The sequence below is a fragment of the Lagenorhynchus albirostris genome, chromosome 20, assembly GCF_949774975.1.
Source record: "Lagenorhynchus albirostris chromosome 20, mLagAlb1.1, whole genome shotgun sequence".
Lineage (NCBI taxonomy): Eukaryota > Metazoa > Chordata > Mammalia > Artiodactyla > Delphinidae > Lagenorhynchus > Lagenorhynchus albirostris.
Genome location: NC_083114.1, coordinates 39,759,558 through 39,900,491, shown reverse-complemented (window position 1 = coordinate 39,900,491; position 140,934 = coordinate 39,759,558). Strand labels below are relative to the sequence as shown.

Sequence of the window (140,934 nt, the reverse complement as noted above, 5' to 3'; positions counted from 1 at the left end):
GACAGGAACCCAGCCCTCAGAGAGAGAGGGAGAGGCTGAGGCATCTGTGCCGGGAGCTTCCTGGGGTACAAAGCTAGGTGTTTACCTGCGGTAGGAGGCCTGAGTTTCCGGAGCCCTCCTGCCAGGGGACAGCGCCTCTAAAGCGATCTCAGTCTCTGTGAGACATCTGCTTTCCCACAAGGGTGATAAGCTCCCACAGGGTAGGGCCGTGGGCCAGGCCCCTGCAGACCCCCCAGCTCTGGCACTGAGCTGGGCACCCACAGAGGGATTCCTAAGAACTTCAACCCCCTCCCCAAAGGACCAGAGAGGTCCTGGGTGGAAATGTTTGCTAAATCAACAAATGTCTCTCATTCCTGCACTTTCTCTAAACCCCGGGGTCCCACGGGCCTCAAAAATACCTTGGGGCCAGATTCTGCCATTTGTAAGGGCTGAGATCTCCTCACAGTAAGTTCTCGCGGGTGGGTAACTGTCTTATTATCAATCACCCACAAAGGCAGCCACCTTCCTCTGGGCCTGGGACAGCACCCAGGGGAGCAGCTGAGGGGATGAGCTCAGCACTGGCCACCCACCAACACGTGGTGTTAGGGATGCACAGCAGCAGAGCAGAAGGGACACCGGAGGGCACAGGCCAGCTCCCTGGGGACATGCCTAAGGCCTGGAGAGTCCTTAGCCCCCGCGCCCAGGTACCCACCCTCACCACTCAAGCTGCCGGTCCTGATCCAGCAGCACCAGCAGCGCCAGCAGCGGCCGGGAGCTGATAAGACATGCAGAGGCTCAGGCCCCAGACCTTCAGACTCAGGACCTGCCTTTTGACAAGACCCCTAGCTGACTCCTCAGCTCAGGCCTCGGCCTCCCAGGAGCTACGTTCTGCTGCAGGGCCGTGGCCGAGAGAGGCTGCAGCCAGCCCACCTGAGGCACCGCTGCTTTCCTCTCCCAGCCAAGACAGTCAGAGGAGGTTGGCGCGGTTGTAACCTCAGAGGGTCCTAGCTGCCCATGTGGAAGGTGGGCAGGATACAACAGCCCCCTCCTGGGCGTGGAGGAGCTGCAGGCCCTCTCCTGCCTCTCACCCCACCTCCTTCCACCTTCTAGACTTTGCCCTTCTTAAACCAAAGGGCAGTGGTGGGCAGGGGGCCACACACAAGGTCTCATCTGGTCTGACCTAAACCCTTAAGGCCTTCTGGCTCACCCACTCTCCAGCAGCTGATGGTCACAAAGGTTCCAGTTCTGCCTGCCCCTGCCCCTTGGCTTGTGTCCCTTGGTTAGCCCTATTCCAGACCCCAGATTAGAGCCCAGACTTGGGCCTCCGCTCCCCGCAGGCAATCAGCACTCCCGCTGAGCCCTAGCCGGCTTCAGGGAGGAGAGCTGTGCTGGTGAGAAGGCAGTTAGGCTGAACCAGAAAGTCATTAACAGCTATCAACACCCCTAGGGTGTGAATATCATTGATTCATTTATTGCTATAACATCCTAGTGCAAATTAACTGCTGGCCCTTTTTCAACTGGCTGGCAGAGAGTGGGATGGGACATCTGGACTGTCAAGTTTTGATAGAGGAAGCTGGCCTCAGGAAGGAGAAAGTACAGGTCCAGCTCGTTTCCACCCCTCCCACCCTACTCCAGCTGGCCCCATGGCTTGTCTCAGCCCCACTCCATCCTAGGGCGATGATGCAGGAAGAGTCTCCACCCCAGAGGTCTGCACCTGTGGGTGAAATTACCAGTTTCCTGTTTTCTCCAGTCTCCTGGCCTGGGATTCTGAGGGTTCTGTGGAAAGGGGGGTTGCCTCCATCTACCTATGGGTCACCCGTCTCAGGGCTCTGCTTTTAAGGCGGCCATCATATTCCCCATGAAGGAGGGAGGAAGGGAGAAGGGAAGGAAGGGAGGAAAGGAGGGAGGGAGGAGGAAAATTATATTTAAGGGACTCAATATGTGTCAGTCATATGCTGACTGTGTAACCATTAGGTCATTCAGTTCATTAGGTCAACTCACAACACTGCGGGTTGGTACTGTTATTATTCCCACTTTACAGTCAATGAAACTGAGACCAGAAGAGGTTAATAATGTGCCCATGGTCACCCAGCTAATAAGCGGCTGAGCCAGAATTAGAACCAAGATCTGTCCATCTCTCCCACCAGCTGCCAGGTCCAGAGAGGCGAGGCCGTGAGTCTGTCTGCTCTTCCTCTGAGACCAGAGGAAGGAGTTGGGGGCTCTAACGCCTCCTCCTCGTGGACTCTGGACGAACACTGGCAAAATGAGGCTTCATCCTGAAGGCTCCCTCCTACCATCTCTCCTCCCGGAGAAAGTTAACAAAGGGAAAGGGAGATGGCAAGCCAGACTGTGTAGCATGGTCTGGTGACCTGGATTCCTGGCCCTTTTCTAGACCAAGTGGTTATGCCAGCATCGGCCTGGGGCCCAAGGATGCCTGAGCCCTTTGTATTCTCATTCTCGGCCTGTCACTCCTTCTAGGATGGTCACTCCCCGGGGCCCACGTGCTTCTGGTGCTCCCTCGGGCCTGATGTGACACTGGCCAGCATGGCACAGACCCCGGGTCAGGTGGAGGAGCCAGCTGGGCCTGGGAAGGGGCCAGGGCTCCCCGCAACCAGGGAGGGCACAGGACGAGAAGGAACAGGGGCGGCCTCTCCAGACTGAGCTGTCAGCACCACCGAATAGCTGATCCTCACCCCCTCCCCTGACCTGTGCCAATCCCAATATTTAAGAAACTAATATTTACTGAATGTGTGGTTATCACAGTTTACCATGAGTGGTAGGTGCTGTTATTCCACATCACTTCGAGGAAACTGAGGCCCAGAGAGGTTTACCCACACACTCAAAGTCCCGCAGTGGGGTTGTGGGGCGTTTACTGAAGCTAAGGGGCAAGCCTAGGCCTCTCTGCTCCCCCCTCCCTCTGGCCTGATACCAGGACCACAGTCCTTGAAAAGTGAGCCTGACTTGATTCCAGAGATCAGAAGCAGAGTCTCCATGCTCCCAAGTCCTCCGGACCCTTGACTGTGGTCAGTGTCACCCTGAAGGCTCTCATCGCAGGGTGAGGGTAGCTGGGAAGTTGTGTCCCACATAAAAAGCTGGCTGCCAGCTACCTTATTATCCTTCCTCTGCTCAAACACCTCTCAAGGCTGCCCATCGCCTGCTCACTGATGCACCCTTCCCATACAAGCCCTCCTCCATCCATTGACCCCCCCCAATCATCTACCCAGTCTCAGCGCCCCCGCGGCTTCCTACCACTCCTCTTGTTTCAACTAAACTGGACAGTTCTGTGTTCCCCGTTGAGACCTGTGTTTCCCTCTCCCTCCACTTTTGCACGTGCCCTTTCTTCCCCCCGAAGCCCCCTCCCAGTCATTGTCACCTGTTAGAATCCCATGTCTCCTTTGTGACCCATTACAGATGCCGCTTCCTCCAAGTACCCTTTTCATTTGAACTTGACCCCTTCACAGGGTTTATAGTTCTCTAAAGAACATCTCATTCCCCCAGTCGACTATGAGCTCCTGAGGGCAGAGTCCTGTCTTGTTCCTCCGTGTATCTCTCACGGCGCCGGCTTGGGGCAGGTGCCTAGCAGACCTGGTGGAACGGAATCACCAGAGCATCTCTCTGAGGCAGGTTTTGCACCTAGAGCGCTGGGGTGGCTCAAAAGAGACTCGGCTTTCCTGGGGTGTGGGGTTTTCTTAAGCAAGGTTCTATGATGTCTTACCAGCTCTGTCACCAGGAATCAGGAGGAATCTGGGAACGGTGAGCAAAGCCAAGGAATGTCCCACCCATGGCATCTGGAGCCAGTTCCTTCCTGGAGGGAGAAGAAAGGAGAAAGGGGAGACCCAACCTCCCCCTGCAGGGAGGGTGTGGAAAGCTGGGCTCCAGGTGGGCAGTCCTGCGGGAAAGGAGGCTGCCTGGTGACAATCAGGGGCCCTGGGGGACCCCTTCTCTGCTCCTTCCAGCCTCTCCTCTGTAAGCCCCAGACTTTTGTCGTCCACCCCTTTTCTCTCTCCTTCCTCTCCTCCTCCCCCATCTCTCACTCCTTTACCACCATGAGCACCACTCCCCCGGACTCCACTGCAGAAAGACCACGCATGGCTCTGAATTTCTGCCCCTTATCTTGCCATTCCACGCCTTCCTAGTGGGTGCCAATGCTTCTCCACCCCTTCCTGCCGCCGACTCTCCCCCTCCCTGAGCTTCCCCGCTTCTTGACTCTGTTCCTGTGATTCCTTCTGCCCACAATGACCTTCCTGCCCTGCTCTCTCCATCTCACCCTGTACAAGTCCTGCCTCTCTTCCAAGGCACTGCCCGACCCCCCGGTCAGAATACATCCCTCCCTTTCCTAGTCTCCCACCATGCTTTCACGTCCCAGCCAGCACTTACTATACTCTGCCCTGGATAGAAATAGTATTATTACAATAAAAGTAATAAAAGTCTTTGTTTACCAAGTCCTCTTCCCCTTCCATAGTATAGAGTTGACCCTGGGAAGTGGCTCCCCACTGGGGGAATTTCTTTCCCAGCCCCCATGGCACAAAGATGGGGCCATGCGATGAGTTCTCACCAGTAGAATGTGAGCAGAAGAGGCACTTAAGAAGCTGGTGTGCCTTCTCCACTCTCTCTTCCCCATCCACTGTTTGGATGCCAATGGCCAAAACGATCCTGGAAGCCACATATTAAAAAGGGCAAAGCTGTCAGCAACCTGGTCTCTGGATGAGCACCACTGCCAATCTGGCATTTCCTAAGACCATTACGAGAACAAGAAACAAATCTCTATCATCTCTAACCCGTTATACATTCTGGGCTATTTGTTACACCAGTTAGCGTATCCTGACCAATACAAGTAGCTGCCAGTTTACTGAGCACTTACAACATGCTTTTACATCCATTATCTCAGTTAATACTCACAGCACTTCTAGGAGGGAGCTCCTGTTAAGTCCCCATTTTATAGATGAGAAAACTGAGGCTTAGAAAGGTTAAGGAACTTGGCCAAAGTTCTCCAGTCAATAAGCTGCATTGTCACTGGAACCAGAGTGCAGAGTCACCGATGCTGAGTTTGGTACACGTCTGATATCGTGCCCTCGATTACTGTCACTGGGAAGGTCCATGTGGTGTTATGGTCACACCTTTCCCCCCTGCAGAGACAAGGGTCTGACCCACACCGGATATTTTTTTAATGTGATTGCTTTTTAGCTCCCATCTTCTGAAACTGTTAGGTCCTACAGAGAGTGGAGGGCATGTCACAGATGTCACTCGGGTCATCCCAGGAGCCCTGCCAGGTGGGTATTTTGCTGATCTGGAAGCAGACTCTGGGAAGCTAAGGGACCTACCCAAGTAGCCCAGTGAAGAAGGAGCGAGGTCTGTTGAGCCCTCACCTCCGTCCTCCATCCCACGCCTCCGCCTGGTTGGGTCCTTTCTGACCGGAGAGGCAGCGGCAGCGTGGGGTTGGGGGCTTCCAGCAGGACGGCCGTGAGGGTGGAGAAGCGCATGCGTGCAGTGCGTGCACGCACATGTCCTGCATGTATCAATGTTCCTCCGCTTTCCATCGCTCAGTCTGGTTTTCACTTCTTCAGGGAAGGAGGTGGAGTATGACAGAAGAGTGGCAGGAAAGAGAGTTCCTCAGGCTGAGGGAATAAAAGATCAGAAAACATAGTCCATAGGAACTATAGGTGTCATGGCCAACCTACTGGCTTCACCCAGGAGGAAAGGGGCCCAAAGAAACAAACTTGCTCAGTGAGTTGGGGTTAAAACCTGCACTTCTAAAGCCCCCACCAGTGCTCTTTGCACCAACCCCTCTGCCCCAAAGCAGGGAAGAGCCAGAGCACGCACTGTTACATGGCTCAGCTCAGGGGTCACCTCCTCCAGGCAGCATTCCTTGGCATCTCTACAACTCCCCTGCACCTCAGTAGTTTACTCACCCACTAGACTGGGAGAGGGCAGAAACGATTCTGCCTTTGTCACTGGTGCCTTCCCCGACCTCAGGAGACCTGGCACATGGTAGGCACTCGATAAATATCTGTGGAACTCAATGTCCAAATGAGTGCACGGCTAAACCACATGATTATACACAATAATGGCCTCACACCCTCACAGTGCTTTCATTTATCAAGCCATATAGTCTCAGCGGAACCCCATAAGACCCCTATGACAAGAAGAGTAGCATCAAGTATACGCACACATGTGCACGTACGCACACACACAAACCAGCACATGTAGCTCCAACCTGTGCATGTGTGTGAGGTTTAGAGACTCACAGACACATCCCCTTCCTAGCCAGCAAGGAGGATGCCATGACATGCCATTTCCTGTTTTATCTACAGAGACAGAGGCCTCCCCGACCCCAACCCCCCCCCCCCCACACACACAGACCTGGTCCTTCCCAAGTGTAGGGCCAGTTTTCCTTTTTAGCTGGGGGTTAGCAAAAGAAAGCCAGCTGTCCACAAGGGGGCATCCAGAGACCATCGACTCCGTGTACTACTTACTTGGCCTCAGAGAAGAGAAGATCTACGGGAAAAACAGAGGAGCCTGGCTGGGGTCTCGTGCAGGAGCCCAGAAGAGATGGTCCACCACTGGAGTAACAGGACGGAGAGATGGAAACAGAGGCTCAGTCACTAAATAATAGAAACGCTGATAATGGTTGCTCTTAATACGTATTCAAGGTTTGCCTGACCAATGTTTGCGCTGTCCCATGTGCTGTAATCACTTAACGTGTAGTAACTCATTTCATCTGCATCTCATCTCACAAGGTGCAATATTACTATAGTTCCTGTTTTATAGACGATAAAAACAAATGAGTCAGAAAGATTAAGTAACAAGGTCAGAATTTGAACTCAGGACCTGTTGGCCATCACGGACTCTGATAACGACTCACTCTGCTCCCTTGGCCCTGGCGGGACTTCAGACTTCCTACTTCTAACCCAGTACTCCTCCCTCACTGGTCCTGTCTCTGAGCTCTTTCTGGTAGTTTTCGAAGGGCCTGGAAGCTGATTTCATAGGCATGAATAACTTGTTGCCCTGAAGCTACCCCCTCATACGCTCTAAACTGTCGATGTTGAGTTGGCATAGCTCCTTTGAAAGCAATAAAGCAATTCCTAGCAACACTCATAAAGCCGTTCCCCCCGCCTTGGACCCAATCATCTCATTCCTGGGAATTTATTCCAAGGAAATAATTCAAACGGAAGCCAAGTGTTATCTGCATAAATACATGCACTGGAGTCTTTCTTTAAAGGTCAAAAACTGGGAACCAGACTGGGGAAGTGGTTTAGTAAACTGGGACGTCCACACAATGGGCAATCAGGCCTGGAAAACCGCAGCTGTATGACTGTGACGGGAACAGGGAAAAGGCTTTTACTATACAATGCGTCACCATCGTGCTACCCCCGAACTAGCTAATTCAACAAATCATGTTTATCGGAGAGGGAGAGAGAGGGAGAAATCTCTGTTCCTGTTCAAAATAGATTCTTAGCCTCCACTGCCCCCAAAGAAATGGAAGAGAAGCTGAAATACAACACCAACATCAAAATTAAACAATCCTTGGCTTTGGAGTTTCCAAGGCCCCTGCTCCTGACAATCTACAGGATTTGCTGAGAGCAATTTTCATGATTGGTTATTGGTGATTTTCACCTTTCACACTGTACTGTGAAGCAATTCTTCACATAAAATTCTGTAAAGATAACTGATGTGGTTTTTGTTTTCTGACTGGACCCTGATGGACACATACACAGTCCATGGACCCTGAAGGATGATATCTCTCCCACACTGATAAGGAAAAAAGAGAACTTCAAAATTAGAGTGCCCACCATGATTTCAAACTACGTGAATATATGTACTAGGATGTTGACAGGTATGGCTGGCCTTTTCCAAATGAAACTAAGTATTTGTTACCTACTGCTGCAACCTATCCTAAAGCTTAAGTGCTGAAGGTCAGGAATCCAGGTGCAGCTTAGCTGAGTCCTCTGTTTCAGGGTCCCTCACAGGTGACAATCAAGGTGTTGTCCGGGGCTGTAGTCATCTCAAGGCTCCACTGGGGAGGGGTCCACTTCCAAACTCATCCACGTGGCTGTTGGCAGGATCCAGTTCCCGGTGGGTTGCTGCACTGAAGGCCTCGATTTCCTCCCAGCCTGTTGGCTGGAAGCCACCCTCAGCTCCTCGGCACACGGGCCTCTCCATTAAGCAGCACCATCGGGGCAGCCAGCTTCGTCAGAGCAAAGGAGAGAGTCGTGGAGAGTGAGCGTGAGCAACATGGAAGGCACCGTCTTCAGTGGCCCCATCTCAAGACTGTCATCCTCTCACTTTTGCAGTATTCTATTCATTAATAACAAATCCCTGGGTCCAGCCCACCCTCAGAAGGAAGGGACCATACAGGACCTGTGGTATGCCTACCACATACTTCAACATGTATAGCATTTTCTCAATAACAAAAAGAGTATTTTCAAACATTACTTGTCTAAATCTGTCTGTGAACCCCCATTTCTCGCCAGCCACAGTCCCCCTGCCCCCTGCCTCCATGGAAGGAATAGCCACAGCATCAGTCTTAGCAGAAAGCCCGCGCCACCCCCGCACAGTAACCTTGGAGGGAAGGGGGCAGCTGTGGGAGCACAGGGGCAACTAGGCACTTCCAGAAGCCAGAGGAGTCAGAGGAGGGCAGCAGCCCAGGGCTCCACCTTCGAAAAAGGCTCAGATGGTCCCTGCCCCGAGCGCATTCTCAGTGCTTTTATTTTTCATTCTCACTACTTTTTTTTTTTTCCATTCTCATTGCTTTTTTTCTTAACCAGCCCAACAAGGCTTGGCCAGAAGTGGCCCTCATCTACTCTCTCCAGGCTCAACTCACCTCTTTCTTCCCAGCTGTCAACACTCCAAGCACACCGGCCTCTTCTCTGGTCTCGGGCCAGACTCTCCCCCTCCTCCCTGCCTTTTCCTGTGCTCTTTCCTCTCCAGGCTCCCCATCCTGTCCCCAAACCTCACCTGCTTAACTCCTACTGAACCTTCAGCCTCAGCTGGACATACCTCCTCTCAGAGCCCTCGCCTGAGTCTCCAGACTAGGCCACTTCCCCTCCCTGGAGATTTCTGATTCAGACCGGGGGTAGTATTTACCAGCCCCGGGGAAATTTTTTAAATAGCGCACTTTGGGAGACCCTGCCCACCCCTGTCACAGGCTCTCGCTGCGCTCTTCCTCTTCCAGTCTCACTCGGCACACCTGGAACGGGTTAGTTAGTTCCTTAGGGCCAGGTACACATCTGTCTTGTTGGAGCTCAGTGGGGGTGAGTACTGAAGGGAGAGGCAGATTGGAAGGAGGTGAACTTGAACTGCTAGTGTAAAGGGGGCGTGGAGTGAATGAGTACGTTGCTTCTGATACGGGCAGGAGAGGGGCTCAGCCTGGTTCTGAGAGAGGCAGGCACTGCAGGACATCTAAGTTTCGCTAGGAACATCAGGGGACTAGGGGAGAGGCAGGATCCAGGAGCAGGAGAGATCTTCCAGAGGTCCTGCAGAAAACCAGGATCTTTGAACTCCTTCGGGTATAGTGTGAGTTGCCCACAGACCCACTCTTTGGGATTAAAACCGGGAGCCCGAGATTTAAAGTTGCCCGATTTAGCAAATAAACATGTAAATGCCTATTAAATTTGAATTTCAGATAAGCAACAAATAATTTGTTAGAATAGGTATGTCCCAAACAGGACACGGGCATCTTGTGTTTCATCTGGCAACACTGCCAAGGTATGAATTGAGTCTAAGACACCACGTCTGGGGTCCGTGATTGTTCCAAGGGATTTCTGGAGAATAGAACAAATCCTAGGGCTCTAAACAGGCCAGGCCCCAACCATACGGCTCAGAAAGTGGCAACAATCACTACTATAACAGTTCCACGTTGGAATCAACCTAGATATCCTTCAAGAGGAGTGTATTCGTTTCGTAGGGCTGCTGTAACAAATACCACCGACTGGGTGGTTTAAAATAACAGAAATTCATTGTCTCACAATTCTGGAAGCTAGAAATCTAAAGTCAGGGTGTCAGCAAGGCCAGGCTTCCTCTGAGACTCTGGGTAGAATCCTTCCTTGCCTCTTCCTTGCTTCCAGTGGTGGCCATCAGTCCCTGGTGTTCCTGGGCTTGTGGCTGCATCACGCCAGTCTCTGCCTCTTTCATCACGTGGCATTCTCCCTGTGTCTCTGTCTCTTATCTTCTTGTAAGAACACCAGTCTTGTTGGATGAGGACCTGCCCTAATGAAGTACGATCTCATCTGAACTCATCAGTTGCAAAGATCCTATTTCCACATCCATGGTTACCAGGAATCAGTGTTTACACATATCTTTTTGGGGGACACAATTCAACCCATAACTGGGGAAATGAATGAATTAGGAATAAATTATGGAAGAATGTCTGTTATGGGTCTTTGATTAAAGAAAAAAAAAGCAAGGTGCAAGAAAAAAAACATACATAGCGTGATCCCCTTTTTGATCTTTTTTTTTTTTTTTTTTTGGCCACATTGCATGGCTTGCGGGATCTTAGTTCCCTGACCAGGGATCAAACCCATGTCCCCTGCAGTGGAAGCACAGAGTCCTAACCACTGGACTGCCAGGCAATTCCCTCCCTTTTTTGATCTTAAAAACAGAATTTATATATGAGCCTTTATGAGTGATTTTTACTTTTCATTTATTCAGTCAACAAATATTTATTAGCTCTCACCAGGGATAGAGCAAGTATCCCTGCTTGGGACTAGGGCAGGTCCCATCCCTGCCCTCCTAGAGCCTACAACTAAGTATGCAGCTCGCTGGAAGGATACCCATTGTTTCTATTTCCAACTGACCTTGTAAGGAGAAAGGGAAATCTTTTAAAATTTATTCTTTCTGTATTACTTGAAGTTTTGTAAAAAGCATGTTATTAATTTGCAACTTTTTAAAAATGTTTAAACTTCTTTTTAATCCTGAAGGCCAGACCTTTGGAAGCTTCTTTGTATGTCTTCCTGAGCACAGTGGCCCTGACACAGCTGTGTAAGTAGTGAGACCACCACGTGCCAAAGGCTGTTGGACCAACCAGCCAGGCTTTCCCTGAGTGTGGGTAAGTGCAAATTAGTAGGAACGTTGTACACAATCCAATCACTCACTTATTAAAATTTTATTGAACTTGTAATTATACATTTACATATGTGTTTATTTGATGTCTGTCTCTCCTGCTAGATTCTGAACTTTGAGATAGTGGGGCCATGTTGGTTTTGTCCAACAGTGTATAACCAGCCTCCAGCACAGCATTCAACACCTATTAGCTACTCAGTAAAAGTGTGTTGAATGAATGAAAGACTGTCAAGCCTTGGGTTGGCTCCTACCATTGTCTAGTCTAATCCACTTATTTTATAACTGATAAAATTGAAACCCAGAAAAGTCAAGCCACAGAGCAAGTTAGTGGTAGCCAACCTCAGAAGACCCTTATCGTTCCCAATCCAGACTCTCACCTTAAAAAAACAATAATAACGTGATACACATTTTATAGTGAGATGAAAAGACATATAGCCAATTAAGCACAGAGACATACTGTCTAATAATAATCAAAATTGTAAACCATTCTTTTCATCCAACTGTGCCTTTTCGCACTGGGGCTAAGTATTCAACAGATGTTGGGGTTTGTGGGTGCTAGTTAATCATACCCCTCACTTTTCCAAGTTCTGGTCCAATTAAGAAATAGTCACAGGAGACAAGTAGGGATTAAAAATGTCAGCTTTATTGCTGGTCCAGACGGGTTGGAGGAGGTGGCTTAGACCCAAGGCCCAAATGGGCTTCCTTTCGTTCTCTCCTGATTTGACCTTACCCACCCACTCACAGCAGAGCAGCTGGACCATTGAAGTCCTCCTGAGAAGGGGCTGGGCCTGCCCTGGTGCTCATTGCCTGGAGGAGGTAGGAGCAGAGAACACACGCTGCTTGTAGTTCGATCAGTTCTAGACAGAGAGCCAGGAATGGGCTGAGCAAGTCACACTTGATACCTTTTCCCAACGCTGCCAACCCAGGAGGTCACTCCTCCCTTCCCAGTGAGGAACAGGAAGTGGATGCCAAGAAAGTCAAACAAGTTTCATCCCAGATCTTCCAAGAGAATGTCAGTTCCTGTGTTACGGGCTGATAGGAGAATGCAGAGAGGAGAAAATTGTCCCTCTTAATGACAGCCTTCAATTCACTCAATACCTTTTCATAGAATCTAATCTCTGTGTTCCAGGAAGCATCCTTAAGGTTAAAGGTTATGTCAATTGAAGGTGAATTGCTGAAAAAAAAACACAAATAATCAAACAAAACAGGAAATTAAACAATTGGTAACTTAAACTAATCAGGGATCTGTTTTTCTTAATAACAGGAAATGCAGAGGCAGGCAGTCTTGGACCCGTGTGAAGCTCCAGGACCAGGGCTCCTTCTGTCTTTCTGTCGCACAATCTTTACCAAGTGGCCTTTGCCCTCACGCTCACAGGATTTCTTCTCCATCTCCAATCATTCTATCTACATCCCAGGTGAGAGGAAACGTTAAGGGCAAAGGGACAGCTAAGTCTGTCCCTTTTATCAGGAAAATAATAACTTTTCTGGAAACTCCATTCAGAACATGTGTGTTTTCATCTCATTGGCTAGAACTGTGTCACTTGCCCCACTTCTCTGCAAGGGCCTTTGATTTAATTTCTAACTTGGCAAAATTGCATTCTTTCAAATAAAGGAAGAATAGGGATGAATATTAGATAGCAGAATGACCTGCCAGAAAGGTCACAAAACAATGCTGAAAGAAAACATAGAAAATATTGTCAAAGAATTGCTTGTTTAAAAAGATCTAAATGGGTTGGGTTTGTGTATATATGTGCGTGTGTGTGTGTGTGTGTGTCTGTGTGTGCGTGTCTATATTTCATTTTTATTTTTTGGCAAACGTTCAAGAAAGAGATTATTCCCTGTGCAGATACTTTCAGAGCATAAAAAGATAGAAAATTTAGTTCATTTTACAGAGCTGGCATAACCCTGATACCTAACAAAGAGAAAACACACACTAAATAAACAAATTAATTAACTAATTAATTAAAACTATATACCAAGCTAACTTGCAAGCTGACAAAAATCCCATGTTTCCCCCCTCTCTTGGTTTCTCCTTTGCTTTATTGAAGCACATCCTCAAATGACTTCCTAAGAAAGAGTATGTGGGAAGTAAACTCTCTTAGTCCTTCTGTGTCTACAAATGTCTTTGATCTGCCCTGGTACCTAATGCACAGTTTAGCTGGGTATTGAATTCTAAACTGAAAGTCATTTTCCCTCAGAATTTTGAAGATATTGTTCCATTGTGTTTTGGCATCCAGCACTGCTGTTGAGAAATCTGGTGCCTTTCTGGTTTTCATTCCTTTGTAGGTGAATTTTTTCTCTCTCTGGGAACTTTTAGTGAACATCTTCTCATGTTCCTAGGTATTCTGAAATTTCAAAATCTTGTTTGTTCTTTATGCTGGGGACTAGAGGAGATCTATTAATCTGAAGACTTGAGTTTTTTTGGTCTGGGAAATTCTGTTCAATTATTTATTTGAATATTCTCTCCTGCTTTCTCCCTTCTACCTAAAATACCTATTAATCAATCCTAGACCTCCAGCACTTTTTTGTGTCTTATCTTTTCTCTAATGAAATTCTGTTTCTTTCCCTTTCTGCTTTATTTTCTGACAGATTACCTTGACCTTAACTTTCCATCTTTCCACTGAATTTTAGTTATATTTTTTATGTCCAGGGACTTTTTTTGTTCTCTTAATTGTTCCTTTTTCATAGCACTACTCATGTTTCATAGATATAGTGTCTTCTTGAATTCTCTTTTTAAGTTCTCTTCTACTTATAAATTGTTTCTGTTTGCTTGGAGGTCTCTTTTTCAGTTTGTTTATCTTAGTTCTTTCTACTTCGTATTTCAGGTTTCCTCAAATAGCTTCTGGCTTATGGTTGCCCTTTCATAGTTAAGAATGAAGCAGTAGAAAAGTTTCCTGAAAGCTTTGTGTACACAGATAAGAGGAACTGAATGGCAGGCTTTGTTTCAGAGTGAGCTGGTCTTTGTGTTTGGGGACTTCTAAATGTCAGCCTGCAATGTGCTTTACTCTAGGATACCACCTTAAAACCAGCTCTCCTCGTCTTCCTCAGACAGTTTCATTTCTTTAAAGAAGACCCTCCCTTTTAGTGGGGAGGAAGAATATGGGGAAGGGAGTGGCAGAGCTGAGCACTCTGCATACCTGGCTGAGTATTCTGTGTACAAGGGGCAGAGAAATTTTTTGTCCCGTTTATAGACTTTCAATTAGATCCCCATTTTCAGCCACATACCCACTTCCCACCCTTCATTGCACCGAGTATATCCACATCTCAAACTTCTTCAGGCGTCCATGGATGGCTCAGCTCCCATCTTGGCTGCAGATCCTGCCATGTGCCTCCAGCCTGAAGCATCTCCATCCTTCTTCCTCAGTCATAACTCTTCCATCAAACCACTCATCCAGAAATTTGCTGAGACTTCTCTTGTCCACAAAAGCCCTCCCCCCAACTCTTTTCTTTGGAAAGACTTATATGTTTATTATTTATTTATGAGACATTTCCGAGGAGGAGGAGATAAACCCATGTGCATTTGGTTGGCCATCACAAACTGGAAGTCCCACCTGCCTTGTAATGGGGGGTGGTGGGTGGTGGGCATGGGACTGGGTTCTCTTTTACAATTTTACATTTTTACAATTTTACTGAGCAGAGTGTGAAGTCTTTCTAAGAGATGACACATTTACAAGAAATTCAAAAATATGCAGAGAGATGCAAGGAAAACTTTTTTTAATTACATAACACATTTGAGTGTGTTGATTAAAATATATTTTAAATATGAAACTAAAATCAGACATGTCCCTAAAGCATCTCCTCAGAATCTTAAACATTTCATAGAATATACTCAAGAAACCACTGGCCTAGTAAAAAGAGCATGGAATTGGGAGTCAAATAAACCTGATTCAGATCCTGGCTCAACCATCTGTTCTCTCCAAATGTTACTTCACTCATCGGTACCTACCTCCTTACATTACTGGGAGAATTGAATGAGACAGTATACATGCAAAGTACCTGGCACAGAACCTGGTGACTAGTAGGTGCTCAGTAAATGCTGATGACTATTCTTCCTCCCCACTTCATACTGAGCTTCTCACCACGCTCCACTTTATTCTACACTATTTGCACCTCCCTCCTTCTCTAACTCTTTGAGAGCCTGCTCAGTCTTTAATGTTCAGATCACACATTCCCACATTTACAAAGTCTTCTCCCACCCTCCAGAAGGTTCACAGTTTTTTTCTTCTGTGCCCCCACCCAACCCTAGCACTTGTTCACACCTCCGTTGTAGTTCTAATCTCTCTGCGACAGAGAGAGCTGTGTGCACATCTGTCCCTCTGCTGGAGAAGGATTCCCCAAAGGCAGCATCCTGATCTTGTTCCTAAGTTTCCCCCCAGCACCCACTGTGGTAGCTGACACATAGTAGGCACTCAATAAATGTTGGAATCTAATTGAATTGCAACAAACTAACCTGAATTAGGGACAGCCTGAAACAACGGCCAGGCTGAGACACAAAAACCAAGCCATGACCCAGAAAGACAGATTCTAACTTGTCCATGACGCAGACACCTTGTTCCTTTCCTGTTGGAGTTTCTGAGCTGTTGTCATCATGACCTCCGCCCCCAGTCCTGCCCATGTGCCAAACACAACACGTTCAACTCCGGGAGACAGAACTTTGGTTTGGCTCGTCCCTTTCCCCACCCCATGAGACAAGAGTCAGGAGGACCAGACAGAGCTCACCTGGATTTATGGGAACCCACTGGGTGGGGATAGGATTTTTCATCCTCCAGAATGACATGTTTTAGCTCTGGGGCTGGGCTGGGGCAGGATGCCTTCTCCGTTATTCTCCTTTGCCTTCTTGGGAAGCACATGACAGAGGAAAACATTTGGGGCTCTGGCCTCTCCCCTCTTCCTCCCTCTGCCTTCACCTCTGACACAGGCAGGGTCAGGCCATGCATCAAGCAAAACCTCTGTTTTGTGTCATATCTCTCATGACACTATCTGTAAGCGGGACCCTGTTCTGGGGCCTCACACACACTACCCATATTGGGGGTCACTGGTGTCGTGAAGAATGCAAAGTCCCTGTCCTTCAGGAACCCCTGGTCTAATGAGGGGTGGGGTAGGGAGATACAGTATAGTCCCAGCCCTCGAGTTGCTCCCCAGCTGATGCAGTCACACCCACACTAGGGAATACCCAGTCCAGAGTGGGGGGCTGCGCAGGTGCACACAAGCATCACCCAAAGTTGAGTAGATACAGCCCCAGTCATGGCACCTACTGTGTACCAAGCATCTGACATATGTACATGGTCATTCCCCAGGGGTGCGGTCTCAAAGCTGTGCTATCATCAAAGGTGGCAACCAAAAAATAACAATTTCAAAGTAACTCGGTTTGTTGACTTGAAATGCCTGAACCCGAACAAAAGGGCTTCATAGATCCCAGCGATGCTTCTTCAGTCTTCTTGCCCATCCGCTCTTCTCCCTCATACACGGCAGCTGCTCCCAAAGCCTCCTGCTCTCTTCGTCTTGCCCCTGCTCTTTCTTCTTCTCTCTATCCTGCCAACTCTATGCCGCATTTGCCCAACGATCTTTCTGACAAATCAGCCCCTTCCTTAGAGGCCAACGGAGGCAAAGAAACCGAGTCAGCCAAACCAGAATTTTCTCCAACGGGCAGGGAGAAGGGAATGCCTGGGAAAGAACACTCATACACTAGTAATTTCCATCCTGTCATATATATATATATTGGTTGACACATTGTCCTTATTCTGTAGATGAAAAACACTGAATTTAGCAAGTAACACGTGACCAGTGGCATGCCACTGATCCATGAGGCAAGAGGGACTTGAACCCACGCCTTCTGGCTTCTGTGCAAGGGGAGATGTGGTCCCTGAAAGGACAAATATCAATTAGCAGAGTGCCCAGAGTGAAGGAGTCAGGTGACTCATGGCTCTGTGGAAAGCATCTCCAGGGTGAGGCAAATTTTTCTTCAGTACCTCAGGATACGTATGTGTTTGTGTCTGTGCATCTGGGGAGTCAGTGAGGTGACCACGGGGAGTTCCCCTCCGCCGTTGTCCACTGCCCACACTTCCCAGTGTGGGAGGACATTCCACAAGGAGCTGCTCATTCCGGGGAGGTTCAGGGAGGACTGTGAGGATGCCTCCAACGCTAAGGAAGATACACAGGGTCAGAGTGGGCCCGGGGGCTCCTGGGGACCAGCCTGAAAGCATAATTCACTCACGGGCGTCGTGTTACAGAACGTGAAGGTTCTGTCTTCAGCAACACCAGGCTGGTGTAGCAGAGAATTTTGCCAATTTTACAATTGAGAAAACTGAGACCCAAAGAAGTTTCACCGCCAGGCTGACACCCAGACCTTCTGACTCCTTCCACAACCTGCAGCCACCCCGGCTGCTGGGGAGGGGTAGACACACCTGTACCCCACACCCCCAACCCACCTGAAAATGGTGCTTCAGACGGCCTTTGACACCTCCCTCTTTTCTTTCTGGAGCTCCCAAGTGACTCTGGACATGGGCTCCTCAGGGTAGACCCAGGGAGCTTGTCCAGCTGGCTCTTTCCTGGGCTCCGCAAATGGAGGGATGCAGGCAATGACCACACTGTGGGGTGGGGATTTGAACGCTGGGCAGGGGACCGCTGGGGACCTCTTCCTGCTCTGCCACAAGCCCACACCCAGGGCGGTCTTCCTCCACTGCCCAGGAGGAGGTGGGAACATATCACAGGGTATAGAACCCCAGTGGGGGGAAGGGGACAGGACAGGAGGACAGAGGGCCCTGAACAGTTGGGGCACTCACCCCTCTCCTCCATGCCCAGCCCCCTTTAACTGGATTACCTTTGTCTTATTGGTCTACACTGACTGGCAAGCTTCCATCTGAAGAAAGGGTCCGGCATCCTCCCTTCTTTCTTAGGAATATCTTTGTACAGGGTTTGTTTGCAAGCATTTTCTGTTGTGTGTGTTTAAATCGGGATTTCCCTCTCCATTCAGGAGGTTCCCAGGTGGTGGATGAAGATGGACCGGGGAGTTGTCTCACCTTCACTGCTCCTGGGTTCCGCAGCTCTTGACCCCAGAAGTATTGAAAATCTGGCTTCTCCTTGAGGCCTCCGCCACTGGACACCTCTCCCTGCTCAGTATCTGAACTTTCTGAATCTCCTCTGTCTTTTACCTGCCGTGGTTCGACGCTGCCCGATTCAGATGCTACTACCAAGAGTTATTTCCCCAGTTCTTCCAGAAGGGAGTTTGTGTGGGATATCTCGGAGGTCCTCAAAGACATGGGCTGCCCCCGTGCCCTCGGACCTTCTCACAAGAGCTTGAGCACCCCTGGGTTCCAGGAGGGATTTTGCTTCACCTGCACGTCGGTTCCATGTCGAACGTAGAAGATGCCACTGAATGATGCTTGTTGGCAGTGAACTGCCTTTTCTCTTCTCTTGTCACCTCTGCACAGCTGTTAAACTCCATCGCCTCTTTTAAAGCCCTCTAGCTCCACTGATTCTGGCAGTGGAATGCCTGGAAGAAGGACCTTGGTCCTGGTCTTCTTTGAAGAAAGAATTCAGCAAAGAGATCAAGATTGTGAAATTGAGACAGTGTTTATTAGTAGCAAAGTACATGAGGAAGAGCATGTGCGGGTGAACCTGGAGTGAGCTGCTCACAACAGGGGTGGTTTAAGTTGCCCATATGGGTTTTCTGGGGTGTCTCTGGCTAATCATCTTGCTTGTGCCCATATTTGTTGTGACTCAGAGTCCTTCCTGTTGTGCACGTGCATCTCTCAGCCACGTGCATATTCCAGCACAAAGGTTTCTGGGAGGTTGACAGGACATATTATGGGCTGGTGACTCCTTCCTCCTTTTGTCCCTCCCCTAGACTGAGGACCCCTTCTGTGCAGGTGTCAGGCTGGGCTTTCACCTAATCAGGACCCGATGCTCCTGCTGGTATCTTGTCAGCAGGAGACCAGTTGCAACTGCTCAGTCTGGGGCCTATCTATCTCCTACCCCACCAGGGCACTTCATCCAAAGACCGAGAATACTAAGGGAAGCAGGTGTTCTAGTCCCTCATGCACCCTGCCCTGTGACCTGAGCACTTTAGGCGGATGCCCGAAGGTAGTGAAACCAGAGCAAGGATTTGAGGCTGTTCAGTTCACAGCTCACATTGGAGAATCCTACCCTGGAAGGAAGGCAGGGGGCTGGATTGGATGACCTTGGGCCCTCAGTGCTGAAGATCAGCGGTGGGGTTGCTCCTAGAGCCCCAGGTGCTGGTCAGCAGAGTCTCTTTTCCCTCCGACCTTCCAGGAAGACGTTCTTCCCCTCCTTGTGCAGGTCTGTTGACTGGTCTGTGAAGCAAACCCATGAGGCCAAGGAGGGAGCCAGAGGCAAGGAAGGCAGTGGGAAAACCAGCCTGAGATCAGAGGCCTGAACTCCATGTGTCCCCAGCATCACCATAAATCCAGACCCCAGCGCCAGCCACAGCAGGGAGTGGGCCCTGGGGCTTTATGAATGAAATGAGTGGAGAAGCGCCTCGAAGCCAGCGAATACGCCCCACAGCCTGAGGCCTGAGCCCTGCCAGAACCACAGACAGTCCTCGGCACCAGGAGGACAGACGGATGGGGAGACAGAGCTGTGGCCCCACAAACCCACCCCCGCCACTCACCACACTGCACATCAGGAGGGTTCCTCAGAGCCTCCTGGGGGCCTGCGGATGGCAGGAAGTTACCTGGCAACCAGGACTCTGGGAGGGAACGTTCCTCAAGGCCCCAGTTTCAAGGCAAAGAAACAGCCCTGCCCTTAGAGAGCTCCGCTCCAAGGGGGAGACCCAGGCCTTCCTTGGGGTGTAGCAGGGGTTGGGTCAGGCTTGCTCACTGAGACACCTCAGGACTCCACCACAACTCCCTCCCCCAGGGCAGGGTGCGGCTGAGGGTGGAGACTCCGTGCATAAGCAGTGTTCCCAAGGGCTGCGCTTCCAAGGCAAGTGACTCAGAGGCAGGGAGAGAGGAGAAGCCCTCACCTGGCCTAGTGGGCTCAGCTGCCCCGGCACCTGGGAGACTCCTGTGCCTTCGCACACCCTCAGGTGCCACTACTCCCAGAAAAGGGCCTTTGGAGACAGGCCCTTGTGTGGCTCAGGGAAGATGCCCGGGGCCAAGAGCCCAGTAAATGCTGGTAGGGTCAGGAGGAGACCTTAATGAACTCCTCTCCCAGAGCCCTGACTTCTTTCTGCCCGGAGCTCAAATGAGCTCAAACAGCGTTTGCAGGAAAGCACCCACTGCAGGTGCCTGGTCTCCCCCGGGCATGCGCCTTGGACACGTGCCAGCTAACCCTCCTGAGCACTTGGCACTACACCCTGGCTGATCTGCCTCCAGCCTGTCCCCCAAGACAGGCAATGAGCTGCCTGAAGGCAGAGCCCAGCCTGCCTCCGGCTCCCCAGGGCACTTTGCTCAGAGCAGGCTCACGATGGGTGTTTACAAGTGTTGAGAAACCTACTAGGAACAGTATTTCTTAAGGCCGGTCACGTACCCGCATCAACACCACCACCCTAAAGCTTGCACTGTCTCGGACCTGCCACCACCTTGGAACTAGTCTTCCAGCTTCCTCTCTTGACCACCAGTCCCATCCTTCAGGCATACCACAGCCAAAGGATCTTTCAAAACAGTGTCATCATGCTTCTTCAAATACTGCTGTTCCCACTGCTCTTGAGATAGATCTAAAATATCTAACCCGGTCTGCAAGGGCTGGGCCCTGGCTACTTCTCCAGCCTTGTCATTGTAAGCCCCATTCTTTGTGTACCAGCTGCACTGATTGTGTCTGGCTCTTCAAGTGGACTACTATCACTTCTACCTCAGGACCTTTGCACTTACAGTTTCTTCCACCTGCCAGCTCTTTCTCTCTGCCTTCACACTCTTTGCCTGCCTAATTCCTATTGTCTTTGGACGTCAGATTAATTGTCTCCTTCTTGGAGAAGCCCTCCCTGACTTCCCAGAAGCAGGTTCCCCATTACATATTCTCAAAGCAACCACAGCTTTTCCTTCATAGCATCTTTCACCATTTGTAATTATACATATGCACGGTTCTTTCATCAATGTCTATTCCCCTCCTGCCCCAAAGTCTATCAGCAGGATATAGACCACTGCCCAGCCCCAGCTGAGGGACACACCTGACCTAGAAATGTTCTGCACCCCAGTGGGCTGAAACTTGGGAAGTACCTGACCCAAGAGGTGAGCCCCACCCTGTGCCAAAGGTGTAGGGAGGAGGAACAGGGGTGGGGAGAGGCGTGCATTCCACCAAAAGGGAAAGGGAAAGCTGAGGAATATTTAGAGAGGGAGATAAGGTGGCCAAAAAGCAGGAAATGAGCTGCTGGGAGCTGTTGGCTTGAGGCAGGGCAGTTTAGAACGAAGGTTGCAGATCAAAGTCACAGGAAGTGGGCTGGTTTTTTCAGTAACGGAAGAATCAGATCAAAGCCACACTTTCCTGTCTGGGTGGGGTAGGCAATTCATTCACTTATTCACCCGGATTCATACATTATCATAGGTCATTCAGCAAATATTGATGGAGCACCTCTCTCTGTGCCAGGCTCCGTGCTATGCCCTGAGGCTACAGTGATGAGTAAAAGTGAACTGGACCCCTGTTCTCCTGAATTCACAAGCATCTTGCTTAGTGTCCAGACCAGTTTTTAAGTGGCAAGGTTGCAGTCCATTTAGTGAGTCATTGCCAGTAGTTTTAGAAATGAAATACAGAATGGAATGGAATGGGATGGGATGGAATGGAAAATATCACTGTATCCCACATAGTAGAAGGAACAGGAAAAGCACTGTTTCAGTTGTATATGTATTATGTGAACTGGATACCAGCATAAAATGTATTTCTTACCGTTGGTCATGATCAAAAAGGTTTGAGAGGGTTTCCCTGGTGGCGCAGTGGTTTGAGAGTCCGCCTGCCGATGCAGGGGACACGGGTTCGTGCCCCGGTCCGGGAAGATCCCACATGCTGCGGAGCGGCTGGGCCCATGAGCCATGGCCGCTGAGCCTGTGCGTCCGGAGCCTGTGCTCCGCAACGGGAGAGGCCACAACAGTGAGAGGCCCGCGTACCACAAAAAAAAAAAAAAAAAAAGTTTGAGAAATACTAGTCTAAAATAAATATTATTTAACTAATTCCATAAGCCCATAACGAAAGTCTGTGATAGGGAGCATGCAGGGACAGAGTGCTACGGAGAATGGAATGGTACAAGCCCCATCTGGTCTGGGCTGGGGAAGGGTGGTCAGGGAAGTCTTCCCTGGGGAGAAGATGCTTGAGGGAGGAGGAGAGGGAAGGGGTGAAAGAGGGGGAGGGGGAGAAGCTGTTAAATAGACCTATCTTGAGAGGCCCAGCGTGGGGCAGAGACAGGCAGAGAGAACTATGTGGGCCACCTGGGAGGAAGGAGCATGGAAACTTTAAGGGAAGGAGAGAAGAGGCCTGCAGTTTGGAGAGCAGACAGGAGGATGGAATGACTTGAGGATGGAGAGGCAGGAAGGAGTCTTGTGGGGCTTGTTGGAGAGTTTGGCCTCTGAAAGGCAACAAGAAGCCACTGATGGGTTTAGTCATTCCTGTATTCAACAGCAGCTTGCCAGGTCATCCCTTGACCTGGCTGTCTTGGTTCTGGTGACACAAAGGTAAGAGCACCTGCAAGCCGCTTCCAGGCCAGCTGGGGGTCAAGACAGGTAGGAAATGTTCATGGTCAAAGCAGACTCTCATCCCAGTTGAGCAAACTGGTATCTTGGGCTGGGTTTCCCCGTGGCAGACTCTACAGCAAGAATGTGCATGCCAGGGACTTCCCCAGCGGTCCAGTGGTTAAGACTTAGCGCTTCCACTGCAGGGGGCGCAGGTTCGATCCCTGGTTGGGGAACTAAGATCCCACAAGCCGCTCAGTGCGGCCAAAAAAAAAAAAAAAAAGAATGTGTATGCCATGCACCCCAATGTTCACTGCAGCACTATTTCCAATAGCGAAGACATGGAAGCAACTTAAATGTCCAATGACAGAGGAATGGATAAAGAAGATGTGGTGATGTGGTACATATATACAGTGAAATATTACTCAGCCATAAGAAAGAACAAAATAATGCCATTTGCAGCAACATGGATGGATTTAGAGATTATCATACGAAGTGAAGTAAGTCAAACAGAGAAAGACAAATATGATATCACTCGTGTGGAATCTAATTTTTTTTTAATGGTACAAATGGACTTATTTGTAAAACAGAAACAGACTCACAGATTTTGAAAACAGACTTATGGTGACCAAAGGGGAAACATGGGGTGGGAAGGGGATAAATTAGGAGCTTGGGATTAACATACACACACTACTGATATAAAATAGATAACCAAAAAGGACCTACTGTATAGCACAGGGAACTCTACTCAATATTCTGTAATAACCTATATGGGAAAAGAATCTGAAAAAGAATGAATACGTATATATGTATAACTGAATCACTTTGCTGCACACCTGAAACTAACACAAAATTGTAAATCATCTGTACTCCAATTAAAAAAAAATAAGGGGGGCTTCCCTGGTGGCGCAGTGGTTGAGAGTCCGCCTGACGATGCAGGGGACACGGGTTCGTGCCCCGGTCCGGGAAGATCCCACATGCCGCGGAGCGGCTGGTCCCGTGAGCCATGGCCGCTGAGCTTGCGCGTCGGAGAGGCCACAACAGTGAGAGGCCCACGTACCGCTAAAAAAAAAAAAAAAAAAGAATGAGCGTGCCAGTCACTTACTTGGGGGGTGATCCCAGGAAACACTGGTAGGAAAATGGAAAAGTGACACAGAGAAGGGTAGGAGCCAGTAGAGGGGGGTTAATGAGCGCCTCCCCCCAGGGACCTCCAGGAGACCGCAAGGAACAGAGCTTCCTAAGGGAGAAGAGCTCTGGTTTCCATCATCTAGGTCTCATCTTTCACTGGCTGAGCCTGCTCCTGGGGACACTCCTGGCCTGTCTCTTGCACAGGCCAGGCCTGCTTCCACTGCAGAGAAAGCCATCTGGAAGAGCTGCAGGGCTGCAATGCCAAGGGGATATGGACAGGGCACTGACCGTTTCTGCCAAAATCAACCTGTACCGTGTCCAGAGCATTCTGTGGTCCCTTAACTCATCTGCATTTGATTTAGGGTGATGACCTCGAAATCTCTAACTCCAGTTTTCACTTTTCCCCTGGCCTCCAAATCCTTAAGTCAACCAACCATCAGCCAGACCTCTCCCTTTGGATGTCCCATGAGCACCTCAAGTCATCAGATCCTAAACTTAATTCACATGAATCTCCACCCCCACCAGCAAACCTCCACCTCCAGTTTCCCTATTAGTATGAATGGAATCCCAATTACCCAGTCACCCGAGCCAGAAACCAACTCCCTCTTCCCACTGCCTACAACCAGTTGATCACAGCCCCTCAATCCCATCACCCCTTGGTCTTCTCCATCACTCCCAGCCTGAGGGTACCCCACTGCTTTAACCCAGATCCACACATTGGCGCCCTGGCTGCCTTTCCCACCCCCCATCAGGCCATCCCTGATACAGCCCAGTCGAACCTTCCAAAACACAGATCTGGCTGGATTTGTCCCCTGATCGAAACCCTTGATGCCTCCCCAGCTGCCCTGAGGATGGAGTCAAACACTTCTGTGTGACAGAAAGGCTTTCCCATCCCCTCCTAGCCAACCTAACATCCCACGCCATCATGACTACCATCCCACCACATACGCTCCAACTATTCTAAATTATTCCTAATTCCCCTGACACAAATCCATTCCTTTGCTAAATCCACTCTCCAAACTCAACATCCTCTGCCTTGTCCATCTGGCAAACCATCCTTTCAGTCTCAGCTCAACTCTGCCTCCTCTGGAAAGCCCACCCCGATTCCCCCCAAGCTCCCACCGTATCTTAAACATCCTCCTTCAGAGCAAGGCCGTCATGAAATTGTTGTTTAACCGCAGATCTGCCTCCCCTGTGAGAGCTCTTTGAGGGCAAGGCATTATTTCATCTTTGTTTTCCTCAGAAACTAGCACACAAACTGCTCCCAGAAAACCCTCCATAAATATTGACCAACCGATGAAGTGACCAGGCTCAGGTGACACTGCTGGACAGTGACCAAGCTGAGATGGGAAGCTGGACTCTTTCCCACCCTCACGTCAACACAGGTGATGCTGACCTGTTAAGATGAGAAAGCACATAGTGGCCCTTCATCTCCCTGCACGGCACTGAACCTTGTCCACAGGACTCGGAGTCGTCAGGACAGTGGGGACAGTTTGCACTGAGCCATCCACGCTCTCTCAGGACCAGAGGCAGGGTCAGACCAATAGACAGGCTTTGAACCTGGGCAGAGCGAGGAGTTTCTATCTCACTGGGCACTACAGACAGTCTTGACTTCAGGGCTACTGGGCTCTACCCACATGGGCCAAATGGGGTCAGCGATCTGCTGTCTGGTGGGTGACTCTGGACAAGTTGCTTCCCCTTCGTGGGCATCAATTTCCCCACCTGAAAATGACAACTTGAACCAGGTCCATTCCGCCTCAAAAATACTATGATTTGGGGAATTCCCTGGCAGTCCAGTGTTAGGACGCTGCGCGTTTACTGCCGAGGGCGTGGGTTCAACCTCTGGTCAGGAAACTAGGATCCCACAAGCCACGTGGTGCGGCCAAAAAAAAAAAAAAGTCAAAAAAAAATACACAATGATTTTGGCTGTAATCCCCCCCAAGAAACAAGATTGAGGGCCAAACCAGGGACTAGTGACATGATGTGGAAGAACACAGTGTTCGGGGATGACTGCCCACTGCCCAGCCTCTGCCCTCGGTACCTGTTGCCCTAGGTGAGTCCCTTTACCTTCCGCAGTTTCCTCATCTGTAAAAGAGAATAACGGCGGCCACTCTGCGAGGCTGCTGTAAAGAGAAATGCCCTGAACGACGCTAACGTGCCCACTGCACTGCTTGACCCCTGGTGGATGCCATAAGCGATGCGGTTTCTGTCCCCTGGTACTAGAAGACGCCTGTGGGTGCACAGCCCGAGACCGGTTCACCTCCTCCCCTCCCTGCCTCGCCCCCAATCCCATCTGTGGCTTCCCTCACCGTTAAGCTCAGCTCCTCGCCGGAGGCTGGCAGAGTCCCCAAGTGGCCAGGTGAGCGTGGTCAACCACAGACGTGACCACCCGAGATCCCAGACCAGAGTGGCAGGGCCTGGATCCACACTGAGGTCTGGGGGCTCCGAGCCCAGAACTCCTGTCACAAAACAGCAGACCCCCGTGTGACACAGGCCCACTGGCTCACTGCCCACCCACTGTCCAGCCACCCTCCCTCTGTCCCCAGGTGACCCCACTGCATTTCTGTGGTTTGGAGTTTGCTGGTGTGAGGGCAACTGAAGTCTTGGCCCCCTCCCACCAGCAAATGGGGAGGGGTCTCCAGGGGCCAAATTCTTTTTCAAATGAGATTTCCGTGGTTTCCTCAGCTGAGGCGTCTGCGGAGCAGAGAACAAACAATGTGGAATTAAATTTCTCTGTGGAATTAAACAGGCCCCGCAAGTGAAGATCTAAGCATCTCTTTGGGCGTGGAGCCGACTTCGCCCGGTGCCAGGCTGCACTCCCACTGCCTTCCAGTCCCAGTGGTTGAGCAATCCCAGCTCCCGAGGCCATGCACCCCTTCCCCCACCAGCAGCCTCTCCACCCCGTGTGACCTCAGAATTGTCACCAGAGAAGGACTCCAGCTTTTAATGGATTCAGCTGGGGCCCCCCCGACCCGGAGACAGCTGGAAACCCCAAAACAGGGGCATCCTCCTGGGACGGGTCCACACCAGCTGTGTCTGATGCCCCCACCACCACTGGGCGGGATTTCGGGATCAGGTTGCAAAGACTAGGGGAGGAGGTGAGACTGGCTGTCTCCCTGCGTCCCCAGGCCCCGGCAGCGTATTCTAAATGGTCAGACCCCAAAAGTCACAGAGGAGAAAAGAATAAAGGTGCAGAACCACCGGCTGACTTTCCCCAATCCCCAGCCCGATACCATCTTAGACCCTGGCCAGAAAGGCCACTGCACATGTGGTCTGTCCATCCAAAAGAATATTATTCTGCCACTACTTCAGGCATGAAGTACTGATTCATGCAACAACACGGATGAAACTTGAAATCATGTGCTAATTGAAAGAAGCCAGTCACAAAAGACCACAGAGTGTATGATTCCATTTATATCAAATACCCAGACCCGGTAAGTCCATAGAGACAGAGCACAGATTAGTGGCTGTCAGGGCCTGGGGGAGGGAGGAGTAGGGAGTGGCTGCTTAATGGGTCTGGAAGTTTCCTTTTGGGGTGATGAAAATGTTCTGAAACTAGATAGAGGAGGTGGTTGCGCAACATTGTGAATGTATCAAATGTCACTTACGGTAAACTTTATATGTATTTTAACACACATAAAGAGAGACAGGCAAGACCCTTGCCCTGTGTCCCCAGCTGTAGAGCAATCCTGCTCTGGCCACCCCAGGGGAAGGAGGAGTCAGAAGGTCCTAGTGGATGTTCCCACCGGAGCTGTGGCCTCCCTTCTAGACCATACATGGCACACCAAGGACGATCATGTTCCAGCCTGAACAGTCCTCAGATTCTCCAGGTTCCTTTTCCTAAAGGCAAACCACACCCCGGGCCCCAGGGCCAGGCAAGGGACAGCTCTTTGCAGGGGGAGTGAATGGTATTTAGGTCATCTGGCCTGGGCTCTCCAGCCCTCCTGGTGCCGGATGGAAGCAGGAATGCCAAGAGAAGAGGGGTCAGACCACAGGCCAGGGACTGGGACCCAAGGGCAAGCCCTCCCTGGGCAGCTACCTGCTGGCACAGAATTCTAAATCATCAGAATTACGAATTTGGACCTGGCCTTCAAGGTCATTATGAAGGTATATATGTCAAGATAGATGGGTAGACCGTATTTGATTAACAGTTTGTAAGCTTGACTTTTGGCTTTGGAATATTTAGACTTGTGGTATTCGTCTGTATTTGTCTTCTGTTGCTGCATAACAAATGACCACAGACTGAGTGGCAAAAACACCCATTTATTAACTCACAGCTCTGCGGTGAGAAGTCTGGGTGAGTTCAACTGGGTTCTCTGCTCCCACAAGGCCAAAAGCAAGGTGGGCTCTTATCGGGTGGTTCTGGGGAAGAATCCGCTCCCAGACTCGTTCAGATGGTTGGCAGAATCCAGTTCCGTGTGGTTGTAGGACTGAGGTTCCCATTTCCCTGCTGGCTGTCAGCTGAGAGTTGCTCTTGACTGAAATCCTTCTCGTGCTTTCAATCTCTCTAACGTCCTATTCTGCTACCAGAGAGGAGAAAATGCTCTTCTTCTTCTAAAGGGCTCATCTGATTAGGTCAGACCCATCTAATTAATCTCCATATTTTAAAGCCAACTGACTTGGGACTTTAACGATATCTGCAAAATTCCTTCATAGAGTACCTAGATTTTTTTTTCTGTTTTTTAAATTTACTTATTTATTTATTTATTGGCTGCTTTGGGTCTTTGTTGCTGTGCGTGGGCTTCCTCTAGCTGCGACAAGCAGGGGCTACTCTTTGTTGCCGTGTGCGGGCTTCTCATTGCGGTGGCTTCTCTTTGTTGCGGAGCATGGGCTCTAGGCACACGGGCTGCAATGGTTGTGGCACGCGGGCTCAGCAGTTGGGGCTCGCGGGCTCTAGAGCACAGGCTCAGTAGTTGTGGCACACGGGCTTAGTTGCTCCAGAGCATGTGGGATCTTCCCGGACCAGGGCTAGAACCCGCGTCCCCTGCATTGACAGGCGGATTCTTAACCACTGTGCCACCAGGGAAGTCCCCCTAGATTTGTTTTTGATTGAGTAGCCAGGGAATGGGGTCTTAGGATGGGGACATCTTCAGAATTCTGCCTACCGCTGCCTCCTTTTGAAATCTTCCCCCCAGGCCTTGAAACTGTTAGTGGGAGCCTGTTCCAGCCCAGCACGTCCAGCTCTTTCTACCTCAGGATTTAACTCATGGGAACTTTGCTTAACCTAGAGCAAGCGTTGTTGACATCTGTGATACAGTCCTTTCTCCTTCAAGGACTTGATGAAATGCCACCTCCTCCATGAAGTCCTCAGCCTGAAACCCAGGCCAAATTAATCTCCCCTGGACAGCACTTTGCTGGTACCTCTCCTCTATGGCACATCCCAGCCTGCTTTAGGGTACAGCTGAGAGCTCTGAGTCCTCTCCAGACAAGGAGCCTCCTGGGCAGGGGCCACTGGACATTGGACACTGTGCCAGGCCCAGCAGGGACCCAGAGAGATGAATCAAAAGCCATCCCTGCCTTGGAGGACCCCTCATAGTCCAGCAGGGCCAACGAACCTAGTGTGCCCATCGCTGTACATAACTTCCAAACACCCTGTGATGCGCATATATTTACAAGTGAGGAAACTGAGGTTCAGAAACATTCATCAATTTTCCCAGAGTCACGTGGTCCATCTATGGGAGAAATTGGGTGTCCAGCTCCAGAGACTAAACCTGTAACTCCCACACTAAAAAATCTTAAAGAATTTGGGAGTTCCCTGGCGGTCCAGTGGTTAGGACTCAGTGCTTTCACTGCCGAGGGCCCGGGTTCAATCCCTGGTGGGGGAACTAAGATCCCACAAGCCACATGGCATGGCCAAAAAAAAAAATCTTAAAGAATTCAACCCCCCTGACTTCTCATCTGGGGTCAGACACTGTTACTCGGGCTGTCACCTGCTGTACCCACTCCAGTGTTTCCATGCCTTCACTTATAAAGATGTCTTTCTCAGACAGGTGCAATGGGCATAGGCTCTGTTACTCATAGCTCTTCAGGAACTCAAGCCCCTTACAGCCCACTGTAGTAAGGGCCTTGCCATCCTCCCCTGGGTCCTCCACATCCGGCCACCAGACAGGGGAAGAGAGTGAGCCACGGTGATGTTTTCAGAGGTCAGACCAGGACATGGCATGGTTTACATTTCTTCAGCCACATTCCACTGGCCAGAACTCAGCCCAGGATTCTGTCTGACTGCAGGGGAGACTGGGAAATGTAGTCTTACTATGTGCCCAGGAGGGAAAGGAATTGAATTTGAAGAACAGACACATGGGTGTTGCCATGAATGCCACACGCTTTGGCCACATGTGGCTCCAGGGGTGCTGTATGCAAAGGGCTGCCTGGTACCGTCAGTGACAACAGAACTAAGCTCAAGAAATGAAGACAGGGGTGCCTAGCGAAGCTCCGGAGGCGGCGGCCGCAGACCCAGTGGTGTGCAGAATTATAAGGCTGTCTGCTGAGATTTGAAAAATGACAACAAATGAAAGTATCAGCATCTTTAGTTCAGCATCCCTGGCTGTGGGATAGGGAGATGCACTTTCACCTGAGAATCCTCTGCAGGAACCATTTTAAAATGCTTGGAACTATATGTTGAATAATTATACAAAGTTCCAGATTGCAACATGGGGATCCCTCATAGTTCATGAGGTCCTTTATTTCTTGTTCTGTTTACCTGGATTTTTGTTTCAATCTATACCTTACATGAAAAAGTACAAAATTCAAAAGGATAAAGCAGAAACGTGGGGAAATCCATGGAAATATTTTAAAGTATTTCTCTTTGATCATTTTTGTGTCCAGCTTCTTTGATTTGTGGAACCTATTATTTTACAGAGTATTTCAATATTCCTTATGATTGGGAAACAATGCCAAGATGGTACATGCTTTCGGCAAGATGCTTTGGCTGTGCAGTGATTGAGGATACATGGCACTACTTCCTGCATAGGCTCTTACACCACAAAAGAATACATAAGTATATTCATAAAATTTGTCGTGAGCTTCAGGCGCCGTTTGGAATGGAAGCTGAATATGCACATCCTCTGGAAACCCTAATTCTTGGAACTGGATATTTCATTGGAATCATGCTTTTTTTTTGTTGTTTTGTTTTGTTTTGCAGTACGTGGGCCTCTCACTGTTGTGACCTCTCCCGCTGCGGAGCACAGGCTCCAGACGCGCAGGCTCAGCGGCCGTGGCTCACGGGCCCAGCCGCTCCGCGGCATGTGGGATCTTCCTGGACCGGGGCACGAACCCGTGTCCCCTGCATCGGCAGGCGGACTCTCAACCACTGCGCCACCAGGGAAACCCTGGAATCATGCTTTTATGTGATCCTGTTATTCTTCTTTGGGTCTGGGTGACCGTTTATTTTACAGAAACTGTTGATGTCCATAGTGCTTATGACATTCCTCTCAACCCTTTAAATCTCATTCTTTTCTATCTCAGCATCACAATTTCCACCACGTGAACTTCATTGGAAACTATGCTTCGACATTTACATGGTGGGATAGACTTTTTGGAACAGACTCTCAATTTATTGCCTACAATGAGAAGATGAAGAAGGTTGAGAAAAAGACTGAATAAACACCTCACATAAACCTTCCTCAAGTTACACTTTTCCTGAATTGAAGCTAGTAGCTAACGTTGCTTCTGGGGAGTGGAAATAAACATGTGTCTTGGTTGCTAAGTGATAAAAAGAACATTAACAACTTTTAATTATCTCCCTAGTGGGAACTTTTATATGTTTAAGTACAGTTTCCCTGAGGAAGCTTTAAAGGCCATGTTGCTAACCTTACAAAAAGGATTTTAGTAATGGAAGGAATATTAATGAATGTCTTTTCCCCAAGTTGTACCATAGGCCTGAAGCTGAAATTGGTCTTCAAACCTTTTAAATATATAGTGACCATTTCAAGAACTCTTAGTGGCATTGAACTTTAAACACTTTTTTGGAATTTGCTTAAAGATCAAATGCCAGGGGCTGAACCACACCAATCTGTAGAGTGTGAGTGAATGCTGACTCTGAAACAGCCAACACCGGGAATTTCTACTCTTATCTGGAGCGGACCAGTTTGCGGTGATTCTCTTTCTTTGAGAAGTCCGTTTTGATTGCAATGTACTACTCTTATCTATAAATTAAGGCATTTCTGAATTGATGAAAGATTATTTTAGTCTAAAGGGTTTCAGGTTACTTGAATTTTTTAAACACTGAGCTTTATTTCTACTATTTACCCTTTCTTTTTTGCCTATCAAGTTTTCATTATACTTAAAGCTGTATCTTGAAACTCTGTGTACTGACTTGCTGTATTTGCACTTGGAGCTATTGAAATAAACGTGATTTTGTTTGAAAAAGAAAAAAAAAAAAGAAGTGAAGACAGGGCGGGCGTACCGGCAGGGGCCGGGGATTTGTGAGAGCACAGAGTGTCCTCTTAGTCACCCACTAGGCTTAGCAGGAGGCCTTGCTCATCCGATGAGCTCACCTTGGGCCTCAGGCTATGCAGGGTTACCAGCAGCACCCCCGTCCTCCCCCGAGCTGGCCAGGGCCCCCTTCTCCAGGCCAGGCCCTGGACAGATGATCCAGCAGCTTTGGCTGCTCTGGCCAGGGGTAAGGCACAGGCGCTGATGTCCCTAGGAGTAGCCACACTCCTCCCCTCCCCGCAGCTGGGCAGGCTCGAGGGTCGCAGTGCTGAGCCCCCAGCCTGTCTGTGACTGGATACAGGTGGCCGATTTTCTTTTCAGGTTTAACCCTGAGGTATAAAAATCACCAAATTATGTCCCAAAGCCAAGGACAAATTATTTGGTCCAGAGGAGTCACATGACTTAGCCCTGGTCAGAGAGATGCAGACTCTGTCTGTCACGAGGGAAGAAGGGGTGGGAAAGGAAAAGGGTGTTCTAATAGGAAGCATGTGCACACCTGCACTGAGGCCCACCCTGTACTCCCCGGAGAGCAGAGGAGAGGAGATGCCAAGGTCCCAGCCCTGGGTCCCAGGAGAACAGGTATTCCTGAGGCCACAGGACCCGGTGCGGTGGGAATGGGGCTGCAGTAACCACCCCGCATTGCCTCCACATGTCTCTGTGCGGGTTGGGGGAGAGCCCCGGAAGGCAAGGACCTGAGTCTCAGTCTGATTCTCTCACCACTTGCAATGGGTCCTTAAGCAACACCCCACCCCTCCCGGCCTGAACCTCAGCTGACCCGTCAGTCCAGGGAGGTCTGACCACATACCCTACACAGAATGATCCATTTTCTTCCAGGGGGAAGAAAATTTTAGAATTCAACATATATGTGTCCACGTGTTTTTCTATCTAAAAGTAAGAAAGGAATTTAGCTCTACTAATATTTAACATAAAAATTGACCCAGGGCTTCCCTGGTGGCGCAGTGGTTGGGAGTCTGCCTGCTGATGCAGGGGACATGGGTTCGTGCCCCGGTCCGGGAAGATCCCACGTGCCACGGAGCAGTGGGGCCCGTGAGCCATGGCCGCTGAGCCTGCGCGTCCAGAGCCTGTGCTCCGCAACGGGAGAGGCCACAACAGTGAGAGGCCCACATATCGCAAAAAAAAAAAAAAAAAAAAAGAGCAGAAAATTGACCCAGGCACCCCAACTCAGTCTGTTTTGGTCAGTCGTGTCCTCCACATTAGTCAATGTCTGGAAGGAGGTACAGCCACTCCATCCAGCAGAGAACTTGAGGAAGGCACCCTCACTCTATCGCTCAACTTCCAACCTATGGGAACATGTTGCCATTTACATATGCCCAGTTCAGCGGAATTCACAGATTGCAATGTCTGATTCAAACTAAATTAACCTGCCTTAGAAAAGGACAAGTGACCTAAAAAGATTTCTGCCAAGAAACGGCAAGAAAATAGACACACTTCCCCTGATCCTAGGCCACGATTTCATCTGACATTTCAGGAAGGAGAAGCAAGGGTTGCGTGTTGAGTGCTCCAGCGGAGATTTCCAAAAGTAAAATCTTTTCATGAGGATAAGGGTGAAGTTTAAACAGTCGTTAAGGAAGTAATTTTTTTTGGAAGGACTATAGTATGAGAGAGAATTTAGAGATAACATTGAAAAGTGTTCCTATTGTTTATATGATTCTATTGCTGAAAACCTTGTGTGTTCCCAAGATCTTTCATATCCACCCTTCAAAGAAAACAAAAAGGAATTTTTAACTTGCTTAAAAACCTTCCAAATGAAGAGTTTGAGTGAGTGTAAAATCCATTTGGTGAAAGTATTAAAATGCAACATATTCCAATTTCTTTGCAGGAAGAACTGATTGACATGAGAGAAGATGGAAATTTGAAAGTCAATTTTGAACAGAACCTTTGCATAATTGGTGGATGGCATTGAAAACTGAAAAATGAATGTCATGGTTTAATGAGCAGAGCCCACAATGCACCTCATCCGTCTGGATCTAGATATTTTCACGAGGCCTCCTTTTCAGCTGTGACAGCCTTTAAAACTGAATATTGAAATAAACCGCACTTAGTACCAGACATTCAAGTCACTGTGTGAAACCAGGATCTTCAAAAGTAACGAAGGATATTCAATGGTGTCGCTCTCGTTATGAGAGCAAAAAGGGATTTTAGGCCATTATAAAATGAAATGCCATAAAAATTTCTTTAAAACAGTTTTTATTACCTCTTTCATTTCTAGTTATATAGTTTTATAATGTGCGCAAAATAATAATATACATAATGTCTAGTTTATTCATATATTATAGTGTACCTAATATTTTATAATACATATACTTTTGTAATGTACATGCTATTGTATATTTACGTATATAGTTCATGTTTATGATTTATTAGGTTCTATGTATATAATTTATAAACAAATAGGTATCAGGGATGCCTGTTCAATATTGTTTACTGATGATGTATGAACAATAAAGTTTGAGTTCGGGGTGATGGCAATGCCCAAGGGGCCCCTCCAGCTCTGGCATTGGAGGCCACGTGGAGAACACTCTGCTCTGAGTGGGGACATTCATAACAGAGATGGCCCTAGACTGGGCCTCACCTGGCATACAGGTGGAGGTTCAGGCATGCACATTTTATAGCTAAGGAGTCACAAGTACAAAAAAGTAAGACATGAGGAAGGCTTCACCTCGCAAGGGCAGCCCCATCATAAAGACCAAAATCCCCTCCCCAGGGATAAGAAGGACCACAATCTTTCCCTTCTCACCCCTCCCACTGCAGCAGAAGGAAAACAAGACTTTCCTTCTGCTCAGGGGCTCTGAGAGGGAAACTGTCTTTCCTGGAGCATCACAGCAAATCGGCAATGGAAACTAAGTGTGAATGCAGCCATCCAGAGTGCTAGGTATGGCCTTCTACCTGCTCTGCTCTCTCTGGGCCTTGATGCAGAGCCTGGTGTTTAGTCACCAAAGTTCTCACTCTTGTCTCTGTTGGGAAGCCCTTCCTGCTATTCATTTCAGCCTTGCATGCTGCAAATAAAGCCTAGAATGTTCAGGAGGTTCACCAGTTCAATCTTCTGCCCCATTGTAGTGAAGAGTATCCCTCTCCAATCTTTGACGTCTGTCTTAACCCCAGAGAAGAGAGTCCCAGAGAAAAGTAAGGTCTACACCTCTGCTACCCTCTCAAGGGGTTCAGCAACTCCCTGAAGCAAGATGATCTTTTCTCTGGCACAAAGATGTTCACATCGCTCCCTCCCTGCTCCTGCTCTGCTTAAAAGCATCCCTGTATCTCCATCGCCCACAGCAGAAAAGCCAGGCTGCTTAGGCTGACCTCCATGCCCTTGACCCCCTAGGTCAGCCCACCTGCATCACTCACCAGAGAGAAACGGAAACCACACGAGCTAATTTAAGCAGAGAGGAATTTCATGCAGGTAATTCTATGCTGACAAAATCACCAGAAAGGCTAAAGGAACAGGCTGCACGGGCAGGAATGGCTGCCAGAAAAACATGGGACGTACCTTGCGAGACACCTCCCCTGACACCGTCAGGAAGGTAAAAATTCAGGAGCCGCCCAGGGTCTGTTGGCTTCAAGAAGCATCACTTAACTGATCCAGGGGTCAGGAGACCATTTCAGCAACAGCTTCTCCATACCCACAAAACTGGATACTGGATGCTAGAAGGCAGCCGCCCCCCAAAATCAGTGACTCCACAACCAGGCTGAGCAACAAGCCATGCTCCCAAGTCCGTTCAACTGACAGAACCTGTTGCCTAATCAGAACTCTAGCAGCAACAGAGTCTGAGGAACGCAGTGGTCAGGGTCCAGCTTCTCCAGCTAAGGAAGGCTCACTAGGAGAAGAGTGGGTGGAGGTCGATGCTGTATACACACTGTCTCTCCAGATTCTTCTCCCAGCATTCTTCCCACCCTCACCCTGAGTTCCAGCTACAGGGAACACTCCAATGGTCCTGGGAGCACCCCAGGCTCCTTCTCACCTCTCTGACTTTGCCCAGGCGGGTCACCATACCCCTCCACTTTGAATGTGCTCTGAGTCTGAGAAGCTTTCTCTGGTGCCAGGAGACAGGGGTTACTATAGCCCAAAGCTGTCCAACAGAAATATAATCAACATGTAATTTTAAACTTTCTAGTAGTCACATGTTGAATAATGGCCACCCACAAAGTATCAAGTCTTAACTCCTGAAACTTTCTAATGTTACCTTATTTGGAAAAAGGATCTTTGCAGATGTAATTAAGTTAAGGATTTCATGGTAAGATTACCCTGGATTATCTAGGGGAGCCCTAAATGTCATCATATGGTCTTCATAAGATGGAGGTAAACGGTAACACAGACAGGAGAGAAAGCAAAGTAAAGACAAGGCAGAGATTGGAGCAACGTGGCCACAAGCCCAGGAATTCCAGGGCAGCCACCAGAAGGTGGGAGAGGCAAGGGACAGATTCTCTCAAACAACCCAATTTCAGGTTTCTAGGCTCCAGCCTGCAAATGAATATATTTTTGATGTTTTAAACCACCAGGTTTGTGGCAATTCGTTAGAGCAGCCTCAGGGAACTAATAAAACACATGTCAAATAGTGAAAAGAAGCAGGTGAAATTAATTTTAATAGTATCTTTTATTTAACCCAATATCTATAAAATATTATCAACATGTTATCAATATAAAAAGCATCAACGAGATATTTACATTCCTTTTTTCATACTAAGTCTTTGAAATCTGAATCGTGTTTCTCGCCTATGACACGTTTCAGTTTGGACCAGCCACATCAAAAGGGCTGAATAGCCACATGTGACTAATGGCTACCAGAGAGGACCAAGCATTTCCCCTCCTTTGTAGGATTTGGGGAGCACCAGCCTGGGATTTGGGGACTTTTTTGCCTATGAGTCATCCTCTCCCATAGACAGCATGCTCCCTGGGAGCAGGAACCTTGTCCCATTCATCTTGGTATCCCAGTGCCTAAACACAAGAACATTCAATGAATGATTTGTTTTGTTTTGTTTTGTTTTTTTGCGGTACGCGGGCCTCTCACTGTTGTGGCCTCTCCCGTTGCGGAGCACAGGCTCCGGACGCACAGGCTCAGCGGCCATGGCTCACGGGCCCAGCCGCTCCGCGGCATGTGGGATCTTCCCGGACCAGGGCACGAACCCGTGTCCCCTGCATCGGCAGGCGGACTCTCAACCACTGCGCCACCAGGGAAGCCCCCAATGAATGTATTTTGAATGAATGTGTAACAGATTCTCTACAAGAAAAGAAAGCCCTGTCAGAAACTACATTTTTTGTTTGTTTGATTTTCCCTCTTCCTTAGTGAGAGGAGTTCAGGATCCCTCAATATATAGGCTTGGAATCCCTTCGCTTGGAAGGGTAGATGTAGACCAAGTTGCCCCCAGCAGCCAGGAAAATGCTATATGTTGAAGTTGGAAAGAAATGCTGTGAATAGGCCTGCGTCTATTAAAGAAGTTGAATCTGTAATTAATAATCTTCCAAAACTGAAAGCATAAGGCCCCAATGAGTCTACTGGTGAATCCTACCAAACATTGAAGGAAGAAATGATCCCAATTCTCTACAATCTCCTTCAGAAGCTAGAAACAGAGAAAATACTCTAACTCATTCTATGAGGCCAACATCACTCGAATACCACAACCAGACAAAGACATTACAAGAAAACCACAGATCAGTATCTCTCATAAGCATCGATGCAAACATCCTCAACAAAATATTAGCAAATTGAGCCCAACGATGTATAAAAAATTATACAACACAACCAAGTGGGATGTATCCCAGGTATGCAAGCTTGGTTCAATATTCAAAAATCAACTAATGTACTCCATCACATCAACAAGCAAAAGAGGGGAAAAAATCACACACTCATACCCATAGATGCAGAAAGAAACTCTGTCCCACCCCTTGGGAGGCTGATCATGTCGAGAGGAGGTGAGAGGAAGGTAGGGGGAGCAGAGGGAGGTGGGGGATGAGGCAGAGGCAGGGGGGGTGAGTGGGCGGGGTCTATGAGGTGACTGAGGCGGGAATCAGTGTTCCTGGGACTGGCTTAAGGTGAAGGAAGCAACCAAATGTGACCCAAAAGAGTCAAACCTGCCAAGAAAGACTGTAACCCTCAGGCACAGGGTGATAAGCCTGGGGCTCCCAGACCTGAAGAACTGCAAAAACTGGCCTCGGTGTCAGCCCCCAGGAAGGCAGCCAGGGCCAGCACCGCTCCAATCCTGGCCTGACACTTTGACCCCCTGTAACCTGCCGCTTCCATCTGAGAATCTCAGCAGCTGGCTGCCCGTGAATAAGGCTGCTGTGGGCAGTGCACCCTGTTTTGCAGCTGCATCCACCCCAAGGGAGGGGCACCATTTTCTTCATTCAAAGACACAACGGCTGGGCTTCCCTGGTGGCGCAGTGGTTGAGAGTCCGCCTGCCGATGCAGGGGACACGGGTTCGTGCCCCGGTCCGGGAGGATCCCACATGCCGCGGAGCGGCTGGGCCCGTGAGCCATGGCCGCTGAGCCTGCGCGTCCGGAGCCTGTGCTCCGCAACGGGAGAGGCCACAACAGTGAGAGGCCCGCGTACCGCAAAAAAAAAAAAAAAAAAGACACAACTGCTCACCAGGCTATGGGCCAGCTGGGCTGCGTGAACACCCAGAGACCCCTTTCAACGCCACCATCAAGAGGGATCACCTTTCACAACTTGGCACAGTTGTGCTCCCTCGCCTCCCATGACGCAAGCTCATCATGCCTCCATGAAGCCACAGAACATCAAACACTTTCAGGTCAGAAGCCCTTCCCCTGAGCATTATGGGGGCACTGGGCAGCCCACCCACCCCTGAGATTAGCCACTTCCGAGGTCACCATGAGTCCCTGGGCTGGAGACTTTGCTAGCTTCCTAGCTTCAGACCAACCTGCCCAGATGGGGCTCAGCTCTACCAGGAGCGGCCCTCCCCCACAATGGCTGGATGCCCCCTCACAATACTCTGGGACCCCTGGCACAGAACACAGAGGGATTGGAGCCAGGGAGAGGGAATGCCTGGACTTTTGGACTTCCTGCCATCACTCCCACATGGAACTTCCACAATACCGTGCAGAGGGATAGCCCATGAGTGAATGAATGAAGTCCAGCAAGGCTTTGAGCCCCTTCTCAAAGCCCTCTAGACACTCAGGGCCTCCTCCCCTTGAGTTAGAAGCCTATTCCCAGGCTAAGAAGAAAAGACAATACCTGTGCCCCGCCTGAGTTCCAACGGGCCCCTACGCGGTGCCTGCCAGTGACCCAGCCCAGAGAGCACAGGAGGGGCCTTTGGGAAGGGTCTCCTGTCCCCTGGCATCCTGCTCCCCCAAGGCCAAGGCTTCACTCTCTGCTAGTCCTGCCAACCCCCGGTTCCTTCCCTGGCTGGCACTGGGTGAAGGAAATGCCTACAGTACACCTCGGTGGTAACAAGCCCTGTCCAAGCAGGGGTTCCCCTGAGCACGTGGTTCCCAGGGAGGGGATGGGCAGCAGGAAGCTTGGGACCCCCCCCCCCCACACACACACACCTTGCCCCAGTGCCCACCAGGGCCAGGCCACCCACCAGTGCTTCCCTTCCCCTGCCCATGCCAGCCCCACCTGAGCGGTCCAGACCTGCGGGTGGGGCCTGCCGCTGTCAGGCCACAAGTAGGACCTGGGAGGGAGGAGAAAGGGCGGGGCTGGCCGGCGGCTCTTAAGGCGGAGCTGGAGGTGAACTGCACCTCCCCCTACTCCTCACCTGGGCTCTGACAGCCTCTCTCCGTCCCAGAAGGCAGGAGTGAACACAGGAGTGTCTTGCCTGCCCGGGACACCAGGTAGGTGCCTTTATTCTTTAAGGAGAAGAGAGAGAGGCTCAGCTTCTCCGCGTCTCCTGGGGCTCGGAGTGAAGGTGGAGAGAAATGGGGAAGAGGCTGGGCATGAGCGGAAGATGGTCTCGGGACCACATACCCGAGTTCTGCACTTTGGGAGAACTTAATCTGTAGCCCTCAGTGTACAGATGAGAGAACCGTGGTCCAGGGAGGGGAAGAGGCTTGCCCGGCGGGGCCCCCGAGGCTTGGGAAGGGAATGGACCCGGAATCCAGCCTCCTGCCTCCCAGCCCGGAGTCCCTGGGGCCTGATCGTGAGCTGAGCCCCCGTGCTGGGCCCTTCAGAGAACACCAGGAATCCAGGGGGTGGCGGCATGGCCTGCACTGGTCCTGCGGGTCCCTGCCTGCTGTCCCAGGGTCTGCTTCACTGGGTCTGGGTGGAGAGCATGGGACAATCAAAGTCACTCTTCGAGCAAGGGGGTGGAGTGGGGAATTGGGCTATTGGGGCAAGGTACTTTGGGGGAGATGCAGCCTTCCCCCTCTGCCACCCTCTCCCTCCATTGACCTGGGCTTCTAGAAGGGAAAGAGTAAGTCAGGAGAAGAAGCTGGCAAAGAAATGGATGAGGGGATTTGCCCAGGAATCAGGATCCCCCTGCCTCCAGAGCCCTTGGGAACAAAGAAAGAGATTCCGGTCCAGTGAGTGAGCGGGTCCTATAAAAAGGGGCCCTCCCTACCCACTACAGCCCGCCTACATACATACACACAGCACTGAGCCCAGGGACCTTCCCTTCACCTTTAGAGCAGGAAGGAAAGAGCTAGAGAAGTGTGCTGGTGGGGACAGGAGAGGGAAGATGTCCAGGAATAAAGGAGTGAGACCAGCCCTGGGAGGTCCAGTGGTGCTTCAGGGAGTGTTAAAAGTGAGAAGAGTTTGAAGAAGATCCCAAGGGGCTGCCTGCCCTTTGCTCGATCCCAGGCCTGTCCCGCTGGGTTCCGGAACCCCAGAACGGGCAGAGAGAGGTGAAAGGGATCTTAAATCTATGAAGCAGTGGCGTAGAGTGTGGGACTCGGAGCCAAGACCACCTGGGTTCAAATCCCAGTTCCACTACTGGGTTCTGTGGGTTGTATGACCCCAGGCAAATCCCTTAACCTCTCCAGCCCCACAGGAAGAGTACCTTTTTCAAAGAACCATTGAGAAAATGAAATGAGTATGTTTTAAGTGTCTGTTATGATCACATTCCCATTATACAGTTGGGACAACTGAGGCCCAGAGAGGAACGGACACTTGCCCAGCGTGGCACAAGATCACTTTCCAAATCAGTAGGCAGACATCCTGGGTCCGGGTCCTGGTTCTGGGGGAGGACCCAGGTCCCCAGTGTGCTCCCCAAGGACCGTAACCCCAGGCTCCTCTTTGAGGCCCAGCCAAAAACCCTGCAGGATGTGCTGAGATCCTGCCCTGACAAACCCAGGCCGCTTGGAGCCAAAGCTCCACGTCCTCAGCTGCCCCCAGAAAGGAGCTCGGAGGCCCGTTCCCTTCCACTGCCATTTTTAGACACGCTTCCTGAGCCTGGGATGCACCTGCCCCCTCCAGGACCCAGCCAAGGAGAAGTCTGGCAGCAGGGCTGGCAGGAGCCATGGGGGAGAAGAGGGTTCTGGCTTTTCTCATTAACTTACTGTGCGAACTTGGGGCAACTCACACCCCCTCTCTGGACCTCAGGTGTTCCTCGGCATTTGAACTGTGTGTGGTATAAGGAGCTAAGAGTCTAAAGTCCACAGCCTGCGTTTGAATCCCAGCTCTACCACTTTTCTGGATGTGTGGCCGATACAGATTTCTTAACCTCTCTGAATCTCAGTATCTTCATCTGTAAAATGGGCTGGTAATAGGGATGCAGTACTTCCTAAGGTTATGAGAGGATTAAAAAGAGTTACCATAGGGAAAATCAGTGCCTGGTACATGGTGAGTGCTCAAAAAAACCGGGAGCTATTATTATTATTATGGTATTATATTCTATTGATATATAAGCCCTTATTTCCAAGTAATATTTAGAATTGTCCAACTGGTTTCACAAGCAACACCTCGCTGGTTCCACACCACCCTCCAGGAGGGCACAAGGCAGGAATTCTTATTCCCACCTCACAAATGAGGAAACTGAGGGTCAGAGTTACACCTTAAGGAACTGTTTGAGCTGGGATTCGAATCTGAATCTTCAGACTCGAGAGTTCACATTCATTTCATTTGCCCCAGGCTGGTCGCAATGCCTTTTCCAACACTAGGGTCTGACTCTAAAGCAGGATGTGGTGGAGGCATCTTAGAAGAAGAGAGAAGAGGCGTTGGAGGGTACCTTGGTCGGGGTGGGGGTGGGGGGCAGTGAGGCTCAGAGCAGGCAGTGGTAACGCAACCAGCCTATCCCAGCTCCTTACAGGTTTCTCGGCAGCCTCTGTTCCAGAACCTCTTACTTCCTGTAAGAAACCACTAACATGTGGCGTTAAGGCTAGACAAGGGGAAGAACTTCCCACATAAGGGAAAGGAGGAAGTTGGGACATCTTTTTCCCAGATGAGCCCCCAGGGAGTGAATATCATCTGATGATGTCACTCTTCAGATCAAAACTGTTCTGTGGGAGCTTCCCTGGTGACGCAGTGGTTGAGAGTCCGCCTGCTGATGCAGGGGACGCGGGTTCGTGCCCCGGTCCGGGAAGATCCCACATGCCGCGGAGCAGCTGGGCCCATGGGCCATGGCCGCTGAGCCTACGCGTCCGGAGCCTGTGCTCCGCAATGGGAGAGGCCACAACAGTGAGAGGCCCGCGTACCGCAAAAAAAAAAAACTGTTCTGTGGCTCACCATTGCCCTCGGGGTTGAGTCAGCACTACTGAGCCCAGCCTGCAAGGCTCTGCAGGGTCTGGCCAGCCTGCCTTCCCCACTCCAACTTCCCCTCCATCCACCCTAGGTTCTCTCTGTTTCCCAGATGCTCAATATCTCCCCTGTCCATCAGGCCTCTGAATACACTTGCCTCCTCACCCCCACCTGGCTCGCCCAGCCAGCTCCTGCTTTTCCTTCTTGTCTCCCTTTATGTACCCCTTCCTCCAGGAAGTCCTCCCTGACCTCCCCAACTAGTGCCTACAGAGTCCCCTCTGCCTCCCCGCCTCCCCTCCTCCCCGATGGCACTGTTTATGATTGCTCACCTGCTTACCTGTCTGTTTCACCAGCTGGCCCACATGGAGTAGCAGCTAAGTGCAGGGGCCCTGACATCACGCAGTCTGGGGTCCAGTCCTGCTCTGACACCTGTTGGCCTGATGACCCTTGGGCAAGTTACTTACCTCTCTGTATCTCAGTTCTCCCATTATAAAATGGAATAATAATAGCATCTACTAACAGGGTTGTTATGAAGATTTTTAAAGGTTTTATGTGTAAATACTAGGGCATAGGTGCATAGTAATTACTCAGTAAATATTAACTAGTATGTATTTAATAAATAAGGCTGGGACATAGTAAGTAGCCAACAAACGTCTATTGAAGTTATTTTATTTAATCATCACTTGTATAATGTTTATTATGTGCTAGGCATATTCTAAACATATTACAAATATCAGCTCATTTTATAGATAAGGAAACCGAGGCACAGAGAAGTTAATTAACTTTCCCAACGTTGCACAGCTAGTAAGTGGTGGAGCCAGGATGCAAACCTGGGGCAGACTGGCTCCAGCAGCCGTGCTTTTAAATGAGTGAATTTAAATGAGTGAATAAATATGCCTTTGTCTGGGGGGAAGGGAGCCCGGGGCTTCATCTACAGAATTTACTCAGTTCCCACCCTCGCTCTCGCTTCTTTCAGGTCCCAAGAGCTCCTGATTGGCAAGTGACATCTGTGGGATGTGAGGCTGGTTGGAAGCCAGAGGTAAACTGCCAGGTCACTACCCCCACTATGTCACAGGTGATGTCCAGCCCCCTGCTGGCAGGAGGCCCCGCAGTCGGCTTGGCTTCCTGTGAGGAACCCAGGAGGGCCCTGCACCCAGCACCCAGCCCCGGCCTGCCGCCCCAGTGTCCTTACTACACCACAGAAGGCTGGGGAGCTCAGGCCCTGATGGCCCCCATGCCCAGCAAGGAGCCCCCCAGCAGGCTCCAGCAGGCCCCACAGGCTGGATCCAAAGCCGGCTGCCTCCTGCAGTCCCCTGGGGAGCAGGCCTCGGGAGCCTTGGAGGACCTTGACTCCTACATTGACTTCTCGCTGGAGAGCCTCAACCAGATGATTCTGGAACTGGACCCCACCTTCCAGCTGCTCCCTCCAGGGCCTGGTGGCCCCTGGGCTGAGCCCACCCAGAGCACTACCTCGAGGAGAAAGAAAGAAGATCCTGAAGCTTTGGGTAAGGAACTGGGGCACAGTGCCAGGAGGAGGGCTTGGGGACCAGACCTCATGAGGAAGGAGTTTTCTATCAAATCAGAGGAGCAGGGGAGGAGTGCTGTGCAGCTCTAAACAAGTTACTTAACCTCCCTGTTTTCTCTGCCCTATAACAGAGATAAATAGAAGTAGCCCTCACTGTCCAATTCTCTTTGGTTCTTGAGTTTGGAAAGTGATGGATACCTGTTTTATGTAATTTTTCAGAGAATTTAAATAAGCTAATATAGATAAGCATATTATACAATGCCATGTATATAAATGAGAGCTTGATAAATGTGGTGTCCCTGAATCTCACTGTTCTATGGTGTCTCTCTTAGGTCCTAGCCTGGGCACCCTGAAATTTTTATAGGAATGGTATTTTCACCTTACCCATAACAATAAATGTAAATAACTTCGCTATAGGTAATAGTAAATATAGTAAATAATTGGGATGTGATGAATTTTTGAGTGTTTATTACTTTTGTTTTTAATATGTTATTTCATTGTAAGTTTGTGTAGTTTAATCTTTAGTAATGGTTTAGCCACTACTAAAGATTAAACTACACAAACTTACAATGTTTCTATAATTTAGCTGGAAAAAATCTTGAAAATTTAACAATCAGCTTTCATGAGCTGGTTCAAGCCAGCTCCAGGATACCACCACGTCCACGTGTATCCAGAAATCTCTGCATCTGGCTTCAGTTTCCCAAAGAGTTTCAAGTACACTTTGAGGATGAGGGTCACGGAGCAGCAGCCCCATTAGACAGGCTGGAAGACTGAGGCCTCCAGGGGTTTAATCAGCGTGGGTTAGAGGGTGTGGTGAGGATTAGAGATGGGATCCAGGAGAATTTCTACTTATTGAGCATTTATCATTCTGTCCAGGCACTGTGCTGAGCACTTAATAATGGAACCTTTGATCTTCCCAATCCACCTCCATGAGACGAATATTTTATCCCCATTTGACAAAGAAAAAGACTGAGGTTGATGGACTTGTGGAAGGAGCCAGTCTAGCCTAACCACTGGAATCAGGCAAACCTTACACAAGCTGTTCACTTCACTTCTTTGCGTCTCAGATTCTTCATCTGTAAAATAGAGATGAGTTTGCACTTCAAAGGGTGTTGCAGGGATTGAAAAAATAACATTTCATGGGTGTTTATCACAAATCCTGGGACACCATAGGTCATGAGAAATGGTGGCTGTTTGCAGTCAACATTGGGGTTGCGACTAAGACCAGCCCCAGGACAGGTTCAGGCTCTGGGGTGGAGGTCAGCCCGGCACACAGGTCCCTCTGGCAGCCTGGCTCCTCGTCTCCAGCCAGCCTTCTGCTCCTCCCATGGAGCACTGCCTGACAAGCCTAGTAGAAGAACCACCTCCAACCCTCAAGAGTCTTCCTGCTTCTTAAGGCCAGTCGTGGGCATGTCTCTGCAGGAAAGGTGACTTGGGCCTAATTATCGCTGGCAGGAGCCAGCCTAGGACTTTAATGCTCATGCCCCAGGGTAGGGCTTCCATACACTCAAGGCCAGCTGGGGCAAGACCAACCTCTGTGGGGCGTGCACTTGTACAGGGTAAGGGTGTTGATAACAGAGTCCTTCCTCCAAGGGACCGATGGGCAGTTGTCTGCGTTCTCAGATGCCCTGGGCACAACCTGCCATCTTGAGGATGTGTCCACCAGACTCTGGGCGGCAGGGGGTGCCAGAGAGCAGCAGTGGTCAGAGGGGCCTGATGAAGCCACCTAGCTCTGCCCTCGCTCCTTCTGATGGAATTTTTAAAAATCCTCTCCTCCAACCTCTGCCTGGACACCTGTGATGCCTGGGAGCTCACTATGTCCTCGGACACCCTGCAGGTCAGCTCCCCGTTAGAAAGTTCTCTTCCATCACTAAGAAGAGCGAGAGCCTGCAGGTCACTGGTGGCTGCACCTTGCTCCCCAAACCCTCCCCTCAACCACTGCTACTGGTGACAAAACTCTCCCAGCCCACGGCACCGCAGTGAGTTTTCATCCAGCCAAACGTATCCAGTGTGTAGAGCTCCTCTGTTTGCACTCTCATCCATCCTACTTTCGGGGTGTTGAGTGGAAGACGTTCTATAAGTGTGATGCTAGCAGACGTTCACTGCTTCTCTTTGTCCTAACTTGGCAAAAGCAAAAATTAAACATCGGCAATCTTGTGTCGATCCCTCCCCTAAAAATGTCCAGATAGAGTTTTGTAACACATAATTCCACCCTGTGAAGGAAATACTGGAAACCTCATTTACAGATGAGAAGACTGAGGCTCAAGGAGAGGAAGCGATGGCCACAGTCACACAGCTAGTGAGTGGTAGGTCAGCTCAAAGCCCAGCCCTCTGAGCTCCAGAGTCCACGTTCTTGCCTTTCTCTCTTCCTTGGAGCTAGTTTCCTGCCCTCCAGGGCTTCAGTGAGGCTCCACCGCCCTAGTGCTCTCAAACCTTCATCGAGCTCCCTGCCTCTGCCTCTTGCTTACCTTCCTTCAGATTTACCCTGGGGGGGAGGGGGAGGGGGTACCAGTCCCACAGGGAACATGGCTTCTGGAAGCAAATACCATATCCCTTCCTTTATCCTCTCCGCCACCCCTCCCCATCTTTGGAACAGGCCCCCGCGTTTTATGTTCCAGAATTTCTGCCAGGCAAGGCGGTTTGCCAATCCCAAGTGAAGGGTGTTTAACAACCGTCTCTCCAACCCTCCACCCACCTGGCCTGGTGCCAGGCGCCTGCATCCACCCAGCACTGCTCAGACTTGCCCCACACGCCTGTAAACAGCCGGCTGCTCCCAGGTGATAGGGTGGCGGCCCTCCACCTGCCCAGCCACATCCACCCCGGGGCAGCAGCGGGAGTGACTCACAGCTCTAGGACACCGCCCTCCCTTCCGGCCCGCCTCCACTTGCCTGGCCCCCAAGCAAGGCCTTTCTTTGGTAGGTGTTCGGATGACCCTGTGAGTAGGACCCAGAGCTTCACCAGGCCAAGAGACGCCCCCCCCTCCAAAGCAGTCAGGCACCTTCTCACGGTCAAGGTCTTGGGGAAGGGTCCTGAGGAGTCCCTCCCCGTGGAAGAGCCCACCCCGCCCCCAAACAGAGAACAGGAGCAGGGCTCAGTTTCTTCAACCCTTCTGAGCCTTGCTTTCTCGTCTGTTACATGGAATTAAGAATGTTTCCTACTTCGATCGAGTCATGAGTATTAAAAGAACTAACACGGGTAACGTGTCTGTAGCAGCGCTGGTGCACGGCACTCAGTAAATACCAGCCTTTATTAAAAACGGTGCAATAGGGCTTCCCTGGTGGCGCGGTGGTTGAGGGTCCGCCTGCCGATGCAGGGGACGCGGGTTCGTGCCCCGGTCCGGGAAGATCCCACATGCCGCGGAGCGGCTGGGCCCGTGAGCCATGGCCGCTGAGCCTGCGCGTCCGGAGCCTGTGCTCCGCAACGGGAGAGGCCACGGCAGTGGGAGGCCCGCGTACCGCAAAAAAAACCCCAAAAAACAACAAAAAAAAACGGTGCAATAAATGTGAGCTCCACCGCCACGTTTCTCCAAGCCTCAGTTTCCTCCTCTGTAAAAGCAATGCCTGCTGGCACTGGGCATAAAGGCGCTTGTGAGGCTTGAGAGGATTATGGGTATAAACACTATAAAATCCTATTAAAAAAAAAAAAGTGCTTGCCAACCTCGCAGAAGAATCCACCCCATTCCAAGACTTCTTCTCTTTCAGAGCCCACAATACATTGTGCCAGATATTCTACTCTTGCCCTCAGCAGTGAGACCCCCACCTTAGCCAGAGAGTATTAGCCATCTGGCCAGTACTGCCCCCCAGAAGCAGGCAGGCGGGAGATGCTCCTTGAAGCCCACCATGGACCATGCTCCAGGCTCCATTCATCGTGTATTTCATCCTCACCGCAACCTTGGAAGGGTGGTTTTAGATCCCCACTTTACAGATGAGGAAACTGAGGCTCAGAGCAGTTAGGAAAATTACCTGATGCTTCTTGGCGGGAAAGTGGCGAAGCCAAGACTCACACCCAGGTTTGTCGACAAAGCCAGGCCTGTTCCTCCACCTGCTGGGACAGCATGCCAGCGCCCCTCATCTGATGCAATCCTCCACCCCCACCTGGCCCACGCAGGCTCAGACAGAAGCAGTAGCCCTGAGCAGGGCCAGAAGGTCCTCTCCAGGAGCGGGCTGGGGCAGGCAGGGACTCCACAGTCACGCTGGGTGGGGGGATGGTGCGTGTGCCAAAGCCCAAGGGGGTGGGAGGCTGGCAGATAGGAGCCGAGGGTGCAATTTCCCACCGACTCTGCCCCAGATTCCATTTGGGGAAGCCAGAGGCAGGACTCACAGCCCTCCAGAGGGAGAAGCTGGGTAACCCCCATCTTCCACCACCTTTCCTAGAACAGCACCGAGGACAGCTCCCCTACCCCAAGTCAGGAGGAGAGGTGCCCATCCTCACCATGGGAGAACCACAGGGTACCCCACTCTAGGAAGAAACAAGGTCTCAGAACAAGAGTCCTAGATGCCCCCACTGGTGAATGGAAAGAGCATCAGAGTGAGTCAGCAGCCTGGGGTGCTAAGAGGCCCACAGCTCAGTAAGGCGGCATGCCCTGCCCCCAGAGAGTTCTCGCTCTAAAGCTAACCCTAAAGTGAACTCCTCAACCTCCAAGGTGCAGCCAGATCGCCAGGAATCTCGCTAAAATGCAGATTCTGATTCAGCAGCCCTGGGGTGAAGCCAGAGATTCTGCACAACTTCTCAGCTCCCGGGTGGAGTGGTGCTGCTGGGCTGGGGACCACAGCGGTGCGGCCCAATGCACACTGGAATCAGCTGAGGAGCTAAGCCACCCTGAGGCCTGGGACCACCCCCAGAGGTTCTGGTCTAATTGGCACCGGACGGAGCCTGGGCTTTAGGACCTTTATAAGCTCATCGGGTGATTCTAGCATGCAACCAAGCTTGAGAACCCCTGCCTGCATTGCAGGCACAGACATAGAAATAGCCTTCACAGGCCTGGGTGATAGAGGCATCCGAAGACGTGACTGGTGCAGTCATTTCAGCCCGGGGAGTGGAACCCACATGAACGAGAGGATCTCCCAGTTTTAAAGGACTTACTATGTGCCAGATGCAGTGCCCTGCTGCCTACATTCATCTCCATTCATCCTTACTGTAACACTAAGAGGCTGCGTACAGCTGCCCCATTCTACGGGCGTGGAAACTGAGGCTCTAGGTGGTGAAGTCATTTGGCCAAGCTCTCTCAGAGAGTAAGTGGCAGGGCCAGATCTGAAACCCAGGTCTGTCTACCTCCAGGACCCGTGTTCATGGCACTGCCTCTCCCCACACAAGGGAAGATGTCACAGAGAGGGTGACTTTGAAACTGGGCCCTGAAGGTGGAGCTGAATGCTGATTCTGATTCCAACAAACTTCTCTCTGGGCTTCAACTTCCTCATCTGTATAAGAAAGGGGAGGGACTTCCCTGGCAGTCCAGTAGTTAAAACTCCATGCTTCCACTACAGGGGGCACGGGTTCTATCCCTGGTCGGGGAACTAAGATCCCGCATGCTGCACAGCTTGGCCAAAAATTAAAAAAAAAAAAAAAATATATATATATATATATATATATATATATACACACACACACACACACGTATATATATGTGTGTATATATATATGTGTGTGTGTGTGTGTGTGTGTATATATATGTGTGTATGTATAAAGAAAGGGGAGACCAGATGGTCTTGAGGACACTTCCAGCATCCTTGTTCTGCGAGTCCAGTCTCCCTGGTTTCACCAATGCTCTGTTTCTCTCCCCAAAGATATAAAGTACATCGAGGTGACCTCGACCAGATCAAGGTGCCACGACGGCCCCCAGAGCTGCTCCAGCCCATCTGTCACCCCACCCTTGGACTCCCCTGGCTGTGGCGGCCTTCTCCTTTCCAGAGACATCCCCCGAGAGACTCGGAGCAACAGTGAGAGCCTCATCTTCTCCGGGAGCCAGGGCAGGGGGCACCAGCGCCCCTCTCCCCCCGCGGGGGCGCCCTCCTCTCATCCCCCACCCTCTCCCAGCATCTCCATCCCTGGAATGGGAAACAAGGCCTCAGGCCGCCATGGCTTGGGCTCCCCACTGGTGGCTTCCCCAGCCTTGGAGAAGGGGCTGGGGAGCAGGGTCTCCATGCTGTCAGCCAGCCCAGCATCTGATGTCAGTTACGTGTTTGGAAGGTAGGTCACTCCCACTGCAGCTTCTGACGTTGCCTCCACAACTCACACACACACACACACACACACACACACAGAGACGCATCCTAAAATCACAGAGGGACACCCTACTCTTTCTGAGCAAAATCTGGGCATGTACCAAAAATAAAAGTGAATGTTCTCTTTTATGCCATCACAGCCATTTGGTTCTCAAGCTTTCCTCAAGCATTTAGAATATGATTCAATATACAAAAATCTTGACTTCTACCTACCTCTCGGGAAAAGAACCACACTGCATTAATGAGGCTCACCTGTATCCTTTCCAGCCTTCCTACAGCCCATCTGTAGGAAGGATTTTTTTTTCTTTTAATTTAAAAAACCCCAAACGCAGGATGTAAACAGAATCAGGGGGTCTGGAATGAACCATCCAGGAAAGAAAAACCTCCTTCGTCTTTGTTCCTGGCAAAATCTAGCAGGAAGGAGACAAAACGGCCTGGGCATTATTTACAATCGCCCCAGCCCAATTCTCCGCAGGCCTCAGAGCAGAGCCACACGCATACCCTTCCTGCCCAGGAAGAGCAAACCCCAGGACCTCTGTCCCCCATACCAACTCCAGAGCCACTGTGCCAAGGCAGCCCCTGGCAAGGAGACTGGGATCCCACAGCCATGCCCGCTGGCACAGGCCTCTGAGCTCAGGGATAAGCCTGGCTGGGTGCAGAGCTGGCCTCCTTCTCTTCCTCCAGCTGGGGAATTCCGTCTGCATGGGCCATGGACATGGTCCAGCTCCGGTCCAGCCTGTGTGCAGGACTCTTGGGAGTGCTGGGGGGCTGGTGTGACAACTCAGTTGGACCTGCCTAGCTGGGAAGGCAGAGGGAATAGAGTCCAGCCTAAGCCCATGTGACCTGCAGGGGGCCAGCCCACTGGCTACTTTAATTGACCACAGACCCTGCAATGCAGGTACACTCCTGTATCCTTCAGCACCCCTTGGGGATCAAGTGGGCATACCCTTTGCTCAGGGCTATGGGGTAGGGGGGTTGGAGTATGCACTACTCTGACCAAAGCCATGGGTACCTAGATCACTAAATTCCAGAGTCTAGCTCTGGCCCCTAAGTGTCCACCCCCACCCGCTAAAACTCTGCCTGTCTGGTGCTCTCCCCATGCCACAGCCAGTCCCTCCTCCGCTCCAGCATCTCCAGCCATCAGTCATCTTCGAAATCCTTGGAAAGCCCCACCAGCTCTTCCTCCAGCCTCCACAGCCTTGGCCCAGTGTCCTTGTACACGAGAGCCAGTGGCCTCCAGGTCCCCAGCCACCCCACCCCGAGCACTGGCCAGCCCAGAGCAACCCATTCCTCACCACTGGCCGAGGAACATGCCAGCAGCTGTCCCCCATCCATCACCAACTCCATGGTGGACATACCCATCGTGCTGATCAACGGCTGCCCAGAACCAGGATCTCCCTCATCCCAGAGGACCCCAGGACACCAGGACTTTGTCTGCCCTGGGGCTACTTCTTCCAGCAACCCCTGTCCAGCCACCAGGAGCCACAGCCAGACCCTGCCAGATGCCCCTCTCACCACATCCCCAGAGGGTAAGTTGTAAACTGATCAGTACCTCACACTTTATGAGGTTTGGCTAATGGGGAATAGACAAAGCACCAATGCATTTGCTTCTGCAACAGCAGGTCAACCAACACACTGATTAAGTATCTACTGTGTGCCTAGCACTGTGCCACATAGTAGGGACACAGTCCAGAAAGAGAGAAAAAAACAAAGGATCACTGTAGAGTGGGATAAACACAGAGGTAAAGAGATGTTCTAAGTCTTATGGGGCTACAGGGGAAGGAGTGAGACTTTTCATCTGGGAACTGAAAAGGCTGGAAAGTGGATCAGAAGTCGATGGCCAGAGCAGGAGAGGAAGGGCAGTCCCAGCAGAGGGAACATCCAGGCCATGGTCACGAAGGTATGGAAGCACGTGGCATGTTTAGGAAATGACTGGAATGTTGGGTGCGGGATGAGGTCATCGGGAGTAACTTGGGCCCAGATTGGGAAAGATCTTGAACGCCAAGCAAAAGAGTGCACTTTTACCCTTTAGGCAATAGGGGACCATCAGAGACTCTCAAACAGGAGAGCGATGGGGTCAGAGACACACGTTCAATCGATCACTCTGGCAGCTGTGTGGCAGATGGATTGCAGGGCCTGGCTTGGCAGGGAGAGCAGTTTTTCTTTGGTTCTGTTTGGGTTTTCATCACGAAGTGGTCCAGGGCAGGGCAGAGGGTGGAGGAGAGAAGACAGAGCCAGGAGACCCTCAGGACATGGAAGCAGCAGGCTCGATGACTAACCCAAGAGAGGGAGAGGGAGAGTCAGTCCTAACTCTGACATTGGTGGATGACGTAGACAGCCAGGGGGTGGACAGGGTAACGGAGACCATGCATTCCAGTTCAGACAGCTAAAAACCACAAAACAGCAAACACCCTCCTTCCCGTAGTCTGTGACTACAGGCGTCCAAAAAGAACAAAAGGCCCAAAGCAGTAAACACAGAGGCTAAGCTCAGCACCCCCAGGGTGTTTCTCTCCCAGGAGCAGAGCCCACGGCTCCCTCACGGCTGAGCCACGAGGCTCCCGGGCCTCCCAGTCCTCACTGGGCCACAGACGTCAAGGTATTCCTGGGGGATGTGAAATGTTCACTGTACCCCGCTGCTCGCTCCCACCCAGGAAGCCGTGTCAGTGCAAGCAAGAGAAAATTAGGTGACGCGTATGCCTTTGCAGCTGCTCTGATCTGTTCCTAGGACAAATCGTTTGCAGATTTCAGTACATTTTTTATAATGAGTTACTCTCAGCTGGCCGCGACACACCTTTTCAAGATGCCGAAACTGAGAACCACTGCTCTCTGCCTTAGGGACCCAGGAAAATGGGCATCTTAGCGTCTCAAAGAGCACATTTACTTAGCCTAAAGGGCTTTTGCCCCTTTAGACATCTGGAGATCCAACGGAGTAGGGGTAGGGGAGGGTGGGTTGAATGGCACTGCTGGGTGGAGGAGGGGGTCGGGTCTCTCAGCTCCCCTCTCTCCAGTCTACAGGGTCCCCCTCCTCTGTCTGTCTCCAGGTCCTGCCAGGGACATGCAGCCCACCATGAAGTTTGTGATGGACACGTCTAAATACTGGTTTAAGCGAAGCATCACCCGAGAGCAAGGTAAAAGGGAAGCCCTGTTTTAGGGGATGAGTGACCCAGGAATCAGGTCCAGGTCCTGGCACCCCACATGGGGCAGATGGGGCCCTGGGTCCATGTAGAGGAGGGAACGGCAAATGGCAGGTCCAGGGAAGGGGGGTGTCCCGTGAACCCCATGACCTGAGGAAATAATGACTGCAGCAGGAATGGTGGAGGTTAGACAATAGAAAGGACTTCCTGGGAACCAAAGGTGATTCTGTACCATCTGCTCTACGGAGACCCAATGGGGCTGAGGCACAGAGGGTGTTCGGGTTCGGTGGTGACTGTCTCTGACCCAAGGATTGTTTCAGCCATCGAGCTGCTGAGGAAGGAAGAGCCGGGGGCTTTCATCGTGAGGGACAGCTCTTCATACCGAGGCTCCTTCGGTCTTGCCCTGAAGGTGCAGGAGGCCCCTGTGCCTGCCCAGAACCGAACAGGTAGGCATCTGTCTCTGTCCTCACTCAAGACCTCTAGGAGGCAACAGGGCGTGGTGGGTTCCAGTCCCGGCTCTGCCCCTGGCTTGTGGGGTGACCTTGGGCCTGTCCCATAATGACTCCTGGGAGGAGGGCCTACCTCAGCCCCCTCCCCGCTGCCCCCCAGCACTGAGGCTCCCCGAGTCCCCAGATTCCCTGCTCTACCCTCGTGGTGGGAAGAGGAGGATGGTCCCAGCACCCCTCCAGGCTGCTCTCTTCTAGGTGCCCACCTCTGTCCAGACCGGATTTCTTGTGAGGGAACCTAATGTAGTAATAACATGTGTGCTAGCTTAACCCCGCATACAACACACATCGATGGGGCATCCACCCTGCCCCAGGCACTGTGCAAGGCACCAGGGAGACCTCACTGGGGAGAGAGATAGAAACAGATCATTACATTACAAGGTACCTGGGTCACAGCCCCTCACCTAAGGCCCAGGACTGTAGCTCTCACACAACAAATGGGTGAGGTAACAGACACTCCCAGAGGGAGTTAATGACCCCCCAGAGCAAGGAAGTGATAGAGCGAGAGGATTAAAAACCCCGTATCCACATTCTCTACACCACGCCTCTCTGTTTAAATAAGAAAGTGACCTCTGGGCAGTGTTAGTTATCAAGGAAGCCTTGCCAATGAGCCCAAAGAAAGCAGGAAGCTGCAGGCTGGTGAGGAGGCAGGGGCGTGGTCCCCCCTCCCAGGGCCAGCCTGGCGCCAGCAGGGACCATCTGGTGCAGAATAATAGCACCTGGGAGGGGGTGGGTAGGGAGAGAGGGTAACCAGGCCAGAGAGCTGTGATTTGATCTAAACAGCGCCGGCAGCCATCCCTGATGGCTGTTGAAACCGAAAGAAAGGTCTCCTGAAAAAAGAATTACTGGACACAGAAGCCTTTGAGCAAAGGTGTGGGCACCGCCTTCGTGGGAGGCCTTGAGGATAGGATTCCTACCCGCTGTCCCACCCAGAGGCAGAGGGATGGACAAGTTAACCTCCGGATGGGCCCCGAGGAGGCGGGTCAGGAAATGAGTTGCACTCCCATCCACATGCTTTCTCTGTCCAGGCGAGGATAGCAGCGACCTCATCCGCCACTTCCTCCTCGAGTCTTCTGCCAAAGGGGTGCATCTCAAAGGAGCCGATGAAGAGCCCTACTTCGGTGAGCTGAGCATCTGTAGCCCCCAGGCCCCTGGGGTGTGGGCGGCTGAACTGGGGAAGGCCTCCTTATGCTGGGCTCCTGTTTCCTTGCAGGGAGCCTCTCTGCCTTCGTGTGCCAACATTCCATCATGGCCCTGGCCCTGCCCTGCAAGCTCGTCATCCCGAAGAAAGGTGGGCTGGGTCCCCAGACCTGTTTGTTCTCAGCAGAAAGGTTCCTGCGGGTCACTTCTCACCTTATTTAGGGATCATTTTAGTGTCAGAGTTAAAAGGGCACACTCTGGGGGAATTCCCTGGCGGTCCAGGGGTTAGGACTCGGCACCTTCACTGCCGAGGGCTTGGGTTCAATCCCTGGTCGGGAAACGAAGGCCCTGCAAGCTGGCCCACGCAACCAAAAAAAGAGAAAAGGAAAAAAGTGCGTGCTCTGGAGTCCGTCCACGTCTCCACTTCCTGGCTGTGAGAATTTGAGAAGGTCAACCTCTCTGAGCCTCCATTTCCGCATCTATGAAAGGAGCACAGTCACCATCACACCTCCTTCTAGGACTGGTGTGGGGGTGCAGCGAGAGAGCTCAGGCAAGGCTCTTGGCACAGTGCCTGGCGCAGAGCAGATCTTAAGAAATAGTAGCTCCTTCCTCAAGAGGATGAAAGGAGCATAAATCTGCCCGTTCGGTGAGGTTTGGTTTTTACTTCTGGGTCCAACGCTTACTGGGCACCCTCTCCTTCATTCACAGCTCACTCCAACCCTGTGAAGTAGGCATTGCTGTTATCCCCATTTCACTGCTAAGAAAAGGAAGGTTCGAATTTGAACCGAAGTCTCTCTTGCTGTCTTGTTCCAAAGTGTTCAGGGAACTAACAGAGAGCAAAGGACACGGCTGTATCATGAAAATCAAGGAAGAGAATTATGAGAACAAATAAGTGATCAATGGGTGAAATTTGGGAAAGAAAGAAAGAAAGAGAGAGAGAGAGAGAGAGAGAGAGGGAGGGAGGGAGGGAGGGAGGGAGGGAAGGAGGGAAGGGAGGAAAGGAAGGTTCAAGGCATTAAGTAACTTGCCCAAAGGCACAGAGTCAGACCTCCACCCAGATCAGGAAGCCCCATCCGAAGCTTACAGCCCAACGTACCCCCAGACATGCCCACACCTCAGGGTGTGCAGGAGAGCCACTAGGGGGGTTCTGGGAGAGGAGTCAGGGCCAGGGGAGCCCCTGGTGTGGTGATGGCAAGAGCCCCCCTGCTTTCTGCATTTGGCCTGGGTTTCCGGTGGGGTCCCAAAGAATGAGGAAGTCGGGGGCCTCTGAGGCCAGGTCGCTGCCGCAGTCCAGGGGCTGGAGGAGGGAGGGATCAAAAGGCTCGCCAGCGAGGCTTTTGGGGAGCCCGAGGCGGCTCTTTGCCTCATTAGAGGAATCACACCTGGTTTCTCGGCCAAGTCACTTCCCAAAGGTGTGGGCGGAGGTGGAAGAGGTTCAAAGGGCTGAAGGAGGCCTGTTCCTAGGAGGGGGGTCCACTGACTGCACCCCCGCCCCCTGGGGGCCTGTTCCATTGCTTTGGCTCAGAATTGGGAGGTGGAGATGGGGCCTCAGACCTCTCTGCAGACGACCGGGCCTCCTGCCTGAAGAAATCTGCGGGTGAGTGGTACGGGGCAGGGGGACGCTCCAGGCTTGGCTGTGCCCACCCCCCGCAGGGCACCTCCCAGCCCTGTGCACACTCGCACACGCGGGTCCACACGTGTTTCCCATTGCAGCTTTATTTCTTCGTCTTTAACAAGGTGCCACATTCCTCCCCCTCCCTGTGAGCCAGGAGATGAGAGGCTGCAGGCGGTGGGCCAGGAGGAAGAGGGGCAGGAGAGGAGGGGCACAGTGAGGCTTACCCCTCCTCCTGCACACACAGGTTGAGAGGGGCACACAGATGTGCTGGGGTCTCGCTGGGTCTGAAGGACCTGCCCTGGGGGTGGGATCCTCTGTGGAGTGTCAGGTCCGGGTCCTGGGGTCTTCTACAGGGGAAGGGTCGTTCCTCCTCGCGCCCAAGGGCCAGGCACGGGTCAGCACTTGTCTGAGTGACAGCTTCTGCACTGTGCCCTGAGCACGATGGCCCCCTCCCCATTCCTGTCTCCTCTTCCTTCTCTCAGCAAGGAACCAGGGCCCCAGGGGGAGGGTGGGGAGGGATGGAGGCAGCACCAGCCTTGGGACGGAGGAAGGCTTGCCTGGACGCCCCTACGTACAGGGCAACATCCCCTCCCTTGCCCCCTGCTGGAGGGCCAGGGGCCAGAGCAATGCAAACAACAGATGACCCCAAAGTCCCCTGGGGTTGGTCCCAAATTTCAGTGGCCCATACACTCCCTGCCCACCTGTCCGGTGGCTCAAAGAGAAGCCCTGCTAGATTTCCAAAAAAGGAAGGTACTCCTATCCCCTGGCTCTGGGCAGAGGGCCAACCAGGGCCTGGGTGACCTCCACCCGCCAGTGGATTCTGGCATGGCTCCAATGCAGTATCTGCACCCCCCCCAGGTTGCCACGCCCTGTACCTGAGCTCCGTGAGCGTGGAGACCCTGAGCGGAGCCCTGGCTGTGCAAAAGGCCATCTCAACCACATTGGAGAGGGATGTCCTCCCCACACCCACCGTGGTCCACTTCAAAGTCACCGAGCAGGGCATCACCCTGACTGACATCCAGAGGAAGTAAGGGGCTTCCCTTGCCTTGGGGCTGAGGGCTGGGCAGGGTAAGCTGGAGGGAATGGCTGAGACTGCTGTGGAGGAGTAATGGAGATGGAGTTCAGGCTCCTGGACCCAGCAGGGTCAGTGACGTGCTGAGTGACTCCAGGCAAGTTCTCTGCCTTCTCTGAGCCTGAGTCCAATGACCTCCTGCCAAAGTCCCGCTTCATCATGACCGATGGATTTGGAATTAACCAATAGTCATTGGGCACTGATTAAATCTGTAACCACTGATGGAACTTCTCCTGTAGGCCAGACTCTGGCTGACCCACGAGATCACTCCTTCCCAGGCTCAGGGATTCAGTCTAGCATGATCCTGGTCCTGGGCTGGAGGCATAAGAGATGACCAGATGCTGGGAATTCCCTGGTGGTCCAGTGGTTGGGACTCCGCACCTACACTGCCGACGGCCCCGGTTCCATCCCTGGTGGCGGAACTAAGATCCCACAAGCTGCGCGGCACAGCCAAAAAAAAAAAAAAAAGAGAGAGATGACCAGATGTAATTCCTATCTTCATTAAATGACGTGACAGGCAGTGGGGGTGGAGCGGGTGGTAGAAAACCCCAACATATAGGACAGAAGGGAGACGCACTTCATGAAAGGAGAGAAGTGCAAACGCGTGCCCAGCCGTGGGAAAGGTCACGGCAGCCTGTCAGGGGTCGTCAAACTGAGAGCTTCTTGGAAGACAGGGAGCTGGAGACGGTGGAGGTGAGGCAGGACACTGGGATGGGCTCTCACCAGCTCCCCTTCCCTCCCGGTCTCTTCCCAGGGTGTTTTTCCGGCGCCATTACCCCTTCGCCACCCTCCGCTTCTGTGGCATGGACCCCAAGCAACGGAAGTAAGTTCAAATCTAGCCACAGTAAAAAGACCCTGGGATTCGGATCCCAGACAGAGCCTGTGAACATCAAGGGGTCGGGAGCAACAGAATGAGGGGGAGGGGGACATGGTGGGAGTGGGGACAAAACTGGCCATTATCTCCCAAAGCTCAGCGAGACTCCTGTGAAATGGAGCAAAGAATCGGTACTCAGGACTGTCGTGTTCCTTTCCCACAGGTGGCAGAAATACTGCAAACCCTCCCGGTAAGGCCTTCCTGTCCACTCAGTCGCCATGAGAGGTCTCCCTCGGGGAGGCCTGGACCCAACATGGGGAGGGAGTGAGGGAAAGAAGGAGGCCCCGCCCTGATCTTAAAAGCCCATGGGTTTGATGGCTGACGGCACGGCCCCGGCCCTCAGGGAGCCACCAGTTTGATGTCTTATGTGGGAGGCGCAGGCTTTAGTCTGTAAGGATGCCTCAGGCTGATGGCCAAGACACACCTTCGCCCTCAGGAAGCTTCAACTCTGATGGGGAATACACAGGTCGTGTCCTCAGGCGCCCCCATTCCAAAGGAGGGAAACCCAGATCTTAAACTGAGGGATCTCTCGGTCTGACAGGGGAGGTTCCCGTCCTAATGAGGTGCTGGGCTGGGGAAGGGCAGGGAGGAGAGCTGCTCCCAGCCTGGTACCTCCCTGGGTCCCACCCCTCACTCAGGCTCTCCTCTCCCATCAGGATCTTTGGGTTTGTGGCCAAGAGCCAGACCGAGTCACAGGAGAATGTGTGCCACCTCTTTGCGGAGTATGACACTGTCCAGCCAGCCTCGCAGGTCATCAGCCTGGTGGGTGCTCTGCTGCAGGACCCAGAAAGGATGTAGGGGAGGGAGCTTCCTGTGTGTCTTCCTAGGCACCCCAGTGGGCTTGCTCAGGATGCCCCCTCCAGCCTGAGCAAGAGGCCTCTTACCACCCCAATGGACCAATCCCCTGGACTGGAGGAGAACGGTTGAAACCCTTGAACTCAGTATGACCTTCAGCGGTGACCTTCATCCAGACCCCCCCCCAACCCGGGCCTCAGTTTCTTTAACCTTAAAGGAGGCCCACAGCAGGATCAGCTGTTCTTCTCAGACGTCTGTGGGCATCTTAACAAGCTCCCTGTGATTCTGAAGCACACCCACATCTGAGGACCCCCACACGAAAATAACCTCTGAAGACCCCTGACTCCATCCTCCTGGACACTCCGGACACAGTAGCCTGAGCTAGAGACCCGTGACCCCTGCTTCAGGCCAAATGCAGGTACGGGGTCGGGACTCCTGGGCCCTGGTCCAAGGCTGGCCTGAGAGCAGATGGGTTGCCAGCACTGAGGACCAAAGGAGGGATGGACTGACTCTCTTTCCCTCCATATCTGTTCCTTTCCCCATTTCCCTGACAGCGTATTGAGCTGCTATTCCCAGGGCAAAGCTAGATCTGCCTGCCCTGGATTCTTCAGCCAACATGGCCCTTGTTGCTAGGCAGGTTAACAAGTGTAAACTTGCCCCCGTGGTCAGAGATGACCCCGCTGTCCTCACGATCTTGATGTCTAATCCCTTCCATTGTCCTCACGATCTTGATGTCTAATGCCTTCCATTGCAAATGAGCATCAGCTCCATCTTTTCTTTCAGTTTCTCATAAGCGACTGTCCCACAACTGCCCTGGTGTTACTTGTGTCACTCACACCTGGGGGTGGCGGCAGCAAGACCTCTGCTCACTCAAGCAGACACAGGAGCTGGCTCTCTCTGGTTCTGCCTCAGCCCCAGTCTTGCTGAGTCCTCTGTGCTCCAACAACACACACACACACACACACACACACACACACACTCACACTCACACACACGCACACAGAGCCCTCTACAGTACTGTGGCGGCAACTGACCTTGTAACCACATGGGGGCAGCAGAGAGTCAAGAATGCAAACAGGCAGCCACCCCAAGAGGCTTGGAGAAGCTGGGTGGTCTTTCCCGCCCCACCCACACCCCCCTCAACCCTAACCCTAACCCATTAAGACCCCCAAGAATCTGGAATTGTTTGTCTAGCAGACCTGGGGTCCTAAAGAAACCAAACTATGAGAGTAGAAGATAAGACTCAGAAAAGAAGCCCGTTTTTGCTCCATGAGGGACCAGTGCCTGCCCCCGCCCAGCTGGGGGCCCTGCCAGAGAATCATTATCTTTGGCCAAAGTTGGGCCTGAAGGGTTATTATTTCAACCCAGAAAACCAAACCGGACTGAAGCGGCCCTGGGCTGGCGGGACTGGCTGAGACCAGCACCCCCAGCCTGTGGTCAGGCACTGCCCCACCCTGGAGACTACGGAATCCAGACAAGGTTCTCAAGGTCACAGTGCCCACGTTCTCAAGGTCACAGCCTGGGAGCTGGCAGAGAGCACCCCCCCCATATATCTATGGGGGCCTTGTAGCTCCCATCGTGGAAAATAAAGTGTCTGTCTTTGCACAAGAGTTGGTCCTATGGTATTCAGGGCTATCCCCTCAGAGATGGAAACCTGAACAGAAAAGGGGACCTGGCTGGGCAGGTAGCAGCTGTGTCTGAGAGAAGACCGCGTGTGCCACACCCCTCCCGCACCCCTGGCACGGCAGGACAGTCTCCACTGACTTCCACTTCATAGCCGTTGCTTAAGTCATTCTGGGTACCCCACGTGTCCGACACACCCATTTTCCTTCTTCACGACCCCTTTCCTGCCACTGTGCCGGGAAGACAGGAGGCCCGGGCTGTCCCGTGCATGCCAGGGCTGAGGTGAGCACGTGTGACAGCCCTCCCAGCTTCCAGAGTCTCACTCGGGCTCCCTGAGGGAGAGGAGAGGCTGGTGAAACATAGGCAGCTCAAGAAAAGTCCAGAAGAATCCCTGAACCCAGATGAACCCTGAGCTACCAGCCCAGTCCTGGAGACCTGGGCAATGGCCCCATCATTCATCCTGGTTCTGCCTCCAGTCTTGGGGTAATGCCCCCCCAGACCCGTTGCAGTTAGGGACTCAAGGGGGACAGGCCATGGAAAGCCTCGCCGAGTGGTTCAGAAGGGGCTGCACCAATGTCCCTTTCCTACAGAGCCTTGGGAAGGGGAGAGGTGCCGCTTCTGTGCAGACTGAGCTGTGTGACCCAGTGGCAAGGGCTGCTCTGGAGGAAGTGAAGAGACCTTCCCAAGAGACCTTGAACCACCACTGAGAAGCCCCTGCCGCCCCTCCCACTGCCCAACTGCAGTTCCAGAGGGGGCCCCTCTCAGCCCCCCGCCCAGCCCCCTCCCTGGCCCTGGACAGAGTCCACGGGAGGTAATGACCTCTACTGCATTTACATAGCTCATCTTTCTTCTAGGAAGATTTCGTAGAGAACTTGACCTTTGCTGATGGGCAGAGCCGCCAGCCCAGCAAGGGCAGAAGGGAAGGACCTCCACCAAGGCAGGAGCTGGGAAGGGAGGGGTCTTTGCACCCATGCAGGGACACCCAGGGGTTTCCTCTCCAGGCTTTGCAGTCCTGGGTCTTAAGCCTCTCTCCCCCATACCCACAATGTCCTGTCTCCCGACTTTCCACCCTGCCGCATCCCTTTCTCATCCTTCTCTCTACACATAAGTACACCATCCCTCCCTCCTCTCCCCCTCCCAGGGTCTCTCTCCTTCCTCACCCTTCTTCTCATCATACCTTCTCCACCCACCCACCCCCAAACCCATCCTCTCCCCCTTTACAGAAAAACCTTCCTACTCTTGTCCCATTTAATCCCCTCGCCCCTCTGCCCCTGGTGGCTGGACCCACAGCAAAGCCCAGCTGCTGCTGGAGTTGATGGGAATGGAGGACAGCAGCCCGCTGCGCCACCAACCATTTCTCAAAACCCAGATTCCCATGTCCTCTAACCCCTGCCTCCTCCCTGGCTACAGAGTGGACTCCCCAGAGAGCTGAGGCACCCTCACCCCTACCCCATCTGACCAGCCAGCCCCCATACTCACCTCCCACAGGTGGCTCACCTCTGCTTTCATCCTCAGCCCCTAACACCCTACCCCCACCCCCTACCCCTGGTCCTAACTCTCATGCTATCCAATAGGCTGAGAACTTGGAACAAGAGGGCAGGGCTGGGGGGCTAAAGGCCCCCAACCCAGAAGGCAGTACCTTGATTCATGCAGCAGTGCTTTCTGGCCGCATGCTCTATTCATGGGATCCAGGAAAATGGATGAATGTAACAGCGTTATAATGGAGGTTTGTAAGTGTCATACAGAGCTGGCAGGAAGGGTACAGAGAAGATAAGCTTTCCCCAGTTGGGGAGAAGGAGGGCAACGTTACCAAGGCAGTAACATTTGAGTCGGGTCTTCAAGGATAAATAGGAGTCTAACAGTAAAGACGAGGGGGGGGAACCCAACTTTTGCTAGGGGGCTCCTATAGGCTAAGTGCAATGTGAAGCGCATTATATATGTTTAATCCCATTTTACAGATTAGAAAACAGGCTCAGAAGGTTAACTTTCCCACTAGTAAATGGCAGAGAAAAAGAATTCCAAACTTGTGCCCATTCCACTGGCTCAGCACGCAGACAAGCAGATGGATGAATCTGCCTGAAGCCCATAGGTATGAAGAGATTCCCTGTTCAGAGTGGCTGAAGCATGCGGTGCCCAAGGGAGTAGGTAAGAGAGGAAGCAAAGGAAAGAGGGAGGAGCTGGCTCATTAAGAGCCTTGGGTGCTAAGCTGAGAATGGCCAAGGGATGAATACTTGGTGAATGAATGAATGAATGAGGTTGGACTCAGGACCACTGTGTACAGTTGTGCAAGTTCTATGATGCACAGTTGTACACGGCAACATGCTTGGACTTTATCCGGTAGGTAACGGGGAGACAACAGAGGCTTTTCAGACAGGGAGTAAGTAACCAGATGTGGGGACAGGAGAAAGGATCTGAGGCCTGGGCTGGGAAGGAGTGTGATGGGAAGAGGAAGCTGTGAAGACTTGGAGTTCAGGCCGGGAAGGAGATAGGGGCGCTCATCCTGAGGCAGGCTGGGACAGAAGCCTACCTGATCTGGGCCTGGGGCCTGGGTTCTCTCCGAGCTTGAAAGGACTACGTGGGAAAGAACAGGACTAGGGCTCCCCCTTCCCGCGTATTAGTCTGCTCAGACTCTGCCACAACAAAATATCACAGACTGGGTGGTTTAAACAGCAGACACTTATTCTCTCACAGTTCTGGAGCCTGGAGGTGTAAGATCAGGGCGCCAGCATGGTTGGGTTCTGGTGAGGATTCTCTTCTTGGCTTGCAGACGGCCACCTTCTAGCTGTGTGCACATATGGCCTTTCCTCAGGGCATTTTCCTCTTCTTCCAAGGCTACCAGTCCTATCAAATTAGAACCCCACCCTTATGGCCTCAGTTAACCTCCTAAGTTATCTCCTAAGAGTCCTATCTCCAAATACAGTCACATTGGGGTCAACCTGTGAATTTATGGGGACACAGTTCAATCTATAGTGCCCCTCCATACAGAGCCCTGCCCCAGCCATGTTCCCCACCCCCATAATCCCCCCAGCCCCGGCCAGGCTGGGGCTCTCAGCCCCAGCAAAGCAGACCCTCTTCTTCTTGAGTCTGTGCCCTTGGAGCCAGCCAGGGACTCGTTTTGTAACTCTCTGCTTCCTGGAAGGTGTCTCAGCCTTCACCCCTTCCCAGTCAAATCTTGCCGGGGGGCTTCCCTGGTGGCGCAGTGGTTGAGAGTCCGCCTGCTGATGCAGGGGACACGGGTTCGTGCCCTGGTCCGGGAAGATCCCACATGCCGCGGAGCGGCTGGTCCCGTGAGCCATGGCCACTGGGCCTGCGCGTCCGGAGCCTGTGCTCCGCAACGGGAGAGGCCGCGGCAGTGAGAGGCCCGCGTACCGCAAAAAAAAAAAAAAAAAATTCTTGCTGAGGAGCAAGTGGAGCTTGGCTTGGAGGAGGCCTAGGGAGCAGGAGGACAAGCCAGGAAGAGGGAACCAGAAAGAGAGAATAAGGAGGGGGAGGAAAGGGACAATGCGTCTCGCTCACTCATTCACCTGCGTCACCAAATACCACACTGAGCGCCCACGTGAGCAATGCAGAATTAGGTGACCCCCGGTTGGCTAGGAGGTCGGGAGAGGCCTGCACATGACCCAGGAGAGAGCTTCTCTCCTCCACAGCATTCGGGTTGGACACCCCGTGAATACCGAGATGGGATGTATCCTTTCCTTAGTTCACCCCACTCCCCTGCGCACGCACACACGCAACTTCTCTCTTCTGCATCAAGAATTAGAAGCCTGGTGGTCAGACAGATCTGGGTGGCAGGTCCCCTCTGCCATTGATTAGTTGCATGATTTAGGGCAAGCCACTTCCCTGGGCATTAAGCCTCAGTTTCCTCGATTGTAATATCCGCCTCAAAAAATTAGAGACACACTGGGCGTGAACACACTTTGTAGCCTGTGGAGTACCAGTGTTCATTCTGAGAAGGCTAGCACTCCTATCGATCTCTCATTGGGCACCTAATATAATGCCACGTACCAGGCTGCTGGAACAGGAGCTCGACGAAGAAGAAGACTCGCATGTTCGCTGCTGGATCCCCAGCACCTAAAACAGTGCCTGGCGCACATCAGGCCTACAGTATTTGTTAGAAGCTTTGCCGTGTATTATCTCATTTAATCTTGATAGCAACACTATGTAGGTATCATTATTTACCCTCATTTGATGGATACGGAACTGTGGATTGGGAGATTAAGTCCATTTCCCAGGGTCCAACCATAATAATGGTAAAGTGTGATTTGAACCCAAGCGATTTGGACCCAAACCCATAGTGATTATGATAATGATGACATTTGGAACTTATTGAACCAGAGGTCATCAAGTCCAATCCCCTGCCTCCATCTACACCAGGATAGAATTGTCTGCCCCTCCTTCTGGTGTCTCTGACAAGCCCCTCTTCTCCCACCAGTGATTAGGTCCCCATCCCACTCCAGTCGCTACACCAGGCTGCTCAGACTGTTACAAAAGTCCCCTGTCCCTCTGTCTGCCTGAAAGGTGGCATATTTCCCTGTAATCTTCCACCCAGAATCTTCCATCAGGACCTCCTTCCTTCCTCCCAAATATTATAGCCCTTCCTAGCTTCCCCTTTCTGGAGCCGGAAGAGTCTCCCCTGCCCCCACTGGGAGATGGTGCCAAAAGACCACTGCCCTGAGTTCTAATCTGTATGCCACCAGCTCATCTATGCCTTCAGGCAAGCAAATCACAGACCCCATCTAGGCCTTTGTTTCCCATCTGTGTAATGGGTGAACTGGAGAAGAACTTGAAAGCTGCACCCAGCCCCGGTCTTCTTAGGAAGGACGTTTCTCAGCCATTAGGCTGGAGCCATCCCTCTCCCTGACACGCCCCCCTACCCGCGCGCCGCCCTACACCCCACTCTCCAGCCCAGGAGATGCCGCCCAGCTCTATCCCGAGGCTTCCTGTGTGGTCTTCCCCACCGCCCACCTCCCACCCTAGAACTTTGGGATCTGTCTCCTGGCAACCTCTGCTCTCCCCCACTCTGGGCCTGCCCTCTACTTTAGATTGTGCTGACCCTCTCCTCCCCTGCCAGGGCCCAGAGTCCCCTACAAGGCCACCATCTGCAGAGGACCCAACTGGAGGCTGGCCCTTCCCTAGCCTGCAAGGCCAGCTTCCCTCATTCCAGCCCCAAGAAATCAAGGTTTACAAGGTCTCTTTGCATTTTAAAGGCAACCTCCTGTGGTCCACCCCACCCCCCAAAAAGAAAACTTTTCAAAACTTTTCAGGTCCGTTTACATTTTAATATAAACCCCTCTGGGCCTGTTGCCTGGGATTTAGGACTCACCAGCCCCTAAATCCAAAATCTCTTTGGGGGAAGGTTTTTACTTTTACCACTGCCCCTCCCTTGCATGGGGCTGGGCCCACCCAGGGCTTTTGGAAGTCGGGGTGGTCACAGACCCTGGGAGCATGGTCCCTCACAAGGCCTGCGATCAGGCCAGGGTCACTGGGCAGTCACATGTCACTTTGAATGAGAAGCCTTGACCTGAAGCTGAGAAATGAAGTTGGGAAACAGCTCAGCCGAAGGCAACTGGACTTTTGTTTCTTATGATGTTTTTTTTCTTATGTTTTCTGGGGGAAAAAAGCCCTCTATTGTCTGACTAACCTTCCATGATGCTGGAAAATTGAATTTGTTTCCTGAGCAGTCTGGTCCAATTTCCCCTGGGTGGGGACGAGCCTGGCCTCCCCTTCCTGCTGCTTCAATTTGGAAACTTCTGGCTCTACTCAGAGACCAGGACCCAGAAGGGAGGCAGGGACCCTGATCCCTGGACCTGCCAGGCCGTAGCACCCAGGATCCTCCCCGCGGTCCTTGCTCGGGAAGCTGTTTCTGGATCCTCAAGTTTCCTTGTCCTCTCTATCTTGGCAACCGGGTTTGCTGGGCCGCCATCTTAGCCTGTCCCCCACCCACCGTAGCTCTGTGCCCCCCAGCTCCCTACCTCTGTCTCTAGGCTCTCGGGGCAAGCCGATGGAGGTACAGCTGTAAAGCATTTGTGCTGGCCGCCAGGCTGGCGGGAGGGCCATCTGCAGCCGGGCAGCTGCCAGGCGTGCGATGACGGGAACCCTGGGCCCCGGCCCAGCCCCAGCCCTTCCACCCCAACCCCCGGGGCAGGAACTTGGCAGTCCACCAAGGCCAAGGAGTCCAAGGGTGAGAGGAATGGCCTCGGGGCACTCCTGGAGTCGGGGGACAGGCATAGTTAGCCCCTATTTGGCAACCTGCAGCTGAGCTGAGCTTCAGAAATGGGGCTCAGGCTCCCAGAGGAGGCGTCATAAATTCTAAGACTGCCCCCCTAAGCCTCAGTGAGAGACTTGTCCCCAGCTGGCCACCGTCCCACCATAATCCTCTGTGGGTAACAGAAAAGTTCCCAGGCCACTAGCCTGGAGAGGAGAGAGAAGGAAAGTACTCTCTCTCCCAGCCCTGATGAAAAGGACCCTCGTCACCTCCACTTCCCCTTAGCCCACGCCCCCTCTCCCCTCCCAGGGAAGGGCATTGAGTCAGTGGACTGCCGAGAAGGGCCTCCAGCCACAGCGGACCCATCTGGTTCCAATCAGGGGAGCTGGTTCCCAGATTGTGGAGGGCACACGGGGGAGGGAGACCACAACCTCACAACCTCACTACCTCACTGTGCACCCCTCCCCACAGTGTGGCCCCCTTTCACCTCCCAGAGGGGCCTCACACACAGCCACTGGAAGACTAGGTGAGGCAGGGAAACTTTAGGGGGCCTGGGCCTGCCTTTTCCTACCAGGGGTCTAACCATACACCCCAGACCTCTGCCCTTAGTTAGACAACTAGACCACAGAGGAGAGAAGGCAAACTGCAGGAAAGAAGGGACCTGGAGGGAGGAGAAAGGGCTGCAAACACAGAGCAAGGGAGCCCTAGAAACCACCAGGTCCCAGCTGGATTTTATTACAGATGGGGACCACAGGTCCTGAGAAGGAAGTCCAGTAGAACCACTTCCTGGACTTGGCCCCAAGCCCTATTCAGGCATTCTGCCCACTGGCCCTCACAGGAACTCTATAGATAGGAATCACCATCCCCATTTGACAGATAGGAAAACTGAGGCTCGCAGGATTGAAAGGTCATACCTGCCCAACCTCACCCAAGTAGTTAAGTGACCAGGTCTGTCTGAGCCAAAGTCTGGGCACTAGGCTGCCCTCCACAAAGTCAAGGTTGCCTCAGCAGCCCAAGCCCCAGGAACCCATTTTGCTTTCCCTGCTGCCTCCAGACTTGGATGAGGGCCTGCTCTGGTTTCCCTCACCCACCCAGCCCCAACCTCTGTCTCCAGGCTCAGGGTGAAAGGATAAAACAGCCTCCCCGGTCATGCCTTGGCGCCAGGGTCCTCTCCTGGCTCTGGATGACACTGGCCCCTGGGCCTCAACTTACCCATGGATAAAATGGACCGAGTTGTCTGAAACTGGGTTGAACAATGATTCTGTGATTCTCCAACCCTCCATTCCTGTCATCCTGAACAAACCTAGAGGCTTCCCCTTGGCTTGGGTGGTCTTTAGAAGGTTCTGACCCCAATTTCAGAATTTAGAGCCAGCAAGGGGGCCAAGACAAAGAGGGGACCCAGCCAGCTATGGAAGCCGCTAATCTCCATCTCTCCCTGAGGGGACTTCACTGCTGCCTCCACTGAAAGCAATTTGTCATGCCCTGAATTAAGTGATTCCAACAAGGGTTTAATTTCAGTTTAATGGCTCTGTTTTTATGTGTAATTAAATACCACTGCATGGCAAAAATATGTTGTTTGCACTTTAGAGACTGTGTAAGGGTCCAGGAAGCCAATCCCACCGGGTTTCCACTCCCAGGCTCCACCAGCCCCTCCCTTTGCCTGGCTGGAGTTGTCCAGGTCACGGAGAAGGGGGTTGGGGACCTGGGGAAGGGAGGGGTACAGTGAGGGGAGAGGTGGTCCTGGTGGCGCCTGCTCACTCATTAGGGTGTGTTTCTAATTATCTACAGCACCCCCACTTCTACTCCCTGAACCCAAGCCTCCCCAACCTCTGGGGCCTCAGACATAGAGGGGACAGGTTACTCTACAGTTAGGATCTAATTAGGCACCACGCTGGCTGGCACGGTGTCTGCTCCCCCGCGCATGCGCATGTGCGTGCCCCGAGGTCCGTTCCATTGCCCCTCCTCCACTCACTGCTCCCGTTAACTCCCTCCTCCCCCTTGAATATGCTTCCTCCTCGTTGAGACCCTCTCCCCAGACTCACAAAGCGCCCCCTTCCTCCCCTCTTCCCTAGGACAACCCAGCATCCCAGCTGCCATTGCCTCCCAGCTCCCTCCAACCACATCATCTTGACTTTCTCTTTCGAGGTCAGAGGTGACATTGCCATAGGGGTCTGGAATGCAGGGGGAGTTTCTCTGACTGGGAATATTTCAGGGTCATTTACCACACAGCCAGATCTCCCCAGAAAGGGGGACCCCTGAGCAGGAGCCCCAAGTCCTGCATGCCTCATAACATTCCTGGAGTAACTTAGTGGTGGAATCTGGCCCAGAGGGCAGAGGGGTTAGAACAAGCAGCCTTTTCCTGGAAGGGGTTGAAGGAATGGCTGTGTCTGGAACCTCAGGTCCCCGATAGGAGAAGGGGCCAGGAGGCTTGGCCAGCTCTCCAGAGACTCCCCCACCTGAATCCAGTACTGGAATCAATCCAAGTCTCCATTTTTTTCTCTCTACTCCCACCTGGCCTTCTTGACAATGGAAAACCCAGCCTCCACCCCTCAGCCAGACATCGGGTCTTGATCTCCACTGGGGAGCCGGGAGATGGAAACCGAATGAATACCTGATGCCAGTCAGCACCAATGGGCTAGGGGGTCCCCCATCCCCCTGCTCCAAACCACAGTGGGAGGAATAACATTTCTTAGGGAGGCAAGACAGACCACTCAGGACTTTGGTTTAAAGTTATTCTAGGGGGACTTCCCTGGTGGTCCAGTGATTAAGACTTCGCCTTCCAATGCAGGGGGTGCGGGTTTAATCCCTGCTTGGGGAGCTAGAATCCCACATGCCTCAGGGCCAAAAAACCAAAGCATAAAACAGAAGCAATATTGTAACAAACTCAATAAAGACTTTAAAAAATGGTCCACATCATAAAAAACTTTAAAAATCTAATAAATTAAAAATTAAAGTTATTCTAGGTATGGTGGCCCCACCAGGACACAAGAGTTTGGTCCTTGCCTCCTCCTCCCTTCCACCTCTGCCAAGATGCTGATGCCCCTGTGGCAACTAGAGTGACCGTTCAAGGGTATTTGGAGCCCACGGGAGGGCTTAGGTACAAACTAGACCAGCAATTCCTCTCTGGAGCCCGGTTCTCCCCACTGTGACACTACCCAGGGCAGTTCACTTCCTCTGGCCTGGCAGTGGTAGAGGGTGTCCACATTGACACGGAGTTGCTTTTATTTTGGCCCTGTCACATGGCCAAAATAAAAATGTGGCATCTTAGTTCCCCGACCAGGGATCGAACCCGCAACCCCTGCCACGGAAGCGCAGAGCCTTAACCACTGGACCGCCAGGGAAGTCCCCAGAGTTGCTTTTATTTCCTTCTTTTTTGACAACTAGGACCTGGCTCCCAGATGGTGCGGGCAAGCACCAGGGGTGGGGGGCGTTCTGTGGGATATAGGATTCCCACTCCCAGAGTGCACATCCCCTGTTCTCCTGTGCTAGACAGCTCCCTACGAGCCCTGCACTGAGGACACCTAATGAGTGGAGGAGGGAAGTACATACATACACTGTGAAGTTCACTCCCTCTCTCTTCACATCACACCCATTCATACTCAGATTCATACAGCCCACCCAGACACACCACACAAATGTGCATCACATCTACACACACCCAGCCGAGGTACACACGCCCTGTAAAAGCCCACACTCTCACATTTCAGGTGTCACTTCACTATATGCACACACATGCGTGCACACACACATTATAAATACACACCTATCACAAAGGCACATCCCAGGCCACACGTGCAGCTACTTCCCAAGCAGACCCAGGTTTTTTTTGGAGGCACATGAAAAGAAAAGGACCTCTTACCACCCATTCCAAGGATACAAGAATAAAGCATTAGGAAGGGAGGCTGGAGACAAAGGGGAATTGAAAGAGATGCCTTGGGGAAAGAGATACTCTCCCTACATTTGGCTTAGGGACCTAAAACTTCATCGTCAGCCTACACTCAATCTCCTCTCCCAGCATGCCTTGGCCTCGGCCCCAGAAGGAGGGGGCTCTGTGAAGAGCAGGCCCCCCAGCTGAAGAAGCGTCACTTTGTTCTTTATCTCCTGCTGCTGGCAGCAGCCTGTGGTGCCTCAGGAAGACTAGATGGCTGTGGGATGCCGCCAGAGGCAGAGTTAGAGAGATGAGGATTGCGGCCCCAGGCTCAAGATTCAGACGGCACAGGTGCCAGTGCCTCAGGGGCCAGTGCAATCGAGAAGCCTGGGAGTGCAAGAGATCAAACACACACACACGCACGCACGCACGCACACGCACACACAGCACAAAGGTGGGAGGTAAGGAGCATTGGGAGAGGACCAGGAATCCAGTGTTACCTCGTGGGCACACATTCTGGGGCTGGCACTGAGAGCCCATAGCCTGGCGAGTCCAGGACAGCAAGATCAGAGATACCCCCACTCCCAACCCCTCAGAATGAAATCTCAGCCCCAACCCCCAGTCAGGAATCTAGGCAGTCAGAGCTGTGGAATGTGTTGGAGAGCTTACCCCCTTTCCCTAGCTTCAGGGCAGTACCTCCCCTCACTAAATCGATAAATCAAATCCAGACGCGAACCCAGTCTGCCTGATGCCCTAGGAAATGCCCCCGCTTCACACACCAGCTGATCCCAGAAATGGCTCTGGCCCAGCAGGGCTGGCCAGCTTGCTCCCTCCCTTCAGAAGCCATTACTGGCCCACCAGGAGTCTGAACACAGACAACACAGACTCTGGGGACGGAGAGGCTCCCCAGGAAGAAGCTGCAAGGAAGAGGAGGGTGAATTGGCTGACCCTTTGCAGTCCTTTTACCATGTAAGACAGTTCTCCCCACCCCTGGTGCATCCCTGTCTCTTAATTGTAAATAAATCAACCGAACACCATTGTCTACGGTTTTTTTGGTTTTGTTCTGTTTTGTTAAAAAAAAAAAAAAAAAAAAAAAAAAAAAAAAGACAAGACATCATGGCCAACTGGTAGGTTCCTAAGTCTCTTTCCATCCAGTCAAGCCAGAAAATGCCCAGTGGGTAGGGAAATATCGGGGAGGAAGGTCCAGGGAAGGAGGTGTGGGGAGGGAGGCAGAGCCACAGACAGTGAGCCACTGAAGGATGGAGTCATCCTGGTGACTTCCTGGCTGTGACCACAAATGGGGGAGGAAGCAGGACCCCAGGTAAGTCCCTCACCTCCCAGCATGTGGTTTCCTTTCTCCATCAGGCACATGCAGTCCAGCTGTGCATTCTTTCCTCCTCCCCTGACTGCTCAGAGATGGGCCCCACCTCCCCAGCCCTCTGTCCTGCAGGCCTTCCGCTGACCTCTTCCCTCCCCCAAAGCAGGGTCTCAGTTGCCAAGCAACAAAGCTAAGGTGGGCTTGTCCCTGCAGGTCCTTCCCCCTGGAGGGACCTGGGGGGGAGTAAAGGGGAGCCTGGCAGGCTTTAGCTTTGGAATTGGGTCTCAGTCGGTCTCCTAACCACTGAGTCATCTGCTACCCCACACTTTCCCTATGGCCTCCACCCTCTGACTGGTTTAAGGGGAGGGACAACGGTCAAGGTACATGTCTATTTTCCTCCCCTCATTATGGGACTGGGACTTTTCTTCTCCTACAGACTTGTGCTCACCTTATAGGAGGGTGGCCTCACATGTCTAAATCAGAGGGAGTCAAAATAAGAGCCCGCAGGGCTGAACACTACAGCTGACATGTAGTATGTGGTCAAGAAGTGTTTATAGATGGCGGAAGGGCTGAATGAATCCAGGATCAATTTGGAAACATACCAGGGCTCTCTCAGGCTATCTAAGCCCAAAGGACACCCCTAGGCTTCGGCTCACCCCAAGGGCACACCCATGCTCATAAGCACACACGCACACACACAAACACACCCCAAGGGAAACTTCTGGGCCAGAAGCAGGGCCAGGACTCAGACCCAGGCTCCAGGTCAGCTCTGCAGCCTCCAGGGGAGGGGGCAGCAGGGGGCAGGGAGCCCCCCGCCTGCTGACAGGGCTCACTCGCGGAAGCTGTCAGCCAACTGATGGCAGTCCAGCTCCCCCTTCGGCTCCAGGCCCCCCGGAAGCTTCACTCCCGTCTTCCGGTCCACACACCAGCACTTGCCGCGCTGCCCATCCAGGGCCGGGTGGCACTGCCAAGACAAGGGTGTGAGAGGTCAGATCTCAGGCAGCTGGCCCCGGTCCCAGCCCAGCCCCCAAGTCAGACAGTGGCTCCAAGATGGACTCCTGAGGGCACAGGCTCTCTTGAACATGGGTCCTCTGAGCTCACTGGAGTAAAGTTGGCCGAGAAGGAAAGGTCCAGACAGTTTTGGTGCAGAAGGTCCCGAAGCCAGGGTCCTGAGGCAGTTCTATAGCCTCTACCTGGAGGGGAGACTGGATCCGTGGAGCTGAAAGGTGCAGCTGGATTTGAAAGGCTAGGGTTCAGGTTGGAGAAGTCTTTAATTTGGGTTCTGATTGTGTTTTAGTTTGGGCTCTGATTGTGTTGGGACTCTAAGAATAGGATTACGGTTAAGATTGTGATTATCCACATTGAAGTTAGCGTAGGATCAGCATGAGAGTTGCAGTTGAACTGGGAATTATGACTCAAACTTGAGTGGGGTGAGGCTTAGAGCCCAGGTCAGAAACGGAATTGGGATAGAGACAGAGGTCAAGGTCAGAACAATGAAAGCAGTTGGGCTAAAGGTTGGGTAGGGATTAGACGGGGGAGGAGGAAAAGTAGGGGGTAAAGGTGTATTTCAGAGTCGGGGTTAGAGTTGGAGTGAAGGTTGTCTCAAGGGTCAGAACTGGCCTGAAGATAAAGGGTCAAGTGTCAGAATTTTCAGTGGGATAAAAAACGGGGGGAAGGAAACACATAAACATGTATAACACAAAGAGTGAACCCTAACGTAAACTATGGACTTTAGTTAATAACTAATGATCAATTTTAGTTCCTCAGTTGTAACAAATGTACCACACTCATGTTAATAGGAGAGGCTGGGGGTGGGAAAGTAGATGGGAGCGCCGTACTTCCTGCTCGGTTTTTCTGTAAACTTAAAACTGCTCTAAAAAATAAAGTCTATTGATTTTTTTAACGGGTGGGGGGGGTAGTTTTTAAAAATTGGAACAAGGAGGAATTCCCTGGCGGCCCAGTGATTAGGACTCTGCTTTCACTGCCGGAGGGCCCAGGTTGGGGAACTGAGATCCCACAAGCCACACGGCGTGGTCAAAAAAAAAGGAAAAAGAAAAATTGGGACAAGGATAAAATTGGTATTGGGATAAAGGCTGGAGGGAGGTTTGGCGTTGGTTTGGCGGGGAGACCTTTGTGGTCCTCCTCCATTGCACACCTCTTCATAACCTCCTCATGCCATCCTGGGGTGTGCAGACTCGGGAGCAGCCTTTCTCCTCCTAGCTAGGCCCCTTCTGGCTGAGTGGTGGTCCACCTTGTGGATTCGTCTGTAGAGCACGGAGTGGGAGGACGTGTGTGCCTACACCCACAAGGGCTGGAGGAGATCCAGGCCACACCCAGCACGAGGCACCCCACCCAGTGTCCTGCCCAGATATGCCACCCTTCCGAGTGAGCCCGACTGAGACAGGCCAGAGATGGGGCTGGAGCAGGCCAACCTCATTGACCATCCCAGCGTCCTGGGGGCTTGTCAGAAGAGCCCATGTTCTAAGGGCGTAAGGAGGTACAGAGGTTTCTGCATTCCTGTCTTGTCTTCTGCCTTGTCCTTCCTCTGCTGCACCCAAAGTTCCCGTCTCCAGCCGTCAGGTCTGGCTTCACCTCCAGCCTGGCTGAACCCCAAGTGGTTTGGCGGCTCAGCCTGGGGGAAGGGGCAGGCTGAGTTTCCTCCTCAACTCTTCAAGACCTAGCCCCTCCATTCCCAGATGAAACCTCAGCCATGAGGAGTTCCCTGGCAGTCCGGTGGTTAGGACTTCACGCTTTCACTGCGAGGGCCTGGGCTCGATCCCTGGCCAGGGAACTAAGATCCCACAGGCCACACGTGGAAACCTCAGACATCCAGGGACAAAGGAGAACTCACAGGAATGGAGGAAGGAGAGTGAGAGAGGGTTGGAGGCAGAGGTTGGCAGGAATGCCAGGTCTGCATCACAGATGGTGACTACAGAGGTCATAGAAATAAGCCTGGACGGGGAGGCAGGGTAACTGGTCTACCTTTAACTCGCTCCGTGACTCTGGGCCGGCCTCTACCCCTCCCTGGGCCTCAGTCTCCTCATCTGCAAAATGAGCTGAGGTCCTGAGGTTGGGGGAGGGTTTGGGGAGGGTCCAAGGGGTTAGGTTTGGGTTGAGGAGCTCCCCCCTTCCTGAGACCTCCATCCTGGACATCCTGGAGCTGAGGCCGGGCCAAGTCAGCGGAGATGGAGACCCACCTGCTTGGGGTGGAAGTTGCCGTTGCGGTCGCAGTTGGGAATGGGGATGATGTAGAGGTCCTCGTGGGTGCGGCTCTGCGAGGCGGCCAGCCGCTCCAGGGCCCGGTGCAGCTCACTCTGGCAGGAGCCCTGGGGCTGGAGGAGGGGGAGGATGAAACTGCTCAGCAGAAGGGAGAGAGGCAGGAGGACCGGGGCTGGGGGTCAAATCAGGACTGCGGGCTCTGAAAGGAGGGTTAAGGCCTGGAAGCTGAGCAGGGCCCAACGAGGTAAAAGGAGGAGCTCGGGCTCAGGGGACACTGGCGGGCAGAACAGAGGGACATTGAAGAGAGGGCCTTGAGCCAAAGGGCTTCTAAAAAGGAGGGCTATGATGTGAAGGGACCTTGTGGGGAAAGGAAATCTATGGTGAAGGACAGGAAGGGGATGATTTCTAAACAGGAGTGATGGATGAAATCATATAATTAAAAACTTGTAAGACCCAGGCACGGATCCATCAGAAACACCCACCAGCACGGACATTAGCCAGACCCTGGAGCAGGGTCCCAAGGCTCCCTGCTACGGCCAGCATGAACCCTTTAGCTCCTGAGAAGCTCTGGGGTGGGGACTCCCTGGGAAGGGCCAAGAAACATCAGGAGGCTTGGGGCCACTGCTGTTCACCGACCAGTACGGAAGCGTCTCAGTGTTTAACGATAACTTCAGCTATCCCAGTGTCTAGAACTGGTGAGCAGGAAAGGAATTTCAAGAAGAGGAGTGAGGACTTCCTGGGTCCTGATGACGCACGCTAGGTACATCTTGCACACAGCAGACACCTAAAGGATGTTTGCTGAATGGACATTGTCCAGGTCTGGTGATGGTGGTGGTGTGTGTGCCTACGCACGTGCGCATTTGGTCAGAGATCCTCACCACAGGCCGGGCTTCCTCCCGAGGGACCCCGATGACCTTCATCCTGCCCCCACTGGTGCTCCGGTCTCGAATTTTGGCGAAGTGCTTCTGCAGGCACCTGCGGTCATGGGCGCTGCAGGGGCTGAAGCTGTTATTGGGGTGATCACCCTCGTCCTTGTCTGCAATCAGGCCAACATAGGGAAAGGTCAGCGATGGGAAAGGACAAGGCAGCACAGCAACCCAGCCTCCCACCTGCTTTCTCCTTCTTAGGGATTCTCCAGCCTGGCGCTGGGGAAGAGCAGGGGCTCTGGGGGGCGCGAAGAAATGAAAGCAGCACCCCGGTTTCTTCCCCACTCCCCAGGATCTCCTCAGGAGAATATTCTTCTTGAAGTCCTTGATTTGTCCCTCACTCCACCCAGTCCAGCCCTCAGATGAGTCACCAGCTGCAGCTGCCCAGACAGCAGGAGGGTCCCCTGGGCCCTGCAGGGAGGTCTCAGGCAGGCAGGGGGCCCCACACCGAATCTCATCCCCCTTGCATTCAGTTCTTCCTACCATCCCCCTCCCGGTCTGCTCTTTCTTCCTCTCTCCTTTCCTACTCTTTTCAGCATCTCGCTGAGCCAGCCAGGGGATCCCCAGGGCTGTCGGCTCTGCTGACCCTCTTCCAAATGGCCAGAATCAAAGTTTCCATGAGTGATGAGAAATCTGGCCCCAAAACTCTCTCCACTGGCTGCACAGGAGAAGTGGGAGTGGGTGTGTATGCCTGCATGTGAGTGTGTGTGTGTGTGTGTGTGTGCGTGTGTCTGAGACGCTGTGTGGCTCCAGGACCAAGAGAACACCCTCACACATCCCTTCAGCCCCCACCCCCACCCCAAAGTCTCCCGTCCTTACATTTCAGACCCCATCCAAAGTGCACATCTGTTGCCCAGAGCCAGGGCACCGGGGACGCGGAGATGGGGGTGGTGAGGCTGAACCACCGCGCTTTCCCTGGGCTCTCCTAAAGGCTCTATCCGAACTCCAGAAAGACCCCATCCAGAAGTCCCAGAATTGTAACCGCCGCTCCTCCATCCAGGCGGCCAAAACCAGAACACAGGGCTGAGCTGGACAAAGAGATCGCAAGATCCCTCTGCAGATCAGAGCCACCTCTGAAATGCTCGGGTTTGGCAACTTGCTGCCGGCCTGAGTGCAGAGCCCCTGCCAGCATTCCAGATGTTGGCAGCAGGACAGAAGGTTACATCTGGTTTGCATCAGGGTTTTTTTTCCTGAGGAGTTAGCAGGTTCCTCCATGATGGCAGCGGTCCCAGAGCTGCCTCTGGGTTAAATGGTATTTTTCTGCCGAGCCAAAGTTAGTTGGGGGGTTAGTTCTCTTTTTATTCTCCTAGTTCTGGGGGTCCAGGGGGAAGCACGTGGATAAAGGGAAACAAGGCCAGGAGGAATCTAGACCCCCAGAAAGTCTTTGTCAAGATTCCACACCAAAGGTTATGTCTAAAATTCAGTCACCGAGGATGGGAAGAGGTTTTGTCACTGATGCAGGGCTGGCTTAGAGAAAAGCAACGGAGGGAAGGAATAAATGAAGCAGAGAGATATAATCCCTCCTTCTGCCCATTTAACATCCCAAGAAGGACAGTCTGGAGGGGACTTCTGTCCCAAAAGATCAAGTTCCCGGAGGTCAACCAAGGAGAAGCCACGACAGCAAGATTTCCCAGCTGGTGTGGGCAGCAAAAGAAGGGGCAGATCAATTTCAGAAGACCAGGATTGTGCAAAGGGGGCCATAGGAAGATAGACCCCAAGCCCCCAGGCAGGAACCAGAGAGAAGACCTGAGATCCAAGCTCTTCCCTGAAGACCTTCCCAAGGAAGCTTCTGGCTAAGAAGGCCCAGGCTGGCCAGTGACCACCCCCCGCCATCACTGCGTCCGCCTTGCCCAAAGCCACAAGACTAGTGGATGGGGTCACAGCACTGCAGGTGTGTAGGCTGGAGCTGGGGATTGGAGAGAAAGCAAATAGAAGACCTAAAAGAATTAAGAGATTTGTCTTGGAACCACAGAAGCGGAGCGAGCTTAGAACAAAGGGGCCACCATTCTACCTGGAAAGGCTCTAAGGATCCCAGGGGCTCATTTGACACAACCCACGACACTACCTTGAGGGCCCCCTTCAACCGGAAAGGTTTTGTTGTTCTTCCTTCGAGTTTGCATTCCTTTCATGACCATAAAGGAAAGCACGGCTGTGCACAGTGACACTTGTCCCTCTTGGTAAGTGGCCAGATGTTCTTAGGTTCCCTAGGAAGAGTTTTCTAATGCACGGGGCTGCCTCAGGAGATAGAGTTCTGCCCTGGAGGTGTGGCACGTCAGGGTGGCAGAGGTCTCAAGGACCCGGAGAGATATGCCGTAGAAATTCGACTACTTTCCAACATTGTGTTTCTATGAGTCAAGTTCACAAAAACACTCGGGGGAGGGATTTTTTTTTTTTTACATCTTTATTCGAGTATAATTGCTTTACAATGGTGTGTTAGTTTCTGCTCTATAACAAAGTGAATCAGCTATACGTATACATATATCCCCATATCTCCTCCCTCTTGCCTCTCCCTCTCACCCTCCCTATCCCACCCCTCTAGGTGGACACAAAGCACCGAGCTGATCTCCCTGTGCTACATGGGGGATTATTAAAGGATATTTGGAATGATCATCCCTTAATTTAGGACGTGCCATGAAGGAAGACAACTGGGTCCACTCGCTGAACGCCGGGGACGCGCAGGGCATAGGGCGAGCTTGGAAACATAGCTCACGTTCTTGTATCAGCAGGGCTCCCGTCACATGGGGCATATCAGCAGGCAGCCTGCCCGGCCTCCCCCACTTTGGTTTCCCCACCACCCAGCACACTTAGCTGCGGCTTGTGTCTCAGCTTAGAGTAGAACACGGCAGACAGGGAGAGTGGCTCCGTACTGCCTCTCTCAGGGGCAGGGGTACGCGGACCATGTCCCTATCTGCCAACTCAGACACAGTCAGGCTGGGACTCAAGGATCACAAACATACACAAACAATCACGTGTCCAGACACACACTGGTCCACGCGTGCACACCCACATGCACCCAGGCGCCCTGACCCTGCCCTGGCCACAGCACAGTGACTGCACCCCGGCTGTTGACTTTCCACTTAATCTGTAACTTCTTTTTGCCCAGTCTTGTTTAACTGGCAGACTGAGACCCCACCCCAGGATCCGCCCTAGGCACTAGGCTTGGGAGGGTGAGGGTCATCGCCCTGAGTCTCTAAAAAGAACGTTCACCTCCCCATCTCTAAAACTGGCGAAATTCTTGCTACTTCCCTGCTCATGCAGGGGGTCCATCCTTCTCGTGCTGCTCACCCAGGTGGCACCCTCTGGAAAACTCGCAATCCTGGTGGGTTCCCCTCTGCGCGGGAGCCGAGTCAAACCTGCCCGCCCCCCACCAAAGGTCGGACCTCCCGACATCTGAAAGGCTTGTTTGGGAGGCGGGGCTTCCAAGGTGGCCAGGTCACCTCCTCTTGCCCCGCTGGAGCTCGGCCAACGACATCCAGCCACAGGGGAGACCTTGGTCTTTGCTCCAGCCACAGAGGAAGGGCAGGGACCCAGAGGAAGAAGAGGTTTCACAGCTTTGCCACCAATGGCTGCAAAGTTCATGGTCAAAGCTAGAAGATTTCCTCTTCCTCGCTGCCTCATTTCATCCTCATGATTTCCCTTCAACTCCAGCCCCCACTCCCCTCAAGACGCCCAGGGTGAGGCTGTGAGGTAGGTGGGCCCAGCCAACCAGACACGACCTGGAGGGTCACCCACCCGCCCTACAACAAAGGCCTTTTCCTCCTTCCCCTGCACTCTGGCTGGAGAAGCCAAGACCGCCCATGCTGGGCACCAGGCTTTCCTTTGAGGTCTGGCTCAAGGGGTGTCCCCCTCACCCTTGTGCCATGCTGCTGGCCTCAGACTAAAGAGTCAGAGAAGGACAGCTGGCCCTTCCACCCTACCCCCTCCACTCCTCTGCATGTCCCCCCAGCTTTGCTCACTTGCCCTACTGTCCCCCAAAGCCCCAGCATCAGAGAAGTTAAGCTTCAACTTCAATCCATTCGGCTTCCTCTTCATCACCACCCTCATCACTGCTCCAGTACTGAACTCTTCCTCCATGCCAGATGCCCCAGCCCTGCAAGAGAGGTCCCACTGTCCCCCCTTTTTCTAGATGAGGAAAAGAAGCAGTCTGGCTAGAGGAAAGGAGAAGAACTTATCTCTGCAGCTCCTATGTCTTTAAATGGAAAGACTCCTGATACCCAAGGCACCAATAATTCTGGCTTTGCCAAAACTAAAGAAAAAATGTTAAGCAGCCATGCTCCCCCTTCCCCCCTCACCCAAGGCACAGAATTTCTGGGAAGGCCCTGTTCCCATGACATGACTGGATTCCCAGTACTGAAGTAGGGGGGACAATATTTGCTGTGTTGACTAAAAATTAACCCAGCCTGCATGTTCCCTAACCCTGTCCCAGAGGGACCCAGAGCACAGTTTAGGATCTCCCCAGTCCAAACGCTAATCTTCCCACTGTCCACTCCCCCAGATTCCACAAGTCGAGGGTCAGTACACTGAATCAGGATTGTGGACTTCTGACACACGAGTCCCACCCCGCCCCCACCTCTGGCGGCCTGAGCTGTGTTAATCCACAACCTTTTCTGGCTTGGAAAGCTGGGACAGGGGGTCACGGCAGAGGGCACGGGGAAGGGGGTTAGCTGGGAGAGGGATGGGGGATACCTGCCCCAGGAGCAAAGAGTGGGCCTCTGGACCATAGCAGGCCGAGGGAGGGGGCACGCTGAGTGACTGCTCTCCCCAGTCTCCTGCTGAAGCCCAGCCCCAAGAGGAAAAGGCAGGAAGAAGAGCGTGATTGACCTCTCTGCCCAACTATTCCCCAGGCAAGAAGGCCCTTGGGCTTCCCTGGTGGCGCAGTGGTTGAGAGTCCGCCTGCCGATGCAGGGGACACGGGTTCGTGCCCCGGTCCGGGAGGATCCCATGTGCCGCGGAGCGGCTGGGCCCGTGAGCCATGGCCGCTGAGCCTGCGCGTCCGGAGCCTGTGCTCCGCAATGGGAGAGGCTGTGGCGGTGAGAGGCCCGCGTACCGCAAAAAAAAAAAAAAGAAGGCCCAAGCTTTGGGACGCAGGAGGGACAGTAGCCTATCGACAGTGGAAGGCTCAGGAGGACTGCAGGGAGAGGGGCCGAGCCCTGGACACCTGGTCTCACCAGACACCCTGCAGGGCTACTGCACAACTCTAGGAGGCGCCTTTCATGCGGTGCAGTGTGGCCTGGGCCGTGGCAGGGGTACTTCTGAGAAGACTGGGAGGTAAGAGGGCATGGACACAGCTTGCTGAGTAGGTACCTAGTTTCCCCAGGGCCCCCCAGACCTCCCCTTCCCCTCTCCCGATATCTGCCTGCACTGCAAGGGTGGAGGCCAAGGCAAGGAGACCTTGGGCCCTGTAATCCAACAGGGGCCTAAAGCTGCCTTTCGAGGCTGGTGTACACGATGTTCACAGGACACTCACAAACTGTTCACACCATGCCTCCCCAGCTCCTAGGGGAACAGTTTCTTCCACTTCAGGATGGGCTGTTCCTACCCAGCCAGGGAAGACGGGGTTCCCAAGACCCACTGAGGGCTCTTCTGACCCACGTTCAAGTTGGTGAGAGAGGAGGAGCTCACCAGCCATCCTAATCTGGTGCCAGATACCCGCTGGCCGGTGGAGGGTGGAGGTACGAAGCAAACGGAACCCGTTATACCCGGGGAGCCCAAGGGCTCAGCCCTCACTCCCAGTCTGGTCCTGTACCAGTACCCCTCCTCTCCCACTAGCACTGGCATCTCTGCCCCAGGATGAGTGACTTACACCCCCAGAAACCCCCCACCCCCGCTTCCCAGATGTGCTGGGTGTCAGGCTGGCATTTCTCCTAGAATGTTTTCTGCTGACCTATCTCTCGCTGCCCAGGAGCAGGAAGGGCAGAGAGGCCCGAGGCCCAGACCCCTGGGGTCCACCTCCTTCCTGTTTTCCCTGCATCCTGCTCTCCTCTGGCTAACAAGCTGCAGAGGATTGAGGAAGTGGAGCGGTCTGGGACCCAGGGCAGGAAGCTTGGGGCCGGAGTCCCAGCATCCGGACTGCAACAATGGAAGCTTCAAGCACCAGGAAAAGAGACAGAAACAGACAGAGGCACAGGGAGAGCAAAACAGAGTCCGAGAGGGAACAAGAAACAGAGGCAGAGGTAGAGAAAGGCAGACAGAGAGATTCTGAAAGCAACAGAGAAAGACAGGAACAAAGACAGAAAGAGAAACGGTGACAGAGTCAAGAGAATGAGCAACGGAAAGAGACTGAGATGAAAGTGAGCAAAGCAGGGCAACAAAAACAGGAAAAGGAATAGAATAAAGAGAAAGAAACTGATAACGGGCAGGAGATATTGAGGAAAGGAGAATCTGAGAATGTTGTTAGTGAAACTAGAGGTTGAGAGACGCAGCAGGAAAGAACAAAAGAATAAGAGAAAGGAGAGAGACAGAAAGACTATAAGGGAGAAACTGAAAGTCTCACTGAGAAATAGAAACAGAGAAAGTGTAAGAATGAGTTTAGGGCCAAAGACCTTCTAAACCTCTCTCTCCCTTTCTCTCTCTCTCTCTCCCCACCGCCCATCCCTCCGCTCTCTACTGCCTGTCCCGTTAGGTTTCTGCAGCTCTGGGCTGGGAGCCAAGACTTGCTTCTCTTCTGCCACCTCAAATGGCACCTGCCAGGAGAAAGGAGCAGGGTGCCTGTGTACCAGGGCAGGAGGAGGTGCCCAGGCCTGGCAGAGAGACCCCTGTCTTCCCAATACCTCTCAAAAAACTAGGTGAGCCGGCCTGGGGCTTTGAGGAAGGGCCACTCTGATGCCCCTCACCACCAAAGCCACTCTAATTTACATGTCCCACTCCACCCCACCTCAATGTCAAAAGGCCGAGCCCTGGCTTCGCAGACCCCTGGGGCCTCCACTTGTGTCCAGGGTGAGGGGAGGTCCCTGGATCAGGAACAGAAAGCCCCCACTGCCACCAGCCCCATCCTCCAGGTATATGGCCCTAGACTGCTCACTTGCAGGCTGTGGGCTGGGCCAGGTCACTTAATTTTCCACGCTTGCCCCAGCAGCCAGGACTACCATTGAGACCTCTCTTCCCAAATAGACACCCCTGAGATGGAGGGATGGGACAGAGTCCTCTTTGATGGTGGCAACAGGCTGCTAGGGACTTGACAGCAGTTTCCTTGGCTGACCCTGTCCCGTGCCAGTCGGGCCCTGCCACATACCTGCCTTCTGCTCAGCTCACAGGGGATTTTCAAGAGCCTTTCAGGCCAACCCGAATGGGGAAGGGGCTTCTGGGAGGGGAGGACCCCAGGGAGGGCGTGCAAGGGCTGGGGCACCTTACCAGAGGGCTGCAGGCTTTCCTGGATAGCCTCGATCTCTGCCAGTTCCATACACACGCCTTGCCCGTGCACCAGCGTGTGCAGGGGCTTCTCCACGCCCCGGGGCGGGTAGCAGCGCAGGCCGGAGCCGCAGCGGGGGGTGTACACCCCGCAGGGCATCCCCTTGCCCAGGGCGCAAGTGGCGCAACAGCCGCAGCCCGGCTCTCGCACCAGCTCCTCGCAGCCCACGGGGGGGCGGCAGCGCGCCAGCTTCTCCTCGGAGCAGGGCGGGCAGTGGATGGCTTCGTCGCCCAGGCTCGGCCCGGGCCCGGCGGCCAGCAGCAGCGCGGCCACGAGGCACAGGGGCAGCATGACCGGGCGAGGACGGGGCATGGGCGGACAGCGGGGGACACAGAGGCAGCTCCCGGCGCGCCTGGAGGACCCGACCCGGAGGGCGCGGGGACACGGGGCGGCTCCGCTGGCGGACAAGGACGAAGCCGAGGAAGTTAGCAAGCGGGCCGGAGGAGAGCGAGCCTGGCGCTGCGCCGCATCCTCGGCCCGGCCCAGGCGGCTTGCTGTAGGGGGGCAGGGGTCTGAGCTGCTGCCCGGGACCGGCTCCCCCGGACTTTATACCGGCCCCTGGCCACACCCCCAGCGCCTTCCCCGGGGGGGGGGGGAGAAGGGGGGAGGGGCAGGGGGAGGGGAGGGGGGCCCAGGGAGAGGGAGAAGGAGAGGCGGCGGTTAGGGGGAGGGGGCGCTGTCCTAAGTCGTCGCTGCTGCCGCCGCCGCCGCTACTACATCTGAAAGTCCTTTTCTGCCGCAGGAGAAGGCGGCGCAGTTTGGAAGCCACGGCAGGCGCCGAGAGCGCTTCTGAACCGGAGCCCGGGAGGGCAGCGAAGGGCGAGCGAAAGCGAAGGGGCGGCTCCGTGGCCCCCTCCCCCGACCTGGGAGGATTCTCCCCGGACCCCACTGAGATGGCCCCGCAGTCCCCCCGCACTGAGAGCGCGGCGACCTCCTAGCCCGGACTCCCAGCTCCGGGGATTCAGTCTCCCTGGCCAGAGTCCTTCCCACCCCACTCCAGTGCTTCCAGTCTCAGCCGCTGGAGACCAAGTCTGGTGTGGAGGGGAAAGGGGGCCCAGAAGGGCCTAATGGCCCTAAGAGGTTGATAGGCTCTCTCCCCACTTGCCCCTTCCAACCTGCCCCTGCCCCCAATCTCCCCAGGGTTCATTTGGGCCCCTGTCCCCTCTGCCTTACACAGGATGGCATCAACAGAACTCGCACCGGGAGAGGGAGGTGCCAAGACGCTTGCGCCTTCCTGGATGTTTGCTTTACTGCCCAGACCCACTCCCAGAGGGATATCAGCTGAGGAGATTGCCACTCTCAAGTGCACATTGCGCATTGCACAACTCCAGGGGGCACCATTTCTCCGGTAGTCATCGTAGACTTGTATAGCTGTTGTGACTGCTTTCCAGCAGATGGCACTCAAGCGTTTTGAGAAAGGGGTGCCTTTTTCTAATGCACCCAGCAGAGCTATCTGGGCTAGTGTCAGGGGTGGCTAGGCCCTCTGTGAGATCCTGTTGGCCTGTATCCCCTACCCTTTGCCTCAGTCTTGCCGGGATTAGGAGGGGTTCTAGAGTAGCATGTGGAGAAGGGACTCCTCTCCTAGGTGGTCTCTCAGGTCCCCCCGGGGTTTACCCATCCTCCCCCACAAAACTTCCTGCTATCCTGGAGCTGATTTCAGGGTAACGGCGCCTGTCCAGGCATACCTGGTGACCTACTGTGGATTTGTTTGGCTTGGCCTAGAGAGCTGCAGGGCAGCCAAGCTGAAGTGCAGATCAGAGACCCTCTTCCTGCTTCCTCTCCCAGGGCAGGGGTTTTTTTCAATCTCCCAGGGATTGGGCCCTCTCCTACTTTCTGCAAGTACAGACTGTCCAGGTGAGAGGAGGAAGAGGAGCTAGAAGCTGGACCTGCAGGGGCAGAACCAAAAGTTGCAAACTGACGGCACCTACTGGCAACCATAAAGACTGCAGGAGGGCTGGGGAGTTATGGCCGAGGACAAGATTCTGGGATTCTCTCCGTGCCATCTCATGGGCTACTGGGGTCTCTTCTGCCCCATCTGCCTTGGAGAAGAAGGGTAAAGAGAACCAGGATCCTCAAGTCCCTGGGGGAAGCCTGGCCAGTCCCTGATTCAGAAAACTGCCCCCAGGCCCCTCCCCATCCTTCACCATCAATGGACCCAGTTCTGCCACAAAATTATTGTGTGAACTTGGACACCACCCCTTGGAGCTCGAATGTCCCTAACTGCAATGGAGGTAGGTCATCTCCACCTAGCCTAGCTTTTGAAGCTCTTGTGAGAATAAAATGGGACCAGGAAGAATAGTTCTGATCCCAATGCCAGACTTGTCTTCTAGAGACCGCAGACCTGGGAGGCATAAAGGTACTGGGACATGGAGGAAGGAGGGCAGAACTGGCGATGAAGCATGAATGCAGGTGAGTGTAGGAAATCTGGACAGGTTTCCAGGTGAGACAGATGCCCACACTCCTACCCCAGCAGCCCCCCCAATCCATCCTCGGGCTCACCCCCATCACCATCTAGGATAATTCCTGGGAGGCAGGAGAATGAACACGAGGAGGCCCCCCCACCATTCATGCAACCCACCTTTACTGAGCACCTGTTGTGTGCAGGCTTTGTGCTACATCCAGGGGATCCAGACACAGCTGAGACCACTGTCCGCCCTCAGGGAGCTTACTGCCTAGTGAGGGGAGACAGACATATGAATAAAATAAGTGCAGGTGCCCTGGGGGTGTTTATAGGGGGCAGAGGGCCAGAGGCACAAATGGTCAGTTCGACCTCCAGGGCGTGGAAAGACTTCATGGAGGAGGTGACCCTTGAGCCAATGGTCTTCCATGCTAGAGGAACAAACACAGGTAGCATCAGGCTAACCTGGATTCTATCCCAGTTTTGCCGCCAAGGTCACCGGGGAACCTGAAACAAGTTACTCTCTGAGCTTCACTGAGCTTCACTTTTTTTTTCTTTTTTTTTTTTTTTGACATCTTTATTGGAGTATAATTGCTTTACAATGGTGTGTTAGTTTCTGCTTTATAACAAAGTGAATCAGCTATACATATACATATATCCCCATATCTCCTCCCTGTGGCATCTCCCTCCCACCCTCCCTATCCCACCTCTCTAGGTGGTCACAAAGCACAGAGTTGATCTCCCCGTGCTACACGGCTGCTTCCCACTAGCTATCTATCTTACATTTGGTAGTATATGTAAGTCCATGTCACTGTCTCACTTCGTCCCAGCTTACCCTTCCCCCTCCCTGTGTCCTCAAGTCCATTCTCTACGTCTGCGTCTTTATTCCTGTCCTTACCTGGAAAATGGTAAGAAAGAAAAACGGGTGGGGAGGGAAGAGAGAGAAAGAAAGAGTGGCCCGTGCAGTACCCAGCAAACAGTAGACACCAAATGTTTGCTCCCTCCTGTCCCTCCCTGGTGGAAACTAACTTCTCCACGTGGCTGGAGATCCCTCGGTGGCAGGATCTGTGTGTCCCCCACCAGACCAGAAGTTCCCAGTGGACTGGGTTTAGTATCTCCTCCTCCTCTGGCCTGCTGGTGTCTGCGAGAGGCTGTATATAAAGGGCATGGGATTTGGAGTCCCTGGACCTGGGTTCGAGTAGCAGCACAGCCACGTAAGAGCTTTGTTCACCAGAAACTAACATAACCTTGTAAATTAACTATACTTCAATTTTTTTAAAAAGGAGTTTTGGACACACACTTAATGTCTTGAAGGGTCATTTTCATCCTCTGTTAAAAGAGAGAGAGAGAGAGAGAGAATCATTGGGCTTGCCCCACAGGATGATTGCAAGAAAAAGTGAGATAATGGAAGAGAAAGGACTTTGGAACCCGAGGAATGAGAAGCAGATGCTGCGTATTGGTTTTCTCCACCTGACTGCCGTCTATTTGACGACAGGGAACCCCCCAGAGGCAGAAACCTGGTTCTCCTTCTCTGTGGTCTTCCCCAGCCCAGGGCTCTACGGGTAAAAGAAACTCTTCCTTCCCCTCAGCATCCCTGTCTGTCCCTCACCTCCTGGACACCCAGGGGGGCCAGGAAGATGCTCCTAATGGAGGGGTGAAAAGCCTCGCTCCCTTCAGCCTCTTCCACCCCACACCCTCACTAGCTCCCTTGTTAAGTCAGTATCAAATGTCTACTGGGCTCCAGCTGGGCTTCTTAGATAATCAATAAGAAAAAGAGCTCTATTCCCAAGGGAAAGACACAGTCCTGTCCTCAGGGAAACCCCCGATCTGATGGGCTTGCCCCAGGGAGCATCTCATAGGATGGAGTAGGCAAAGTGTACATACTGATGAAGATTAACATTTAATGAGCGTGGACCTCACACTGGACATGTTCTAAGTGCTTCACTATGTCCCCTTCACAACAACCTCATGAAGTAGTTAGTCACTATCATTATCCCCTTTTTAAGATAGGGAAAGTGAGGCACAGAGAGGTATGTAACTTACTCAAGGTCACACAGCAAGTAAGTGGAAGATCAGGGATGTGAACCCAGGCAGCCTGGCTCCAGGGTCTGTATGATTAACCCTTATGGTTTACTGCCTTCAGAAACAGCTGGTCGGAAGCATTGTAAACAAATGCCGAGAGCAAAAGACTACGGTGCAGCGTGCAAGCTGATCAGGGCAGAGGGGACATTGATGTGGGACGGGGCCCCAGGCCTCCCCATAACTTTGGCTTCCCAGCCCCTGTCTGGCTGCCCTGGACTGTCCACTGTGCCCACACCAAATAGGGAGCTCAACTTCCCTCCATGTTGGCTGATGTCCAAGCCCCCGATACAACATCCTTCGTAGTCGCCCCAGGTGTGGGCTGAGCAACGGCACCTCAGTATGGCTGCCTCCTTGCCCACCAGGGCCCCACACTTGGCGAGACCAGATCAGGAGAGCAAGGATCTCCACAAATACTCCACAGCACAGAGGGAGGTCTGGTCCAGAGGACAGAGCCTGAGTCCTTCCCGCAGGTCATGCAGCTCCAGAAGTGAACACCCAGGCAGGGGAGAGAGTGGGGAAAGGAGAGCCCATCTGCCATTGGGCTGGCCGGGATCCAGTTTCATACCTCCAGTCCAACCTGCTCTGCTGCTTGCGAGCTTTGTGGCCATGTGCCCTTCCTCGGCTTCAGTTTTACCATCTGTAAAATGGGGGGAGGGGAGCTCATTGAATTGTGAAGTCCTTTCCAGCTGGAGCAGTCTAGGAATCTAGAACCTCTGGAGTTCTTTTACATGGTCCTAGGCCCAGTGTTGGCATGGCTTCCAACCCTCCAGAGTTTGCACTGTTTCCAGGCTTACTGGCACTGGCAAAATCTCTGTCTCATTGCTCAAAGCCTGCACAGCAGATGAGCCGAGTGAATGATGCTGGGCTCTTTGAGAGCTCTGTCACCACCCAGAGAGGTGATAAGGCTCACCCAAAGGCACACAGCGAGTAAGTAATCCAGCCAAGACTTAAGCGAGGTACAGTTACTGCCTGCTGCAGACTTAGCCCCCTGTGCCATGCTACCCCTGCTGCCAGAGCATCGCCAGCAAGCCACGGGTTCGAGACTCAGGGAAGGTGGCGATGGGGGCAGTGGGCGGTGGAGAAAAAGCAGATGCTACCTGGGCGAATCTATTCAGAAGACACTTGCAAAAGTAGAGACACAGAGGCAACTCCGGGCCAGGAGAGACAGATGTTAGGGTGGGAAAATCATCCTCCCTGCCTCCCCTGACGCCTGTTAAGAGCAAGGTTTCTGCTTGCCAGGTGCCTCTTGGCCTGATAGCTCAGAAGCTCAGAATCAGAGCAGACCCCGAGTCCTTTCCACACACTCCCTGGAAGACTCCAAGCCCTGCCTCTTACTCCCCTGGCCCTGGAGAAAGAGTGCTACCTACCCCTTAGAAAATCCCAAAGAGACTCTACCAAGGGACTGCTGACCCCACAGAATCGCCCCCAAAAGAGCTCTAGGATTAGAGACCCCACGGAGGAGCCCTCAGATTCAGTAAAACCCAAGAGACAGGGCCTGGGTTCCAGAGAGATCCCAACACACACACACAGGGGCCCTATTCCCCAGCCGCATGCGTCGCCCTCTCCCTACCAGCACCAGGAGTTCACAAATAGCCCCGGTCGCACCTTCTGCTTAGTCCCAGACCTCTCTTCTGGCCCCATCACCCCACGTCCAGAGCCAAGAGCTCTGGTCCCTCACATCACGCTTGATGTCTCACCCTTTCTTTCCTCCCCACCCCCACCCACTTCACCCCAGCCTTCCTCTTCTCCCCACCCAGGAGAATATCCTGGTCAGAGGAGCTTCCCAAACTTGGTAACCAACATCCCAACACCACTGGGGAAAAGTGAGGAAGACACACCCCCCCCAGGACAAGTGAGTAGACTGCAAGAAAGGAAGGGGGAAAGGAGTAACTATGGCCTCCATTCCCTCATCTGCAAAATAGGGATGATAACCATACCAGCCTCGCAAGGTTGTTACAAGACGCTGTACAGAGTGCTTCCTTCTGGTTATACCTCATTTAATAAATACACATGGAGGGCTTCCCTGGTAGCGCAGTGGCTGGGAGTCTGCCTGCCGATGCAGGGGACGCGGGTTCGTGCCCCGGTCTGGGAAGATCCCACATGGCGCGAAGCGGCTGGGCCCGTGAGCCATGGCCGCTGAGCCTGCGCGTCCGGAGCCCGTGCTCCGCAACGGGAGAGGCCACAACAGTGAGAGGCCTGCGTACCGCAAAAAATAATAAATAAATACATACATATGGAAAAACATAATGGAATACTACTACATATCCTCCACCAGACTTGGTAACAATTTTAAATTTGACAGTACCAGAATGTGGAGTGAGGGGATTCTTGTACAATGCTGGCAAGAAAACAAACTTGTACAACCACTTGGAAGCAACCAACAATCCCACCCCGAGAATACACCCAGTAGAAATGTCTGTGTGTGTTTATTTGTGTGTATTCCAAAGCACACGTGTAAGAGTATTCATAGCGGCATTATTCAGCCCAACATTGGAATCAATGGTAGAATAGATAAATCTATAATTGAATAAACTATCGCTACATCCAACAACATAGATGAATCGCACGTTAAACAGATTAATACTGTATGATTCTCTTATTCAAAAGCAGGCAAAGCTAATCTATGGTTTTAGAAATCAGGTTACTTTTGGGGAGAAGGGTGGGAATAATCACTGGAAGGGGTCTTATGGGGTACAGGTAATGTTCATTATTTAGTTACATAGTGTATTCACTATGTGAATGTTCACTGAGCTAAACGTTTATTTCTGCACTTTTCTGTATGTTACACTTTAATGTTTTTAAGAAAAAACTTTTTTGTTTATTTTTTTGAAGAGCCCTAGCTCTCAAGTCATCCCGCCTGGACTGGACTTCTGGCAGTAGATTTAGAATAAGTTAGCACATCTCTCTATGCCTGGGTGCCTTCATCTTCCATATTAATCACCCATCATGTTATATAGGGCGGCTATAGTGATTAAATGAATGTATCTGCGTAAAATGCTTACAGTGATGCCTGCTCCTTATTTTTTTATTTTTTTATTTTTTGTGGTACGCGGGCCTCTCACTGCTGTGGCCTCTCCCGCTGCGGAGCACAGGCTCCGGACGCACAGGCTCAGCGGCCATGGCTCACGGGCCCAGCCGCTCCGCGGCATGTGGGATCCTCCCGGACCGGGGCACGAACTCTTGTCCCCTGCATCGGCAGGCGGACTCTCAACCACTGCGCCACCAGGGAAGCCTGCCTGCTCCTTATTAAGTGTCCAGTGAGTGTTAGTTATTAGCCATGACCAGCCAGGTTAGTGAGGTGAAGCGCCTGAAACCAAAGCGCCGGCACTGAATTCTGGATTTGCCATTTCTTAGCCCTGTGACTTCAGCCAAATGACATCCTCCCTCTTATCCTTAAACGCTCTCTGTTGTAAAAGAGGAATAACACCAGCCCAGCCTGATAGAGAGCTGTGCGAGAACCTACAGAGACTATCTATGTAGAGCAGTCGGCGCAGTGCCCGGCACACATACATATTAGCCATGATGATGATTGATCACCATGGTAACCCTATAAACCCATTTTATAGATGGGACTTCAGGTAGTCAAAAGACTGGATTAAGGTCTCATGGAACTAAACGTGAGTTAAATCCTTTTGGGGGATGATAGAGCTCCACCTGGCACCCCCGCCACATCCCCTCTTTCACATAACCCCCATCCTCTTCTCTCCTAAAGCCTGTATTCCTCCCGCTCTCACCCCTCAGCCCTCACTGTTCCCAGAGGCTTGATATTTGGAGCCAGTAATCCTCAATAACTGTGCAGTCTGTTCCTCACCACCACCCAGTCATGACGATCTAAAGAGCAGCAGAAGCTGGTCCCAAAGCCAGGGGAAAACCAGACAGCCCGTAATGGAGACGAGCTTTGCCCTTAGGTTGGGGTGCACAAGCTATAGGTCAGAGAGCTCTTGCAGTCAGAGCTAGGGGTTCAAATCCCAGCTGTGCCCTGATTAACTGTGCACTGTGGGCTTGTCTCTTCACCATGATGGTCCTCAGTTTCCTCATCTGTAAAATGGGGATGCCAGTCCCTACTTCACTCTGTAGGGCTATCAGGAGTATCAAATGAGGCTATCCACATAAGTGAAAGGACGTATATCCCAGAACACAGGTTACAAATTAGTAGCTCAATGTTTTGTCAAATCACACTGACGTTCAGCCTCTACTCAGGCTCCCCGCACCAGCAAACAAACAAGCAAGTATGCATTAGGAGAGGGAGGGAAGGGTCTGGAGCCCAAAGAGATGAGACGGCCAGAGGGACAGATGGATGCGGGTAGAGGTACACAGCACCACACCCCAGCCTACTCCTGCCTTTCAGGGTCCCACCCTAATGCCCCCTGCAATTCTGACACCTAGTCTGATGTGTGGGTTTTCCAACACCATCAAGACATTCTACAACACTAGCTTGGTGTCCTACAATTTAACTCAATTCTCACTGTCTACCTGGAGATGGCATCAGATCCCACAGGTTAAGGGCTCAGTCCAACAATACCACCCCCCCCTCACCTTCAGATGCCAATCACAAGCTCAGGTTGTCACCTGGGCTTCTGACTGACCAGTTATATATAAGAAGTTCCAATGACGCCCCGCCTTGGGTTCAATTAATTTGCTGGGGCACCTCACAGAACTCAGAGAAACATTTTACTTACTAGATTACTGGTTTATTATAGAAGGATATAACTCAGGAACAGCCAGATGGAAGAGAGACATAGGGCAAGGTATGGGGAAAGGTGGGTGGAGCTTCTCCTACCCAGCCACTCTCTTAGCACTCTGAGTGTTCTCTGATGCAGGAGCTCTCCAAATCCCATCCTTTTGGTTTTATGGAGGCTTCATTACATGGGCATGACTGGTTAAATCATTGGTCATTGGTGATTGAACTCAATCTCTGGCACCTCTCTCCTCCAAGGTCAGTGTTGGGACCAAAATTTCTAAACCTCTGATAACTTTCTACTCCCATCAGGGCTCCTGGCTTAGCCCCATTGCCTTCCCCTACAAAAGTCCCTCACCCCAAATACATACACTCCCCTTCTGTGGTTCACCTCCACCCCTCCTGCCTCTCCTTCCACATATAGGATGGAATCAGGCCTCCTGATCCCCCTGGCTGCCAGTGGTTTCCAGAACCCCCAGGACATCAGGGATACCCTGGCCATGAAGACTCCCAGAACCACCCTGGATACCTAGGGACTGGGACTGGTGGGCTCCAGGAGCCTGGCTGTCCAAGGCTGCCAAGCCCACATGGGGTCCCATGGAGGTCAGGGACCGGTGGGGACCCTCTGGGCAAGAGTTTCCTCCAGGCCAGACAAGTCAGCCAGGTCCACTCACCTTGGCACCCAGTCTCCTCTATCCCGAGCCCGCCTGCAACTCCCTCAACACCCTTTTTAACTTCTTTCTGGGGACTGCTCACTTATCGCTGAGCTTGAGTTTTAGCCATCATTTTTCTAGTTGTCCTATTGCCATGAGTAGAATGTGAGTTACTGGACATCGGCAACTGGGCCTTTCTCTCCTCCTCTTCCCCCTGTTTCTTTACTTTCTCCCTCCCTCCTTTTCTTTAGCACCTCACCTCCATCCTTCCCTACAACCTTTCCCATAACAAATGCTGCTCACATGTAAGACACTGTGTCCGACGCATCCCTGTGTGGTCTTAGACTGGCATATAATAGATGCTCAGGAATATCTACTGTTGGTTCACTGACCCCCTACCCTACCTCCCCTCTCTCCCACCTATCTCTCTCCCTTTGGGGGTCTTTCCCCAGGACTGAAGAGCTCATCTCATCCTGTGTTCTACCCCCCTTCCCAGTACAGGGCCAAAAAGCAGAGGAAGGCTCCATGGGTGCCCTAGGTTTGTCCCATAGGCTTGGAGGGGCCTCCTGGAGCCCCAGGTCCATCTGGAAATGTCATCTATGCTCAGCTGGATCTCCCTGAGGGGACAGGACAGAGGACCCCTCCTTCATGGCTGCTGTCCCCTCTTTCTCTCTTACTTCCTCTTCCTCCCTGAAGCAATGTTCTCAAATCTGCCTTTCAGATCTCACCATCCACTGTTAGAGATTAATTGGCTTTGAGGAGGCAGTGTATGTAGTAGAACATCAATAGTCTGGGAATTGTGTGATCTTAGACATCTCACTTCTCATATGTCAGTGAAGCCTGTGAAAGTATTTTTTTCCCCTCAGAATAAATGATTCCAGATGCTCCCTTCATCCTCTCTTCTCTCATTTGTTTGCTCAAAATTTGTCCTTTGCAATACCCTGCTGTTCCCCTCATTCCTTCATCTGCTCCACCTCTTTCCGAGTGGCATCAGTGGACACCCTCCTCCCTACTGCCAGTACCCCCATCACTACCCCCCAACACACACCTTCTGTATTCAGGTCGCCCCAAGAAAAAGAGGTAGGAGGGTGTCTACAGAGACCCCGTGGGACTGCCCTGGCTCTGCTTCCAGAGGACAGACCTAACCCGAGTCCCACCTCTCTGCTGAGCGCACGTGAGGCATGTGGATAGAGGAGCACCACATCTAAGCACACGCCCACCTCACCCCATCCTTAGAGGTGCCCAGTTTCGATCCCTGGTCAGGGAACTAAGATCCTGCAAGCTGAGTGGCGAGGCCAAGAAAAAAAGTGATCTGGGAAGAACAGAATAGCTGAGAGAACCGGAGGAGGAGGAGGGCTTGCGAATGAGATTGCTGGGCCTGCTGACTTTATCCACTTTCCAGTTAGGAGTAGGATTCATTCGCCCTAGTGGAGAATTCCTCGCCTTTTCACCTCATGGGGATGCAGACTTGCTCAGGAAAAGTCTCTCCTGGGACACTTGCAGCTGACCTCTTCTGCCTCTTCTGGGTTTTCTTTCCTGCAACTCCCTCACTGGGGAGAGAGTCCAGGCCCAGATGCTCCAGGACAGTCCCAGTGTCCCCAACGGCAGCCCAGCCAACATCAGTAATAGATACTGAGCTTTCCACTGAATCCCCGGAGGATGGAGCAAACGGTTGGTACAGTGGGCCCTAGCTTCCAGTTGGGGGCGCAAGCAGAGGCATTTCCCTTCACTTTAGTGTTTGACTTTGCCAGGCCAGCCCTCCAGAGTCCTGCGCTCCTGAAACAGGGGTTTTGCTGCTGGTATGCTGCCCCCAGGTGGACAATGAGAGTACTGATAGTACCGTTAGCGAAGAGCCTCCTGGGGAATAATGGGCATCGTACAAGGTGCCGAGGATTCCAAAGACGCAGGCAGTCCCTGCCTTCAGAAGTGCTTGTGGTCTGAACACGGAGCCCTGCAGGCAAGCACACCACGGTCAGTGCTGCGTAATAGAGAGAAATGCCCTGGATGCCAAGGAAACAGAGGAGCCAGAGTGGTTAGGAAGAGCTTCAAGGGAGGAGACTTCGGATCTAAGTCTTGAAAGGTAAGTAGAAATTCACAATCTTGAGGAAATCACCTAACCCCTCCAAGCCTCAGTTTTCTCAGTTTAAAAGGTCTTTGTAAAGATCGGGGGGGAAATTATGTAAAGTGCTTATTATAGTATCTAGTACATAACCGGCACTCAGAAATTTACGTATATCCGATTTATTCTAAGGAACTGGCTCCGATTATGGGGGTTGACAAGTCTGCAATCTGTAGGGCAGACCGGCAGCCTGGAGACTCTTGCAGGATTTCTATGTTACATTCTTGAGGCAGAATTCTTTCTGGGAAACCTCAGTTTTCTGCTCTTAAGTCCTTCAACTGATCAGATGAGGCCCACTGGAATTATAAAGGGTTACTCCTTTTACTTAAGGTCAACTGGTTGTAGATGATGCTAATTACATCTACAAAATACCTTCACAGCAATATCTAGACTGGAGTTTGACCAAACACCGGATACCCTAGGGTAGCCAAGCTGACACAGAAAATTAACCATCACAGACATCATTCCAAGCAGAGGCTACTCCAGACAGGGGCTATATTACATTTCCCCACTTGATTAGGCTTTTTTTTTTTTTTTTTTTTTTTTTTTTTTTTTGCAGTACACGGGCCTCTCACTGCTGTGGCCTCTCCCGTTGTGGAGCACAGGCTCCGGATGCCAAGGCTCCGGATGCCAAGGCTCAGCGGCCATGGCTCACGGGCCCAGCCGCTCTGCAGCATGTGGGATCCTCCCGGACCGGGGCACGAACCCGTGTCCCCTGCATCGGCAGGTGGACTCTCAACCACTGCACCACCAGAGAAACCCTGATTAGGCTTTTTGAAAAATCACTCTGTTAAACGAGTAAAACGTACGTGTTTAAATAATACTAGACTTGAATCTGATAAATAATTTGTAGCACAATTCATAGAAATGTAAACTCCAGTGGGCTTGAGCTCTGGTGCAGCTCCAGGCTGGGCACTGGCGGGGGAGGGGAAGACAAAGATGCAGACATACCCTGATTTAAACCAACTCAATGCACAAAAAGTTATATTTGCAATCACACAGTGTTAAAACAAGAAGGGCTCCCCCCCCTTAAAAATCATTTGCCCAGGGTTTTTGTTTGTTCATTTTTGTTCGTTTGTTTTTTTAATGTAAGCAGTGGATCATCATTTTCAAATGAAATCTTGCACAGAATCTTACACAGGACATAGAAGATGAAAATGGAGCTTCTCTGGGTTGAAGAACCTGGGCCTCACCTCCTCTAACCAACCTCCCCATTCTCACCATCACCTCTCGAAGACTGAGGAAGGCATAGGCTTCAGTTTACAGGTGGGGAAACTGAGACCTAGAGAGAGGAGATGTGCCCAAGGTCATGCAACTAGTGACGACACAGCTGAGCTAGGACTTCCCACCACTACACACTGTCCCTCAATTTGGTCCAAAGATTGAGTTTTTCTGCAGTCTTCACCACTGGGTTCAATCAACTGCAAGTTTCCCCCGTATATTGAAAACCTTTCTATCTACGAAGCTCACATTCTCACATAAACTTGTATAGTCAGGTATGCCATGTTCTCTGAGGTGGGGAAAAGGGACAGCAGTGAGAAGGGTGTAGGGCATGGAGGAAAACAAACACTTAGAAAGCCACATGGCAAAAGGTAATGAAACAGAGAATTACCCAGACCCATGATTACTGAGGGAAATCTTTTAAATTTTGCTTATTTAAGCTAACTTGTCACATTATAAAAATAATATGTCTAGAATTTTAAATTTTTCACATAGGATAGAAGGGAAAACATGAAAAGTTTTCCTTTGCCTCCATATGTTTACAATTCCTTCCAGATGTTTTTCAATGCATACGTAAACATTTACCCAAATGGGATTATGCCCTACACACTATTCTTTACCTCACTTTTTTAAACTTAACAATATATCTTAGTGATATTTCCATATCAGTACACCTAGATCAACTTCATTCTAGAGGAAAGAAACACTGCCCTTCCAAGGGGAGTTCCCAGTGGGAGGATGGAGACCCCTCCCCCACTGAGTGGAGAGACAGGAAACACACAACACCCAGAAGAAATACTGATGAAAGGAACTCATCCGCATATGCAAATGTACTCCAAAGGTCTCGAGGGAGCCTCAATAAAAAAAGATGGCCTGAGAAGATTCTCTGGAGACTCCTTGGAAGAAGGAAATTTTGAATTGGTTTTGGAAGAATGGATTTGTTAAAATGGACCAGGATTTGGGAGGAAGGTCTTGAAAAGGAGTAGAGGTAATAACTGCTAACATGTTTTGAGCACTTACTAATTTGCCAAGCAATGCACTAAGGGCTTTGCATGTGTTACCCACCCTGTGAGGAGGTACTCTCATTATCCCCATTTTAGATGAAGAAGTGGAGGTACAGTGAGCCTGAGTGACTCGCCCAAGGTCATACACCCAGCAAATCAGGAATCTGACTCAGCTACTCAACTTTGCCCCTACAGGTGGGTGTAAAGATGGGGGCAAGGTCCAGAGTATCTAGTTTGGGCCCCTGCGGAATTGGGGGAAGGAGGGGTAAGGGGAGGATGAGGGTGATGGCAGCCCCCTCTCTCCTTGGAACTGACCCCCAATCCCTTCTTGCCTCCCAGGACTAGAGGCTAGCAGGCACCTAGAACTCTCTCTTTGTGGACGATGCCTCCCAGGCCACCTGTCCCAGACTCCCTTCTTCCCCCTCTCCTACCTCAAGTCCTGCAGGACCCTCTGTGATAAGCTCTGGAAAGGAGGAGGGGCTGAAAGAGAAATAGTTTGTGTCCCGAAGAGAAGCCTACCCCCACTGCCACCACAAGACCATCCTGGGCTGGAGGACTGGAAGGTTGTCTTAGGTGCTTCCATATCTCATTTAGCCCTCTGTACCTTTGATAAAGGATAATGACATGGGGAAATTGAGGCTCAGGGAGATTTCTGACTCAGGCATGTATGACTCCAAATTCCTTTTGACTCCCCAGTTCTGCTTCAGGGCCTTTGGAACAAAGACCCACACAGTCAGGATCAGGCTAAACTGCAGGGATATTTAAAGCTGGGTACCAGAAAATAGGGCTGGAGCTGCTTATTAAATTCCCATCGCCTCATCCCCTGATAGGTCTTGCAGGGAACTGCAGGCTAGGATGAGCTACAAGGTGGAGGCCAAGAGGCAGAGGCTGGATTGCCATCCTTGGGGGAGGATGCCCACCTACCCTTACCACCTGGGGCCTCTGTGTTCCAAGAGGTAGAAGGCATGGCTGGTCTCTGTCAGGGTCACCCTCTGTCTTGGGGAAGCTGCAGAGAATGACAGGCTGGCCCCGGAGCCTAGGACCTGCTCAGCCTTCCAGATGGGCAGAAGCTACTGGATGTGGATGGGCTTCCCTACAACTGCTCTGAGACCCTGGTGGTCCTGTGCATTGAGGCTGCCTTTCTTTTTTTTTTTTTACGGTACGCGGGCCTCTCACTGCTGTGGCCTCTCCCGTTGCGGAGCACAGTCTCCGGACGTGCAGGCTCAGCGGCCGTGGCTCACGGGCCCAGCCACTCTGCGGCATGTGGGATCTTCCTGGACCGGGGCACGAACCCAAGTCCCCTGCATCGGCAGGTGGACTCTCAACCACTGCGCCACCAGGGAAGCCCGAGGCTGCCTTTCTGTATCAGTACAGAGCAGGTGTTGAGCAGGGTGGAGCTGAAAACACTCAGAAACTACTGGAGGCCAGGAGACCAAGAGGACAGGGACCAGAGCAATGCCAAAACTCCATTCCTTTGGCTTTTCCAATTACCCTAGTCCATGGGCCACTTCCATCCTTGACTTCCTGTCACAACACACCCCCTCCTCACTGGCCCTCCCTGGGGCTTTGCCAGCAGAGTGGGCATTGGATACTCTGCGGTGATTTAACAATTGGTTGACCTGATTTCTTTTCGAAGGAAAAAAAAGAGGGATTAAATCCACAAATTGTCATGCCAACCTAAAGAAAATCCCTGCTTCCTGATTCTGATTCTGTTAGTTTACTATTCTAAACACCTTATGTTTATGTCCTGTAATCCTCACACCACTCTGCGGTAACAGTTATTCTTCTCTTTTTTGAGAGGAGGAAAAGAAAACACTGAGAAGCCTGCCTCCATCAAAACCACACGACTGGCAAATTGCTGAGTCGGGATTGAAACTAGGGGAATAATGATTGGAAGGAGGTGGTCCTGATGGGTTCGTAGTCACTCTAATTGTGCAGTTATTTTTTCTAGCATCTTTTAAAGGCAACGACTTTTTTTTTTTTTTTGTCATTTTAACCTTGTGGATTGAGGAGGACAGAAGAAACCCATTCAAACATTTAGACGTCAGAGTAAACGTCTTTGGCATTTCCTCGTCAAATCTGGACTGCAGGGCTCAGGGAATTTAAATCAGAGGAGAGCAAAAGTAACAAGTACGAGGGCATCCTGCTGGCCGTCTGAGGGAAAAGTTATGGTCTTAGAATGGCCCCTAAACCATCCTCAACTCCTGAGGTGGTGACTATAAATTATTCCCTTTGATTGACCAGTCGCAGCCCCACGCCGCTCTTCCCCGGGGCCTGGAATGCTGCTCTCTCTTCTGTGTGGTCTCTCTATGCCCTTCTATTATACGAAAACCCACCAACTATACAGCTTTTGTTTCTTAAAAAATAAATTTGGGGGACTTCCCTAGTGGCGCAGTGGTTAAGAATCTGCCTGCCAATGCAGAGGACATGGGTTCGAGCCCTGGTCCGGGACGATCCCACATGCCGCGGAGCAACTAAGCCCATGTGCCACAACTACTGAGCCTGCGCTCTAGAGACCGCGAGCCACAACTACTGAGCCCGGGTGCCACAACTACTGAAGCCCGCGCGCCTAGAGCCTGTGCTCTGCAGCAAGAGAAGCCACCGAGCCTGCGCACTGCAACGAAGAGTAGCCCCCGCTCGCTGCAACTAGAGAAAGCCCATGCGTAGCAATGAAGACCCAACGCAGCCAAATAAATAAATAAATACATTTATTAAATAAATAAATAAAGTTGGGGGGTGTGGGGACGGAGTTTGAGGCAGACGCCAGAGCCTGTTCGCTGAACTGAACCAAATCACGGGGTGTCTGTCCAGAAAGCCGGCGCTGTTTCCTCAGGAAACGGAGCTAGGACTCCCGTTCTTGTCGCTAAAAAAAAAAACAAAAACAAAAAAAAAACCTCAGGATGGAGGACGGTTTTTAGATTTCGGTGGTCTGAAAGACGTTAGCAGCTCCTGAGGGATACATACCCTCTACTTTTCTCTTTTTACCCCAGCTCGGACCTCAGAAAAACCCCTCCCATTTCCACAGCGGATCTCCTCAGAGTTACACACGGAGAACAAGCCAGCCCCCGTCATTGGCTAGATTCCCTGTCCGTCTCTCGGCTACGATTCCGAGTGGTGCCTTTTGAATGTGTTCTAGTCCCGCTTCCCTTGTCTAATTGGTTCATTCGAACGGGCCCCCGGCCAGCTCAGTCATTCATTGGTGGATATAAAAGGACAGCTCTGATTGGCTTTTCGGATCGGTGCCAGTGAGAGCGCCTCAGGGATTGGCTTACCTGGTTTGGGCGGGCTAGCGGAAAGCTCAAACCGGAGTGGAAGCGCTCTCTTAACCGACGAACGTCTGTGGAGAAGAGGTTTGCTCCGTGATTGTCTCAGTTTGCTCCGGCATAGTCGCTTGCAGGGTTCTCGAGCCGTCCTTCACGACCGTCACCATGGAGATGTCACCACTGCAGGTACGGCTCGCGGAAGGGTCGCGTCGCGGGGCCTCAACGCGGCCCGGCATCCCTTCGGCTGCCTGTGAGAGAGGGAGGCGTCTGGGCTGTGGTCCGGCAGAGGCTGACTGGGCGTCGGTGTTCCGCGTCGATCGGGGTCCCCTGGGCTCGGCGTGATCGCGAAGAGGCTGAAACCCCTTTCTCGTGCTAATAGCGAAGTATTATCGGCTAACCTGGCTTCTAGGGTGTGCAGTTGTGTTTTTACTGTGTCTAGGAATTCACTTAGTCCTGGAGTAGATCGGTGGGATCATGGTCCGCGTGGGGCTTTAAGCGGCACAGACAGATGCTCTCCTCTTCTACCTGGGGCTGAAAATGGGATTGAACGCCCCTGACCTTGGAAGGTGCAGAGCAAGGCACAGGGTTCCCACTGTGCAGCCGGCAGCCCCGAGGTGCTCAAAATACATCCCTCCAGCGCTCAAAACGTTAACGTGCCCAAAGGATGGGACCCATAGCCTCGCAAACTGCTGCTGCTGCTGCTGAATTAGAATCTGTTATTTGCCTGGGACCTAGTAGGCACTCAGTAAATATGTGTGGAGTAGGTGAAAGAAGGGGGTGTATGCTATTGATGGCGTCTAACACGTAAAAATATTTCCATGTCAGATACACTTGGCAAAATAATATGTCAATTTAAACGGACGCCTGGGAACCTGGCTGCAGTAACTTAAACTGCCATGTTTGTACAAAACGATGTCAACTCCACTGATAACTACTAAAAGGTTGTGATTTCTTATAGTGTGTGTAAGCAGATCACTATGATAGGTGTTTTGTTTATGGCTTCTGATAAACCCGTGACTCAAAATACCTTCTCTTCAATTTTTAAAAACTTGTCAGCCTGTAGATGACAATATGCAAGTCAACAAAACAAAGAAAAATGAAGATGCTAAGAAAAGACTGTCTATTGAAAGAATCTATCAGAAGAAAACACAACTGGAACATATTCTGCTCCGCCCAGACACCTACATTGGCTCTGTGGAATCAGTGACCCAGGTAAAACCAAGCTAATTAAATGCAGTTCCTAAGTAGTTAAAATGTATACTTTTCCAGGTTAATTTTCTGTACTTCATTTACTTGGAGTGTCACTGGAACTGACCTAATCTATCATGTATGTTATCCTACTAATCCAGAAGACTTTACAGTAGTCATGATGGTAAAATAGAATAGATATATGGTCAAAGTAACCATATTTCTTTGCCTTATTTCCAGCAAATGTGGGTTTACGATGAAGATATTGGCATTAACTGTAGGGAAGTCACTTTTGTTCCTGGTTTGTACAAAATCTTTGATGAGATTCTAGGTGAGTGTATTCTTTTTTTTTTTTTTAAACATCTTTATTAGAATATAATTGTTTAACAATGTTGTGTTAGTTTCTGCTGTATAACAAAGTGAATCAGCTATATGCAGGTGAGTATATGCTTTAATACAAAGGTCCACTGGTCAGATCCTTTCTAAGAAGTGTCATTCCTAGCAAACCTTCTGTAGCCAGAAATCCTATCCTTTCAAACAACAGTTGGCAAAGGTGAGGCAGTCTACTGGAATCTAGGAAGTTGACTTCTTTCCTAGAAACAGGCCTATGAATAAAAATTGCTAAATGAACCTCATTAATGATATTCCTGTGCTGCTTGAGATTTTTTTCTTTTTATGTCTTAGAGTTAAAGGATGTTTTTTAAAATACTTTAATTTTTTACCAATGTGTATTTTATCTTCTTTCAGTCAATGCTGCAGACAACAAACAAAGGGACCCCAAAATGTCTTGTATTAGAGTCACAATTGACCCGTAAGTCTCTTGCTTAGTCTTTTGTTTTTTATAGCTCATTGTTACTGTTAGTTGCATTTACTTTGATTTATAGTAAAGTTGGCTTTTTTTTAAATGGGAGTTTGCAAAAGTGCAGAAAGGTAGAAGGCTAAAATGAACAATCTATGATACCTACAATCTAGATCCAACAGTTATCAACACTTTGCCATATTTGCCCCATCTATATTTTTTCTGAATCATTTCAAAATAAATTACAATCTTTATGACACTTCATCCCTAAATATTTTAGTAAGCATCTCCACTAACTGCTCTAAGTATTCTGGAGTCTATAGCTGTTAACTTTTTCTCATGATGCTATTCAAATAGTAAACCAGCAGGTGGTGATAGAGAATAATTTGATCTAACATTTCTGCTTATAAATGTCCCCCTTTGTGGGTAGTCAGGGTGTTGCTTCCCCTTGTTATTAGCCTGATGAGTTATAACATAAACTATACTTTAGACTCTTTTTGGGAAACGTGTTAATGATGTACTCAAATGCTCCTAAGGACTTGATATCATAGTCTTTTAAAAAATGTTAAGCTAGATTTAGTTAGTCTTTTTTGTAGATAATACTCAGTACTATTTGTAATAAGAACCATAGTTGGTTTCCGGTTATAACTAAAATATATTATCTTCTTAGAATTAAAATAACTAAGAGATAAGTAAGTCCAAATAAATTTTTAGCATTTTATTGGCGAGCAGGGAAGTTTACAGTTAATAATGTCCTTTCATATTTGTTTTGCAATGTACTTTGTTGGGTGGGAAAGCTAAGGGTGCTGGGACAGTACAGATGATCCCCTTAAAAGTGATATAATAATATTGTTTCCAAATTTTGTCCTTTTCTTTCCATTGGGCATAAATCATTTCCCTTTGTTTATCCTAACATTTTAAAATTTCCTATTTTTTCAATATTATCAGTGTCTGCTCAGGTGTTGGAAAAGGATTGATTTATTGTTTTTCTCTTGGCTCCTGTTTCAGGAGTGTTAGGAACTAAGCATGCCGATGTTCAAAAGGTATATATGAAAAAGCGTCATAAAGAAATTGAGACTTGTGAACTCATGTATTTTAGAGATAATAATATTTAAATATTAAAAAATATTAAGCACTAATTTAACATCTGTTTTATAAAAATTTTTTTCACTCTTCTTTTCTTAGGGAGAATAATTTAATTAGTATATGGAATAATGGAAAAGGTATTCCTGTTGTTGAACACAAAGTTGAGAAGATGTATGTCCCAGCTCTCATCTTTGGACAGCTCCTAACTTCTAGTAACTATGATGATGAAGAAAAGAAAGTAACGGGTAGAGTATTGAGGAAAATAAAAAACATATTTGTTGCTGAAAAAAAATACATCTTTTAAATGACTGTCTGTGGCATAAAGGTTAAAAGCATGGAAATAAATCTCTGTAATTGAATAACATTGCCAGTGATTAAGAAATAAAGCTGTTAATGAGATAAGAACAATTAAATAGTATTTTACCTTTATTTGCCCAGGTGGTCGAAATGGCTATGGAGCCAAATTGTGTAACATATTCAGTACCAAATTTACTGTGGAAACAGCCAGTAGAGAATACAAGAAAATGTTCAAACAGGCAAGTAAATAGGTATCTTGTGCCTTGATTATAAATTGTACTATAGCAATTTATATTGGTATTAATGGTTTGACATAATTTATAAGCTATTACATCATGGGAAATTATTCATAAACATATATTGGGGGGGTTGGGGGGGTTTTGGTTTTTGTTTGTTTGGGAGGGTTTTTTAGGACTTGTAAATTTGCGTTATTTAGTTCTAGTTTGTGAGATTACTTGAATTTTTTCTCTCTCCTCTATTCTTTATTTCCATAGACATGGAGGGATAACATGGGGAGAGCTGGTGAGATGGAACTCAAGCCCTTTAGTGGAGAAGATTATACATGTATTACCTTCCACCCTGATTTGTCTAAGTTTAAAATGCAAAGCCTAGACAAAGATATTGTTGCACTGATGGTTAGAAGAGCATATGATATTGCTGGATCCACTAAAGATGTCAAGGTCTTTCTCAATGGAAATAAGCTTCCAGTAAGTACTTTCCTGGCTGTGGGCAATGAGGGAATTGAGATCATTGTCAAAGGCAATGCTGATTTTTTTTTTTCCATCCCATATATTTTTCTTAACCACTTCTCAAATATGTTCCTGTAAAGAAAACATTATGCTACATTTTTTTAAATCAGTTAGCTCATTTTAAGTTCACTAAAGTCTTTCTCAAAGAATCTCCTAAATAAATCCTTTTGTGTCATTTAATGACCATCCTCTTATGCCCATCAGTGAACACCATTTCATTAGTTTTGAAAAATCTTTACAATCTACTTTTTAATTTACTTTAAATAAATTTTTCATACTATTATTTTTAATTCCTGTTTAGATAAAAGGATTCCGTAGCTATGTAGATATGTATCTGAAGGATAAGGTAGATGAAACTGGCAATGCACTGAAAATTATCCATGAACAAGTAAACCCCAGGTGGGAAGTGTGTTTAACAATGAGTGAAAAAGGCTTTCAGCAAATCAGCTTTGTCAACAGCATTGCTACTTCCAAGGTAATTTTATTTTTGAATTATTAATCATGATTTACCTTTACATATAAGTATTATTGTTTAAATTTATAAAATGAACTTGAATATTTGGCTGCCTTGGCATAAAGGAAGCTAAATTAGATTTTTTTTAATGTTTTATTATTATAATTTTGAGGGTAATGAATTTACAGTTTGGTATTTTTCCTCATTAGGGTGGCAGACATGTTGATTATGTAGCTGATCAGATTGTGACTAAACTTGTTGATGTTGTGAAGAAAAAGAACAAGGGTGGTGTTGCAGTAAAAGCACATCAGGTATGATACTTTAACGCAGTGTTCTTTTTCTAAAGTCAAGAAAGAGGAGAAAGGCTATAAATAAAGCAAGGCATGAGTAAGTTTTTAGTGATTTATTATCAACTTTTACTGCAGGTAAAAAATCACATGTGGATTTTTGTGAACGCCTTAATTGAAAACCCAACCTTCGACTCCCAGACAAAAGAGAACATGACTTTACAAGTCAAGAGCTTTGGATCAACGTGCCCGTTGAGTGAAAAATTCATCAAAGCTGTGAGTACTTAGAGGAAAATAAAAAATAGAAGCACCTTCCTTTATTTTCCATTGCCCTTCTCAGCCCTGCAGAAATAAAGCTTCCTCCCACATGTCTTCTCACTCTGAAAAGGAAATAAAAAAACAACTCTTACCTCTTACCAGGTCTTACCAAGCCCTTAATCACCATCTATACACCATCTATACACCATCTATATTTACCCATTACATGTCACCAGTTTAGATCACTACTGAATTTAACCCATCTAACTGCTTACCGAGCACTGAATGCCTAAAGTTGCTCTCAGTGGACATATCCAAAACTGAATTAGTTCTCTCCGTACTAACTGATCGCCATACAAGGAACTCCCCCACCCCCAGAAAACAAAACTATTTCCTGTTTTAGTCAAAGGCCCCAACTAACCACTAGGTTGCATAAATCTAAATCCAAATTCCTTAATTTGGCCTGCAAGACCCTGCCATTTCCAACCTCATCTCAGTACCACTTTTCCTACATTATCTAAGCTTCACTTCTACTGGCTTTAAATTACTCAAAAGCAGAGTACTCTTCCCCTCCTTAGAGCTTTTTCACATTTCAGGCAGAGGATTACTCTGCCTGAAATGCTTTACACTTGGCTATTTTAAGTCTTTTTTTTAAAAATATTTATTTATTTATTTATGCATGCATGCTGTGCCGGGTCTTAGTTGTGGCACGTGGGATCTTCATTGCAGCATGCGGAATCTTTAGTTGCAGCATGCGGACTTCTTAGGTGCGGCATGCAGACTCTAGATGCAGCATGTATGCAGGATCTAGTTCCCTGACCAGGGATCGAACCCAAGGCCCCTGCATTGGGAGCACAGAGTCTTACCCAGTGGACCAAAGGGAAGTCCCCAACTACTTTAGGTCTTAAATGTCATTTCCTTAGGAAAGCTTTTACTTTCTACTTCTTTCCCTAAGTTTGTTCCCATATAACACTGGACATGCATTACTATATATAACATGCTTTTCACTTACCTGTAACACCTGTCACACTTGTAATTTCTCATTTTATTTCTGTCTTCCTTATAGTAAACTAAACTCCTTGAGGACAAGGACCATGTCTAATTTGTTTTAACCAATAGATCTCCACATGCAGCTCAGTGCCTGGCACAATATAAGTATGTAGTCAGTAAATATTTATTGAATGAATGAACCCAAAGGAACCAGCTCCCTCAGTAGTGGTAACCTGAGGCAGGAAGATGTGCCACCCTCTATCCAGACATTACTTTTCTACCTCTTTTCATCTTTGAATTCTTTTTATTTTTGTGTGAGCTCATTTGTACTCCAGATTTCTGACAGAACTCTTCTTCCCTAACATGAATCCTCTCATTTTCAGGCAATTGGCTGTGGTATTGTAGAAAGCATACTAAACTGGGTGAAATTTAAGGCCCAAGTCCAGTTAAACAAGAAGTGTTCAGCTGTAAAACATAACAGAATCAAAGGAATTCCCAAACTTGATGATGCCAATGATGCAGGTACACATTTAATCATGTTTCCAAACTTTAAATCTTGAAGTTCAGTTATTTGTTTTATTCATTAACAGCATACTGTGGGTATTTTTCCCTTGACACTTAATACTCAATGGAATATTTGTACTTTGTTAAAAATCAACCAGTTCCCTGTTATTGAACACTTGGGTCATTTCAATTTTTAGCTGTTAAAAGTAGTGTTGAGATGATTATTTGGGGGTATAAAACAAGAATGTTTCTACAGTAATCTATTACCTAATGTAGAGGAGAAAAAAGTCTTCTCAACCTTCTTAGGTTCCTGGCTATCTCTGAAAATTAAACTGACAAAGACAGATTAACAGGAAAAAAGCATGTGAATTTATTTAATATGATTTTTTGTGACACCAGAAAATTGTAAGGAAATGCAGACTCAAAGAAATGGTTAAACCTAAGTGGTTTTATGCTAGTTTTGATGAAGAGTGGAAAGTTGTGGAAAGATATGATAGGATAATGATTATGAGCTAAGTATAGTAAACTTGGGGAAACTTAGCAAGGCCTTTTCATTCAGATTCTTCTTGGCGACCCTCAATCTTGGATTAGAATATTCCTTTCCACCAGGTATAAAGAGGGCATCTCCTCATGAGGGTCTTACGACATGCTTCAGGGGCGAAGTTTAACGGGGAGGTCAGGAGATATTTCTGCTTCTACCATTTTCTCAAAATTCTGTCAGCTTAAGGTATTCAGTATGCCAAGGTGCCATATTTTGGGGTAGCATGTCTTAAACCTCATCACCAACAAATATATTAAATGTAATATGATTAAATGAATGTTTAGCAACAGTATAATTGTCATGAGAAATTAGTCTAAGAAACTTAAGACTTTATTACAAACTTAAGCTAAACTATGGATCTAATTACTTACCTCCATTTGACTCCTCAGCCAACTTGTTATGAATTGTAAATTATTTGTGTTTTATCACATGTCTGAGTTAGTATATTTGAGGTTGAACTAAATGTGCTAATATTAATTTGTTTATTTTAGGAGGCCGAAACTCCACTGAGTGTACACTTATCCTGACAGAGGGAGACTCAGCTAAAACTTTGGCTGTTTCAGGCCTTGGTGTGGTTGGGAGAGACAAGTACGGGGTTTTCCCTCTTAGAGGAAAAATGCTTAATGTTCGAGAAGCTTCTCATAAACAGGTAGAATATATAAAAACTATCTTCAGAATCTAAATCTAATTTTATAATGCAGGACTTCATGCTTGTATTTCATTCCTTTATTGGGCATTTTGAAATACACCTTGGATTTTTTTTGTTATTTTAGGAAATTGGGTACACTATAGCATATCTTAACAGATCTTTCTGACTTACTGACATATAGGCTAGTAACTCAAAGTACTGGAGTTCAAGAAAACCCAAGCAACATATACTGTTGTAATTCTTTGTTCTTTTAAAGTTTATAAACAAAATAGTACATTTTTGGCTATACATCCATTTCAGATAATGGAAAATGCTGAAATTAACAATATAATCAAGATTGTGGGTCTTCAGTACAAGAAAAACTATGAAGATGAAGATTCATTGAAGACTCTGCGTTATGGGAAGATAATGATTATGACAGATCAGGTCAGATTTGTTATCAAATATTTTAAATTTTTAAATTTTATTTATTTATTTATTTTTAGCTGTGTTGGGTCTTCATTGCTGTGTGCTGGCTTTCTCTAGTTGCAGCAAGCAGGGGCTACTCTTCGTTGCAGTGCACAGGCTTCTCATTGCGTTGGCTTCTCTTGTTGCGGAGCACGGGCTCTAGGCATGCGGGCTTCAGTAGTTGTGGCACACGGGCTCAGTAGTTGTGGCGCACGGGCTTAGTTGCTCCGCGGCATGTGGGATCTTCCAGGACCAGGGTTCGAACCCGTGTCCCCTGCATTGGCAGGCGGATTCTTAACCACTGTATCACCAGGGAAGCCCGATAGCAAATATTTTAGATTGTTAACCTAAATTAAACACATCTTATTGTTGCATTGCTTTTCTGCCATGAAAGGAAATTACTTAACTGGAGCTTTGTTCATTATTTTTAATCCACATCTAATAAGATATATTATGTTTGTATTTTATGTATATTACATATATAAGTTAAGTGAGTCTGAATTTGAATAGCCTTTTTTTTAATCCCCATAGAAAAAATTTTGAGAAATTACCAGTAAGTCGATCATAATCTTTTTAGTTTCTAAACAATTCTTCTGTGTTTTGGCTTTCCAAATATTTCTAGGACCAAGACGGTTCCCATATCAAAGGCTTGCTGATTAATTTTATCCATCATAACTGGCCCTCTCTTCTGCACCATCGTTTTCTGGAGGAATTTATCACTCCCATTGTAAAGGTATACTAATTTCTAAGATACCATAATGGATATTTTAAGGCCCTACTCCTCAACCCTGGATACACATATAACCCCAGTGATGTATGATGGTATGCAGGGGACCCAGAAGTGTGGAAAGCCACAGCAATGTGTTTTTTACCTCAGGTGTCTAAAAACAAGCAAGAAGTGGCATTCTATAGCCTTCCTGAGTTTGAAGAATGGAAGAATTCTACGCCAAATCATAAAAAATGGAAAGTCAAGTATTACAAAGGTTTGAAATGAAACTCACATAGAACTTCTCATTTTGTTATATACCATTGTACAATATTATATGGAGTAACTTGGTGTTCTTGGTTTTGTAGGTTTGGGCACCAGCACATCAAAAGAAGCTAAAGAGTACTTTGCAGATATGAAAAGACATCGTATCCAATTCAAATATTCAGGTCCTGAAGATGATGCTGCAATCAGCCTGGTGAGTTTGAGTGTATTTCATACATACCTTCTAGTTTTAGAAATCAATGCTTCAACTAGTCAATTGAAACATTTAAATTTTCATATAATAAAATGTTTTATAAAATAGATTGTTTTTAGTAAGCATATCCCAAAGAAAGGAGCCAGATATTTTAGAAACTGAGTTTTTGTTGTTTATTTGTTAACTTTTTATAGAAGAAATATTTTGGAACCTATTCGTGCCAGTGACATCTTTTTCATCTTCTAATTTGTAGGCCTTTAGCAAAAAACAGATAGATGATCGAAAGGAATGGTTAACTCATTTCATGGAAGATAGAAGGCAACGAAAGTTACTTGGCCTTCCTGAGGTAAAAAAATGTTAAATATATCTCACAAAATGTACTATTTATTACCTTTAGAATTGACATTATTGCAAATTAAAGTTACTGAATAATAAGTACCTCAGTTAAAAAGTTAATGGATAACTATTTATAAATATCCTTATTCTTATTTAGACTGCTGTATAAATGTATTGGACCTGAAAGAAACTACAGAGTCAATGCACTTTTTTCCTGATTGTGCAGCAATTAAATTCATTTTGTCTTTAAAACATATAAAATACTTCATAATTCTTTGCTTTTGAGGGAGTTAACAATTATCATAGAAGTGATAATGCTAACATGTGCTTTGTTTTATTTTTGTATTAAGCATTGTTAAGACCAGTGATATTTTTTATTTTAAACTAGATCATGTAATACTCTCTTTGGTTCCTCAGGATTACTTATATGGGCAAACTACCACATATCTGACATATAATGACTTCATAAATAAGGAACTTATCCTGTTCTCAAATTCTGATAATGAGAGGTCTATCCCATCTATGGTGGATGGTGAGTTCTATTTTTATCATAAGATGGGAATCAATGCCCTGAAGTGGTTAATTTGAGGATATTAATATTTGCACTTCTTTCATTTTAAAGGTTTGAAGCCAGGTCAGAGAAAGGTTTTGTTTACATGTTTCAAACGGAATGACAAGCGAGAGGTGAAGGTTGCCCAGTTAGCTGGGTCAGTAGCTGAGATGTCCTCTTATCATCATGGTGAGGTAAACACATAATCTATAATGTTTCCAGAAAGCATTACAGCAGAAATACTTGCAAAGTCATTCTCCAAACAGTTGATGAAATTATAAGCTATACATCCATAGTAGAGAACAATGTGGTGAAATATATCAAACTATAAAATTGCTTATTTTTTGACCTAACAAATCTGTTTATAAAAATAATGTTCCTGTAAGGATACTGTAATAGATCAAAAGATATGCAAGGATCTGTGTTCAAAGAGATTTAGTGATGTTTGCTATAAATTTGTTATGCCAAAATTTAGACATGGAAAGTGTCCATCAATTGGAAAATTATTATAAATTATGACACATCTGTGAATGGAATCAGTGATATAACTTAAGTAAATCTATATGTACTAACATTGAAGAATGTCCATGTTCTATTGTCAGGTGAGGGAAAAGAAAAAAGAGGCAGAATAGTACTTAAAGGAAGGATATACTCCAAATTGTTAACTTTGGTTATCACTGGGAATTGGAAAGGGCAACTTTCCAATTTTTCATATATGTCTAAATTGTTTGACTTTATATCAATACAGACATACACCTGTTCATTTTTTATTTTGTAATTGAAATTGCTTTTTTTGCATTTATTATGTAAAACAGTTTTAAAGAATTAGATTGCCTATAAGTTTCTAGAACTTTAAAGGTAATGATTGTCTTGCTTGTTGCTTCAGTCAAAATATAGCAGGTACTCAATAAGTGTTCACCTAATAAACATTTGTTGAATGCTTAGCATGTACCAAGTATACAAAGATAAATCATACATGTTCTCTACCTTTAAGGTATAATCACAGTTTAACCAGAGGATTATATCTCACACACACACACACACACACACACACACACACACACACACACACACCCCTATAGAATAGTGATACATGCTAGAATAGAAATGAGCAAAATGTTTCACACAAAGGAGGAAATATTTCATTCTGCTGAGGGTGAATAGAGGAGCTATACCTTCAAGGTTGAGTAGGACTTGATAGAAATTACTGGAAGGCAAGATCCCTGAACTTGGAGCCAGAATTCTTAGGTTTAGGGTACTACTCCTGCCATGTATTTATCTGGGAAAAGCCAATAAATATCTACACTTCATAAAACCTTACAGGATTATAGTGAAACACACTCATGATAACAAACATGTTATTATTGAGAGACTACAGATTAGATTAATGAATCTTTTTCCCCCCACCCACAGATGTCACTAATGATGACCATTATCAATTTGGCTCAGAACTTTGTGGGTAGCAATAATCTGAACCTCTTGCAGCCCATTGGTCAGTTTGGTACCAGGCTGCATGGTGGCAAGGATTCTGCTAGTCCCCGATACATCTTCACAATGCTCAGGTGGGTATGCTTCCGATTTTTTTGTGAATTGCCATTTCCAATTTTGAAGTATTGTGAGATTTAGTTGACCAAAAATAGAAAAATCCAGTTAATCGGAAAATAGATTTTTGATGCAGATGCTTGGATTATTAATTGTTTAAAACTAGCTCTTTAAAGTTTAACTATGCTACTCTTTGCAATGAGTAGAAAGTCAAAATTCTATTTCAGTTTGATAGCTTAGCCTTTGTATCCCTTAGAAGTATTGTTTCCTTGCCAAACTATAAATGTTTTTACTCCCATTTCTTTTATTTTATTCTCTTTCTCCATATAGAGCTGTGGTTCTCAACCAGGGTAGATTTTACCCTTCAGGGGACATGTGGCAATGTCTGGAGACATTTTTGATTGTCATGACTAGGGAGCCATGCCACTGGCATCTAGTGAGCAGAGGCCAGGGATATTGCTAAACACTCTGTAATGCACAGGGCGGCACCCCCACGGCAAAGAACAAAGATGGCAGTAGTGCCACGATTGGGAAACCCTGTAGAGTTTGAGCCGGAGTAAAGAAGAACTTGATTCTTCTTAAATACCACAAGTTGAAATTTTACTTCCTTTACAAGTCTATGGAAAGTACATTATGAGTGGTCAGTTTTCACCTGTCATCTTATTCAACTTTTCAACAGCATAGCGTACGGTAATCACTCCATCCTTGAAAGTCTTCTTTCATTATTTGTCCTCCAAGACACCAGACTGTTGGTTCTCCTCCCTATTAGTCTTCACTGGGTCATTCTCATCTTCCCAACCTCCAAATACTGGCCTGCCCTAGGGCTCCTTCATCAGATCTCTTTCCACTAACTATACTGCCTTCCCATCCATGGATGGTACCTCGTACATCCAGTCTCATAGCTCCAGCCCTACCCTCTAAACTTCATGTCCCCTCTCAACATTTACCACCTGGATGTCTAATAAGTATCTCAAACGTTAAATTCAAAACCATATCCTTAGTCCCTTTCTCAGTAAATGGAAAGCCATCCTTCTAATTCTCAGGCTCAAAATTTGGAGTTACCTTTGACTCCTTTTCTCCACACTTGCATCCCTGTGGGCTCCACACTGGAAAAATACTAAGCCACCCCATTCATTATATTCATACAGACTATTATATTCTACCATTCTTCTTTCTTTTGGCAGCCAGTTGATTTTTTAAAATAGGTTACTCTGGTTCAGAACCTTCCAACTTCTTCATTCAGAGAAAAACTAAAGCCCTATTTTAGCAAACCAGACCCTATATGATATGTGCTCCCACTCCCCATGTCTTTTGATTCCATCTCCTACTATCTCTGCTTCAAACACACCTGGCCTCTTTGCCTATAGTCAAACATACCTTCAGGGCCTCTGACTTACTGGTCCCTCTGCTTGCAGTACTCTTTCTCTCAGTTTCTTCTCTGCTCAAATGTTATCCTATCAGAAAGTGCTTACCATTCCTTAGCATCCCCTCAATCAATCTTAGCTACTTTATTTTTCTATTTAGCATTTACCGTACCACCTGACAAAATGCCTGTACTAGAATATCTCCCTGTACTGAGCTCCTCAAAGACTGAGGCTTTATATCTGCAGTGCCTGGCATGTAGAAAGTACTCAATAAATAATATTGGTAAATGAATATTAGTCAGCAAGTAAAGCCAAAGTAATTTTCATGTATATATCGGAGATAACATATGTTCTTTCCGTGAAAGTTGTGTCAAAGCCAATATTTTTCTAAAATAACATTGTTTGTTTTCTTTAGCCCTTTGGCTCGGTTGTTATTTCCACCAAAAGATGATCACACGTTAAGGTTTTTATATGATGACAACCAACGTGTTGAGCCTGAATGGTACATTCCTATTATACCCATGGTGCTGATAAATGGCGCTGAAGGAATTGGTACTGGGTGGTCCTGCAAAATCCCCAACTTCGATGTTCGTGAAGTTGTGAATAACATCAGACGTTTGATGGATGGAGAAGAACCTTTGCCAATGGTAACTATTCTGTGGTACTAGGAACCTTATTAGTTTTCCTCTGGTTTCAATTCAGCAGTTGATATGGTTAAAGAAGACACAAATAGAAAATTTATTTCATGCTTAATGTTAGATTTATTGTTTAATGCTGTTGGGATTTGTTTTAGTATCACATTTAGAAAATATTCTTTTTTAAAATACTAATTTAGCTTCCAAGTTACAAGAACTTCAAGGGTACTATTGAAGAGCTGGCTCCAAATCAATATGTGATTAGTGGTGAAATGTCTATTCTTAATTCTACAACCATTGAAATCTCAGAGCTTCCCATCAGAACATGGACCCAGGTACGTAATTATGGGTTTCTTTTTTGATTTTTGTGATAGGGGAAACATTTTTTATACTGATGTTTGTTGAATATTCAGGAGCCTATGTTTGAGAAACTTACAAAAGGATTATTTCTTTCTTTAGACATATAAAGAACAGGTTCTAGAACCCATGTTGAATGGCACTGAGAAGACACCCCCTCTGATAACAGATTATAGGGAATACCACACAGACACCACTGTGAAGTTTGTTGTGAAGATGACTGAAGAAAAACTGGCAGAGGCAGAGAGAGTTGGACTACACAAAGTCTTCAAACTCCAAACTAGTCTCACATGCAACTCTATGGTATGTCTTGTTTCATGAGAAATATGTATGTTTCCATTTATATTAAGATTAATATCAATTTTAAAAGGATATCTTAGGCTACTTTTACAGTTTCAAAGGATAAAGTCATTTCTCTAAAACGATTAAAGTTTAGCCAATTTATCTGTTGTTGACTCCAATCTTGTTTTTCTTTTCTAGGTGCTTTTTGACCACGTAGGCTGTTTAAAGAAATACGACACAGTGTTGGATATTCTAAGAGACTTCTTTGAACTCAGGCTTAAATATTATGGATTAAGAAAAGAATGGCTTCTAGGAATGCTTGGCGCTGAATCTGCTAAACTGAATAATCAGGCTCGCTTTATCTTAGAGAAAATAGATGGCAAAATAATCATTGGTATGTTTTTGGAACAATAACTTCCTGTACTAAAATTACTATCGTACCTCACTTCCTTTAAACATTTTTGGTGAGAGGGATGATGGAGAGGGCGGGCAAAATCCGTTTATTTCCACTGGTTACACGTACAGGTATTTCTTTCAAATACCTAAATTAGCATTTATAGTTTAAAAGAGATAGCTTTTCCTAGATTGAGAAATCAAGATTTAGTTAACATTTAGACAGGAAGAGAACAGAGAGCTAGAAGAGGTCCCTGTGTAAACTGATTGATAAAGAGCAGAGATAAGTCTGATAGAAAAACAAAAAAAGGAAGGAGGATTTTAAATGGCTTATATTATAAGTAAATGGTATACTCAAGACTGAAAGTCATGTCTAAGGGAATTTTTTTAAGACATTCTAGAAGCAACTAAATCAGAGTTTAAGTAACCAGGAAGAAAACAGTTTTGAATAAAGCTGGAGGGTTGAAAGAAATGGCTCAGCTCTGGCCAGAGTAAACTAGAAAAGCCAGGTAACTATGGGTTGTAGTAGCAAGTCCCAAAACATGACAACACAAGTTACCAGTGATCACAGGATCATTTTCTGATGGTACATGAAAATGTTTAACTTAGTAGTTACATGTTCATTTTCATGGATATTTTAAAATACAATAACGATGGCATATCAGTCCCCTAATTTCACAGATGATATTGCTTAAGACAAAGCTAAAATAAGTAATATTGGATATGACTCAAGGAAAAATAAAAAGTAAAAAGTATTTAGTTGACTGGAATTTAGGAAATACTAGAGACTATCCAGTCTTCTTGAGGAGTAAATATAGAGGGCCTAAAAGTGTGACTTATATCAAGTTAATTGATGAAAGGTGGTACTCAAAACCTCACTCTATTATAACTAGTAACTCTCAGTGTCCCTCAAAGTCTAACAAATTGACTGCAGTAAACTTTGGGAGAGGGGTGCTATAGAAAGAAGGGAACAAATGCATTATAGTGGACTATAATCAAGAGAAATCAATGTCTGAATGAGTGGCACTAAAAACTTGCCCACTCGGGTGTTGAAATTAAAAGACCAGAGAGGAGACTCCCCTGGTGGCGCAGTGGTTAAGAATCCTCCTGCCGGGCTTCCCTGGTGGCTCAGTGGTTGAGAGTCCACCTGCCGATGCAGGGGACACGGGTTCGTGCCCCGGTCCTGGTAGATCCCACATGCCACCGAGCGGCTGGGCCTGTGAGCCATGGCCGCTGAGCCTGCACGTCCAGAGCCTGTGCTCCGCAACAGGAGAGGCTCCTCCTGCCAATACAGGGGACGTGGTTTCAAGCCCTGGTCCGGGAAGATCCCACATGCCACGGAGCAACTAAGCCCGTGCGCCACAACTACTGAGCCTGCGTGCCACAACTACTGAAGCCCGCGTGCCTAGAGCCCATGCTCCGCAACAAGAGAAGCCACCGCAATGAGAAGCCTGCGCACCGCAACGAAGAGTAGCCCTGGCTCGCCGCAACTAGAGAAAGCCCATGAGCAGCAGTGAAGACCCAACACAGCCAAAAATAAATAATAAATAAATAAATTATAAAAATAAATAAATAGAAGACCAGGGAATATAATTGAGGTCAATATTTATCAGAAATAAAGGTTTTTTTTTTTTTTTTTTTTTTTAGAAATAAAGGTTTTGATTGTCTTGTTATTCAAGTTATGATTAAGTCACTACCTCATATATGATTTGACTGCCCCCTTGTGGTAATTTACATTTGTCAGTGGTTTAGGAGCAGACTTGACTATCCACCAGGATGTACAAATTTATGCAAGAAGACAGTTTAATCTCCAGTTTTAATCTTTTCACTTAATATGGTAAAACCTTATCCCTTTCCTAAAATATTGCTCAAAACTACTATCTCTGTTCACATTTGTTTAAACAGAAAACAAGCCTAAGAAAGAATTAATTAAAGTTCTGATTCAAAGAGGTTATGATTCGGATCCTGTGAAGGCTTGGAAAGAAGCCCAGCAAAAGGTAACTTCTTGGTTAGCATTTTCTGTCTTATTAAAGACTATGTATAGTCTAATGTCTATGTTTCACATTTCCTATTAAAGCTACATTTTAATTTCTCCTTTAGGTTCCAGATGAAGAAGAAAATGAAGAGAGTGACAATGAAAAGGAAACTGAAAAGAGTGACTCTGTAACAGATTCTGGACCAACCTTCAACTACCTTCTTGATATGCCTCTTTGGTATCTAACCAAGGAAAAGAAAGATGAACTGTGCAGACTAAGAAATGAAAAAGTGAGTTGTTGATGGATAGTACATGTTGCTTGGTTGTATTCCAATGGTGAAAGTAAATTGTGTGCTTTGGGAAAATGCTGTTTATGCACATAAATTAACTTAATTTTCTGACTATCTTATGAAGGAGCAAGAGCTAGAAACATTAAAGAGAAAGAGTCCATCAGATTTGTGGAAAGAAGACTTGGCTGCTTTTGTTGAAGAGCTGGAGGTATGTAGTTTATAATGCCTGTGTTAGAATTTTTATTAATGAAATAATGTATTCTAGCAATATACCTCTTTGTCAAGAAATTTCACAATTGGCAATAGAAAGAATATAGGAGGCATGGAGATACATTCCAAGATAACACATAAAATAACATTGTTAGAAACTAGTTAGAATAAAGTAAATGGTGCCAAGAAACATACTACCTAAAAGTTTTTGGACAAAGAGGGGAAAGGGCAGGAGTTGATTTTTCACCTATTGGGACTGAGAAGATAAAGAGAATTCAAACACGGAAGAAAACCAGCCCAGTCCCTCAAGTAAACCTGAAAGGACAAAAATAGTTTCCTTCAGGGCTAGCTAATCAGTAGTTTCAGGAGATCCTCTGTTACCAAAATTGCTAATGTGGTTTGTTCTCCAGTATTATCTTAACATAAGAAAAAGTATTTCATAAATTAAGATAAAAGGCCTAACATGTAGATTTATATTATTGTACTTCAGTTTGGATGTCCAGCTTGTAATCAGTTGATTGGATAAATGTACATTACTGGAATCACATCCTTTCTTATTTCTTAATTGAGTTTACAAAGTATGCCTTAATATTGGTGGTATACTTGATAGAACAGCTTATCACAAATTTATGTTAAGATGTAACAAATTGAAATCAGTTTAACCGTTGCCTTTTATTCTGTCCCTATAAAGTGGCATCGATGCTGTAATGTCTTTGTTAGCTTATAAACTTGCTTTCTTTTTTTTTTTTCTTACATCTTCATTGGAGTATAATTGGTTTGCAATGGTGTGTTAGTTTCTGCTTTATAACAAAGTGAATCAGTTATACATATGTTCCCATATCTCTTCCCTAAACTTGCTTTTTTATATCAACCTTTTGTAGGCTGTTGAAGCAAAGGAGAAACAAGATGAACAAATAGGACTTCCTGGGAAAGGTGGGAAAGCAAAGGGGAAAAAAACACAAAGGGCAGAAGTTTTGCCTTCTCCATGTGGAAAAAGAGTCATCCCCCAAGTGACCATAGAGATGAAAGCAGAGGCAGAAAAGAAAATTAAAAAAAAAATTAAGGTAATACTCTTGAAAGCATTATACATAAAACACTTTAAGTATTTTTCCACTTAAAATTGAACTAATCATAAAACTTCTAATCCCATACTCATCATAACTTTCCTTTCTTATGAGCCTGATTTTTTTAATGTTTAAGTATCTTGAAAAAGTCATACCCATACCCTTTTTTATTCAGAGCTCTTAGCCAAAATACAAAGAAAAAAAAAATCACTCTTTGACAGATATATATTTGTATATTTGACCTTATATTATTCCAAATAATAAACGGGCAGAACTTAACCATTTTTGTCTTGCTGTCTTTTAGAATGAAAATACTGAAGGAAGCTCTCGAGAGGATGGGATGGAAATAGAAGGCCTAAAACAGAGATTAGAAAAGAAACAGAAAATAGAACCAGGTATTAAAACATTTTAAGGAAAATCATATAGAGTTGAGACTAAATTATGTTTGTTACCTAGTACGTTCCATATAGATGTTCAAAAGTTCTTATTGAGGTACATGAAGAAGGGCTATATCTGAAGTATACTTGAACTTCCCTAACATTGTCCTTGGGATTTGATTTATTTTAGAAGAGATCATTTTGTAATGAAATACTTTGTTGGGATCTAAAGAAAGTGTTCAGTTTATTAGATTTCACTTTCTAGCCAGTTATGAGGTTTTAATATATGTAATATATTCATATGTAAAGCTTCTTGAGGACAGTCACCATATCTTAGTCATGTTGTTTTATCCCTAGAGTTCAACACCATGCCTGGGATATACTTAACACTCACTCAGTAAATTACATAGAAGTAAAAATTCTGTTAACCATTTGATTATGCCTTTACTGAATATCTACTTTTTTCTAACTTCTTCATTGAGATATTCACATACCAAATTCACTCATTTAAAGTGTACCATTCAGTGGTTTTAGTATACTCAGTTTTAGAACAGTTTCTTGTCCTGGAAAGAAACACTGTACGCAATTACTGGTCACCCCCCATTTTCTCCCAACTCCCCCTCCCTCTAGGCAACCACCAATTTACTTTCTGTGTCTAGATTGCCTATTCTGGACATTTCATATGAATGGAATCATATAATATGTTCTTCTGTGGCTGGCTTCTTCACTTAGCATGTTTTCAAGGATCATTCATGTAGTATCATGTATCAATACTTCATTCTATTTTGTTGCCAAATAGTTTTTCATTGTATGAATATACCACATTATATTTATTTGTTCGCCAGCTGCTAGATATTTGAATTGTTTCCACTTTGGGGCTTTTATATTTCTTTGGCGAAATGTCTATTCAGATCCTTTGCCCATTTTTTAATTGGGTTATTTATCTTTTTATTGTTGAGTTAGTTGTAAGAGTTCTTTATATTCCAGATGCCAGACCTTTATCAGATATATGATTCTCAAATATTTTCTGCCAGCCTGTGGATTATCTTTTCATTTTCTTGATGGTGTCCTTTGAAGCACAAGTTTTTAATTTTGATGAAGTCTAATTTATCTTCTTTTTTTCTTTTGTTGCTCATGTTTTTGGTGTCATATCTAATCTTTTGCCAAATCCAAGGTCATTAAGATTTACCCCTAGGGTATTCCCTGGCAGTCTAGTGGTTAGGACTCCATGCTTTCATTGCTATGGGCCCGGGTTCAATCCCTAGTTGGGGAACTAAGATCCCACAAGCTGTGCGGCATGGCGAAAAAGAAGAAAAGAAAAGATTTACCCCTTATCTTCTTCTAAGAGTTTTTAGTTTTAGCTCTTACATTTAGGTAATTTTGAATTAAGTTGTATATGGCATAAGGAAGGGGTCAACTTCATTCTTTTGCATGTGGATATCCAGTTGACCCAGCACCATATATTGAAAAACCTTCTTCCCTGTTGAATTGTCTTCACCATTGCCAAAAATCTATTGACCATAAATATTAAGGTTTATTTATGGATTCTTAACTATTCCATTGATTGATGTATATGTCTATCCTTGAGTATCTACTTTTGATAGATAACGTTCAGTTCTGTGGGGAATACAAAGATGAATAAAATAATTGGAAACATCTTAGTATTAAAAAGAAGTAATAAAAGTATGTTGTGTGTGCTGTGTTGTGGAAAATTATATATTGGCCTTATAATGCAGCACATATTTAACTTTAAACCTACCTAGCAATCAATTAGCATATAAAAGCAGTGAATCAGATAAGTATTTTGAACATTCACGTTTCCCATCACTATCTCAAGTCTTGTGAGGACACAAGAAGTGGGGAAGCATGGCGCTTACCCTCAAGAGGTTTATCAGGAAAGAAAGGTAAAGCAGTACATACTAGCCATTGTAGGGATTTAGAGAAAGGTGAGATCAGTGTGGGTACATGTAGATTGCAGAGGCTTTGTGAAAGAGGTAAAACTTGGTTTAGAGTCTTAAAGATTGGGTAAGATTTAGGTATTCTAGACTGGGAGAAGGCAAATGGACATATAATATGCATGGGACGATGAGAAGGCCCCTTAACAGAGTGGAAAATAGTAGAAAATAGTTAAACCAGATTATGGAGAGTTAGAAAACCAGGTTGTTGGAGGAGGGTGGATAAGATTAGATTCAACTAGGAGATATGAAATAGGTAGGTGTATGAAGGAAGAATATGAAGAAAGGACTAAGTCAGATCAATAAGGAGTCTGTCCTTATCTTTGGGCCTAGATGAGGGAAATAAATAGCAAAGGATTGGTATGAGAGACATTTGAGGAAAAGAATTAACAAGACTTAGTGACTTTAAACCTCCTTAACTCAGCCATTAAATGCTCCTCGAGGTTCGGGCCCAGCCATTCTGTTCCCTTTGAGCTGTTTCCCTCGCCTTGACTTCAGCAGTAACCTTCTGTTGATCTTGCATCTGTTCTTGTGCCTTTCCCATCTCCACACTACAGTCTGAGAGAACTCTAAAATGCAAATCTGGTCATATTGATTCCCTGTTTAAAACAAAATCCTTAACAAGACCAGCCACTCTCTTGGGACTTCCCCGGTGGTCCAGTAGTTAGACTCCGCCTTCCAATGCAGGTGGCGGCGCAGGTTCGATCCCTGGTCGGTCAGGGAACTAAGGTCCCACATGCCGCGGGGTGCAGCCAAAGACTTTTAAAAAAAGACCAGCCACTCTCCCTCTGACTTCTGCTTTCCAGCCATAATGGATTTCTTTCAGTTTCCTAAGTGCACTATGTTTTCTCACAGGGCTTTGTACATATTATTTCCTAAACTGGAATGTTTTGTCATCCAACTCCCTTCAACTAGTTAACTTAAGCATCTCTTTCTTGGAAAACCCTCTTATTTATATACATATGCATACATACTACATGCCCTATGTAAACATATATACCATGTGGGATTATTATTATATATGGGATTAGATAACCAAACTATAAGCTCCACAGAAAGGGGGACTATGTCCTTCTCTGTTCACCATTCTATTCCCAGTACTAGCACAGAGTTCAATAAATATTTGAAGGATGGATGGATGATAGATGGAGAAAAGTGAGTCAAAGAATATGTAAACATGGTTAATTCCTATCTCCCTTCCAGGTACCAAGACAAAGAAACAAACTACATTGCCATTTAAACCAGTCAAGAAAGCCAAAAAGAGAAACCCCTGGTCTGATTCGGAATCAGATATAGACAGTAACGAAAGTAATTTTGATGTCCCTCCCCGAGAAAAAGAGCCACGGAGAGCAGCAAGTAAGGAAGAGTGAAGATTTGAATGGGCAATCTATTTCAAGGCACATAATCCCAGAAATTGTTATATCTTAGAGCAGTAATTACATTTTTGAGAAACTAAAACATCTTTTAGAAGATTAAACTGAAGCTTATATCTTCAGGAAATGTTATATTAATCTGTGGATTAAATATTTCTCCTGTTATCCTCTTTGATTCTTTGTATATGTATATTTTTAACAGCAAAAACCAAATTCACAATGGATTTGGATTCAGATGAAGATTTCTCAGATTTTGATGAAAACACTCAAGATGAAGATCGTGTCCCATCAGATGCTAGTCCACCTAGGACCACAACTTCCCCAAAGTAAGTATCCTCTCTAATAGGGATTTTATCATGATTGTTTTTAATAGCTGATGATATATTCTTTGTTGACACATTTAGAATTGGTCATCAGGATTTTTTTATTATTATTATTCTAGACATACTAACAAAGAACTGAAGCCACAGAAAAGTGCCACATCAGGTATGTTAAGTAAAAATAGTGAGATGTCTGCTTTATTGGAGCACTCAGGTCCACCCGGCTTCTAACCCGGCCTACATTATCCAAGTCCTGTCTTTGAAAATAAATGTGGGTTCTTGTTAGCATTACATTGATATTGTTCATTAGGTTTAGTTTTGCACATAAATAGGTTCTACATTTAAACTAAATGTACTAAAAGTAATCATTTGCTTGCCAGGTACTATGCTAGGTGCTAGAGATACAAAAACTTATTGTTTGCTCATGAAGAACTCAGTAATTAGAACAGAGTTATAAAAGCGTGTTTGAAATATTCCAGGAAAGTCACAGACTTTGTGTTTAAATAGAAATTCAGAGCAGGGACAAAAGCAGTAAACAGATTTTCATGTATTGCTTATATGTATTATTTTCCTTTCCATTTGAAGTAACGGACCTTAACGCTGATGATGCCAAGGATAATGTACCACCTCCTCCAAGCTCTCCTGCTGCTGATTTCCCAGCTGTAACTAAAACCACAAACCCTGTTCCTAAAAAGAACGTGACAGTGAAGAAGACGGCAGCAAAAAGTGAGCCTCAGTCTTTGAGATGGGTTAATACTGGGATTAGCTACTGGCTGCCACAAGTCAGCTTCAATTTTTATTCCCCAAATTTACTATATTGAAATTAAGCCTTTACCAACTGAAAACAAATCTTTAGATCTTCATAATCAAAATTGCTAGTCAAAAGGTTTAAAAATAGTATGTTTCTCAAAATGCCAGGTGTTAGTTAGCTCATTTCTATGACAGGGATGGGAGTTAGAAACAGTTGCAAATGTTTAACATGAAGCATATACCTACAAAAAAATCATATGCTTAAGAATACTTTGATTCTCTAATGCATTTCATCTCTGTTAGGTTGTCTTTTCCTATGTTAAATATAAGCAGTCAACAGGTTGCTAAAGAAGGTTCACTGTGGGAACAATTCAGCTAAGAGTGTCCCTGACAAATTCCTGTGTTCACTTGCAGGTCAGTCTTCCACCTCTACTACAGGGGCCAAAAAAAGGGCTGCACCAAAAGGAACCAAAAAGGATCCAGACTTGGATTCTGATGTCTCTAAAAAGCCTAATCCCCCCAAAACCAAGAGTCACCGCAAAAGGAAGCCGTCCACTTCTGATGATTCCGACTCTAATTTTGAGAAAATGATTTCTAAAGCAGTCACAAGCAAGGTATTTATCCTAGTCAGTCCTTTTGCTGTAGGTATTTTGAAGCACATAACCAAGCTTTGCTCCTAATAATTTGGCACATTTTTAAGGAAATAAATTTAAATCCCATAGTCCGTTAGCCTTTTACTCTATGTAGTTTAGTTGTAAAAAAGTTAAATATGCCACTAATTAGTCAATGAGAGAGTTGCCTTCAGTCTATTTCTTTCCTTCTTTCTATTTTTTTAAAAAATTTATTTATTTATTTTTGGCCCCGTTGGGTCTTCATTGCTGCACGTGGGCTTTCTCTAGTTGCCGCGAGCAGGGTCTACTCTTCGTTGTAGTACGCGGGCTTCTCACTGTGGTTCTCTTTTTGAGCACGGGCTCTAGGCACACAGGCTTCAGTAGTCGTGGCACGCGGGCTCTAGAGCGTAGGCTCAGTAGTTGCGGTGCACGGGCTTTGTTGCTCTGAGGCATGTGGGATCTTCCCGGACCAGGGCTCGAACCTGTGTCCCCTGCATTGGCAGGCGGATTCCCTGTGCCACCAGGGAAGTCCCAATTTCTTACTACTCATTAGAAGGTGGAAAACTCCTTGAGTTGTAGTCTGTTGATATATTTTTTGCATCGAAATTCTGCTGTCAGGTTGACATTGTACAAACTACTTGGGCTTTTCTCTTTTAGAAACCCAAGGAGGACAGTGATGACTTCCACCTGGACTTAGACTCAGCTGTGGCTTCTCGGGCAAAATCGGGACGGACAAAGAAACCTATAAAGTACCTCGAAGAATCAGATGAAGATGATCTGTTTTAAAATGTGAGGTGATTATTTTAAGTAATTGTCTTATTGAGCTCAAGACTGGTTTTAAATTTATGTGAATCTCTCAGTTTCTTCCCCTCTGAATTTAGTTTGGGGAAGGTAGTTTTAATTCAGAACCATCAAAGTGAAGTAGAGCCCAAGTGTCCCTTATCTTTATATAATACTGTCTAAGTAGTGACCGTCTCGTGGGATTGTTTTTTTCTCTGCTTTGTATATGTATTGAGTCTGTTTTCTTTTGCCTTTTAAATCTGATTTTAGGTTCTTCTGGGCTCTAGAGGCAGTTGTGTGGTCACTTCAGCATAATGTAGTTTGACCACTCATTAAGCTAAAATTGGAGCACTTTGACATAAAAGTTTCTACTCTGCCTACTTTCTGAAAATATGAGATACAGCATGATGAGTTTCTCTGTTTTATCTTAGTTTCATAGATAATTTTCCATCAGATAGAACTTTATGTAGTTCCAGTACCAAATACTTCTCGCTCAGCCTTTTATGTGCTGAATTTTTAAGCAGTGAAAAATTGTTCATATTCTTCATATCTTTTTGAATGAGCTGAAGAAAAACACCATGGCTGTGTCTCTATAACCTCAACACAGTCAATTAGATGAAGAAAATTAGACCCTAAGTTGAGATTATCTCAACTCTTGACTTGTCCCCTCTGGCTGCCTGTGAGTCTGAATCTCCCAAGGAACAAATTTCTAGGAGGCACTAGATTGCAGAAGAGTCGGGGACAGCATTCTCTCAAAGATCTTATATATTATATTGATGCCATACTCAGCAGCGAGCTGTTACATCCAGTTTGAGGAAATCTCCATAATTTTCAACTTGTAAACTTTTTAAGACCTTCCTGCATTCGTTATATGTGTGTGAGTTGAGTGGTGTTATCAATGTTTTTCGTAACTATTTACTATGTTTTCTCTATTTAGCTTAATTCCAACAATTTTGTGCTTTAATAAAATGTTGTAGATATTGCAACCCGTGATTGTTGCCCATTTTCCCCCTGCACTACACTCTTTTCCTTAGTCTAAAATATATCCTTCTTCACTCTTCACTGTAAAATGGTTTTGAGAACTATTCTGATCATTTTCTGATGTGCCTGCTCCTGGCCATAGTGATAGTTCTGAGGGAGAGGCACCATGACCTAACTGGGGCCAACCAGGTTTATTCCTGAGATTTTTAAACGTGGGAGCTAAATTCACCTCTTCCACACTCAAAAGGCATTGGCCCTACATCAATAAATAACTTTAAATATAAACTTATTTTTTTAAATGATTCCCTACTTTAACAATATTTTGATAAACTAGTCAACTGCTTGATGATATCAATAAGTTATACTGGGGCAACTGGCTAATCATTTAGGGGAAAAAAATTTAGAAAAATCTAACCCCTTCCTCCCATCTTACCAGAAAGTTAAGTTCAAATAGACTTTTTTTTTTTTTTTTGGTGACACCATGTGGCACTTGGGATCTTATTTCCCCAACCAGGGATAGAACCCATGCCCCCTGCATTGGGAGCATTGGAGTCTTAATCACTCTGCCAGGGAAGTCCCTCAAATAGACTAAATATCAAAAACAAAACTAAAGAAGTACTAGAAGAAAAGTAGTCTTGCGTTACAGAGGGATAGCCTAAACATATCCCCAAGGGTGGTGTTGATAAAGATATGGAAAATGAGCCCTTTCACTAGAACCTGGACGAAAAGGTCAAACTCTTTGTCCCAGCAATTCTCACTTTAAGAAATTTAGTTCAGGAGAATTGGACATGTGCAAAAAGCTATGTAAATACACACAAATGCAAGTTCAAGTAACAAAAGATATCAGTATCCTGGTTACAACATAATTTTACAAAATGCTACCATTGGGGGAAAGTAGGCAAAGTGTACAAGGGATCTCTGTATTATTTCTCACAACTACATGTAAATCTGTAATTATTGCAAAAAAAAGCCACATACAAATATGCCTATTAAGGTTTCTGTAATAGGGCTTCCGTGGTGGCGCAGTGATTAAGAGTCCCCCTGCCGATGCAGGGGACGCGGGTTCGTGCCCCGGTCTGGGAGGATCCCATATGCCGCGGAGCGGCTGGGCCCGTGAGCCATGGCTGCTGAGCCTGCGCGTCCGGAGCCTGTGCTCTGCAACGGGAGAGGCAATAACAGTAAGAGGCTCGCGTACCGCAAAAAAAAAAAAAAAAAGTTTCTGTAATAATAAAATTGAAAGTAAACTAAATGTCCAACAAGAGACGTCTGGCAAAACAATTAGTTTAAACAAATTATGGTACAATGAGGAATACCAGGTGCTCATTAAGAATGATCGTGCATATTATTTATTGACATAAAAAGGTATTTAGGACATTGCTGAGTGAAGAAAGCAGGTTACAAGTCAAAGGTGAAATCCCTGTCTGGTATGTATGCATTTGTTTACAAAATAAATCGTGGGACAAAAGCATATAAACCTTCTTTGGAAAGGAAAAAATCAGGAATGTTTCCCTCTCGAAACTAGAAGTTCTCTCCTGATCAGTAATGCACTTGCTAACTGAAACAAGTGAATTCAGTCCTTGACTCTTCATTCCTTAAGCCACTGACATTCTAGGAGTTAAAAATTTTAGTGCTAATAAACTTCGTGGTTATACACATTTAAACCCTTTATAGAATGTAGTTATTCCTTACACATATGCAACATTGCTTAGATAAATACATATTACATCAACTATAAATTACAAAAGAATGGCTATTGAGAAAATAAGGGATTCAAAAATTAGTTGATAAAAGTGATACAATAAGTTTTCTAAGCCTTTTTGTTTAGGATACATTGCATCCCTCTCTTCCTCCTGCAGTGGAATTTTTTTAAATGATTTCTGGCCATTTTTCCTGAAACCCAAACACATAGCAAATCTGCGTTTGTTTTTTGGCTGTGCCTCGTGGCTTACGGGATCTTAGTTCTCTGACCAGGGATTGAACCCAGGCCCTCGGCAGCAAGAGCGCAGAGTCCTAACCACTGGACCACCAGGGAATTCCCACATAGAAAATTTTTTAATTAACTTTTTTTCCTACCGTAATGGATGTTTGTTCTTGCCTGCCTCAGTAATAACACTTTGGGAAAATTATTGTCTGAAAAATGAAACGTTTGTGTCCAAAAGAGTTCATTGAAGCATTGTTTACACTGGTGAGAAACCGGGAACAGCACAGATGTCCCACAACAGAAGAACTAATTAAACTGGCGCATCCTTACTTACCATGTATTATAGAATCAGTTAAAAGTCATGTTCTCCCAAAATATTTGGTAGCACAGGAAAGTTCTCATTCTGTTAGGAAGAGGGGGGAAAAGATACCAAACTCTTAATATAATTTGTCAAAACAATTATAAAATGGTGCATTTTACTGTGTGTAAATTAGATCACAATAAAGTAGGGAGGAAAAGCTATCTTTCAGACAGTATGAGGCTCAAATATAAACCAGTGCTTCTCAAACCTGTGTTTCAAATCCCTTAGGGATCTTGTTAAACCGCAGATTCTGATTCAGTAGGTCTGGGGTGGGGCCTGAAATTGTATTACTAACAGGTTCCCAAGTGATGTCAATAGTACTGGTTGGAGACCCTGCTTGGAACAGCAGAGGTGTAAACTCTGGACCAGTGCTTCTCTGCGTGTGGCCTCTGGACTGACTGTGGCAGCAAGACTGGAGAGGTGGTTAGAAATTCTCATTATCGGGCCCACCCCAGAACTACTGACTTAAAAGCACTTGTATTAACAAGCACCCCAGCTAATCCTGGTGCACACTAAAGTTCGAGAATGCAATATGCATTGAAAGGCCTTATTGCAAGTTGCAGCAAAATATCAGTTGCTTTTCTCTGGTTAATGAGATTTGGGTGATTTTTGTTTTCTTCTTTGTATCTTCCCATAGCTTACAAAAATAGTGATGTTACATGTTTTCTTTCAAAATGAAAATAACTTTTAATTTTTTTTCTGGTTATAAAAGTAATATATGGGTTCCAGTTCTAACATGACGCTGAACTGGTACCACTCCAGGAGTTGCCCTCAGGTGTTTTTCACTCATGGGCTGCCTCCTTGCAAATCTGAGCAGGCTGTACTGAAAAACCCTGTGATGGTTAATTGTATGTGTCAACTTGACCGGGTTAAGGCATGCCCAGATAGCTGGTAAACTATTACTTCTGAGTGTGTCTGTGAGGGTGTCTCTGGCAAAGATTAGCATGTAACTCAGTAGACTGAGTTAAGATGATTCCCACCAATGCGGGTGGGATCATCCAATCCACTGAGAACAAAAAGGTAGAGGGAGGGTGAATTCGCTCTAAGCTGAGGCGTCTATCTTCTGCCCTTGGATGTCAGTGCTCCTGGGTCTCAGGCCTTCAGACTCAAACTGAATTACACCCCCAGCTTTCCTAATTCTCCAGTTTGCTGATGGCAGATCATGGGACTTCCCAGCCTCCATAACTGAGCTAATTCCTATAACAAATCATATATATATATATATACCTCCTGTTGGTTCTGTTTTTCTCCAAAGTCCATTTTGGTACCTAAAGAACCCAGGATGACCTAGGATAGTGGATGCGGCAGCCTTGGTTCTGAATGCTGCAGAGAAGATCACATGGACCTGTAAAGAAATCCAGATCAAAACTACGAGGGACTTCCCTGGTGGCACAGTGGTTAAGAATCCACCTGTCAATGCAGGGGACACAGGTTCAGTTCCTGGTCCGGGAAGATCCCACATGCTGCGGAGCAACTAAGCCCGCGCACCACAACTACTGAGCCCGCGTGCCACAACTACTGAAGCCCACTCTTCTAGAGCCCGTGCTCCGTAACAAGAGAAGCCACCACAATAAGAAGCCCGCGCACCGCAACGAAGAGTAGACCCGCTCGCCACAACTAGAGAAAGCCCACACACAGCAACGAAGACCCAACGCAGCCAAAAATAAATAAATAAAATTTATTTTTAAGAAAACAAAAGGGCTTCCCTGGTGGCGTAGTGGTGAGAGTCCGCCTGCCGATGCAGGGGACACGGGTTCGTGCCCCGGTCTGGGAAGATCCCACATGCTGCGGAGCGGCTGGGCCCGTGAGCCATGGCCGCTGAGCCTGTGCGTCCGGAGCCTGTGCTCCGCAACGGGAGAGGCCACAACAGTGAGAGGCCCATGTACCGCAAAAAAAAAAAACTACAATGAGGTATCACACTGGTCATAATGGCCATCATCAAAAAGTCTACAGCCATCCAGACTGAGGGAGACCTGGAAACTTAGGGCCACATGAGATACAGCCACAGCTGCAACAGCAAACACCGGAAGCACCCGGGAGGCCGCGGTAATGCTGGTGGCATGCATCACCACAGGATCAACTTCCACAAATATCACCCAGGATACTTTGGGAAAGTTGTTATCTGGCATTACCACTTAAAGAGGAACCAGAGCTTCTGCCCAGCTCTGAACCGTGATAAATTGTGGAACCTTGGTCGGTGAGCAGACACGGGTAAATGTTGTCAAGAACAAGATGAGCTGCTCCTATCATTGATGTGGTACCTTCAGGCTACTATCAATACAATGTTCTGAGGAAGGAAAGCTCCCAAAGCAGCCTGCATCGTAAAGGCCAAATTCTTCAGCAGAAGAGCTGAGAAGATTAAGGGTGTGGGTGGGGCACGTGTCCTAGTAGCTTGAAGCCACCTGGTAGAAGATTCATTAAATGTTAACAACTGCTTAAAAAAAAAAAAAAAGTCTACAAATAATAAATGCTGGAGAGAGCGTGGAGAAAAGGGAACCCTCCTACACTGTTGGTGGGAATGTAAATTGGTGCAGCCACTATGGAGAACATTATGGAGGTTCCTTAAAAAACTAAAACTAGAACTACCGTATGATCCAGCAGTCCCACTCCTGGGCATATACCCTGAGAAAACCATAATTCAAAAATATACATGCACCCCAATGTTCATGGCAGCGCTATTTACAATAGCCAGGTCATGGAAGCAACCTAAATGTCCATCAACCTAAATGTCCATCAACAGAAGAATGGATAAAGAAGATGTGGCACATATATACAATGGAATATTACTCAGCAATAAAAAAGAACAAAATAATGCCATTTGCAGCAACATGGATGGACCTAGAGATTGTCATACTGAGTAAAGTCAGACACAGAAAGACAAATATCATATGATATCACTTATATGTGGAATCTAAAAAAAGGGCACAAATGAACTTATTTACAAAACAGAAGTAGAGTCTCAGATATAGAAAACAAACTTATGGTTACCAAGCGATAAGGAGGAGGTGGGGGAGGGATAAACTGGGAGATTGGGACTGACATATACACACTACTATATAAAATAGATAACTAATAATAACCTGCTGTGCAGTACAGGGAACTCTACTCAATGCTCTGTAACGACCTACATAGGAAAAGAACCTTAAAAAATAAAAGTCTACAAATAATAAATGCTGGAGAGGGTGTGGCGAAAAGGAAATCCTCCTACACTGTTGGTGGGAATGTAAATTGGTGCAGCCACTGTGGAAAACAGTATGGAGGTATCTTACAAAACTAAAAATGGAGCTACCATATGATCCAGCAATCCCACTCCTGGGCATATATCCAAAAAAGATCCAAGCACCACAATGTTCATTGCAGGACTATTTACAATAGCCAAGACATGGAAACAACCTAAGTGTCCTTCGACAGATGAATGAATAAAGAAGATGTGGTATATATACACAATGGAATACTACTTAGCCATAAAAAAGAATGAAATAATGCCATTTGCAGCAACATGGATGGACCTGGAGATTATCATACTAAGTGAAGTAAGTCAGATGGAGAAAGACAAATATTATATGATATCACTTATACGTATAATCTAAAAAATAGTACAAATGAACTTATTTACAAAACAGAAACAGACTCACAGACATAGGAAACAAAGGGGAGGGTTACCAAAGGGGAGGGGGGAGGGATAAATTAGGAGTATAGGATTAACAGATACACACTACCATATATAAACTAGATAAACAAGGATTTACTGTAAGCACAAGGAACTATATTCAATATCTTGTAATAACCCATAATGGAAGAGAATTTTTAGAAAGAAATATATATATATATATATCTGAGTCACTTTGCTGTACACTGGAAACTTACACAATATTGTAAATCAACTATATATCAATTAAAACTTTTTTTTAAAAAAAGTGAAAAAAAAAAAGATCACATGAAGATCGTCCTTTCTTTACTTAGGAATCATTCACTTGACCCTCTTTCATTAGAAAGACTGACTTTTCCAGTCTGGCCCTAGACATAGTAATAGAACACAGTCCTGTGCATCACGAGAAGAGATCAATCTCGAATATGCTGTGTCTGCTGGAACAGTTAAAACTAACAAAGAGCATCTCCTCACGGCCTATTACATGCCACGGAAGGCACTGAACTCCTTTGCGGGAAGTTGATTCTTGCAGTATGTATTTCTTATTCCCGGCCCTGTTTATGAATGAACTAGTGATAGACACACTCACACCTAGGGAACATTGGTGTCACTACACTGCCTTATACTTAAGAGTAACGTGTGCACACATGGTCACGCGGCAATAAATGACAACACTGTAGAACAGTTTTATGCAACAACATGCTTCCTACAAGTAGAATATGTGTTGCAACAATGTCAAGAGTATTTAATTTAAAAATAATAAATGAGGAGAATCGTTGAGTTTTGCCGACCCCTTCAGTTGTAAGGAATTAAAATGCTCAAAACTGGTGGCCACAAGTTCGCGTCGGGTACCACCAGAAAGCCTCCATGCAGCCTCCACCTGACCTACTGATAGGCACTCTCATTAGTGACAATTTACCTGTGGAGAATGAGGAGACAGTTTTCCAAGCCGCTGAGCTGTGGCTAGAGTTGAACACAGAATCACCTTCACGATATTTCTCAACCACATCAAAGTGGATGCTCTTGGAATGACTGAAGAGGAGATGATGATTTCCATTAAAGCATCTTCTGAGGAGAATTGTAGTCTCCTGATAATGACATCTTGAGAGCAGGCAGTCAAGTTGCTCTGAAAAACAAAAAGGAATCAGTAAAAACAAGCCAACTCCAAGCTGCCTTCAGATCTGCAATTACTTTTACTGGTCCAATGCACAGCAAGATTTCCAAAGACCCTTGGCCATGTAAGTGATCAAAGCCCTGGAAGAGACCAGAGTGTCCAACGGACCAGCAGCGTCCTCATCTTCTTGGGGCAGAGGAGCTCTGCACCTCCCGCAATCCTCTCACCCCATTTCATTCATTCGGTTGCCCCACACATATTTATTGATCTTCTACTAAGTGCCAGGAACTGTTCTAGGTGTTGGGGGCAAGACAGTGTATAAAGCACCAAAAATCCCTGCCCTCATGGAGCTTACACGCTAACGGAGGAGATGGATGCTACACAGGATAAATAAGAAAAATATAAAGTATGTTATGAAGTGGTCAGTGCAAAGGAAATAAAGCTAAGAAAGGGGATAGAGGTCAGGGGTTAAATTCCAGTTAGGGCAGCAAGGAAAGGCCTCACTAAAAGGCAGTATTTATGTAAAGACTTTTTTAAATGTTAGAGGGACACAGGGGAGAGAAAATACAGCCGTGCGTTGATGATGTCACGAGTATTAATTTACCAGGTGCCAACATGCGTGTGCCTGCATGTGTGTGTTCATGTGTGATGGACATGCATGGGAAGTGGCTCCACAGCCTGACGGGTCAGGGTGAGGTGTCTGGGACGGAGACTGAACGTGGACCAGGGCAGGACAGGCTCTGAGCCCAGCCCTAGACCTCACATTTGGCCAAGAACAGGGCCACGTGCCGCCAGCTCTGGGCAACAACAGCGACACCTCCTCCCAGGCTGGACGGCGCTGTCTGGGAGGAAGGATGGGCCCCGGAGATTGTAGAGTCTCCTGTGTCTGGCCCTGTGGTATCAGGGACTGGGGACAGCACAGGGTGACCGTGGGCTCCATGTCCCCCACCCCCCCCAGCCCAGCCCACCACCTCTGCCACTTTCCACTCTCCACGGGCAGATGGGTCTGGTCTGATGAGGATTTTTCCAGGCTGGGCTGGTGGCCTGACCCGGCAGTGGCCATGCGTCCAGGGCAGGGCCCATTCCAGGGGAGATGAGGTATGTGCTGAGCCCCCGTGGCCGGGGGGCAGGGGGCAGGGAGCAGCTTTAGCCAGAAGCAGGTGGAGGCTGGGAATGGGGAGGTCAGCAGTGCCCTCAACGTCACATCCTGTTTTTGGAATGGGCCCCAGCATGTTCTTTCCTTTGGACTTGGTCCAGGCCAGTGTCTCCCCACCCAGGCCCAGTCCCAAGGGAACCCCAGCACTCCCAAGCATTAACCTAGGGTTTTTCCAGGCTGGGCCAGGCCCCTGAGCCAGTGTGGGTGAAGGATACCTTTCCCACCCCTTCTTGAAATCGTGCCAGGGATCCCCATCGGCCCCCATAGCTGAAGAGGACAGAGTCCTGGCACGGCCCCCACCAGCCCCACACAAAGCCCTGGGGACTGTTAGGCCCTGGGACACCACCTGGGAAGCCCAGCCAGGCTGGAAAGGGGACAGTTCCACGATGTGCTTAAGAACACGGTCTCCGAACCAGTGAGGCTGGGCGTGCGGCCCGGAGCCGCTCTTTCTTGCCGCGTGAGTGTACCAAGTGGCTTAGCGCTCTGAGTCTCAGCTGCCCTGCTGCCGGCTCACCAGGAGGGCTAAGCGAGCTAACTCGCGCGATAAGTGGGGCGCAGGGCCTGGCCCGGAGCAGTTGCACAGGTGGACGAGTGGAATGGTGTGGGTTGGGCAGACTCCTGAAAAGGCAGAGAGAACAAACAAGTGCTCAACCTGGGAGTGTCCCCTCCCTGGCCGCTCAGGTCACCATTGGTCGTCCTAACTCTCCTCCCCTATGGGACAGCTTCTCCTGCCACCTAGAGCAGTAGGTGACTCAGTTCAGAGCCTTATGGGGGAAAAGAAGCCTTGCTTTCTATTTATTTTTTGCATTATGAAATGACACACTCATTACAGTAAATCTGGAAATTACAGAAAAGCAGGAAGGAAGCAGAAGCTTTTATTTAAGTCCCAAAGCCAGATACTCCTGATACTTCAAGGTTTTTCCAAAAGGGAATTTCTTCCAGGCTCGGACTTTTTTGTTCTCTGTAACATGGCTGGGACCTTAGCATTAAGACGCAGAGCCGGAAGGGAACTTGGAGGTCAGCCGGCCCAGGCTCCCCAGCTGACAAGCCAGGAGACTCTGGCCCAGAAGAGCTGAGCGACTGGTCCAAGGTTAGCAGTGGCAGAGCTAGAAGGAGAGTTACCGGGTGTCTGCTGCCTCTTAAAATACCAGTGCCTCCGGGCTTCCCTGGTGGCGCAGTGGTTGAGAATCTGCCTGCCAATGCAGGGCACATGGGTTCGGGCCCTCGTCTGGGAGGATCCCACATGCCGCGGAGCAACTGGGCCCGTGAGCCACAACTACTGAGCCTGCGCATCTGGAGCCTGTGCTCCGCAACAACAGAGGCCGCAATAGTGACAGGCCCGCGCACTGCGATGAAGGGTGGCCCCCGCTCGCCACAACTAGAGAAAGCCCTCGCACAGAAACGAAGACCCAACACAGCCATAAATTAATTAATTAATTAATTTAAAAAAAATACCAGTGCCTCCAACACCGCAGCAAACCTCGCTCCAGCCCTGAAGACGGGACAGTCACTTGATAGTGGACCTAAACCTTCCAGTTTGGGGGAATTTATTGGTGATTGGCGATAGAGGGAGCTCTGGGGCTTCCCTGGTGGCACAGTGGTTAAGAATCCGCCTGCCAATGCAGGGGCCACAGGTTCGAGCCCTGGTCCAGGAAGATCCCACATGCCACAGAACAACTAAACCCATGCGCCACAACTACTGAGCCTGTGCTCTAGAGCCCGTGAGCCACAACTACTGAAGCCTGCGAGCCACAACTACTGAAGCCCGCGCGCCTAGAGCCCGTGCTTGGCAACAAGAGAAGCCACCGCAATGAGAAGCCCGTGCACCGCAACGAAGAGTAGCCCCAGCTCACCGCAACTAGAGAAAGCCCGCACGCAGCAACGAAGATCCAACGCGGCCAAAAATAAATAAATTTATTTTAAAAAAAGAGAGAGAGAGGCAGCCCTGGTTAACCCCTTCCCTCATTTCCAGTTGGGGACACAGCCGTGGGGTGGGGGCGAGTGAGGGGATGGAAAGGGAGGTTGGCAGAGCCCAGCAAGGGGTGTGGCCCTGGGTCTGTTCTCAGGGGTGGAGCCAGCCAACAGGGTCACCCTGTCCCTTTAAGAGATGGGGAGAGCTAGCCCCTCTCGGCCATCCTGTCTTGTCATCCATCCCGGGCAAAATCCGAAAGGGAAAATGAAAGAGGGACCAGGAGGAACAGGTCCCAGCCACCTCCCAAGGTCCTTTACTCGGCTTTAACATCCCCGCGTCAGCTACAGGGCGAGTGGTTACGTACGGGTGAGAGTCTGGGGGCATCAGGGGCCTGTGGGACCTGTGAGGGGTGGGGGGAGTTGGGGGGGTTCTCGGGAGATATGGGAGGCTGGAAACAGAGGGACACCAGGGAGGAGATGGGAGAAGCTGGGCCGGCATTCCTGCCACGCTGGGCTCAGATGGCGGGGGACACCTAGGACACTGGGTAGAGTTATGGAAGCGGCGTTACCTTTGAGTCCGCTCCCCAATTTTGAGATCAGTTCACTGCAGTAAAAAGGGCAGGAAAATGGGCGGAGAAAGAAGGAGGTGGGTCCTTCTGGGTCTGCTGACTCCACTTCTCCCAGGGGTACCAAATTGGGTCTGACGGAGAGCTGGGTTTGAGGCACCACTCTTGCCCACAGAAAGCATCCTTGAGCACGAGGGCGCTGCTGGGTTCCCGCTTCTACAAATGCAGTCAGAGGCCGTGCGGGGTGGGGGGCGGGCTGATCTCCAAGGCCCTTTCCCACCAACCTGGACTCTGGAGGAGCAAAGGGTCCAACCCAGCAGGCCCGTGGGTGTCTGACTAGAGCACCAAAGTGGAGCTCCTCCCCAGCGCCCATAGTGGAGAATCACCTAACACTTCCCGCCCCGCCCCCCTTGCTAAGCCCTTTGTTCCCACAAAGTCCCTGTTAAACCCAGGCCTGGCTGACCCCCTGGCTCACCTCGAAGTTAGAGGAGGTCCAACTGACTCCACCCCGACGGGCACGGAGGGCTGGGGATCCCGATCCTTCAGCCTCTGACTGCCCGCCCCGCGTCCATCCCCAGCGCCATGGGGGAGTGGGCGTTCCTCGGCTCGCTGCTGGACGCCGTGCAGCTGCAGTCGCCGCTCGTGGGCCGCCTGTGGCTGGTGGTCATGCTGATCTTCCGCATCCTGGTGCTGGCCACGGTGGGCGGCGCCGTGTTCGAGGACGAGCAGGAGGAGTTCGTGTGCAACACGCTGCAGCCGGGCTGTCGCCAGACCTGCTACGACCGCGCCTTCCCCGTCTCCCACTACCGCTTCTGGCTCTTCCACATCCTGCTGCTGTCGGCGCCCCCGGTGCTCTTCGTCATCTACTCTGTGCACCGGGCCAGCAAGGAGCCGGGCGGCGCGGCCGGCGGGGCAGGGTCGCTGGGGACCCCGGGGCGCCCGGGGGGCCGCCGCGCGCGCCGCTGCTACCTGCTGAGCGTGGCGCTGCGCCTGCTGGCCGAGCTGGCCTTCCTGGCGGGCCAGGCGTTGCTCTACGGCTTCCGCGTGGCCCCGCACTTCGTGTGCGCCGGTGCCCCGTGCCCACACACGGTGGACTGCTTCGTGAGCCGGCCCACCGAAAAGACCGTCTTCGTGATCTTCTACTTCGCCGTGGGGCTGCTCTCGGCGCTGCTCAGCGTGGCCGAGCTGGGACACCTGCTCTGGAAGGGCCGCCCGCGCGCCGGCCACTGTCGCCAGGAGGCCGAGCGCGACAACCGCTGCAACCGCGCGCACGAGGAGGCGCAGCAGCTGCTCCCACCGCCGCCGCCCGCCCTGCCCGCCAGGCACCCGGGCCCCGACCCCTACGCCCCGCCCTCCTATGCTCACCGGGCGCCGACCTGCGACAGCGAGGGCGGCAGCGGCCGCAGCAAGGCATCGCTGGCCACCGTCCGCCAGGACCTGGCCATCTAGAGCTGCCTGGGGCGGGGGTGAGGTCAGAGGCCAGACCCCACTACCCCGGAGCGAGAAGCAGCTCTGCAGCAACTGTTCGCAGGGTCCCCTGCCCAGCAGATGACACACAGGGGGCATGGCCCGCCGGGCAGCATCCGCAGCTCCCAGCCAAGCTGGGGACATCTAAGGAACTAAGGCCGGTCCTTGGTGCCGTCATCCAGGCAGAAAGGAAGGAGGCTGGGGGGAGGGGGGTTGGGTGCTGAGAGAAAGTGGACAAGAGGAGGGCAGAGCTAGTGCAAAGTGGAGGGTCCGGTGGAGCCCGGGTTGTTTTACTGGGGACAAAAACAACGGTGATACCAGCATCCCTGGGGGCCTCTCCTTGTTCAGACTGAGGCGTGGCCTCTGTGTGGGCCCTCTGTGTATGTACACACACATGTACACATACATACGGTGTGAGCTGTGGGTGCCCAAGCGCACGTCAAACCTGTGTGAGCTCTTGCGTGTGTGCGCATGCACGCATATATCCTGGGAGAGCTCTGGTTGTGCACGCGTGTGCACAAGCACATGTCCATCCTCTGCAGGCTCTCTGCGCGTGTGTGGGCCTACCCCGTGTGCGTTCTGCGTATGCGCGTGCGTCTGTGCGCCCCGTGTGAGCTGTGTGTGATCTCTGACGCGCACTGTGCGAGTGGCCAGGACCCAGTGCCAGCAGCAGCCACGGTGGCTCCCTCCCTACCTGCAGGGGCGGCACGGGATGGTCTGCCCTCCTGCTGGAGCCCACACAGGACGGGAGCGGGAGGGGAGGCCTCAGTCTGGGCACCATCTACACTCTCAGCCTTGTGGCCTGGGCAAGGTGGCTAGGCCCTCCTTTCATGGAGATAGAGTGGGGGTGGGCAGTGGGGTCAGAGGGCAGGACTGTTTTCTGGCTTCCCCCTCTTCACCCTGCCGCTGTTACCCCAGTCCATAGACATCCTCAGAAGAAACCTCCCCCAGAACGTGTGCTCCTGGCCCTGCATTTTCCCGCAGCCATCACCCGCTTCCCCTCCTCCCTCCCCGCCGCGGCCCCACCCCCGGGGAAATACAAGGATCTGTCTACGTGTCTGCATCCTTTTCCCCTCCTATCTCTCCTCTGCCCCCATCTTCTTCCTCCTTCACTGCCCCAGTGGGGATGCTCTCCGTAAGCAGCCAGCAGCAAACTGAAAACTCCAGGGGCCACCATCCAACCACGCCTCCGGGGCTCCACCATCTAACCACGCCTCCGGGGCTCCACCAGACCCTGCCGAGCAGGCTGCCAGCGCCCCGGTCTTCCGTGTCCCCGGTCGCTTCCTCTCTGTCCTCCTTTTTCCTTCACGCCTCTTCCTCAGCTTTCCTGCCTGGCTCCACACAGCAGCTGGAGGAGTCTTTCTAAATAGCTCCCCTACTTACGTCCTTGGGGCTCCCCCATCCTCAGGGTAAGTCCAGCACCTGAACGAGGCTTTTGAAGCCCTGCACGTCTGGCCCTGCTTCATCAGGCCCCCTCCCCTTGGCTT

General features: G+C 49.2%; 4 protein-coding genes, 2 long non-coding RNA genes and 2 pseudogenes across 13 annotated transcripts; 6 read left to right on the top strand and 2 right to left on the bottom strand.

The window, feature by feature from the left end:
• Positions 1-30,278: 30,278 nt before the first annotated feature.
• Positions 30,279-31,482, top strand: LOC132511613 (methylsterol monooxygenase 1-like; annotated as a pseudogene).
• Positions 31,483-39,934: 8,452 nt separating this feature from the next.
• Positions 39,935-61,347, top strand: TNS4 (tensin 4). 8 transcript variants are annotated; one of them, XR_009537542.1, is made up of 15 exons: positions 39,937-40,018; positions 43,211-43,308; positions 43,834-44,362; positions 50,166-50,568; positions 51,711-52,132; positions 53,612-53,731; positions 54,058-54,183; positions 55,272-55,364; positions 55,457-55,534; positions 56,909-56,980; positions 57,857-58,025; positions 58,825-58,893; positions 59,108-59,134; positions 59,601-60,157; positions 61,108-61,347. XR_009537542.1 is itself a non-coding variant. In XM_060134091.1 (14 exons), exons 3-14 carry the CDS (start codon positions 43,924-43,926, stop codon positions 59,740-59,742), a joined length of 2,139 nt encoding a protein of 712 aa, XP_059990074.1. In that variant the 5' UTR covers positions 39,937-40,018; positions 43,211-43,308; positions 43,834-43,923; the 3' UTR covers positions 59,743-61,347. The 8 variants fall into 8 exon arrangements, 7 of the variants coding, with proteins under 7 accessions (XP_059990073.1, XP_059990074.1, XP_059990076.1 ...); XM_060134091.1 differs by having other exon boundaries at positions 51,732-52,132; positions 59,601-61,347; XM_060134093.1 differs by having other exon boundaries at positions 53,645-53,731; positions 59,601-61,347.
• An 11,125-nt stretch (positions 61,348-72,472) lies between these two features.
• IGFBP4 (insulin like growth factor binding protein 4) lies at positions 72,473-84,839 on the bottom strand. The gene is made up of 4 exons (XM_060132768.1): positions 84,249-84,839; positions 76,851-77,008; positions 75,951-76,085; positions 72,473-73,717 (listed from the first exon to the last, which is right to left on the bottom strand). Exons 1-4 carry the CDS (start codon positions 84,616-84,618, stop codon positions 73,583-73,585), a joined length of 798 nt encoding a protein of 265 aa, XP_059988751.1. The 5' UTR covers positions 84,619-84,839; the 3' UTR covers positions 72,473-73,582.
• Positions 84,840-85,031: 192 nt separating this feature from the next.
• Positions 85,032-90,707, top strand: LOC132511328 (uncharacterized). The gene is made up of 3 exons (XR_009537591.1): positions 85,032-85,340; positions 85,484-86,715; positions 90,544-90,707. It is a non-coding gene; the product is annotated as an uncharacterized LOC132511328 (long non-coding RNA).
• Positions 90,708-101,801: 11,094 nt separating this feature from the next.
• TOP2A (DNA topoisomerase II alpha) lies at positions 101,802-127,264 on the top strand. Its single transcript, XM_060134568.1, has 35 exons — positions 101,802-101,910; positions 102,781-102,936; positions 103,153-103,243; positions 103,660-103,723; positions 104,897-105,042; positions 105,236-105,333; positions 105,589-105,801; positions 106,145-106,318; positions 106,507-106,608; positions 106,723-106,860; positions 108,216-108,354; positions 109,369-109,526; positions 109,827-109,952; positions 110,596-110,706; positions 110,851-110,956; positions 111,048-111,157; positions 111,411-111,503; positions 111,911-112,025; positions 112,116-112,237; positions 113,457-113,605; positions 115,365-115,596; positions 115,785-115,919; positions 116,044-116,244; positions 116,422-116,617; positions 118,522-118,613; positions 118,717-118,881; positions 119,006-119,089; positions 119,973-120,155; positions 120,460-120,550; positions 123,691-123,843; positions 124,063-124,186; positions 124,303-124,346; positions 124,766-124,906; positions 125,345-125,544; positions 126,199-127,264. The coding sequence occupies exons 1-35, from the start codon at positions 101,890-101,892 to the stop codon at positions 126,325-126,327; spliced, it is 4,602 nt and encodes a 1,533-aa protein (XP_059990551.1). The 5' UTR covers positions 101,802-101,889; the 3' UTR covers positions 126,328-127,264.
• A 2,293-nt stretch (positions 127,265-129,557) lies between these two features.
• On the bottom strand, positions 129,558-134,348 carry LOC132511394 (uncharacterized). The gene is made up of 3 exons (XR_009537611.1): positions 134,153-134,348; positions 130,812-130,929; positions 129,558-129,626 (listed from the first exon to the last, which is right to left on the bottom strand). It is a non-coding gene; the product is annotated as an uncharacterized LOC132511394 (long non-coding RNA).
• On the top strand, positions 131,532-131,980 carry LOC132511433 (large ribosomal subunit protein uL15-like; annotated as a pseudogene).
• A 3,400-nt stretch (positions 134,349-137,748) lies between the features above and the next one.
• Positions 137,749-139,551, top strand: GJD3 (gap junction protein delta 3). Its single transcript, XM_060134569.1, has 2 exons — positions 137,749-137,781; positions 138,559-139,551. The coding sequence occupies exon 2, from the start codon at positions 138,563-138,565 to the stop codon at positions 139,427-139,429; it is 867 nt and encodes a 288-aa protein (XP_059990552.1). The 5' UTR covers positions 137,749-137,781; positions 138,559-138,562; the 3' UTR covers positions 139,430-139,551.
• The last annotated feature ends 1,383 nt before the right edge of the window (positions 139,552-140,934 follow it).

Coding starts and splice junctions, on each gene's coding strand:
- TNS4 (XM_060134090.1), top strand. CDS start 43,924: ATGTCACAGGTGATGTCCAGCCCCCTGCTGGCAGGAGGCCCCGCAGTC. Junction 44,363..50,165: donor AGAAGATCCTGAAGCTTTGG/GTAAGGAACTGG, acceptor CTCTCCCCAAAG/ATATAAAGTACATCGAGGTG. Junction 53,732..54,057: donor AAGCATCACCCGAGAGCAAG/GTAAAAGGGAAG, acceptor GGATTGTTTCAG/CCATCGAGCTGCTGAGGAAG.
- IGFBP4 (XM_060132768.1), bottom strand. CDS start 84,618: ATGCCCCGTCCTCGCCCGGTCATGCTGCCCCTGTGCCTCGTGGCCGCG. Junction 77,009..84,248: donor GGAAAGCCTGCAGCCCTCTG/GTAAGGTGCCCC, acceptor GCCTGATTGCAG/ACAAGGACGAGGGTGATCAC. Junction 76,086..76,850: donor GGGAGGAAGCCCGGCCTGTG/GTGAGGATCTCT, acceptor CCCCTCCTCCAG/CCCCAGGGCTCCTGCCAGAG.
- TOP2A (XM_060134568.1), top strand. CDS start 101,890: ATGGAGATGTCACCACTGCAG. Junction 103,724..104,896: donor ATTAGAGTCACAATTGACCC/GTAAGTCTCTTG, acceptor TTCTTTTCTTAG/GGAGAATAATTTAATTAGTA. Junction 105,802..106,144: donor TCAATGGAAATAAGCTTCCA/GTAAGTACTTTC, acceptor ATTCCTGTTTAG/ATAAAAGGATTCCGTAGCTA.
- GJD3 (XM_060134569.1), top strand. CDS start 138,563: ATGGGGGAGTGGGCGTTCCTCGGCTCGCTGCTGGACGCCGTGCAGCTG.